Here is a 105,989-nt window from a genome sequence, read left to right as displayed (position 1 = left end):
CCAACCACCAAGTTTGTTTTCAACCAGGGTGGACCTGACCAAAGCGACAGCAGGGAGAGGTAGGAAACAGTCAAAAACGATTCAGTTTCTGCCTGTGTGGCCTTGGGCAAACAAAGAGAGAGAGAGTGGGAGAACTTGGCAGTACTACCCAGCTGATAAGTGGTGGACCACTCACCCCGTGTGTCCTAACCCCAATTTAAAAACAAAGAAACAGGGGACTTCCCCGGTGGCGAAGTGGTTAAGAATCAGCCTGCCAATGCAGGGGACACAGGTTTGAGCCCGGGAAGATCCCACATGCCGTGGAGCAACTAAGCCTGTGCGCCACAACTACTGAACCCGTGCGCCTAGAGTCCGTGCTCCACAACAAGAGAAGCCACCGCAATGAGAAGCCTGTGCACCACAATGAAGAGTAGCCCCCGCTTGCTGCAACTAGAGAAAGTCCACATGCAGCAACGAAGACCCAACGCAGTCAAAAATAAATAAGTGTCTATATGAATGAATACAGAGACCTGGGTCTTGAGCTTGGTTAATGTCAATCTATCCTAAAAGGCAAGTTGACTAAGTATGCTGGCAAAAAGCCTCAGGATGCAGGTTTTCAAATCTACAAGCTTATGAACTCGCCCTTGGACTGTGGTGAATTAGCCAAGGGAAGAGTCCAGCCTCTAATAGCCAACGAGTTCATCTCCACTGGCCATATTTCTCATTCACATCTGTTAAGTGAGTGTGTTTATTTATTCCCATTTCAATCTTACAAGGTTAAGTTCAAGTTCTGGAAATGGATAAAAGGAGAAGCTCAATCAAAGACTGTACCAAGTTCATATTAAAGCATGCTTATCACAGACTCTCAGGATGTGAGAATGATATATTGTGCACAAGCTGAGAGTTTACCCTGCATTATTTCATCTGGTTAAACGCTTGTTAATGCAATCACATTATAGAGAGGAGAGGTATGGAATTCCTTTCTCTATTCTGATACAAGTTTTAGTCTTTTTACTGACAAATGTTTTAGTATGACACTTACCTGAGATCAAAACTCTTCCATTATCTGCTTGTTTAGCAGTGGGAAGAATGAAGCATTCTTTCAAAAACAGTCACTATGAACTCCAGTGAAAGATAGTGTCCATAGGCTAGAAGAGATAAGTAAACCTACAGCAATATTTACTATGTGCATTGCATTATACAACCAGCCATAATAGATTCCAAAAAGTATTACATGGTAGACTTACCCTCAAGAGATTTACAGTATCACTAGGATGACAAGTATCATTGTAATAACCTGATAAGTTCAATCACAGTAAAGAACTTAACCAAGAACCCAAGATGATATGAGATGCTACAAGGCCATGTAATAATTATCAAATGAATTATTTGAGCAATAGATACATCACATTAGTATGATCCAGGCTAGGCAGTTGTGAGTTTCTTACCGAAATGATAGTAAAGCAGAGAAGAAAACAGAAGCATCATATTTGTCTTTTTTTTCTCCTCTGAGACAAAGTTGAAGAAAAGCAGAAAATGTTCCCCTCTTGTCCAATATGGAACTAGCCAAAGTGTGAGGCCAGTCGATAAAAATCATGACATAGATGATGCTTGTCTTCTTAAATTTCCCCAAGTCCACTCTGCTCACCTCCCCACACATGCACACACAGCACCTTCTTTGTGCCCCCATCTTCCCAAGGCCCCAGTTGTTGCAGCTTTCCCAGAACTTATATCCCAGGACAATGCTTCCTCCAGAATTATTCATTTTTCTGCCTCCCTCCCTATGCTAAGTCCCTCTTCTTCCCCACACTTTCTCCTTAACCTGTTTCCTTACGAAAGCTGTTTTTAGCTAGCTATCAGAAAATAGAGAAATTTGGTGAATTTACCATGAGGTGTTGGAGAATAATATCAACTTGCAGCCAACCCATGAATATTTTTACACTTTAAAAGAGGGCATTTGGAGATCACATCTCCCCCAATGAATTTCTAGTAGTTTCATTTTAGTCACTGTGACATTGAATGGGGGCTGGAGCTGGGGTACGAACAGGCAGGTCATGGGCCAGGAGGCAAAGAACTTCTGAACATTCTGCATGAATCTGCCTGTGAATTCCAGCCATTATCCCATATTTTATAGTTGGGGGGGGTATGCCCCTGTGTTTAAAAATATACTTTCAAATCCATTCAGGAAGTATGCACTCATCCTACTAGGACAATTCCCATAAGAGTCATAGCCACAATAAATATGTATTGTGTAGATGACCAGGGTCTCAGATCAAACTGCTCAAAAATACTAGGTTATTGAGTTGATGGCCCTAATCTTTGAACAGTGAAATGTAGCAAAGTCCATACCCAGTTAAGAGATTAAAATATCAATGATAAATTTCAAAGCTATTGTGAAAACTGGTCTAACATCTTAGTCATTGGACAGAAATATGAGAAAATATAGAAAATTTGAATAACAATGTATTCAAATTAATAGCTGGTATGAGAACTTTCTACACACAAACAGAATACATGTTCTTCTTAAATAACAGGGAATAGTCATAAAAATTGACTACCTCCTAGGCCACAAAGGAGGCCCTAATAAATTTCAAAAAAAAAAAAAAATCAACATCATACAGACCATGTTCTCTGACCATCAGGCAATAAAATTTGACTTGATAATAAGAGGACAGGATTTTAAAAATCCCATAAGGGGCTTCCCTGGTGGCGCAGTGGTTAAGAATCCACCTGCCAATGCAGGGGACACAGGTTCATGCCTGTTGTTCCAGACACAGGTCTGGGAAGATCCCACATGCCGGAGAGCAACTAAGCCCGTGCGCCACAACTACTGAGCCTGCACTTTAGAGCCCGCGAGCCACAACTACTGAACCCACGTGCCACAACTGAAGCCCTTGCACCTAGAGACCGTGCTCCACATCAAGAGAAGCCACCGCAATGAGATGCTTACACACCGTAACGAACAGTAACCCCCAGGTTCGCCACAATTAGAGAAAGCCCGTGTGCAGCAGCGAAGACCCAACAGAGCCAAAAAAAAGTCATGTAATTAAAAAAAAATCCCCATAAGCCTGGGAGAGGAAAAACAAAAACAAAACTTCTAAGTAATCATTGGGAAGCATTAGGGAAATTATGAAAGACTTGGAATGCAATAAAACGAACACTTTACATTGCTTAGTCTGTGGGACACAGGTCTTAGAGGAAAATTTATAGCTTTAAGTAAATTTATCAGAAAGCAGAAAAGGTTGAAAACAAATGAACTGATAATACATATTCAAATCAAGAAATTGGAAAAAGTACAATAGAATCAACCCAAAGAAGTAAGAAGAAAAAAGTAGCAAAGATAAGGAGAGAAACCAGTTATAAAGGAAATGAGAAAAACAATAAAGAACATTCACAAACCAAAAGCTGATTGTTTTTGTTTTTTAGATTAAGTAAACAAACCTGTGGCAAGATAAATGAGGAAGGAAAAAGAAAAACTGCCAAACAACAAGACACAGGAGTAAAGGGGGAAAACAGTATACAAACATAGATTTTTAATAGTAAATATTTAAATATATTTAGAAATGTATTTAGAAACAACTATTCACAAAAACTTTCAAAACTAAAAGAAGTTAACAAATTACCCTTCTGGAAAAGGGTAAGAATCCCAAAACTGACACAAAAAACACTAGAAAATTTGGATAGACCAATAATTGCTAAATAAAATGATATGATAACCAAACCTTTCCCAAGGTACGGTGATTTTCAGGTAAGTTCTTGCAATCTTTTAAGAAACAGATAATCCCTACCTTATTCAGTTTGCTTCATAAAACAAAAAAGAAGGAAAGATTCCCAACATCTTTTATGAGGCTCATATAACCTTAAATAGAAAACTAACTATAGATAATACAAAGTAAGAAAATGATGGGCTTATTTCACTTATGGACATAGATGTATGTAAATAAAATATTAACTAACCTAATCTAACACTGCACTTAAAAAAAAAGACATGAAATACAAGGATGGTTTAATGTCATGTCTATGTAATTCACCACATTAATGGATTAAAGGAGAAAAATAAATTATCTCAATAGATGGAAAAATGCATTTGAAAAAATACCTAGTCATGATTTTTTAAATTCACATAAAACTAGGAATAGAAGGAACTTCTTTAACTTAATAAAGGTTATATGTACCTAAAACCTACAGTAACCATTTTACATAATGGAAAGATTTTAACTGCATTTGAATTATGACTGGGAACAATAGGAAAGACACAGATGAATTCACACTATGCTGCTGTCTATTACTAGAGGTCCTGGTTAATGAGATAAGGTAAGACAAAGAAACAAGATATGGAAGAATTAGAACAGACAAAACCGTCATCTACTTATAAAATTCAACAGAAATACAAACTAAATAAAAGTTTAGCCAGGTTGTCAGATATAAGATCAAGTTACCAAAATTGGTATCATTACCTCTACACTAGCAATAACTAAAAATGTAGCAGAAAACAAGACACCATCACAAAGGAAAAAAACCTGTAAATTATTTCAGAATTAAACTAAAATGACTTCACAACATCTTTAAGGAGAAAATTGTAAAAGAAGATCTGACTAAATAGACAATACAATGTTCAGGGAAGAATGTCTTCACAGTGTATATTTGTTAGTTAATTCTGCCTAAATTAAGCTATAAAACAAATTATTGCCATTCCAGTCAAAATTAAGAAACTCAAAAAAAATCATGATAAATTTGTGTGGAAAAATAAAGGCCTATGAGTAGCTGAGTCAAAAATACTTCCTTATCATTCATGAAGACGTATCTTAAAATTATAATAGTCAAATTAGAATGGTAGTGGTAAAAAAAAATAGACAAATAGGCCAGTGTAACAGAATATAGACTCAAAAACAGACCTGTGTCATGGAGGTATAGGTTAACAACCCTGAAACTGCTTTTATGCATTCTGGAGTTAAATGAATAAGCAAATGGATGGAAAATGATGGGGGTCCAGTTTCTCACTGTTGAAGAGGGCAGTTACTTATAAACAACAAGGTAAGGCTAGAATGAACCCTGTGGGACTGATAAGAGTTGGAGATATCACTATGATCTCATATTTAACTTAATATAAACAGAGATAGATTGATACAGAAATAAGTATAGATATGTATTATACCTGGGTTTGTACACATGCATATATTTCCTAGCTCTTTTCACTGACAGAACCTAGAAGCAGTGACACCCCAGTAGCAATGAGCGCACCCAGTGCCCACATCTTGATTTCTAATACCATTACCAAATAAAAGGAACCAGGACGCTTTGGAGAAATGGCAAATTCTAAGGCTGGGACAGACCACATATTAAACAAGCCCTGAGCATCTTGTAGTACCAGAAAGTAAGAAATGTTTCCCAAAAAATGGAGGATATGTCAAAGGGACACAGGAACCAACTTGAAACAATTCCCAATGGAACAATTTGAGGGACAAGATAATTAACATAGTATTGGATTATAACCCCAGGTATAAAATAAATGTACATGTCTATACAGATATTAAATGATTGTATAAATAAATAAATGGGGAGAAGATCTCTCTTGCAAGGTAAGATTCCTTACAAATCTTCTTACAAAAGTAATCCAAGTAATATATGTAGTTACTTCCTGCTCCAAGAGGTGGAGCTTAGTTCATACACTCCCTCCCCACCTCCTCCAGTGTAGGCTTAGTGACCAACTTCCAAAGATTAGAGTCTGGAAAAGGAAAAATTATAACTTTATAGTGGAGAAACATGACAAACACTACCTTAACCAAGTGATCAAGGTTAACATCACCAGTGGTAAGTGCTGTTGCTATCAGGTACCCTTGACATGATGTGATGAGGAGGGCATTTCACATCTATAGCATCCTTCCCCAAACCCATAACCCCAGCCCAATCATGTGAAAGACGTCAGACAAATCTAAATTGAGGGAGCCTAAAAAATACATCATCTGTACTCTTTAAAACTGTCAAGATCATGAAAAACAAGGAAAAACTGGGAAACTGTCAAAGATCAGATAAGACTGGGGAGACATGACAACTAAATGCACTGTGATGCCCTGGACTCGATCCTGAGACAGGAGAAGGACACTAGGGGAAAAGTTGGTAAAATACGAATAAAGTCTGGAGTTTAGTTAACAGCAATGTACCAAAGTTGTTTTCTTAGTTTTAACAAAAGTACCACATAAGCATGAAAAATATGGATATTAGATGAAACTGGATGAGGGTGTATGGAATTCCTCTTTTCAACTTTTCTGCAAATCTAGAATTATTCCAAAATTAAAACTTTATTCAAAAGAAAACAAAGACCTTTGCATATACAGGAGCTTGATATATGATAAAGATAGCACTACTTTTTTCACAACGGGTTTTCCACCAGAACACAGCTGTTATGAAACCCACGGCTGAATCTAAGCCAAAATGGGAAAGGAAAAGACTCATATCAACATTGTCATCACTGGACACTTAGATTCAAGCAAGTCTACCATTAATGGCCATCTGATCTACAAATATGGTGGGACTGACAAGAAAAAACATCGAAAAATTTGAGAAGGAGGCTGCTGAGATGGGAAGGGGCTCATTCAAGGATGCCTGGGTCTTGGACAAAGTGAAAGAGGAACATAAGTGTGACATCACCATTGATATATTGTATCACCATCAATATCTCCCTGTGGAAATTCAAGACCACCAAGTATTATGTGACCATCGTTGATGTCACAGGACACAGAGACTTTATCAAAAACCTGATCACAGGCACTTCTCAGCCAGACTGTGCTGTCTTGATTGTTGCTGATGGTGAATTTGCAGCAAGTGTTCCAAGAACAAGCAGACCCATGAGTGTGCCCTCCTGGCTTACACACTGGGTGTGAAGCAATTAATTGTTGATGTTAACAAAAGGGATTCCTACCGGAAAGAGATACAAAGAAATCATTCAGGAAGTCAGCACCTACCTTAAGAAAATTGGCTATAACCCTGACACAGTAGCATTTGTACCAATTCTGGTTGGAATGGTGACAACATGCTGGAGCCATGGAAAGTCATCCATAAAGAAGGCAACGCCGGGCTTCCCTGGTGGCACAGTGGTTGAGAGCCCGCCTGCCGATGCAGGGGACGCGGGTTCGTGCCCCGGTCCGGGAGGATCCCACATGCCGCAGAGCGGCTGGGCCCGTGAGCCATGGCCGCTGAGCCCGCGCGTCCGGAGCCTGTGCTCCGCAACGGGAGAGGCCACAACAGTGAGAGGCCCGCGTACCATAAAAAAAAAAAAAAAAAAAAAAGAAAGAAGGCAATGCCAGTGGAACCACACCTCCTGAAGCTCTGGATTGCGTTCTGCCACCAACTCATCCAACTGACAAACTCATTTGTCTACTCCTCCAGAACATCTACAAAATTGACGGAATTGATGCTGTCCCTGTGGAGATGGGTGTTCTCAACCCCAGCATGGTGGTCACCTTGGCTCCAGTCAACGTTATAATTGAAGCCGAGTCTGATGAAATGCACCATGAAGCTCTGAGTGAAGCTCTTCCGGAGGATTATGTGGGCTTCAACATCGAAAAGGTGTCTGTCAAAGATATTCACCATGGCAATGTGGGTGGGGTCAGCAAAAATGACCCACCCATGGAAGCAGCTGACTTCCGGACTATCCTAAACTCTCCAGGCCAAATCAGTGCTGGCTATGCACCCGTGTGGGATTGTCACCCAGCTCACATTGCTTGCACATTTGCTGAGCTGAAGGAGGTTGATTGCCGTTCTGAGAAGAAGCCAGAAGATGGCCCCAGATTCTTGAAATCTTGTGAGGCTACCATGGTTGATACGGTTCCTATAAGCCCATGTGTGTTGAGAGCTTCTCTGATGCCCCTTTGGGTCGTTTACTGTTCGTGACATGAGACACACAGTTGCTATGGATGTCATCAAAACAGTGGCCAAGAAGGCTGCTGGAGCTAGCAAGGTCACCAAGTCTGCCCAGAAAGCTCAGAAGGCTAAATTAATATGATCCCCTATACCTGCCACCCCCATCTTAACCGGTGGTGAAAGAATGATCTCAGCACTGTTTGTCTCAATTGGTCATTTAAACTGGTTACTAATATCAATGTATCATAAAAACCTTCAGAAGGAAAGAGAATGTTTGGCACGTGTGTGTGTGTGTGTGTGTGTGTGTGTCAGTTTTAAGTTATTAGTTTTTAAAATCAGCACTTTTTAATGGAAACAACTTGACCAAAAATCTGGCACAGAATTTTGAGACCCCTTAAAACAAGTTTAATGAGAAAAAAGAAAAAAAAAGATGGCACCAAAGATCAATGGGAAAAAGGTGGTGTGGTACATTGCCAAGCTGATCCACAAATCCCTCCCATCCTGGAATGCAAGCCTCTTGGCAGTGAGACTTCCCAGTTCCTTCCTCCGGAGGGGGAGGTGTTTCTTCACCCATCCAGGAACAGTTTGGATTTAGAGGTCTCAGCAGCCAAGTACCACTGCCACCGTAGAGTATTCCTGGCTTGCTAGTTTAAATTATGACAGTTCTGTGCATTTTCATTATTTCCTTTACTTTCTTTAGTCTTTATTATTCAGTTTACTTTTTTTGGTGTTTGTTAACATTTTAACTACATCAACACTGCAATTTTACTTTGTTGCTATTGAAGTAATCCTGGACCACTAATTCCAAATGTAATTATATTTTCAAAGAGGTTTTGTGTGGGGAACATCATCCCTGAAAGTGCAGAATGGTAGGCAGGTCAACTTGAGCGCTCTGGAAATGAGTAAAGGCTTGGGGCGGGGGGGTGGTGACTGGTGTACCCAGGGACCAGCAGACAGCCCTGAGTGAGTTAGGGCGGCAACCCATGGGGGAAGAGCATTCCAAGTAGGAGCTACAGCAAATGCAAAGGCACTGAGGGGACTTCGCTGATGGTCCAGCGATTAAGAATACCCCTTCCGGGCCTCCCTGGTGGCGCAGTGGTTGGGAGTCCGCCTGCCGATGCAGGGGATACGGGTTCGTGCCCCGGTCTGGGAGGATCCCATGTGCCGCGGAGCGGCTGGGCCCGTGAGCCATGGCCGCTGGGCCTGCGCATCCGGAGCCTGTGCTCCGCAACGGGAGAGGCCACAACAGTGAGAGGCCCGCATACCGCAAAAAGAAAAAAAAAAAAAAAAAAAAAGAATACCCCTTCCAATGCAGAGGACAAGGGTTCGATCCCTGGTTGGGTAACTAAGATCCCAAAGATCCCACATGCCACAGGGCAACTAAGCCCGAGTAGCAACTACTGAGACCAGGCTCTCTGGAGCCTGTGCGCCACAACTAGAGAGACGCCCACGTGCTTCAACGAAAAGATCCACATGCCACAACGCATGACCCGACACAACCAAATAAATAAATAAATATATATATATATATATTTAATGCAAAGGCACTGAGGTAGCAAGGTAATCAGAGAGTTCAGGAAACAGCAAAAGGGCCATTGTGTCTGCAAGGGAGGGGGGGCCAGAGTGGTAAAAATGAGGTCAGTTGGAGAGTCAGCCAGACACAGTTTATGCAGTTCTTGTTGACAAAGTAAGGTCTTCATAATATTTGGATTGTCTAGATTTGCAGTTCCCAAACTGGCCACCAAACTGCCCACCAAACTGCCCAGAGTACCGCAAGAAACTCACATATTGGAAGGTTTTTATAAGTTGAGGGAAATACAGCAATTCCTGACATCTATTGCAAACCATGAACTCAAGGTAGTTCAAAATTTCAACATTAGATTGTGCTATTTGCTATTTTTCTTCTTTTTTCTGCCTCTGCAGTCACATTGTGTTCTCTTTTTAAATTTTTATTTATTTACTTACTTATTTTTGGCTGCGTTGGGTCTTCGATGCTGCACGCGGGCTTTCTCTAGTTGCGGCGAGCGGGGGCTACTCTTTGCTGCAGTGTGCGGGCCTCTCATTGCGGTGGCTGCTCTTGTTGCAGAGCACGGTCTCTAGGTGCAAGGGCTTCAGTAGTTGTGGCACGCGGACTCAGTTTTTGTGGCTCGCAGGCTCTACAGTGCAGGCTCAGTAGTTGTGGCACACGGGCTTAGCTGCTCCGTGGCATGTGGGATCTTCCTGCACCAGGGATCAAACCCATGTCCCCCTGCATTGGCAGGCGGATTCTTAACCACTGTGCCACCGGGAAGTCCCTGTGCTACTTTTCTTTCTTTCTTCTTCTCTTCTTCTTCTTTTTTTTTGTGCTATTTTTCTATCAAAGATGTCAGAGCTTCACAAAGCTGGGATTTCAGTGGTTACTGTAATAAAAAGCAAGTACCAAGCGAAATCTACATGAAACAGAAAATAAGGGTGGCAATGTCCAATCTGATTTCAAGGTTGGAGACATAGCGATGTGCCTAATGGGTGTGCAAAACCCCTTAGTAAATAATTGCAGTTATTTAAGAATAAAATAAAAAATATTTTTTCTTTTACATAATATACATTTTCCCTAAATAGCTACTTAATTAATTGTTAGAACATAAATACTTGCTAAGTTGTTTGGATCTAGCTATTTAACAAATTTTTAACAGTGCAATAATTTTTTTGGCCTAGGGGCCCTGCAAAAAATCACTGGGACAATAAGGGCACCATGAACTGAGAAACTCTGGGAACCTCTGCTCTATACCCTTAAATGGAATTCACTTTCATTGGTTCTGAATTCCTGTTAATGGACTTTAATTTTGGTGTTTTTTTTTTTTTGGTAGCTTTAATCTTTCCCTTGGGAATGATCATTTAAATTAAAATTTTCTTTTTTTGTTTACCCAGGTTTCTAGCTGTATCATTCACAATAGCCAAAACGTGGACGCAACCCAAGTGTCCATCCAAAGATAAATGCATAAACAAAATGTGGTGTATACATGCAATGGAATATTATCTAGCCTTAAAAAGGAAGGAAATTCTGTGACATGCTACAACATGGATGAAACTTGAAGATATCAGGCTCCGTGAAAGAAGCCAGACACAAAAGGACAAATGCTGTTATGATTACACTTAGATGAGGGACCTAGAGTAGTTAGATTCATAGAGACAGAAGGTAGAATGTTGGTTGCCAGGGCGTAGAGAAAGAGGAGAATGGAGGGTTCTTGTTTAATGGGGAGAGAGTTTCAGTTTTTGAAGATGAAGAATGTTCTGGAGATGGATGGAAGTAATGGTTGTACAACAATGTGAATGTACTGAATACCATTAAACTGTACACTTAAAATGGTTGAAATGGTAAATATTAGGTTATCTGTGTCTCACCACAATAAAAAAATGATTTATGAAATTCATGGACCGCAGTTATTATTCCTAAGACAAATTAAGATTCTCACCTACAGAGGGCGCACTTGTCAGGTCCTAGTACCTTTCCTTGGTGGGTTGCAGAAACTGTACTGTCTGAAGCTGCAGTTTGCTCCTCTCCCAGCACCTGTGCAGCAGTTCTCCCCCTTCCAGCCTCTCCCTCACCCTACTGAGGACTTTGCTAAAGGATTTTTACTACTGTTGACCAAAGGGAAGCAGACTTGGCTTATACATGACCACCCTTCTCTTTTCTTCCTTTTTGGAGAGACACAGTTACGAGAGGCGCCAATATGGTCTATATATTCACCACTTAAAAATGGTGAAGATGCATCGGTCAGAATGGCCATCATCAAAAAGTCTACAAACAATAAATGCTGGAGAGGGTGTGGAGAAAAGGGAACCTTCTTGCACTGTTGGTGGGGATGTAAATTGATACAGCCACTATGGAGAAAAATATGGAGGTTCCTTAAAAAACTAAAAATAGAACTACCATATGACCCAGCAATCCCACTACTGGGCATATACCCTGAGAAAACCATAATTCAAAAAGAGTCATGTACCCCAATGTTCATTGCAGCTCTATTTACAATAGCCAGGACATGGAAGCAACCTAAGTGTCCATAAACAGATGAATGGATAAAGAAGATGTGGCACATATATACAATGGAATATTACTCAGCCATAAAAAGGAACGAAACTGAGTTATTTGTAGTGAGGTGGATGGACCTAGAGTCTGTCATACAGAGTGAAGTAAGTCAGAAAGAGAAAAATACCGTATGCTAACACATATATATGGAATCTAAAAAAAAAAAAAGGTCATGAAGAACCTAGGGGCAAGACAGGAATAAAGACACAGACCTACTCGAAAATGGACTTGAGGATACGGGGAGGGGAAAGGGTAAGCTGGGACAAATGAGAGAGTGGCATGGACATATATACACTACCAAACATAAAGTAGATAGCTAGTGGGAAGCAGCCGCATAGCACAGGGAGATCAGCTCGGTGCTTTGTGAACACCTGGAGGGGTGGGATAGGAAGGGTGGGAGGGAGGGAGAGGCAAGAGGGAAGAGATATGGGGACACATGTAGATGTATAACCGATTCACTTTGTTATAAAGCAGAAACTAACACACCATTGTAAAGCAATTATACTCCAATAAAGATGTTAAAAAAAATGGTGAAGATGCTACATTGTATGTTATGTATATTTCACCACAGTAAAAACTAATTTTAAAAGAAAAGAAAGGTTATATAATGTCAGGCCTTTGAGGATTGGAAGAACTGATGTCAGATTCAACCAGCATTTTGTAGGCAAAGGAGATCCCAAGAACTCCGGTATGTCACAGAGGGCTGGGGGACAGGGATGCTTCCGGGCAGAGGAAGAGGGTGGAGGCTGACAAAGTGGGCCAGAGGTGGGGAGAAAAAGGGGTATTCAGAAACCAGAGTCAGGGAGAGTTCACAGAAAGAAAAAAAAAATTTCTGGTGAAAAAGCCCAGCCCAGTTTCCTGACAGGGGACCAGGGCCACTGTCGTCCAGAGGAACAAGTCGGAAACTCTTACATTTCCATCATTACCTAACAAGGCAAAGGGCATTTGATCACAAAGACATCCCTAGGGGTTTGAATGGAAAGCAAACACTGTTTTATGCTCAAGCAATAATAATACACTAAGGCCATGAGATGGTTCTGTTTATTACCGTGTATGGGGCTTCTGCTCTGACTTGCCTCTCAGCTAGGTCCGCTCTAAACTGTTCCACCACCCACAACTCAAGTACCAACAGTGGCAGAGCTGGGATTCGAACCTTTGAGCTCTGACCATGGAGGCCATACAATTAATTACCCACTGCCACATGCTGTGTCATCTGGCAGGGCAAGCTTGGTAGTTCAGAGCTAGATGTGTTTCTCCCAAACCGACTATGGAACATCCTTCCATCAGCACACTTTCCCTTCTGATGGCACAGGACGAGGTAGGAAGAGTAGGGGGTTGTGATCTCTGGAGAAAACGTCCCTGCTCTCAGGGGCGGTCCAGGCAGGCTGGATTGCCTGCAGCGTTTGCTGTATCACTGGCAGCAGGACTGCCAGGGCTTCTGTGGGAACAGCACTTTCCAGCCTCAGAGGGGAAAATGGTGTCTGCTCCTTCCAGGATGGAGTCATGCTCTCCTCCAGAAACTGAGTTTACCACCTTGAATACTTGGGAATGCTGACGCTGAAAACTCCCAAGAATCAGAATTCAATCATTCACAATGCTTCAGGAATCCCCCCCAAGTTTGCTCATACGACATTCTTCTTCTATAAAGAGAAAAATATGAACAACATAAAAACAAACCGAGAGCAAAAAAGAAATGAAACTATGTATTTAAGAAAACATTAAGGAATGTCTTGGAACCGGTATAGATTTAGCCCAATTTCCTGAAATCCTACATCTAATTTAAATAGGCCGTGGGCTCTTAGAGCCAAAATGGACCTTTTGAGTCCACCATTTTCATTTTGCAGATGAAAGTCAGGGAGGTCCAATGCCTCCGTCAGTGGCTGTCTGTCGGGGGCAGAGTACAGCCTATTGCACTTGATGCCTTTGGCCTTGGACGGACACAAGTTTTGAGCCCATATTCTTAAAGGTTTCCTTCCATAGGCTTTTGGGCCAAACACTCCCCTCACGGCCTCTCAAGTGCATCCCCAGCTTTCACAATCTTCAGCAAGCAGCTCTTTGCTATTGATGTGGCTTTTTGGTGCCAGCTCTATGAACAAACCAGCGTTTGTCGCTTTTTAAAAATAAGCCTTTTTAGCTCTGGACAACATTTGGCCTCAGTATCCTGAGCTGAAAGGTTGGTTTCTTTGCAGCTGACAAATGATGGCTTATGGCTTCTCAGAACGGCTGCAGCCCGTCTTTGTTGAAAGCCCCAAAGCCTTACTTTGATAGCCCAGTGAGAGCACAGCTTCAGCCTGGAGCTTAAGTGCACAGCACACAGACATCCTCCAAAGCAGGTTTGGCTATGTGGGGAGGGAAATAGCCAGGATCTCAAGGAAGGAGGAAAATAGAGATATAACTTAGAGCTGGAAAGAAGGAACAGAGTTGCTTCAAAAGGAAGGGGAAAAAAGGCAGGAATCAAGGTAGGTAATTTACAGTATCCTGCAAGGATGCCTCTTACACACAGAATGAATGCTCCAGGTACAGAGGCACTTCTCAAACTCACATGCGAGAAGGGGCAAGATGGCCAATGGTGCTATCACATAGAAAGGAACACTTTTAGTTAACTCCATGTGGACACTCATCCCCTACTTTCTGTACCTTTGCAGTTTAAGAGGACTTCAAATTCTGCCACAGATGATCTGTGAGGGTCGTGATGTCAGTTTCCATATCTGAGACGGGAGATACTGGTAGTGCCTGGGCCAGCTTCATGAGCATGTGGCCTGTGTAGTAACTCAGGACCCCCTGCTCAGAGCCCACACTGGGTTTAATACCCTGCTATCACTATCTTGAAATTCGGGATAATTTTTCAACAAGGAGCTATGCGTTTTCATCTTGCACTGGGCCAGTGAATTCAGTAGCTGGTCCTGGTTAGTACCCCATTGTTTAGGTATTTGATTGTATGATATTTTCAGAGAGGGAAATGGGGGCGGGGAGTAACTGGCTTCCATTTTGTTGGGGGCACACAAAGTATGAGGACCAGAGGGGAAAATAAATGCAATTGTTTAATTTTCTTGCAAGATTCCAAAATTCTTAAAGACATCAGATTAGGAGTAAGATGATTTAACAGGGTGCAGCTGAGGGGCACAGCAGAGGGCAGGCAGGGACTTGTCCTCCAGCCTCGTCACTCACACTCGTCACTCACATCCCACGAGCACCCAGAGCACACTGCGCTCCCCATCTTTCCCAAACACCTTTCCAATCTGGCCACTCCTCCCTTCTCTCTGGGCCTGCAAAGCGCCAGCCCAATGCTCAGTCACGGCCTCCGGGCTACCCTCCCCTCCACCATCTCCACTTTGCGGTCTTTGTTTGATCTTTTTAAAAAATGGCTTTATAAACAACAAGGTTCTATTGTATAGCACAGGTAACTATATTCAATAACCTGTAATAAACCATAATGGAAAAGTATATGAAAAAGAAAAGAATTTTTTTAAAGAATATATATATGGTATATATACATATATATATATATAAAACTGAGTCACTTTGCTGTACAGCAGTAAAGAACACAACATTGTAAATCAACTATACTTCAATAAAAAATTAAAAAAATATTTAAATGAAAAACAGTTTTATGGGGGAATTCCCTGGCGGTCCAGTGGTTAAGATTCTGCGCTTCCACTGCAGGGGGCACGGGTTTGATTCTTGGTTAAGGAGCTAAGATCCCGCATGCCACTCCGTGCAGACAAACAAACAAACAAAAAACACCCCAGCTTTATGGAGATATAACCCACATACCACACAACTCACCCATTTACAGTTCAGTGGGTTTGGGCATATTACATTATTAAGTTTTTTGAAGTTGTGGTAACTACATGACATAAAAATTGCCATTTTAAGTGTACAATTAAGTGGCACTAATTACATCCACAGTGTTATATAGCCATCACCACCATCTAATTCTCAACTCTTGGAAACCTCTAATCTATTTTCTGTTTCTACAAATTTGTGTATTCTAGATATTTCGTGTAAGTGGAACCATGCAATATTTATCATTTTCTCATTTCACCTAGCATAATGTTTTTAAGGTGCATCCATGCTGTAGCATGTATCAGAAGTTCATTCCTTTCTATGACTGGATAATATTCCACATTTTGTTTATCCATTCATCCACTGATGGACACTTGGGTTGCTTCCACCTTTTGGCTATTATGAATAATGCTGCTATGAACATGAGTGTACAAATATCCCTTGGAGTCCCTGCTTCCAATTCTTAGGAGTATAACCCCTGGACCCACTGTTGACCCCTCCAGTCCAGCTGCATTCAGCAGCCAGAGTCATCTTTTACCAACACACGCCTGATTGCGTCACTCATCTGCTTACAACCCTTTGCTGGCTTAAGACGGAAGTGCTCACAAGGGCTTAGGATTAAGATGGAAGTGTTCTGGGGCTTCCCTGGCGGTCCAGTGGGTAGGACTCCTCGCTTTCACTGCCAAGGGCCCGGGTTCAATCCCTGGTTGGGGAACTAAAATCCCACAAGCTGTGCAGTGTGGCCAAAAAAAAAAAAAAAAAAAAAAGATGGAAGCGTTCACCAAGGTCTCTGGGTCCCTGAGCTCTGGCAGCAGACCCCTCCACATCACCCTGCCCTGCCCTTTTCTCTCTGCTCCATGTCCTGCATGCATTTCTGGAGCCATGCTTCTTTGGGATTTCACATATGCTGATCCCTTTTCCTAAGACGTTCTTCCTCCCCAAATATTGATACCTAGCTTTTGCTTGGCCAACTCTTCCCGTCTTTCTCACCCATGTTGTCTTAAAAAGGTCCCTAACACCTCCTAACCTTCCTCCTCCCCTCGCTGGGTCTCGTTCCCACGGCTCCTTGGCATTCCCTTGGCCTTGGCATTCCCTGTCCAATGTCTGTCTTCCTCACTGTACCAATGACTGATACTGACTGAGTACATACTCGTTCCAGGCCTTGTCCCACCCATGTCACCTGTTTCAACTCATTCAATTCTCACAATAAGCCTGACGCCTTTACAGGTAAGGAGGCCTGGGGATGCCGTCACACCTAGTAGCAGTGTCCACACTGGCAACTGCAAACCAGCGCATCCCTACGGGACAGTGGTGGCAGCCACCAGCCCTGAGGGAGCATGGTTCCCGTCCTGTGTTAGGAGTGTCCCCAGCTCCTAGCAGAGAATCTGGTATACGTAGGTACCTAATTCATATCTAAAGAAGATGGATGAATGGAATGGAAAGAACACGAGGGAACCGAGTTTTAAGCAAACGTCACTTACTGAATGGCTGCTAAGTGCTGGGCATCCTTACCCACCCTCCCTGCCTCAGTTTCCCCAGCCTAGAACGTGCACAAGAATACTTAGGTCCAAGGGTTATTGAGAAGGTTGAATATTTTAATGTGAATTTTAAAAATCATTGTGCCTGGCAGACTGGGTCCCACTAACACATATTGATGTTTGCATTTGCCCCTCTGACCCCCTAGGCCAAGACAGGGAGGTAATGGCCGGAATCCCAGTTCTCCTGGCCCTGGCCCTGGCCCTGCCCCTGCCGGAGCACGGTGTGAGACGCAGTGACATCCAGCTCTCCGGGATCCTTGCGGCCCACCTCTAAGAGGTTCCCCCAGGTAGGCCAGCGAGTCTCCGTTTTCTCTGTCCAGGCCTCCCCGCCGCACTCTGCGGCGTGCGCGGTGCCGTTCAGAGCCGGCCGGCGCAGGGCGCCCGGGCCCGCCCTTGGGCCTCATGATCTACATTTCCGCGTCAGGCCCGCCGCGAACTTGGCATGCCCTCCCGCGGTGTTCGGGAACACTTTGTGCCGAGAGCCCGCCCGCCCGGCCCTCCTCCTTCCCGCCGGCGCCGCCTGGCCCGGACGCCCCGCGCAGTCCGCGGGGTTTGGGTTCCTGGACCCCAGGTACCCCACCCGACGCGCGGCCACGGAGCCCCCAAGTACTTGGCCTCCGTTCCCCCGAGCCCGAGCCGTGCAGCCCGCTCCTCCTCGCCCACGGGCTGGGCGTCCAAACGTAGGTTACACCGCGCGTAATCGAGAGGTTCAGAAGGATGCTGTGGCCCATTTTAAAACAAAGCCCATTTATTGCGTTCGGCGGCTGTTTGTGCCGGTCCAGTGTCAGATCCTCTGAGCGCGGCGGACAACCAGGACCCAAAGGAAACGTAGTCGCAGCGAAAAGAAACCGGCTCTGGAGCCATCTGATCCGTTTTCAGCACAATGCACATCCCTCCTCACCCCCCCCCCCCACTCACCCCCAGCCCCGCGATGGTTCCCCTCCTGGCTGCGTAAGCTTTGGCGTCGGGCAATGCTCCGGGTCTCGGTCTTCTCTTCTGTGAAATGGGGATAACTGTGCGTGCTTGGTGATTCTGCACGTGGAGCGCGCTGGGTCGCAGAGACGTCAGTGTTGCGGTCCCACACCTTCAGTACCCCACCTTCCCGCGGCCCCCACCCCGGGGCTCCCGGGCTCCAAACGCGGCTCTGGCTCCTAAGTGCGTCACGGGCACCGGCCGCACTCCACAGGCGGCCAGGGCGAGGCTGGCACGGGGCCAGCGCGGGCCAGGCCAGGGGCGCTGAGCCGTCTCCGGGGCGGGGACCCGGGCGTGGAAGGCGCTAAAGTTGCGCGACCCTCGGCGCGCTGTTGGGGGCGCCCTCCGCGGCGGGCAGCGCGCCAGGGATCGGCCTCCGCAGCTCTGGGCGCCAGAGGCTACACTTTCCCTTCGCCCCCCGCCCTCGTTTCCTCCCGCGCGGCCGCAGCGGAGATTTCCTCTCGGGGAAACCACGCGGACTCTTCCCGGGGCTCCTCGCCCCGCCCCAGTTCTCCGCCCCCTCCTCTTTGCTGGGGAGCCGGTGCTAGCCCGCGGCGGGGAGGAGGCTCTGGCAGCCTGGGCCAGGAGGTGGCAGGGGGCCGCGGAGCCGCTAGCTACCAACTCGCCCTGCCATGTGACGCCGCCCTCCGCCCAGCGACCCCCCGCGCGCCACGGGCCCGCGCCCGCGCTCTGTCGCGCCGCGCACCATGCTTCTGCCGGGACACGCGCGCCCACCGCCAGCGCCCCAGCCAGCACAGCATCCCGGCCTCCGCAGGCAGGCAGAGCCTCCCGGGCAGCTCCTGCGCCTCTTCTACTGCACCGTCCTGGTTTGCTCCAAAGAGATCGCAGCGCTCACGGACTTCTCCGGTAAGAAGCGACCTCCCTCGCGGGGCGCCCAGGTGAGCCCTCGGTTGGGGGCAGGCGCCCGAGGGGGCAAGGCCGGGTTGGTTTAAAGTTGGAGCGCGCTCAGAGCCAGTTTTCTTGCCTGATAATAGGAGCCCTTAGCATATTCAGCAGCTGCGCATGTGGGGTGGTGGCAGGGGAGCCCCCCGAGAAGGAAAGGTGGGTAGGGTATTTGGAGTTTTTTCCTCAATGAGTTGACCTCCTCGTCAATTTCCCAGGGTCAGGGACCCGACTCCGATGGATGCGGGTCGGCTTAAAATACCTTAAACTGAACCCTGTGCCGCGCTCAGCGCTGTTGGAACACGTGTTGTGGTCCACGTTGTACTTGGTTTGCTCTCCGCATAGTCCGGGTGTGCCCCAGCCAGTCTCTCAGGTGCCCACGTAAGGAATCCAGCCCAGAGGACACTTGATCTGAAGTCTGCGCCTACAGGCACGAGGGAAGCCCAAGGGGATGGGAGGTCTGGCGGAGATGCAGTAAGAAGATGAGTAGAAATTTACAGAACAGAGAGGAGACTGAGGGGTAGGACTTGACCGCCAAAAGGCACCAGCGTCCCCCACCTCCATCCCCCATTGCCCGTCCCCTATCGCCTTAACAAAAAAATAACGACTTCCCCCTCCCAGTAAAGGATGAGGCTTTTCTTTGGGGGGATTGCGACCAAGGTTTCCGCAGCTGATCGCAGATAGTTCTGGCGCTGTAGGTGTGGTGCAGAAAAGTGAGAGAAGTTTCTGGGTTGACGAGGGCTATAGGAGCCGCATTCTTACGTTACGGCCGCGCTTGCTTGGAGTAACAACGTCCTTGCAATTGTATCGGACCTGGGTCTCCGTCTGGCGAGGTTGGAGGCCTTTCACCCTTTCCTCGCCCCTGCCCTGCCCAGGAAGCAGCTCTGAATCCTACTCTTCCCCTTCTCCAGCATCTTCTGCCAAGTCCAGGCTTCCCGCATCCCTGCCTGAGGGTCTTTTGTGGTATAATCATGGTAAACAGGAGTCGTTCCTCAGCCCTATTTGTGCAGTAGACTAGTACATGGCAGGGGACACTGGCCAACCAGAAGCTGAGTTGGGTTTCTAGTTTACTTACAGAGAAAGTCATTGTTAGCTGAGAGCCCTTGGGTCAGAGTTTCTTTGCTTTGAATATTTAATATCAAGGCAGTGTTTCCACCTAGCAAAGGAAGCCAAGATATGTCTATTTGGCAAGGAAACTGTGGTCCTTAAAATCCAGCACTACAGGGTCAGAGCGCTACGGTAAATGTGCTGGGAAACTGCTGAATATCAAGTGCTATTGACTTTTTTTTTTGGTAATAGAACTTTCTTGGCTGCTAGAAAAGTTCTCTCTTTGCTGGTTTAAGCTATGGAAAGCGGTTCTGAATGCAGCCACCATCAAGCTCTGAACATTGTTAAGGAAAGAACTGAAAGCCAACAAGCCCTTCTTTTGTGACATCATCGTAACTGAACAAATATTGCTTTAGGTAAATCGCGGTGTAAACCATTAGATTGTTTTCATAGATTAAAGACACTTAGAGTTTGTTTCTTTAGTGAAGCAGTTGCAATCCTTGAAGCAGTCTGTAGGTTACCACCCAAGTTTGGAATTGTCTATACGGAGCAACTGTTCCAGAGGGTGAACTTGAGCTATCAAACAGGGATGCTCTGCCCTGGGAGATGGATGTTTTCATACATGTTTTTCTGAATGACTAAACAATAAAAGGAATTTTCTCCTGCTTTTGATGGGAACCTACATTCCAGGGTTTAAAACTCCCTGAGTCAGTGTTGGGTCGGCGGTGATATTTCCAGGTGCATCCACAAGGAGTTCCCATGTTTCCTCTGGTCAGTCTTGCTCTTCAGTGATGTGAAGACCAGGGAGAAAGTGCCCGGGAGCCTTTTGGGAAGAAGAAAAGAAAAATAAGCTTCTCTGAAACCACAGACACACTCAGGTTTAGATCTAAATTCTATCTTGTGTGGCATTGGGGAAATATTAGAAAAGACTCAGGAGAAAGATGAAGTCTTCAAAGCTGATTCATTTGATTGGAAACTTAATGAACCTTTAGGGACCCCCTAACCATGTGACATACGGCGTCGAGGAAAACACCTAAGTTCCAAAGATGACAGTCTGAGGGTTCAGTTGAATGTTTTCTTTGAAGCAGTGGATCCTGATCACGTGACTCCAACACACACCCCCGCCCCGCCCCCCGCCCCCCCCCCCCCGCCCACTGTGGCCTCAAAGCCTGATGCCTGCTTTCCTGGGGACAGGAGGTCCTATTCCTGCACTTGGAGGGGTGTGTAGAAACCAGTGCCTGAAAAAAGACAGTGGACCCTCCCTGTCAGAGCCTGACAGCAGTAGCTGAGAGCTGGAGAACAGCATTTGACAATGCAGTTACTTGCTTGTTTTTCTAAACAAGGAAACATGAAAAAGCCAGACAGAGGGAGGGTGGAGGGAACTTGGGACTCCTTCAACCTTCGTGAAGAAGGGGATGGGAGAAGGATGGTGAATCCAGGGGAAAGAAAGTGCCAGAATGAAAGGGGTCCCAGCTATTGTCTGTACCGTATAGGGCCTCCAGGGAGATTAACAGTGCAGGGTTTTGGAAAGTTACTTAAGCCTTTCTCTTCTTTGCAACTCTTCCTTGAGCTTTTTTCTGAGGCTGTCAGCTGGTGTAGTTTTCCTGGGTCATTGATTTTTTTTGCCCCAGGGATTCCAGCATCGGATCTCACCCTTAATAAGCCAGAGGCTGCATCGGGGCCTCCTTCTCCGCCTCCATGCTCGTGACTTGTGCTAATCACCTCCAAGCCTGCTACGAAACAGGCTCCCTAAACACCCCCTTCCCTCTCCTCCCTGAAGACATTGAGATGCTGCCAGCGGCCACTGGAAGGCTATCATCACTGCATTAAAAACACATCCCAGGAAGGCAAGAACAGTTCATGCAAAATTACTGCCTCTGATCCTTAATCCCGAACTCAAATGTGCTTGGCTTTCATCCATTTTCCTCTGGGATGGTCTTCTGTTCTTTTGACTGCATTCCCAAATTGAAGATTTAGCCTGAGAGGTCCAAATTGATCACTGATTTTTTTTAATAGAAATGTAATGTCACCATCATCTTTGTTCAAAGAACAAGGCAGGCTGAGGGCAGAGGGGAGGGAGGGGTGCCATTTTGGTTCCAGCCATAAAACGCTAAGGACCCTCTACATTTGGTCCTGCTTTAAAGCGTGATGTTTCAGCGCATCCCTGAACTTAGTTTGCCATGTCCCCCAGGTCTTGTTCATTTTCTTGGTGGTTTTCCTCTTTGCCAAGAGCAGGCACAGTCTTCTCCTTCTGCTCTTCCCTTTCTCCCTCTTCTGTTTTGTTTTTTTCTTTCTTTTCTCTCTTCTCAAGTTCAAAGTGATGGATGGGCTGATGGGCAGAGAGGGAAGGAAAGGATGGAAAATTCATCAAGTTCCCACTTGGATTCCTAGAAAACTCTTGACTTTTGACAAAGTCGTCATGACCATATGTTTACACGTTTGGTTTTACCCTAGGGCACGTAGCGGTAAATGTGGGAAGCAGAAAGGAACGGAGGTGAGAAACAAGGGGAATGGAGCAGCTTTTAAGGCCTTCCTTGTACCCACATGTCCTCAGACCTCAAAGAAAGGGCGCTGCACGAGAGAAGTGCGTCTCTGGGCTGACGTCCTACCTCCCGCCCCGGGGAATCAGTAGCCCGAGCAAACAAGATGTGGGGCTTGTTATCAGATCATTTGCAGCCCAGCACATAAGCCCCATCCTAGCTCCTTGTTTCATTGGTCAGGAATTTCAGAATGTAGAAAAGTGGTCATTCAGTTGATCTTGGGGGCTCGGAGGTGGGAACTTGGTCGTGATGGAGTTGTCCATTTAGCAGAGGTTGAACCTTCCTGTTCTGTTCAGAGAGGCAATGGGTCTCAACCCTGGCTGCACACTAGAACTGCTTGAGTCTAAACAAAGGTATGGATGCTGTAGCAGCAACTCAAGGCTTCTGATTTAATTGATCTGGGAGATCCAGACATTGGTCTCTTTTTCAAAGCCGCCAGGCAGTTCTACTGCACAGCCAGAGTTGAGACCCACTGCTCTGGTGCCAGAGGGCAAGGCTGCCTCCTGTCTTTGTGTCAGTTCATCCAGGGGGTTACGGGCATGACGGCGTCTCCCTTCACCACCCCCCCCCACATACCCCAGGGCTCACCACCAGGGAGACCAGGATGTACTTTCCCAGCTCTCAGTTTGCCACTGCATCCCAGCACACACGTATGCACACACTTATACATACATGCACGTGTGCCTATGTGCACACACACAGCTCTTCTTTCTAGTATGCCTTGGTCACATCATCCTTTTATTCAGGATTGTCTTCATTTTCAAAACTTTTATGGAGCGGAAAGCCAGCTCGTAACAAAAGCAAAAACAAAGCAAATGTCTGAAGGAGTTGTCCAGCTGTCACACAGGAAGAGGGATGAAGAGTAAGTGTCTCAAAGGGCTAGTCTGTTTCCATGGAAAGTAACAACGTTTGAAAAGTGTTCTCCCAGCTCTTTCTGTAGCCCAGAAGAGGAGTCTGGGTAAGGGAGTGGTCCTGTTATTGATGGCTTTGGTCTCCCAGGCGCTTTATTGGAAAGGGCAGCCTAGTAGCCGTTTCAAGGAAGGAACAGAAAGGAAGGGAATAAAAATTAATTGAGCACAGGGTTATCTGATTTCATCCTCATAGCAACACTGTGAGGTAAGTAGTAGTCTCACTTCACGCAGCCTCAGAGAGGTCAAGTGACTTGCCCAAGACCTGCCAGCTAGGAAGCAGAGTGGAGGCAGACCCTAACTCCAGCCCAGGAGTAGGGCCAGGCTGGGGGGCTTGGCCCGTGTGGGTGCTGAGTGGGGGGCAAAGCCAGAGAAAAAAGTGCCACAATTTGCTTAACCTTCCTATATAGTCCTTGGATTGACCGTGGTGGTCTCAGTTGCCCTCTGAGTAGACTGACCTTTTCCCATTCCTTCCTTCCACATCTTCTCATCACAATTCATCCATAGTGGGTACAGGCACAAGGTGATTAGTGGATACAGGAGAAAAATGTTAGAACTTCCGTTCTTTTCTATCTTTAAAAAAGAAGTTATGTTTTGCTTATAATTAACATAAAGTTGAGGGAGTTCCCTGGCTGTCCAGTGGTTAGGACTTGGTGCTTTCACTGCCGTGGCCCATGTTTAATCCCTGGTCAGGGAACTAAGATCCCATAAGCTATGCCATGTGGCCAAAAGCAAAAACTAAAAACAAAAACAAAAAACCATACAAGTTGACAGTAGAACAGTACATAATCTCTTTTTTAAAAAATTTATTTTATTTTATTGAAGTATAGCTGATTTATAACATAATTTCTAAATGTAATATAGTGGAGATGTGTTCTCAAAATGTTTTTACTGATGGGGTTCATGATTTTAAAAATTTGGAGACCACTGGTCTTCTCAGCCATCCTGTCAGCACCTTTAAAATTCTTGAAAAGGCACCACTTTGGAAATAACATACACTGAAAGAACATCTGCTCCCATGTGTCCCAGCCCTACCCCTACCATGCCCACTACCCCAGTTAACAACTGCTAGTAAAATTTAGAGGCAGGATGTGAATCCTGTAACTGTCTTGTTTCAAAAATCCACACTCTTGTCATTCAAGCTAAGTAATGGAGGTGGAAGCTAGCTAGGGGCAAGGCATTCTGAACTTTTATGATACTTGGCCACTATTTTATTTTATTTTTATTTATTTTTAAAATTTATTTATTTATTTATTTATGGCTGTGTTGGGTCTTCGTTGCTGTGCATGAGCTTTCTTTAGTTGCGATGAGTGGGGGCTACTCTTCGTTGCAGTGCGCGGGCTTCTCATTGTCGTGGCTTCTCTTGCGGAGCATGGGCTCTAGGCACACAGGCTTCAGTAGTTGTGGCACTCGGGCTCAGTAGTTGTGGCTTGCAGGTTCGAGAGCTCAGGCTCAGTAGTTGTGATGCACAGGTTTAGTTGCTCCACAGCATGTGAGATCTTCCCAGGCCAGGGCTCGAACCCATGTCCCTTGCACTGGCAGGCGGATTCTTAACCACTGTGCCACCAGGGAAGCCCTCAGCCACTATTTTAATGAGGCTGATGTGTTTGTATCTTTCTGGAAGGAAATAGCTTCCCTGAATAACATCAGTCCTAGAGTCACCTAGATTTTAGCAATAGAAGGAGACTCTCAGGTGGGAGGGTGGCTGACCAAGTGATTCTAATCTGTTTTCTCTGAGCTTCTCTCTTTCCCTGTGGGGTCTCTAATTCTGCTACCCCTTAGCTGGCCCCTATGTGTGCACCATCTCAGTTTAAACTCTGACCCATCGTAAGGGGTATATTCTTTACTTGGTTCCCTTAGCACAAGTAAGAGAAGGTAGTTAAAAATACTATAGTGTATCAAGAACATAAAGCACTGTGTGCCACACAGTGCTTTAAGGACTTCATGTTTATTAACTCATTTAATCCTCACAACGCTACGAAGGGAATACTGCTATGATAAGTTGAAGAAATAGCATCAAGAGAGGCTAAGTAACTTTTGGGGATTTGAATGCAGGCAGCTTCTCTAATACTAAAACAAATAAATGACCAGTTGTTTAAAACAGTGCCACTTCTGTAATGTTTATCTCTTAATATACCAGATCCAAATCTCTCCCAGGACTTACAGGTATTGTCCATTCCATGTCGTGTCTAGAGATAGCACCATCCAGCCCCAAATAACTGATTACAGGATAGGATCTATAATTCATTTCTGGAAATATGGTGGAACTGGTGTTCTGGAATTATTTCCCCAACAAAACACTTAGGGCTGGTGAATAAAACATAACAAACATCCTTTAAATGCATGAGTGAGTGACTAAATGCAAGGAGTAGCCAGGGAACAAAAATGAAGAGGGATCAGAGAACTGAAGAATTTTGCTGGCACCAACCCTATGGCTACACTGGGGCCTTTGATGAGCTTTATAACCAGGATTTAATAGGTACATGAGGGCAAGAGACAAGGCATTAGACCAATGTCAAGTGAGAAATTGGAATAAAGATCTCCTTATAAGGCCAGGACATGGAAGGGCTAAATACTCATAAAAAGATTCATGAAAAACAAATCAGCCTTCTTGTAAAGAAAGATGACAAGGAAACATCTCAGCTTAAGTTCAGGATTGGAGGAAAAAATAACCTCTGTTGAGACTATGTAACCACAGGTCTGCCTTTTCAAGAGTCTGGGTTTTGAATTCACATTGCCTTTACCAGGAAACCCAAGCTGAGAAACGAAGAAAGTTGTCCCAGGTTAGTAGTGCCCCAGAGTGCCTGGGAAAAACACACAAATACTCCCTGCATAGAAACATCAACACAGGCCCCACAGATTCTGATAGATAAAATTCTGCTGATTATGAACACAGTATCCAAAATTACACTATATGAATAATAGTCAGCAACAAAAACAACAGAGTTTTTAATAAATAAAATAGGGAATATAAAACATAAAAAAATAAAAGAGAGAATCTAAAACATGAAGAAAGAATGAAAGGCTATCAAGAAAGATCAGGCTTTTTTTGTGTGTGTGGTACGCGGGCCTCTCCCTGTTGTGGCCTCTCCTGTTGCGGAGCACAGGCTCCGGACACGCAGGCTCAGCGGCCATGGCTCACGGGCCTAGCCGCTCCGTGGCATGTGGGATCTTCCCGGACCGGGGCACAAACCCGTGTCCCCTGCATCGGCAGGCGGATTCTCAACCACTGCACCACCAGGGAAGCCCCAGGCATATTTTTTTAAGGAATCAAATATATGTACTAACATGAAAAATATATTCATTGAAGTTCCAAGCTTGATGGGTAGATTAGATGCAGCTGAAGAGAGAAATAGTGAACTGGAAAATAAAGCTGGGAAAAGTATCCAGAATGCCACAAAAGAGATAAAGATATGGAAAAAAGTTTATAAGACATGGATAATGGAATGAAGGTTCAACATACAGCTGATCAGTATTCCAGAAAGGGAGAATAGGGAAAATGAGGGAGAGGCAACACTCAAAGTGATAATACCTTAGAGTCAGTTTTCAAGAGTTGATGAATGATTCAGATTCAAGCATCTCAAGCAAGATAAATAAAAATAAATTGATGCCTATCATATTAAAACTACAAAATGCTAAAACAAAGTGACAGTTTTAAAACGATCAGAGAGAAAAAAATTTTCATCTATAAAGGCTTTCCCATAACAGTGAGAGCCAGAAGCCAGTCAAATATTTTCCAGGTTCTGGGGGAAAAAAACTGTCAGTGCAGAGATATATACCCAGCTAAACTATCTTCAAGAGTGAGTGTGAAATAAGGGCATGTTTACCACTAATAAATCCTTACTGAATGAATTACTAAAGAATATACTTCCTGAAGAAGGACACTGAGTCTAGAAGGAAGGTTTGAGATATAAAGAAAAGAAATGATGAGCAAAGAAATGGTATAACTTCTAATGCACTTTACCTATATTTTTTGCTGTCTGCCTGCTTAGAGAGTGTCATTTCCTTGCCTTGAGAGAGATGGTCTCTAAGATACCTTGTCCTTTTGGCAGCTAAAATCAGGAGATAGCTTTTTGACCCAGTTGAACTCTTACACTGACTTATGACTTTCATCCTGAGGGTGCCCAGTGCTCCTTACCAGGTGGGCATCAGTTCCCTTGTGAGGACACAGTGGAAGGTCTGTATGAAAGAACAAGAAATGTTCTCAGGTCTTTCAGGTATCAGATGCTGTGCTAGGTATCATATAGGCCTACTCTAAAGAGTCAGTTCTGTCCTGAGAAAGCTTCTTTCTCAGTGGTTTCATAGTCACACAGATAACAAAGCAGTTTGAGGGATGAAGAACAGATTTGGAAGGTCACATTCTCAAAATGGTATCCAAAGCACAGAGCTTGGAATGGAGGGTTTAGTAGTGTATCCATAGACCTACCAGATGACACTGCCCATGTATAGGTTTTACATTTTCACACCTGCATTTCAGGACACCTGTATCACTTGCTCACTCAGGCTCCTGGAGATGAATTTCTCCTTCATTAACAAGTTAGGGAATGAAGCAATGCTTGGGGTTAGTTTCGACCTGAGAGTCAAGTTTTCTATACACAGAGAAGCAGGCAACATTAAAATTCAAAACTCAGGCCACTGACTCTGAAATGTATGTTTGCAAACCGTCTGATTTCATGTCTGCCTCAGATGTCCCATGAATACAAATCACCTCATTTGGGGTTGGAGGAGCAGGGAGGAAGAAACCTAAGAATGATCTCCAAAACAAATCTTTAATTCGGATGAGGATAATAGAATGTAATCCCATTTCAAGTCTGTCAGCATTCCTTTGATGATTACAAATGAGTCCCTTTTCCCCTGCAATGTGGGGGAATAATCTGGATAAAATAACCCTTTTTGTCTGTGAGGGCCTGAGCGACGCATACTCATGACAGCTTTCAGAGTAGTGTTTCAGAGTCTGAGAAGGGCGCTCTGCTACCAAGTCCTTCCCTTTTTACTCTTGACTTAGAAGATTTTTCCGTCTTTTCATGTTTGGCGGCTTCCGAAGGTCTCAGGCTTAGAAATCATAAATCAATCGTAGTACTGTACTCTGGAAGGAGAGAGACCTGGGTCACGGAGCCCTTTCTCCTCTCTGTTTGTTCAGCGGGAGACAGGTGGAGATGAGAACGCACGATCTTATCTAGAAGGCCAGTTTGTACAGCTTTTGAGGGATACACTTTAAGGGGTGCAATTATAGTCTCCTTTCTATTAAAAAAATGTACACTGACTCAAGTTCAGGCTCACACACCTCTTTTCTGTCCATTTGACGGTGAAATTAAGGGACAGTCGTTTTTAAACACCTTCTTCTATTTTTGTGAGGCCTAAGCACACCTTCCAAAGCTAACAATGCCAAATGCTTTGTGGACAAGTCAGACCGGATATAAAGACTCAGGTGCCATCTGCAGCCTCAGGATGAAAAGGGGCCTCAAAGGCCCTGGTGCTGCAGGACCTGCTGTGTGGAGTCTGTCCTGCAGGCTGTGGAGAATTCTACAGAACGGAGCCTGTGGTCTTCTATGTTTTGCCTCTTTAAACCTCAGTTTAAGTGTGAAGGCCCCTTTCTTCTGATTTACTTTTTTTTTTTTTTTTAAAGCAAAGGGCTCCAAGATTTTTGTCCCCAGGATTATGTGTAAATAGTGTTATGGATCCCTAAAGCCATAAACCAGTGCTTTGAGGAAAAAGGTCTCCTCTTGTCTCAGACTTCTGTGTTTCTTTCTGGCTCTTGAAGGCAGGTTATTTGGGTTGTCAGTCTTCACCAAAAATGCCATGTGGTCCTTATAGTAGATGGCTATCTTCACTCAAGGAAAATTTAGCTTGTCCTGATGTTTAATCTAAACCAGTGATTCTCAATGCTTAGTGAAATAAGACAGAGAAAGACAAATGCTATATGATATTTACTTATACATGGCATCTAAAAAATAATACAAATGAATGTATATACAAAACAGAAACAGACTCACAGACTTAGAAAACAAACCAATGGTTACCAAAGAACAGAGGAAAGCGGGGGAGGGATAAGTTAGGGGCATGGGATTAATAGATGCAAACTACTATCCATAAAATAGATAAGCAACAAACAGTTACTGTATAGCACTGGGAATTATACCCATTATCTCGTAATAAGTTGTAATGGATTATAGTCGGCAAAAATACTGAATCACTGTGCTGCACACCTGAAGCTAACACAATACTGTACATCAGCTATATCTCAATAAAAAAATAAAGAAATAAACCAGTGATTCTCAACCCAGGGAGACTTTGTCCCCCCAGGAATATTTGGCAATGTCTGGAGGCAGTTTGATTCTTCACAACTAGGGGTGCTATTGGCATATAGTGAGTAGAAGCCAGGGATGCTGCTAAACATCCTACAAGGCACAGGATGGCCACTACAGCAGGGAATGATCAGGTCCTCCGTCCTCATGCTGAGGTTGAGGAATGCTGGGCCAGACAAGACAACATGCCATGGCTTTATGTTCTACAAGTTTGGAATCTCAAAAAGATGGGAAAATTTTTTAAAAACCACAGTTGAGTCTGGAAAACCTAGAGGTGGCTCCACGATGCTCTTTTTTAAAATTTTTTTTTTTGTGGTACGCGGGCCTCTCACAGTTGTGGCCTCTCCCATTGCAGAGCACAGGCTCCGCGGACGCGCAGGCTCAGCGGCCATGGCTCACGGGCCCAGCCGCTCCGCGGCATGTGGGATCTTCCCGGACCGGGGCACGAACCCGTGTCCCCTGCATCGGCAGGCAGACTCTCAACCACTGTGCCACCAGGGAAGCCCCACAATGCTCTTTTCAAGGCCAGCTTGCCTTGTGTAGCCGCCCAAAAGTCTTCAGTTCCTCAAAGCCAAGGACATGGCAATCCAGGCACTGCTCTCATCCAGGAGATTTTTCTTCAGGCTCCCCTCAACCCCAGCTTCCTCTATGGAACTTGCCTATGTCTTTGGCCCTTTTGTCCTCCTCATTTCAAGCTCAAATACTAGCCTTCGTTAACGTCAATCTAAAATAGCCCTCTGGATGCAGAGGTGTCTAGACTTGAAGTCGCTTGCTCGCTCACAGTGTGAGGATGTGTTTGCAACACCTCTCAATTATTTCACAACTTCACTGAAACAATCCTAGGCGCGGGGCGGGATGAGGGGGGGCAATTTGATTTGAATTTTTAAAAGGAAGAGAGCAAGTCTTGAAAACCGTGCTCAGATCTGCTTTTCCCTGGCTCATCTCACTACCTCCCTCTGCTTTCCTCCTCCTCTGTTCCTGCTTCCCTTCTCCCTGCACCCTGTCTAACCCACCCCAACCTTTGCATCCACAGACCGACAGCACATACATCCGCTGACATTTCTGTGCAACGTTGTGTCCCCATCTGTGCGGCCTATTATATACTCTCTAAAGAGACCTGTTCAAAGATGGTTCTAAGAGTGTTACTTGCATGGATGAATCATCTATTGCTATTTCAGTGCAACCCTGCCCACCCCTCTGAGCTGAATGTTATCACCTTATCAGGCCACATTTGAAGCTTCTGTGGTCATGGGACTGGGCATCATTGTAGGGCCCACACTGAGTAGAAGGAGAATCAAACAGATTCCTCTGAAATGATAGCTACAACCCCTGCCCAGAGGCCACCAGACCGGCGGAGAGCCAACCACTGTCAGAGCTTGCCTTTCTCTGTCACCCTTCTTTCAAACAGGTTGCAACACTAATTAAAATATTTCTTTCTTTCTGCCAAACACAGAGAAAATATAGTATTGTTTCCAAAAGAGCAGGCAGGGGCACCAGCAGGAATGGGTGTGCAATATTTGTAAAGTTTCGTGACTCAGTAACTCTGAATCTCCAAGCATTTTAAGAGCTTTGTCCAAAAAAAGGTCTATTGTGTGGCTCTTGGCAGTGAAGAAAATAGAAGGCCTGTCAGAACTTTGTTTCAGATTTAATTTTAAAGTGGGTGATGTAAGAATGCCGTCCAACGGCAGGGCTTTGCTGCTTTTTCTCATTTCCGCCCATCTTGGTGTGAGAGAACTTGAGTGTTCAGAATCCGTTTATATTAAGAAATTGAAGCATCTTCCCTTGACACCATGTTAATAAAAAGACACCACATTCCTAAGCAAAGTACCGTATGTCTTTAAAATGAATATGACTTCCTGCAATAAAAGTAAAAACATATTTGACTGTATATATATATTTGATTATTTGACTCTCTGTGTGTGTATATGTATTTATGCACATATACAGAGCATCTTCTTGCCAGATCTTCTCTTTTTTTCAATACACTTTTTGAAAATTATAACTTTTTTCTTTTTTAATTGAGGTGTAGTTGATTTACACTGTTTCAGGTGTACAGCAAAATGATTCAGTTATGTATATATATGTATATATGTGTGTGTATATATATATTCTTTTTCAGATTCTTTTCCATTATAGGTTATTACAAGATATTGAATATAGTTCCCTGTGCTATATAGTAGGTCTTTGTTGTTTATCTACTTTATATATAGTAGTGTGTATCTGTTCATCCCAAATTCCCAATTTATCCGTCCCTTTCCCTTTCCCCTTGGTAACCATAAGTTTGTTTTCTGTGTCTGTGAGTCTCTGTTTTAACAATACACTTTTGAAAATGTAGGCCTGGAGACATTATTGATTTTCCCAAATGCTCCATGAATTTGTATTTACTTCCAGATACAGATGTTATAAAAATAAGCAGGAAAAAACATTTTATGAAGATGCTCTTTCCTAGTTGTTTTCTTCCCAGCATATTAAACAGTGAACAGTGATTTTTTTCATCACATAGACATGTTAATATAGAGTACACATTTAGCCTCTATGTCTCTGTGTTAATAAAGATTATATACTGTGTTTTTAAACAAAGAACCAAGGGATTCTATTCAACCATTGGATTCAGCTGAACCATGAGTAGGTTGTAAGCTTCTAGGCTGGGAAAATTTCTCACAATGTTACCAAGCATCAGTCCATGTTACGGGAGTGACTTTCCCTGCTTCCAACGCCACCGGTCCTCAGCAAAACAGACTCTATTTCCTTCTTCCTGGTTTCTAGAAAACTCCCTTAAAGACCTGGACAGTCACTGAATTTAAGGTTTTTTTTTTTTTTTTTTTTTTTTATAATGGGAAATTTAACGTGTAGACCCCATACGCAACATGGATTGCCCCAGGCTGGGTCCAAGATAAAATCAGACCATGGACAAGAAGATCAGTCCCAGGAAACTGAACACAGATAAACCCACCATGACTCTCCACAGCCCCAGGTTGTTACTGTGAGGAAGGTCTGGCCAAAGGGAATGTCTTAGTTATTTGCTCTTGTGTGTGTAGCTAAATGCGTACACACACACACACACACACAAGTGAGGGGCCTTTCATCCTCAGAATGCAGACAATGACATGTGAACCAAACTCAAACTACAGTCTTCCATGGAACCTTCTGGAACCTTCTGGAATGTGACTTGCCACTGCCTCAGGGTCTTTCATGAGAATCTGCACCATTCATCTTCATTACCCACTTATGTATTCTCTTTCTTTGGCAAGGTAAATTATTAGGTGGAGTATACGCAGTCTGATATACTGAGAGTCTTACATTAAGAATGTCAAATGTTTGTGATTCAGTCTCACAGACTGGGTTAAAATTGCAGGGCTAAGTACTAGTTTTAAATTTACATCATCATCATTATTCCAGCAAGCTGTGAGGTATGGACTTTACCTGACCATATCTGCACTTCCACTGGCTTTGGGGAAGAGTGAATTTGCTGGAATCACCGAAGCCTGAGAACCAGGGGGGAAAGGGTTAAGCATTTCTCACTGCAGGGCATTCGGGGCCCAGGGCTGATGCCATTGCATACTAAATCCTTCCTTGATTGGATTTTAATACAATTATCACCAAGGAATTAAGTCACGAAAGGATAATAGGCAGACTTTAGAAACAGAGCTGTCCAATAGAAATATGATGTAATCCATGTAGGTAATATTAAATATTCCAGTAGCCACATTCGAAAAAGTAAAAGAGGTGAAATGAATTTCCATAGGAAATTCTATTTAACCCAATATACCCAAAGTATCATTTCCACCCTAATAAGTATTTTTTAAATTATTAATGAGATAGTTTATGTTCTTTTGTGCTTATGAAGACTTGGAAATACTGTATGTATTTTACACTTACAGCACGTCTCAATTCAGACTGGCTGCACCTCAAGTCCTCGGTAGCCACGTGGGGCCCGGGGCCGCCATACTGAGCAGCACAGCGGTAGAAGGTTGAGCAGCGCATGGAAGTCTATAGAGGTCTAGAGCTGGGCAGAGTTGAGGTAGGGGGTCAGCGTGGAGCCTCAGGCCTCAGCTCTCGGTGAGGGCATCTTCTCACAGAGCCCCCGTCAGGCTGCCTCGTGAAGGGGCCGGTGCCAGCTGGGCAGGAGCTTGGCCTCCCCAGCTTGCCTCCTTGCTGTGTGGAGGATTGGTGTCCTCACGCTTCCTCCAAGCCCTTTCCCGGAACCCTCCTAGGTTTCTGTCCTTGCACAGGGAGAGGGCTGCTGGGAGCCACCAAACTCTAGCAGAACCTCCCAGCAATACCAGAAGTTGATCAGCCCTACTCGCCTTCATCCCTTTCTGCCACGTGCACATCACAAGGATTTCAGGCTGTCATCCTGTGCAAACCCACCATGGGGCATCGGGGCTCAGGGGTGCAAGAGGTTTTGAACTGTGCATCCAGTGGCGGTCCAGTGGTTAGGACTCAGTGCTCTCATTGCTGGGGACCAGGTTCGATACAAAAAGATGATAATAATAAAAAGGAGAAGACATGAGGGGTTCAGAAAGACCCCAGCCCAGAACTCTCCCCTCCCCTGGTAATACCACGGGCTGAACTGGCTGTTTATTATTCCTCTGGGCTCATGCTAAAATCACCTTGGGGGTGCTTTCAAATATATTGATGTCTGGAGCTCCGCCCCAGGCTCATTGAATTGGAATCTCTGGGCTGGGGCCTGGGCATTGATACTTTTAAATCTCCCGAGGTGGTTCTAACATTCAGTCAAGGTTGGCACTTGCTGGAAAGCATTGCACACTTTTAAATCTGTCCATATATTTATTCAATATTAAATATTTATTATTATTTTTCCAGACACAGAAATTTTGTAATACTAGTCCAAAGGCTTCCTTTATACTCTTCATCCAGATTCCTTAAACGTTTCCATTTTATCACATTCGCCTTATGCTTTTCTAAGTTGCAGGTAAGATGTCCTTTACTCCCAAGTAGTCCCATGTGTTCCTTAAGAACAAGGAAGGACAGTCTCTTACATAACCAAGAACAGTGATCATAATCAGGGAACAAACCTGCCACAATACTGTTTTCTAATCTACAGACCTCATACAGATTTCACCAGTTGTCCCAATAATGTGCTTTAGAGCGAAAGAAAACCTCAGCTCATGCCTTTATTTTCAGTTGTCCTGTCTCTTTAGCCTCCTTGCAACCTAGAATGGCTCCCAGTCTGTATCTTTCATGATGTTGGCATTTTTGAAGATTCTGAGATGGTCATTTTATAGCCTGTCCCTTAGTTTGGATTTGTCTGATGTTTTATTCTTATGCATTTGGGCAGGACGTTACAGCAATGAAGCTGTGTTCTTTTCTGTGCATTGCATGGGGAGGAATGGGATGTCGGTCACCCCGTTACTCTGAAGTGACTTTGATGTTTGGTGAAGGTGTCTTTCGGATAACAGATGCCATCATCAGCCATCCTCACACAAGTTGAGTCACTGTAGGTAGCAGTATATCTAGCAAAGCTGTTAGGGTCTTGAACTGAGGAGAAGCAAGTCTTAAAGCAGAAGAGGGGAAAGAATAAAAAGGTTCTGGAACCTGGAGCTTTGGCAAGGGGAACTGGTCCAGGAAAGGCACTGCCAATGTTGCTCCTGGCGTTGGGATGAAGTGACAGGACAGCATTTGTTCTGGAAGGGGCTTCAGCTTAGGGAGAGGGGCAAGAAGCGAGACTGCTTAGCTGTGGCTTTGGTGAGGACTGAAGTGTTCCACCTAAATCAGAGCAACTCACTCTTCCTAAGCTTTGGTGTGCCTCGCAGCTCCATCTGTCTTTTCCTTTGGGATCGATAGCTTCCAGTTTAGCCCCAGATATAATTCCTGTTAAGATCATGACCAGCTTGACACTTCTGGTAACTCAACCTGTTTATTATCTGTTGCATATCTTCAGATCAGATGTGTTTTTTTGTTTTTTTGGGGTTTTTTGCGTTACGCGGGCCTCTCACTGCTGTGGCCTCTCCCGTTGTGGAGCACAGGCTCCCGGCGCGCAGACTCAGCGGCCATGGCTCACGGGCCCAGCCGCTCCGCGGCATGTGCGATCTTCCCAGACCGGGGCACGAACCCGTGTCCCCTGCATCGGCAGGCGGACTCTCAACCACTGCGCCACCAGGGAAGCCCCCCAGATGTGGTTTTTACCATTTCAAAGAGCACTAGAACTTCAACTGATGGAATGCATCCATTTTGCTTCTGGCTCAGAAGACCTTATTCCACAGATGAAGCCTATTACTTGTTTTAATAAATTATCAAACCTTGGTTTTCCTTGTGTGTGCATGTAGGGGACAGTGTATTGACTGAGGTGGAGCCGGAGAGGGTGTTTATTTCTGTCCATCTGGTATACCAGGCCTCCCGAGGGCCCCTGAGTAGCAGGCAAGTTTCCCTCCTGCACTGCTGTCGGTATTTCTGCTCATGGTTGTCTTTGGCTCATTATCAGAATGTGTCATTCCCTTTTCTTTGTTCCCTCTCCTTACTTCATGTATTTACCTTCACCTGGGCTGTTGGAGAAACGTCACATTGTCATGGAGATAGTGGCCACAACAAATGTAAGTTCCCCAAACTCATGCTGTCCCTTGGTCACTTCCTCATACCGCTGAACCAAACAACAACTAATGGAGATAATAATAATAAAGATGAATGTTTATGCACAGCTGACTCTGGATGTTCCCCCCCCAAAAAGATATTGGAGTCTTAACCTGGTACCTGTGATCTTATTTGGAGATAGAGTCTATATAGAAATAATCAAGTTAAGATGAGGTTATTACAGTGGCCCCTAATCCAATATGACTGGTGTCCTTAAAAAAGGGGAAATTTGGACTCAGAGAGACCCACAGGGAGAAGGCCGTGTGAAGAGCACAGTTATGCTGCCACAGGTCAAGGAACTACCATAGCTAGGGGAGAGGCCTGGAACACAGCCTTCCCTAGAGCCTTCGGAGAGCGCGTGGTCCTGTCAACACCTTGATTTTGGATCTCCGGCCTCCAGAACTGTGAGGCAATACATTTCTGTTCTTCTAAGCCACCGGATTTGTGGTACCTTGTTACAGAAGCTACAGGAAATTAGTACAGCAGAGTTCTGAGCACTATGCATATAATAGCTCAGTTAATCTTGACAAGGTCCCCTGAGATAAGAGTTATTATCGTTACCTTCACTTTATAGATGCCTGTCTGAGGCTCAGAGAGGTGGGGCAGTTTGCTCAAGGTCCCTTGAGCTGATCAAACCCCGCTTTACTCAACCCTGTAATATCCACCTCTGGCTGTCATCTTACTTCTCACCTGAGCAGTTCGTCCTTTATTCGGCGTCCTGGACTCAGGCAGGGGTAATGAGGGGCCCTTGAACCTGGAGTAGAGACCCAGGCCCAGAGTCAGAGCAGGGACTCACCCTGGTCCCCATCACCAGTGGGGCGTGAGATCTTTTGTGCCGCCGAAAGTGGAACACTTCCCTGACATCACAGCGGGCTGTCGTGAGGATCATCATGAGCTAGGAGATGACAAGGCTTTTATTAAAGGTTGAACATTTTATAAAAAGGAAGAATGAATACTTATATATCTGTTTTGAAGCAAAGGCCAAGTTCTGCCACATGGAGGCTTGTTCTGAAGGCAGTCCCAGTTCTGCATGTTTGAATTACCTATAAAGGCTAGCGCTTTTGTGGCTGTGTAAATCCCACTCTATCCTTAATATAGAAATACACCATGTTCTCATTATTCGAGGTGGTATGTTCTATAGAGTCCTGCTGTATAGCACTGAATTAGCAAATATTGAGACATTGTTCCTATGAGAATGCACAACCTAATTTTATACAAGTTTCTGCTTAATGACACCTTATTTTATAAAAATTTTTATTGGAGTATAGTTGACTTACAGTGTTGCGTTAGTTTCAGGTGTATAGCAAAGTGAATCAGTTATACATATACATATATCCACTCTTTTAAGCTTCTTTTCCCATGTAGGCCATTACAGAGTATGGAGAAGAGTTCCCTGTGCTATACAGTAGGTCCTTATTAGTTATCTATTTTATATATGTTAGTGTGTATATGTCGATCCCAATCTCCCAATTTATTCCTCCCCTCCCTTATCCCATGGTAACCATAAGTTTGTTTTCTACATCTGTGACTCTGTTTTGTAGATAAGTTCATTGGTACCCTTTTTTTAGACTACACATATAAGCAGTATCATATGATATTTGTCTTTCTCTGACTTCATTCTGTATGACACTTTCTAGGTCTATCCATGTTACTGCATATGGCATTATTTTGTTCTGTTTTCATGGCTGAGTAATATTCCATTGTATGTATGTACCACATCTTCTTTATCCATTCCTCTATTGATGGGCATTTAGGTTGCTTCCATGAAAGACACCTTATTTAATACCCATTGTTGATTCTTTAATGTTGAACTCACGGCCAACAGCACTGTGATTCGTGCCTGGACACAGCCCCTCTAACAGGTGTATTTTCTCCATAAGGCCCGTCCCAGCTTCTTGTGCTTGAGAACACGAGACAGTGTTACACCACCGTGCTTGGGGCTATTCGACACAACAAAGTCACCAGCACGAAGCACAGAAATGTGAAAAACCCGGCACCAGGTAGACTATGAAAAGGACCCATGTTTATCGTAGGAGAGGTGAAACCAGAAGGCAGAGCGTCACCTGGTTCCACTTCGGCTGGGACCACGCACAGTGGGTGACTCAAATTTTCCCAAGAATGGCTAGGAAAGCCCTGGGAGGATTGATTTTGGGGGTTTCAAATAAATATTAGTAGGCGAGTTTGCAAAAAAACATTGCGAATTATCATGAGGGTCAGCTCTATATACCAATGAACCAGGATTGGATTTTCCTCTACTTAGCCATCCAGAAGATGGCCAGAAGCCAATTGGTAGAATAAGACTCCAGCATGGTGGTGAATAAAGTAGACATAACGGGATGTAATCGCTCAATTGTCACCCAAACAGTTGTGTATAAAAGAAGGCAACAGACCCAGAATAGCAAGTGTAAGCTGAGGGCCGTCAGAAGTAACAGGTGTCAGCCAGGGAAGGATACAGAAAAGTAAATAAAGAGCTCATACGGGAATGAAGAAAGTGTGGGTCCCTGGGGCCACTGAGTGAAGCTGAGTCCACTGGAGAAGGTTTACACCGGGGGCCAGCGTGCCAGGGACTCAATTAAGGATGAATATAATGATTAAGTCCAGGCCGGCCTGATTACCATGCGGGCGCCCGTATTTCTTTACATTTGCCAGCCTCCCCTGTTTCTGCAAAATACAAAAGAAGAAATGCTGCTACTTCCCCTAATTCTAAGGTGAAACCAAAGAAGCGGGCAGCGAAATGACCTGCCCAAAATCCTGTTAAACCCACGAGGAGGCTGTAACAGATACAGTAGGTCACCTGGCCTGTTCAGCACAGCCTCTTGGATCCGAAGTTTACATCTGTTGCAAGTTTCAGAAACTTGCCTGCTCTGGTTTTAACGGCCTAGGCAACAAAGCATGTTTAGTCAAAAGTACAGCAAATCTGTCCTGCCCCTAAATCCAATCATTTTAACCTTCCAAATAGTTTTCTGAGGTTCACAGTGCTGCTCACTAGTCATCATCTTTAAGGAAAAAGTTTTATTATTATGAGTAGTGAAATCACTATATAATTTTCCAGTTAACTGAATAAAGCTCAGAATGCATGCCCTGAAGTCTTTCTACCTTGAGCGCATCAAGCCACCTTGATCATCCTACACATCCTGAGCGTGGGCTGTCGGGGAAATGAACAGTCTGGAGTTGAAAGGCTGTTTCAGGGGCTCCTTGGAGGGGCAGCACCTCTCTGCCCCCGCATCCATGTGTTGGGCTGTGTCGGGCCCTCTGGTTGGTCGGCTTCCCTGAGTGTTTCTGAGAGCCTTTTGTTGTACGTGGGGATAGAGCCACTAATTTGGCCAATTCCAAGGCAGGAAAGATCAAGTGTAGATTTCACATCTGAGTTTTAAGTGCGGATTAAAAGTTGCATTAAGTTATCAAATGCACCTCCATCCTGCCTTAATCGCCAAGTGGCTCTGTAGTTTGGGGGTAACTCTGCATCCCAAAGAAAAGAAAAAGTATTCCGTGTAAAGGCTTCGGGCAAATGGGGATTGATCCAGTTACTTTTAAACAGCTCTAATCCACATGGTGTTGGCTGAATAACTTTCTGGGGTGGGTACCTGATTACCGAATAAGGTGTTCATTTTTATAGGATGTAAAACCTTTGGTTGAAAAGGCACAAAGGAGCTCCTACCAGATTGTTCAAACATAAAATAGTGAGCGTAATCATACGGTTGTAATTCAAGTCCAACACAGCTCATTCAGAATAATTTGTAATCAGTTGATTCATATCTTTCTCTCTCTCTTTCTCTCTGCATATGTTTATATACATAGGCTCATATACATAACACATGTATATATGTACATATGTATACATTATAGTATTGTGTTGTAAATGGTGGAGAAGGTCCTCCTCTTGGGCCCTTTAAGGATCACACCAACACAGCATGTTGAAAATTACACTCAGAGAGGCATGTGAGATTAAAAGATTGATTATACTCACAGGTCCTATAGGAGGGAGGCATGGCACACCACGCAGGGTGCCATATGGGAGAAGCACCCAGGGAGCAGCTCAGCCAAGCAGGTAGGGAGCCGAGAAAGAGAGAGGACCCATGGGCAAGTACCTTTACTGGGGGTCAGGGTGGAGTACATAGCAGAAGTCATGAGGGGTTTTATTGGTGTGTTTGAATGTCACTGGGTCATAGTCAGGGGAGCATGTGGCAGGGACCAGCCTTATCACACCAGTGCAACTGATTGCCTGGGTGGGATGCTCACAGCCTGTTTGTGGGGATGTTGAGGCATTAGGAATATAGGTTTAAAAAACTGACAGGACAGGGGGCTTCCCTGGTGGCACAGTGGTTAGGAATCTGCCTGCCAATGTAGGGGACATGGGTTCAAGCCCTGGTCCGGGAAGAACCCACGTACCACGGAGCAACTAAGCTGGTGCGCCACAACTGCTGAGCCTGCATTCTAGAGCCCGCGAGCCGCAACTACTGAGCCTGTGAGCCGCAACTACTGAGCCCGTGCGCCACAGATACTGAAGCCCTGACACCTTGAGCCCATGCTCCGCAACAAGAGAAGCCACTGCAATGAGAAGCCCATGCACCACAACGAAGAGTAGCCCCCGCTTGCTGCAACTAGAGAAAGCCCACGCACAGCAAGGAAGACCCAACACAGACAAAAATAAAAATAAATAAATAAATTTATAAAAAGAAAAAATTGACAGTACAATTACCTAGCAAGATCTATAAGTACTGGGTGATGTTGGTGCTATGAGGGTTAATCAGAATCTACTACTCACCCATTCACTTCGGGTCTGCTCTTGCCCTGCCAGTCTTACTCATTTAAAAACTATTCATTGCCTTCCTACTATATGTCAGACTCTTTCTAGGTTCTGGGGATAGAGCAATAAATAAAACAACATCCCTGCTTATATTCAGAAGAGGAGAAACTGACGGTGTCTCCATGTAGTGAAATACAGCAGAATCAGGGGTAGTGGGGCAGGAAGTGCATGTTTTTCGGAGCAGCTAGGGAAAGCCTGTCTGATAAGGTTACATTTGAACAAAGGTCAGGATGAAGGGAGGGAGGGAGGGAGAAAGTAGACACTCAAAGGAAGAAGCTTTCTGGTGAACAGAACAGCCAAAGCAAAGGTCCTGAGGTGGGAGTATGTGTGGCTTTTTTTTTTAATGAATGAATTAATTAATTTTTGGCTGCATTGGGTCTTCATCATTGGGTCTTCGTTGCTGCACTAGGGCTTTCTCTAGTTGCACCAAGTGGGGGCTACTCTTCGTTGCGGTGCACGGGCTTCTCATTGCGGTGGCTTCTCTTGTTGCGGAGCATGGGTCTAGGCATGCGGGCTTCAGTAGTTGTGGCACACAGACTCAGTAGTTGTGGCTCGTGGGCTCTAGAGCGCAGGTGCAGTAGTTGTGGCACACAGGCTTAGTTGCTCTGCGGCATGTGGGATCTTCCCAGACCAGGGCTCGAACCCGTGTCCCCTGCATTGGCAGGCGGATTCTTAACCACTGCACCACCAGGGAAGTCCCTGTGTGGCATTTTTGAGAAACAAGATCACTGTGGCTGGAGCTGAGGAGGAGAGTTATAAGGATGAGGTCAGGTAGGTAGTGGAATGGGGCTTGATCTCATAAAGACTTCAGATTTTTTTGTTTGAATGAGTCAAAAGCCAAATAATGGATTGACACATGTAAACAAATGCTTAGACAGGCAGAAGGATCTGATCCATACGTATAAATACACAGCTGGTCATCCACACAGAAAAATCCGCTTAATATATATGAATATATAGGGGAAAGTATGGTGTTTGGTGAATCAGAGGGTCAGTGTGCAGAAAGGGAAAAGAAGGAGATGTTGGGAGAAAAACTAACAAGATAAGAGATCATTGACTAAGTGACTGTCAGAAACCAGAGTTCAATACAAGAATTCAAAGCCCGGGGGAAGTGGAAAAATGGGACCTGGGTGCCATGTGGCACTCATGAAAGATGAAAAAATGTTCATTCCTTCGGCAGAAAAGTCACAAAGAAGAGCTGGGCGGCTGTCACTTTTCTTGTCAAATGTTAGCAGCCAACTTCCAGCGTTATTTTTTCCGTTCTTGTTGATCAGAAATGTGAAAGTATTTTTATCACATACACTTTGGGGTTCCTTTAAATGCTCTTGGAACAATGGCAGGCATGGGCAATTTTGCAAGTTTTGTGCCTTTAGAAATAGTATTTTTATGTGGCTTTAAGAAAATCAAGCAGCTTTATTGTCAAAGAGAATAGCTTGAGTTTGTTGAGAAAAAGGGGTCAGAAACTGGATTTTTGGAATTTGTAGGTTCAAAAGTAACATATCAGAAGCCAGCAAACTTTTCCACATTTGCACTCAGCTGGTTCTTTTGGGGGAGTGTTGTGCTCATTTCTGTAAAAAATGCTTGTATGGCACCCTCAAACCTGGGGACAAATGATTAATGGTATAATCCTCATCATGAATATGAGCCTGTCCTTGGGGCATTTTTATAGAATGTGAAAGCAAATATCATCTACTGTTTTACCAGATGTCTTAATCCTGAATCCAAACCAAGGCTAAGCTAGGAAGCAATGGATTTGGGGCTGCTTGTCCTTGCTTGTTTTGGGGCTCCCTTTTCCATAGAGCTTGGACTCCCAAGCTCTTTTCCTCCTAGTACACTCATGCAGTCCTTAAGGAATGAAACGGACACGCCCAGCCACTGTGTAAGCTGCTCTACTTATGCTATTTTTTACGGCCTGCACAACAACTCTGTAAAGTAGGTATGTCTCCGATATTACAGATGAGAAAACTGAGATCTAAAGGGGTTATATTTAACGTGCCTGAAAAGCATCTCATCTGAGGGGTTTCAAAGCCTGAATTCCCTGCATCATAACCTGTGGCCCCCACATCTGTACATTGGCACTTTTATCCTGGGCCAGCACCCTCTGGGGCACCACACCAGTCTGCCCACAGCCCCATCCCCTTCCCACACTCACCAGGACATGGAAACTTGCCTACCTGTGAGCATTCCATAAAAGCCCACTTAGTCTATGCTTTTCTCTTTTGCTAATGCAGTTTGTTTTTTGTTTGTTTGTCTGTTTTTGCGGTACACGGGCCTCTCACCGTTGTGGCCTCTCCCGTTGTGGAGCACAGGCTCCGGATGCGCAGGCTCAGCGTCCATGGCTCGCAGGCCCAGCCGCTCCGTGGCATGTGGGATCTTCCCAGACCCGGGCACGAACCTGCGTCCCCTGCATCGGCAGGCGGACTCCCAACCACTGCGCCACCAGGGAAGCCCCACTAATGCAGTTTTTTTAAGTTTTAAAAAGTCAGTGGCATTGTGAAGAGTGGTGATTAGTAGGCTAAGTAATGAGACCTCTAATTCTTTTTATCTCCTTAGTAATTCAATGGCAGCAAGGTCTCAGCTCAAAGAAATGATTATCCCAATGAGGACTGAAGGTCATGTGAAATGGTGCCAACAACACCATCATAAATCAGTGAGATGTGTTTGGTGAAAGTTTTCGGTACTCCTCAAAGACCTACCAGCTTCCTACTTAACACAAGTACCCGTTGACAGAATGCTGGAGTATTACTCAGGGTAGGCTAGCTGCTGAAACCAACAACTCGCAAATCTCGCTGGGATAACGAGGCTGTGCTCCATGAGGTCATTCAGGGACCCAGCTTCCTTCTGTCTTGTGCCTCCCCCATCTTCTGGGTGCTCAGAATCTGTCCTTGTCCCTTCTCTCTTCCACATGTGACAGCAGATGGGGAGACAGCGGGAGTAGAGAGTCACACAGGGTCTCAAGGGCCAGACCTGCAAGAGGCAAGCATCACTTCTGCCCTTTTTCCATTGGCCAGAACTTTCCACTGGTCCGCTATATTGTCAAGAGGCCTGGAAAACCTGCTCCTCCATGGACTCAGGAAGAAATGTATTGTCTCTGCCACCATCTAGACTCTCACTTTACCTCTGTCCTTGGCTGGTTTGTTTTGGGACCAGGATCTGAATGCATCATAAGAGCAGCACAGCTACCTTGGTCCTCCCTGTCATTGTGATTCCCCCCCCCCAAACATCTAAGAAACAGTCCGATGGCTCCAGTTCTTCTCATAATTAACCTCCAGAGTCAACTTTTTCATGCCAAACCTGGGACTAGAGAAGAGACTTAAAGTCTAAATAGACTTTTTGATCTTAATGCTCTTGGGTGTGTGGTTCCCAGTCACGAGCCGTTTATCCATTGTAGGGCCTTTCCTGCATCCTTAGACTCACTGACTCATTGCTCTAAAGCCGCGTGGGCTGGCCCTCCTCGTGCTTTAGCCAGTTTTCCAAACACACTCACAAACACACACACAAAAATACCCTTTTCTGGAAAAGAACTTCAAACATGTAGAAACACCTTTGAGTATTTGTGAATAAAAGGGTGTGGTCTCTTATCTAAAGCATTAACCGACTGGAGGATGCTGCTTTATTTTAAGAAAATGGGGATGTGGGTTAGCAAGAACAGTACAATGGAATTCCATTCTCTTCCCAGAAGAAAGGTTGTGAAATTGGCCCCTGGTGATAGGGGCCTTGAGCACATGGATGTGGGACCGGGGACGGAGGTACTTACATCCTGCACTGGGGGTGACTCCGGGGATGGAGGTACTTACATCCTGCACTTGGGGTGACTCCGGGGACTGAGGTACTTACATCCTGCACTCGGGGTGACTCCCTCAACCTCAGCCCTTGGGGAACTTGGACTTTTGTGGACAGCTTCTGGCTTCAGAAAAGAAAGAGGAAGAATTTGCAGCCTGTTTGGCATCTTCTAAATATTAGTAGTTTTTAAACCTTATTGATTTAAAAAGTGGAGCGAGAGAGAGAGAAGGAAACAGAGGAGGGAAGGGAGGAAACAAGGAAGGAGGGAGAGGGAGAGGGAGGGAGGGAGAAAGGAAGGGAGGAAAATCTTCTTTTCCCTCCAAGCTCAGCAGTGACATTTCTGGACCGTGACGGCAGCTCCTGGGCTGTGTGCTTGTCTCTGAGTTGACCGTCTCTGAGTTGACCGTCTAACCACTGGTGCTCAGAGCAGAGAGGGGCGACTGGGGGTGTGATTTGCATTGCATCAATGAGTAAGTTCATGTCCTTCAAGATTTCCCGTATCATAGCAATACCTTAGTGTTGTGCAATGGTTTATGGTTGACAGAAGATGCTCTGCCCATTATGTTATTGGATCCTCCCAGTAAAACACGGGGACATCAGCTCTGAGAGGTGATGGTCACAGTCACACACTTTAATCCCAGGTTGAACCCTGGTCTCAGGGCTTTTAATCCTATGCTCCCCGCCACTTCCTCCCTGTCCGTCCCCGTTTCAGGTTGAGGATTCCTCAGCAGTCTGGGATTCTGAAATCGTCCAAATTAGATGCAGCTCTTAGCACTGACCGTGTTTTACAGACTCCGTGAACGTTCCCTTCAGAGGGATGCGCTTCACAGTGACCCTCAGGTACTTCAGGCAAAAAAAAAAAACGGCGCGGGGGGGGGGGGGCGCTTCCCTGGTGGTGCAGTGGTTGAAAGTCCACCTGCCGATGTAGGGGACACGGGTTCGTGCCCCGGTCCGGGAGGATCCCACATGCCGCGGAGCGGCTGGGCCCGTGAGCCATGGCCGCTGAGCCTGCGTGTCCGGAGCCTGTGCTCCGCAACGGGAGAGGCCACAACAGTGAGAGGCCCGTGTACCGCAAAAAAAAAAAAACAAAAAAACGGAGGGGGGTCTGGTCAAATATGTGCGAGAGATTCTACCTCCTATGTCCCTCCTCATGCCCCGGTGCACAGTGGCTTCTCTGTGGCTCTGTGGAGTCCTGCAGGGCAAGCACTGTTTGCCTTGGTTGAACCCATACATTCCAGGCTTATTTCGGATAGACACTGCTTTTTCCCTGCACAATACCTGTTCTTCCCATAGAACTCTTTGCCTCCTCCCCGTTCTTGAATGGGGATTCAAGAATCCCCATTCTTTGAACATCAGTCATTTCCATTCTGGTCCTTCAGTGGTCCCTGGATTATTTGTGTATAAATGGGTTTTCCTTGTAAATGCGATGGGGCTTATGATCCCAAGAATATCTTTCTGAAGACAGAGAAGAGCGTCTGCCCCTCTTAGGGGTTCATTTCCCATGAACTTTTCACCTACCTTTAGAAACAGGGAAACATAAAAGCCTTTATCTAAATTACTCTAAGATTTGCCCAACCCAAGCCTCTCGGGATGTGCCTTTGAGGAAGGTTTGAGCCATGGCGGTGGCTTCAGGAGTTTCTGCTGATACACAGTGGAGGGTTCACCAGGGAAGAGAGGGTCCTGGAGTTAAACAGAAGCTGTTCCAAGGCCTCTGCACTCTGCACTGTGTGCAGCTGATAAAGCAACTACACCCTCCCACTCCTCCTCTCCCCCAGTTTAAACAAGGATCAACGGAGCATTTACGGGCCATGCCAGATTCTGAGGAGTGATTTCTTTTTTTTTTTTTTTTTTTTTGCGGTACATGGGCCTCTTACTGTTGCGGCCTCTCCCGTTGCGGAGCACAGGCTCCGGACGCGCAGGCTCAGCGGCCGTGGCTCACGGGCCCAGCCGCTCCGCGGCATGTGGGATCTTCCCGGACCGAGGCACGAACCCGTGTCCCCTGCATCGGCAGGTGGACTCTCACCCACTGCGCCACCAGGGAAGCCCCTGAGGAGTGATTTCTTAACAGATTACTTCTGCCTTCTTTCAGGGTAGTAAATATTTGCCCCCAACTATACAGTTAGACTGTGAAAATGCTGGCAGAGAGTATTAACACATAAAGCATTTTTGACTGATCCAATGCAATGGGGTATTTGATCCAGAGAGAACTGTGAACAAAGAGCTACATCTTTAAGAAGGATCCCATTTGAAAGTTGGTGAGGGCATAAATGACATAAAATTGGCCATATGTGATTAAAAAAAAAAAAAAAGACCCCATTTGAACCAACCAAGAAACCAAGGTGTGGGGAAGCTAAGTGCTGGGGTCTGAATGTATTTGTACAACTAAATTTATGTATTGAAATCCCAACTCCCAAAGGGAAGAGGTAGGGCCTTTGGCAGGAGCTGAAGTCATGAGGGTTGAGCCTTCATGAATGGGATTCACAAATCCCGTTAATCTCTTACAAAAGAGACCCGACGGAGTTCCCCTGCCCCTTCCACCATATGAGGACACAGTGAGAAGAGGCCAGCTGTGAAGCAGGAGGATGGCTCTCACCAGAACGTGACCATGCTGGTGCCTTGATCTTGGACTTCCAGCCCCCAGAACTGTGAGAAACGAATTTCCATTGTTTAGAAGCCACCCGTCTGTGGTGTTTTGTTAGAGCAGACTGAATGGACTGAGACACTAAGTAACATGTTGACTCTACACAACACATTGGAAAGAGTGCACGTGTTCATTGGGGAAGCCGGGGAGCACGCTGGAAGGGGCTCTGGACTGGGAGCGGGTCATCTGTCATCTGCCCTTTGTTCAAGGTCAATGATGGCGGAAGGCTCTTGCTCCACCCCAGTTCCTCCCTTCATCTTGGGAGATACCTGATCCAGAGGGCATCTTCGCAGCTCCTGGCATCCTCATGTCCAAGAACCTTCTCCTCTGCTGACCTCTTGCACACTTTTCCATGGCCACTTCCGTGGCCACTTCATCACCTGCAACTGCTCCCTCTTGAAATCTGTTCAAACACATTTTGGGCACGAGTTCCTCCCTCTCCAGCTTGCTGGGGTGCTTGCCTCCACTCTGACCTTGCTGGATCTCAGCAGGACCTCTCTGTTCCCTTGGGCCTCTCCCGTGATCATCTCCTTCCCTGTATTCAGCTTGGAGCCCACAGTCCATCATTTCAAGCTCTCTTGCTAGCACCCGCTTTCAAATTTTTTGAACCTTAATCTACAGTAAGGAATATAATTTCCATATGACCTCTGACTCATATGTACATATATTTTTACACATACCTACAAACCTGCATAGACCTCTCCCAACTTTAAAACAATCATACTTATTTAAAAATCTCTCCCTGGACATCAGTTCTTATGACTATAGCCTTCTTTCTCTCCTTATCTTCACCAAGTTGTTGTAAGGGTCATCTGTATAAACTCTTAGTTTCCTAGGACTGCTTTAACAAATGATTACCCAGCACAGGCTTATTCTCTTACAGTTCTGGAGGTCAGAAGTCTAAAATCAAGGTGTTGGCAGGCCTGCATTCCTTCTGGAGGCTTCAGGGCACAATCTGTTTCCTTGTCTTTTCTAGTTTCTAGAAACCGCCTACATTTTTTGGCTTATGGCTGCCCCATTCCAACCTCTGGTTCTGTTGCCACACCTCCTTCTTCTGACTTTGACCTTCTTGCTTCCCTCATATAAGGGCCCTTGGAGTTATACTGGTCCCTCCCAGATCAGCCAGGATCATCCTGCCATCTCAAGATCTTTAACTTAATTATAACTGCAAAGTCCCTTTTATAATGTAAAGCAACATATTTATAGGTTCTGGGGACTGGTCCCTGTGGACATTTGTTGGGGGGGCATTATTCTGTCTACCAGGTGAACCATCTTAGATTTCCTTAACTTCCACTCACTTTCAGCCTTTTCTCAACAGCCTTCTGTTCCACACTCACCGTCCCAAATGCCTCTCCAAATGGTCCTTGATGCCCTCCATGTTGCTGAAAGCAGTGGGTAGTTCTAATTGTCCTTTGGACCTCTTAGCAGCTTCTGACATAGTCGGCCAATCAGAATGGGGCATGGAAGCCACCTATGGGGGCCATAAGGTGGGCGGGCCAATGGCTTGTCCTCATGAGGGTTTCCCGCTGTCACTGTGGAGGGGGACCTAGTGCAGATGGGATGGGGTCAGCTGCAGAAAACGGGGTTCCATGGCTCTCCATGCCCTATAGATCAGCCCCAGGCTCCACAGTATCTAGACTTTCTTTATTAGTGTAAAGTATTGGTCACAAAACTGCAGGAAAAAGTTTTGTAAACAAACATTTATCTACCAACAGAAAAATACACAGATCCTAAGTTGCGTGGCTGGGTGAACTTTCACAAAGTAAAACACGTATCCACCCTTCAGGTCAAGAAACAAAGCTTTGCCAGCACACACACACTCCCTGTCACGTCCCCTCCCTGTCACCTAACCCCTCTCTTCCCAAAGGTCGTGCTATCCTGGGGAGGCATGGGTGGTTTTTAAATTTTTGCCCTTTTAAATAGACTTTCTTTCTGAGAAGTTTTAGGTTCACAGCAAAACTGAGCAGAAAGCTCAGAGATTTCCCGTATATCCTTTTCCCCCCTGCACACACAGCCTTCCCCACTATCAGCACCCCACACCAGCAGTGCATCTGTTACAATCAGTGAACCTACTTTGATACCTGATTATCACCCAGAGTCCATAGTTTACACTAGGGTTCACTCTCGATGTTATACATTCTTTGGGTTTTGACAAATATATAATGATATGTATCCCCCGGTATAGTATCAGACAGACTGGTTTCATTGCCCTAAAGTTCCCCCGTGCTCCACCTATTGGTCCCTCTCTCCCCCCAAACCTCCGGCCACCACTAATGTTTTCACTGTCTCCATAGTTTCACCTTTTCCTGAATGCCATATAGTTGGAATCACACAGTATGGAGCCTTTTCAAGTTGGCTTCTTTCACTTAGTCATACGCGTTTGTTTCCTCTGTGTCTTTTGTGGCTTCACAGCTCATTTCATTTAGTGCTGAATAATATTCCATTGTTGGACCTAGGCATAGGTTTTCGAAGAAGAAATTGGACCGAGTCTAGAGCAAGTTTTACTGCTGAAGTGTCTTCTTGGAACTTGTATTAGTGTCAGGACTGATGTACCAGGAAGGAGGCTCCTCTCCCCGCTCAAAGTGCAGAAGGGCCTAAGAGACCTCGAGTTAGTCAATTCTGTGCATTGAGCTTCTGCCTCCAGAATATCACTCAGAACGTGAATACGGTGTGCAGGGGGGCTCGGGCCACTGTGCTGCATCGTGCTGTGTTTGGATGTAAATGGTCCCACGGAGATCCAGTTTGTTTACTGGGTACAGAGTACATGACAAGTAGGGTGAAGAAAGGTGATGGCCCCAACACAGCAGAAGTTTCTTTCTCACTCATGTGACCATCTGTGGAGCAGGCAGCAATTCCCTCCATGAATCCAGGACCCAGGCCCCTTCCGTCTTGTGGCTTCACCTGCCCCAGGGCCTTATCATCACCTCCATTTAGCCAGAGTAACACATGGCCTTTTGAACAAACCGTAAACATGAAGCTGAAGTCATGCTCCCAGAATTAATTTAACATTTCAGTCAGTTTGTCATCTCCATGAATGATGGGTGACGGACAAGAAAGTTCTTTTGTTTGTTTGTTTGTTTTATTTTTTATTTTTTGCGGTACGTGGGCTTCTCACTGTTGTGGCCTCTCCCGTTGTGGAGCACAGGCTCCGGACGCGCAGGCTCAGCGGCCATGGCTCACGGGCCCAGCTGCTCCGCAGCATGTGGGATCTTCCCGGACGGGGACACAAACCCGCGTCCCCTGCATCGGCAGGCGGATTCTCAACCACTGCGCCACCAGGGAAGCCCAGACAAGAAAGTTTTAATGACAAAGCTAAAGCTTGGGGGTACCAGTCTGGGAAGCCTCAGAGTGGGTGCTGGCCTGGGGGCAGCCTAAGGGCCACCGTGAGTTCCCTGGTGTGGCTCATAACAGGGTGCTGAGATCCCACAAATGATCTTGTACAAATCAAATCATGGCTTAATCAGGGCTCACCTGTGTATCCTACAGGATGACACTGACCTGGGGCCCTAGGACCACCAAGGGGCCTCTTCCTGGCTCCTCTTGGTGCCCTGAGGGGTTTGAGTGACCTTATGAGTGACAGCATTTCACCAAGCAGGACCTTGACTCACATGCCTGCTGCCTGATGGCAGTTTTGCTGCTCAAGCTAGACTTTGCTTCTCTAAGCAAAGTTAAATCAGGGTAGCTGATGTCTTGGCCTTTCTTACGATGATTGTCATGGGCGGGGAGAAAAAAAAAAGGAGTTGCAGTGAAAGACCTAGAGTCTGGATGCAGTGTGCTGTCAAGGGCGCCCGGTCTCCATCTTCAGGTGGGCACGTGTGGATTGGCTGGTGTGCCCACCCTACGGTAGAGCATCTCAGTCCCTTTTCTGTGACTGTCAGGGAAGCCCAGGGAGCTGGACTGGGTGCCTTTTGCAGAGCATTACGGCCCGGAGAGGATTTTGAAACCCAAGCAGGACTAGCTGGAACACGACCTGGCCGTGTGGGAACTGGGGAGCTCTAAGGCTGCCTCCTCCGCTCTCCCTCCTCCCTCTCAGAGGCCGAAGGCTGCCAGACCGCCTCCCACACACCTCACCAGAAAGTCCCTGGCTTCCCTCCCAGCCAGCCGCCTTGCGACTGACCTCGTGAGGTGTGAGAAGGAGGAAAGGAATCTATGTTTCAGATGAACCTTCCCTCCTCCTTCCTGAGAAAACATCCAGGCCGCCAGCGCTCCTCCGAGCCCGAGGTCCTGCTCAGCTCAGCCAGCCAGCTGGAGACGCAGGGATCGGGAGCCTGTATGAGTTTGCCGGGGCTGCTGTAACAAATGACCACTCACTTGAGGGACGGAAAACAACAGAAATACATTCGCTCAGAGTTCCAGAGGCCAGAAGTCTGAGATCAAGGTGTCCGGAGGGCCGTGCCGTCTCTGAAGTTTCTAAGGAAGTGTCTTTCGTCGCCTCTTCCAGCTCCTGGTGGCTCCCAGCAATCCTTGGTGTTCTTGGCTTGTAGAAGCATCACTCTAGTCTCTCCATGGCTGTATCCCTCTGTGTCTCTTCTCATCAGGACGCGGGTCATACAGGATTAAGGGCCTTTCTTCCTCCAGTCTGACCTCATCTTAGCTAATCATGTCTGCAACGACCCTATGTCCAAATAAGGGCACATTCTGAGGTTCCGGGTGAACGTGAATTTGGGGGGATGGGACACTACTCGACCCATAACAGAGCCCCACCGTCCTCCCCTTCCCTTCCCTAAAGAGAAGGCCCTTATCCCATGCGGGGAGCCTGCCTTGCTTTCTTCTCCAGGACTGAGGCAGGCACAGGGGTGGTTTCCTAAAATAAAACAGCATCCTCTCGCCCCAGGAAGGCCTGGCCCAGCTAGTGGGAGATCAGAGAACCTGAGTCTCCCCCAGGACAGGCATCTACATGCCCAAGGGACACCTACTCGCATTTTTTTCCTGCTTTATAGAGATGCTTCGGGACTTCTTGTCTCCTGGCCCGTCCTTTAGTGCTTCCTGGAGGGAAGGAGCCCTTGGAGGCTTGCAACGGGCCATTCCAGACCAAGGTTTCAGGCCCAGACGGAAAAAGGAGCATCCGCTCCCTCCGCCCCAGCTCGGGGCCTGTCTGGTGTCCTGTCCAGGGAGCAGCTGAGGAGGCCCCGCCCACACCTTCCTCACTGACCAGCTCCTCCCTCCGGGGAGCTGAGGTCCTCCTGCTCCAAAATCCATGAAGGAGTGGTGAGCTTCTGGGCCTCTTGTAACCCAGCTGCATATTTTCCAGGTTACCTAACCAAACTCCTGCAAAACCACACCGCCTATGCCTGTGACGGGGACCATCTGGATCTGCGGTGCCCTCGGCATTCGACGATAAGTGTCCAATCGGCATTTTATGGGCAAGATTACCAAACGTGTAGCGCTCAGCAGCCTGCCTCTCAGAGAGAAGACAGCTTAACCTGTGTGGCGCCCACCACACTGCAGGTATTGCCTTTCATAGATGGTTTAAGATGACAAAACGGATTTCTCTCTCTCTCCCTCTCTGTCTCTCTCTCTGTCTATATATTTGTGATTCTATAGTGTATTCAAAGCAAACACGCTCCATGAAGATCTCAATGTAGACACATCACAAATTTTGCAGGCGAGCTCTTCTTTGCTTCTCAAAAGGATTCTTTACCCAACGAGTCTAAATAGAATTCCTGCTTATTGGAGAGCTCCCTTAATACACTTGCAGAATGAAGTTATTCATAGGCACAGTCCTCCCTGCAATAAAGTAAAGTATCATCATGTTGGGCTTTAACCTCCAGGCCTACGTTGCCTATCAGTACCCGGGGAGAGAGGAAAGGCTGTGCATTCTTAAGTGGAAACCACAAGGCAGACATCAGAAGTCATGAACAAATTCTTAGAGAATGCACTCAAGGAAGGGGAATATCACTAATTATCTTTTTTTTTTTTTATGGTTTGCTTCTCCAGTTGTAGATAATCATGTTATTCTTGTTTAGAGCTATTTTGGGCAGTTTCTGCTGGTTTGTCCTTGATAGTACCAGGAATTAGGGCTGGGGGGTGGCTGACTCATTCCTTTTTCAGTCGGCATTGGGGAAATATGTGGTCTACGGGGAGGTCAAAACGAATATAACAACGATGATTTTAGACTCTCTGGCTTTCAATTATCCAAACAACCTCTATTCTGCTCTCCCAGGCCCCTCAACATTTCTAACTAGTTAGCTAAGATTATGGAGTCACTTGGCCTTGGATTTTTTTAATGCCTCCAAAGTTCCCTATGAATCCATTGAAGTCACAGTGGTTAGAGCAGATAGGTGGCAAATTAGATGTCAGCTTGATTTTGTCAGTTGTGGGAAATGTGGGTGTTGGTAAATTTCCTAAGAGGACTGAGGAGAAATGGAATTAGCTCTAATGCTGTGCAGCTCTCCCTAAGGCTGGAAGAGGAGAAGCAAACATAAAATGATCATGTAAGGGTTTTTCTGTTTTGTCTACTATTTATTGCTTCCAAGCTAAGCATTGTAGGACCTGGGTGGTCATGTGATTGGTAAAGACACCAACTAAGGAGCCAGAAGAATGTGTTTGAATGAATCCCCTGGTTTCCACACCCTGAGGAGAGACAACGTGTGTCTTCTGGAGACAAGCAGTTACTTTCCTTGTGTGCCCCACCCTACCCCCAATCCTTCCCTGTACCTTGAGAATGTTCCCTTTCCTCCCCCCAACACTCTTGCCCACCTATCCCTGGTACCCAGGCTTTCTGCTGCCCTCCTAGGGGCATAAAAAGAACGTGGCCAGTGCCAGCAGGGTGGCAGTGCCTGCTTTGTAAAAGTATGAACTCCTGGCATTCTGCAGTTCCAAAACACGGGCACCTCATCCTCCAACACGGGCACCTGCCTCTGCCAGGCATCCCCAAGGGAAAAGGATGTTGCCATATCCGGGCAGACAAGTCAGAATTTGTGAACACAATTCTGATGTTGTGGGGAGGGTTTGTTTGCCAGAAACATCCCCACGCGCTAGGAGATCCTTTACTTTGTCTTTTAACCTGTGTTTGGGAGCTGAGGCAAGGTGCTTCCTCAGGGGGGCAGTTGCTTAACGTAGGAGAGAACAGGTTGATGTCCACCCATGAGCACCTCACCTGATCTAGCCCACGACTAAATGGCTATAGGAAGTGCCCTCTCTGCAATTTCCAGCTGTAATACAGTTTGGAAAGAGCTCTGCCCTTGGGTCCCATTCCATGGCTGTAACACAAAGAGCCATCCAAGGGCTGAGTTATTTCACAATACCCTCGGCCATGGAATATGCACCATCATCTGGGGGTCCTTGGGGTTTCCCTGGTCATTTTTCCTGATTTTATGCACATCCATGGGGCCCCTGAGGTGACGGGGGATACCTGGTAGGGCCAGCATCCTTCACGGAGATATTCCATGAGCCACTATGAGAACTTGGCGACTCAGACAGGCTTGTGAATCTGCACTAAATTCAGTCCAATAGTAATAAGTAAATTCTTGGGAACATTTTTACTGTACTTGGTGTGGAGGACCTCTGTGTTTGTCGTCAGCAGGGCTTGATCTGTTTAGGAGCTGGAAGGGTAGCAGTGCGACGCTGGCCCATCTGCGACCCAGTATTGGGCATTCCCCGAGCTTCCATAGAGCAGACTCACTCACAAAGCTGTGATCTGCCTGGAAAAGGTCAGGAGAGATTCGAAGGAAAGCTTATTTTTATTTTTATTTTTATGAAGGAAAAATTTTAAGCCAAATGCTCAACAGAAAGCCTGCATATTCCACCCAGAAAATTGCTCCACCAGGAAAAGTGGGTCCCATGCCCTTGAGGTTAGCGAAGGTGGGAATCAGCTTTTTTTTTTTAACCTCTTTACTGGAGTATAATTGCTTTACAATGGTGTGTTAGTTTCTGCTTTATAACAAAGTGAATCAGTTATACATATACATATGTTCCCATATCTCTTCCCTCTTGTGTCTCCCTCCCTCCCCCACTCCCTATCCCACCCCTCTAGGTGGTCACAAAGCACCGAGCTGATCTCCCTGTGCTATGCGGCTGCTTCCCACTAGCTATTTATTTTACGTTTGGTAGTGTATATATGTCCATGCCACTCTCTCACTTTGTCACAGCTTACCCTTCCCCCTCCCCATATCCTCAAGTCCATGCTCTAGTAGGTCTGTGTCTTTACTCCCGTCTTACCCCTAGGACCTTTTTTTTTTTTCTTAGATTCCATATATATGTGTTAGCATACGGTATTTGTTTTTCTCTTTCTGACTTACTTACTTCACTCCATATGACAGACTCTAGGAGGAATCAGGCTTCCTGACTTCAGACTATACTACAAAGCTACAGTAATCAAGACAGTATGGTACTGGCACAAAAACAGACACATAGATCAATGGAACAGGATAGAAAGCCCAGAGATAAACCCACACACATATGGTCACCTTATCTTTGATAAAGGAGGCAAGAATATACAGTGGAGAAAAGACAGCTTCTTCAACAAGTGGTGCTGGGAAAACTGGACAGGGACATGTAAAAGTATGAGATTAGAACACTCCCTAGCACCATACACAAAAATAAGTTCAAAATGGATTAAAGACCTAAATGTAAGGCCAGACACTATCAAACTCTTAGAGGAAAACACAGGCAGAACACTCTATGACATAAATCACAGCAAGATCCTTTTTGACCCACCTCCTAGGGAGTCAGCTTTTTAATTTTCATTTGTTGGCCTGTGTTTGGGTTGGGGTCTCCAAGGTGTCCCCCAAATGCTGAGCTCCCCTGTGGCTAGCGTCAGGTGTTTCTAAGGATGTGGAGCTGTGATGACGATTCCCGCTCCCCATAGCCCTCTGTCAGCTTTAAAACCAGGGATCCCTCCCAGACGGGGGCCTCCGAGTCCCCTCCAGTCCACACTCCGCGGTACCCTGATCCTGCTCCCGTCCCTGGGAGCCTCCACAATGCAGCACTCTTGCCAAAACTGTCAGCATCGGTGCCAGGTGAGCTAAATAGGAGCTGGTTTTCTGAGGGAGGCCTGGCACTCTCGGAGCAGGTTTCATTTTGGGGGAGACATGGGGAGATAGGCAGCCGACCTGGTCGGCCGCGTGCGGTGCTTCCATCTTAGACACAGCTGGTACCAGCGAGAAGGTTTTAAAACGCGAGCCCCAGGCCAGGCAGGCAGGTGCCCTTCGCCCCGAGAGCCCAGAGCAGCCCAGGTGTGGAGTCTCACAGACACTGCGTGTGGTTCTCAAGCCGATCCCTTTTCCACCCCTCCTTTCAGAAGGTGCTGGACGAATGCCAGGACCAGCGGACCTGCCACCTCCTGGTCAATAGCCGTGTGTTTGGACCTGACCTTTGTCCAGGAAGCAGTAAATACCTCCTGGTCTCCTTTAAATGCCAACCTAGTAAGTAACTTGCGAGGGGCACAGCATGTGCAGGGGGTGGGTTCCCTGACGAAAATGCTCTGCCAGCTGACGTGCGTCCAGCTTTGAAACTCTTGTTCATAGGAACGTCGGGGCCCCATCCCACCTGGTTTTTTCGTTTCTGTGTATTTGTGTGCGTGTTGTGTGCACACGCGTACTGATCTGTGTGCATTCTTGCAAATCCCTGAATTTAAAAAAATCCTTCCTCGTATGTAAAACTTGGTTGTACTGATGCTAAGGACGCCAGGTGACAAGAGACTGCAATGGCTTTTCCCCAACATGAGGAGCTGGTTCTCCTTTTCAGAGGAAGGCTTGTTATGAGGCTTCCCCTCCCCCGGCTGCAGGGTGACTTATTCTTCTGAGGGGGCTGCTGGTACAGCTGCCACCTGAGCCCACGATTCCAGATCTTTACAGACTGGCTTCTTCCCACTGTCACCTTCAGCGGGGGCTCCTGAAGCAGCATGTTTCCTAAGGAGAAAGAAAGAGGAAGAGGACTTGGCAGGAGCAAGCTCTTCTGTTCTGCTTCTTGCACTTCTCTCCACTAACTTTCGCCATTTCTAACGCACACCAGTTTTGTGGTTGATCCATTGCAGGCTAAAAATAATTGGTGTCCCATGAGGAGGTCACACCTCCAGGCGTGGAGGGTCTGCCTGAGAGAAGCCATAGGTCATTACAGGTTCCTGGTAATGCTTGGAAAACTTGTTGAAAGACAGCAGTGCTCTAGCAACAACATTTAGCCAAACGTCAGGGATAATAATTTGTAAACTTCTGTACTGCCACAACAATGCAACCGTTCTCATTTTTTTGCATCTTGTTCTGTGTTGGTTTCTGCCTCTGGAGCCCAGCATCTCCCAAGACACTGGTGGCCTGGGTTCCTGTGGTGGGTGAGGCATCAGCCATACGCATGGAATGGTCTCAGGCACACGTCTTCAGAGAAAGCCCTGGATGCTTTGGCAAATATCCAGGCTTCTGTCTCAAATCCTTTCCTTGCTGGGACCCAGATACCTTAGAACAGCCCTATGGCTCAGCACCCCTACTCTGCATCCAAACACACACTCAAACTCACTCATACTCACACGTGCACCCATATACACACTATGACACACTCACAATGCACTCGCTATCACACACTCACAATGCACATGCTATCACCCACGATGCACACACCTGGACTCTCACACGTATACACTGTCACACCCATACACACCATTATACACATAGGCACTGTCACACATGTAGTCATACCACATACACACACTCACTCACAAGCACACACAATCAGAAGCTCTCACAAGCAGGCCCAAAGTTTGCAGAACAGCCTAAACTCCCCTGCTTCCCACCCAGGAATTCTCACCAACTCCTGCCCTACCCCGCAGACTGAGGAAAATCACTTCTAGATCCCCACGTTTTTAGTGGCATCCTCCCTCTGTTGAATCTCAAAAAATGACCACACCCTTGACCACGCCCTGGCCATGCTTTTGGCCATGCCCTTGGCCTCCCCCTTGACTGCCTTAGCTTTGCCTTCTTTTTCTCTTCTGCCCGTTTATTGCGATATTCTCTCACATTTTCTATATGTTGGAAATAGTTCATAATAAAAAGTTGGGCAGGACCGGCCTTTAGAAGAAGCGAAAATACCCTGATGAAATTGACAAGACCCTGGGTAAGCCAGGGCTGGGCCACAGCCTTGTTTCTACAGTGGGCAGTTAGGTCTGTTTGCTAATTTCATTTCCTCGAACACTTATTAAGCACCTGCTGTGCACAGATGTGGGCCATGTTTTGGTTATGAAGAGAACTCACATCTCACAGAGGATTCCTGGATGGTGGTTCTGTCTTGGGTGATTTCCAATGTCCCTTCATAAAGCGAGCATTTATTGAGATCTTCACATAGCCAGTTGCTTCTCATCCTTTAGATTCTAAGCCAAAGATCTCCTTTCTCCAGAAGGACCTTCTCTGTCCAAAGAAATATCTAAAGAAGACTCCTGCGCCCTTGGTATTGTGCAGGAAGCTCACAGGAGGAATTGACCTCGGCAGGAACTCAGGGAAGGCTTTCCCCGCAGATAGTGACAACCTTCTGGGGTGGAGTCAGAGCACAGAAAGCTGACTCCTCACAGAGGCCTGTGGCAGGGGTTGCACAGGGTGGTACGGGGGCTGGAAGGAGCAAAAGAGCCCTAGGCAGAGAGCTGGAGCACGATCCAGGGCCCTGATGGCCAGGGAAGGGGGTGGAGTCTTCCTGTAGGGCAGCATTGAAGCAGGGAGGCTCCTCGGCTGGGGTGGTGGAGGCCCCTCTGGCTGCCCCGTGTATAACAGATTTGAGGGGCAGAGCCCTTGCATCTTAGTCCGTTTGAATTACTACAACAAAATGCCATAAATTAAGTGGCTTATAATCAACAGAAATTCATTTCTCTCAATTCTGGAGGCTGGGAAGGCCAGGATTAAGGTGTAGATTTGGTACCTGCTGAGGGCCTGCTTCCTCATAGGTGGCTGTCCTTTCTGCTCTAACCACACGGCGAGGGGCAAGGAATCTCTCTGGGGTCTCGTGTACCAGAGCACGGATCCCATTCATGGGGGCTGTGCACTCGTGACCTCATCACCTCCCAAAAGCCCCACCTCCTGATACCATCACATGGGGATTAAGATTTCAGCATATGAATTGTACGAGGACACAAACATTCAGACTAGAGCCCCTGGGCTTCGCTGGTGGTGCAGTGGTTAAGAATCCGCCTGCCAGTGCAGGGGACATGGGTTCGCGCCCTGGTCCGGGAAGACCCCACATGCCGTGGAGCAACTAAGCCCATGCACCACAACTCCTGAAGCCTGTGCTCTAGAGCCCGTGAGCCACAACTACTGAAGCCTGCGCTCTAGAGCCCGTGAGCCACAACTACTGAGCCCGTGAGCCACAACTACTGAGCCCGCGAGCCACAACTACTGAGCCCGCGAGCCACAACTACTGTGCCCGTGAACCTAGAACCCACCGCAATGAGAAGCCCGCGCACCACAACAAAGAGTAGCCCCCACTCACCACGACTAGAGAAAGCCTGCACACAACAACGAAGACCCAATGCAGCCATAAATAAATAAATAAATAAAAGAAACCAGAGCCCCTCGTGTGACCTGGACATTGGTGACCTGAAGCACTGCCGTTTAGGTGGCAGCCCCTATTGCTGCTATGAAGTAGGGGTGGAAGTGAGGTCCCCGCACCCTCCTGCCTCTTTTTCTGTAACCCTGTCACCTCCTGAGGCTCTTCTCCATAGCCCCAGTTCCAGCCCCTGCATAACACTCTAATGGTCCAAAGGCCCCACGGCTGCACCCAGGTACGCATGGAGCCAGCTGTTACCGTGAGAGCCAGTTATACCCATCTCTTCCCAGCCGTGACTGTGTGCAGTGAAATCTGCCCTGATGGAAGTACTTACACCAGGGAAAGTGGCTAAGGCTACAAATCAGGGCTTACTTGTATGTTTGTTTTTTGGAGAGTATTTTACCAACAATCCTCACTAGAATCTTCTTTTCCCCGATCGTGTGCCATGCTTCACTTCCTCCCTAAATATCATCCCTTCAGAGAATTTTGGTTTCAGTGAGCCTTTGAATTTAGGGTTCATGTGCCTGTCTGCTGTGGAGCTGCTGTGCAACCTTGAGCAGTGGCGGGAAACTTTCTGAGGCTCCATAACTCAATTATAAAAAGAAGATAAAGCACCCTCTACCTAGGGCTGTTGTAAAGACTAAAACTACAGTGCTGTACGTAAAATGCTTAGCACAGCACCTGTCATGGAGTTGAGCTCAGCGATCGGTAGCTGTTATTCCAAGAGGCAGATTAAAGTAATTCTTGCTAAAGATGTGAATGACTGAAAGGCAGTGATATACCAATGGCTGGGGGTGCAGGGTGGGTGCGGTCTGCCCTGAGTGCAGGCAATAGCAGGGTGCCCTGTCTGCTGAGAATTTAAAAACACAATAAAAGAGACCAAGTATCTGTCTGCATGTTAACATTGCCATGCCCTGGCAGTCGTAAATAATGTCAATAATAACATGTTCCCGTCATGACAGATCGCTCCACATGCCCATCTTTGAAAGGCCACTGCTGATATGCAGATGTGTCTATGCATTGTTTTTGTTTGTTCGTTTGTTTTTATAAATTTGTTTATTTATTTTTGGCTGCTCTGGGTCTTCGTTACTGTGCCCGTGGGCTTTCTCTAGTTGCGGCGAGCGGGGGCTACTCTTTGTTGCGGTGCGCGGACTTCTCATTGCAGTGGCTTCTCTTGTTGCGGAGCACGGGCTCTAGAGCACAGGCTCGGTAGTTGTGGCGTACGGGCTTAATTGTACCGCGGCATGTGGGATCTTCCCAGATCAGGGCTCGAACCTGTGTCCCCTGCATTGGCAGGCAGATTCTTAACCACTGTGTTACCTGGGAAGTCCATATGCATTGTTAAAGAGGAATGCATCGCACACAAAGACCTCTAATTAGGAGAGAAAATTTGTTGCTGTTGTCCTTTAAGCAGAGTCGTGGTTGTACCTCTACCCAGGCTCCTGGGTGAACCATCCAAACCCACAGAGATGTTGGCAACCCATTTCTGGAAGGCTGCCCACACTCTAACCCAGCTCTAACCCAAATTCTAGTTCTCTAAAAAAAGCAGCAATTATGTTAATGGTCCCATTTTAGAACCCAGAACTGTCACTCTTAGGTGACAGTGAATTAGTACATTCCCAAGCAACCAAAGGACTCAACATCGTACAGCGGTAACCTCCAAGCACATAATGTGACACTCCCAGGCGCCTCCATTCCAGGAGATGATTTGCCCGTATTCTGGGGACAGAAATCACTGGAGGCCTTACATGGGAGTGTCATGTTACTCTGGGTGAGTTTGGCTGGGACCGAGGCTGGAACCTTTCATGAACGTGTCTTATTAAATCAGAGAGATGGGGGCTACTAAATGCATTTCATGACATGCCTTAAAAAAGCTCATCTCATTTTTTAAAATTCTGATAAGAAAAGAAAGAAACCATTCCAGTTGAAAAGTTTCCGGATTACAGAGATAAGGCTTGCTTTTCGTCCTGTTTTCTCCCTTCTCCTTTTTGGCAAGCTCTGCCAATGGAAGGCAGTTCACCAAAAATTCTTAGCATTTTTGGTATTCTTCTAGTTGGAAGGGTACTTGAGCTCTTCTGGTGTGTCTGCTAGGCCCTCTGTTCTGCATCAAAGGCCGTTGCTCACGCTGGACTTTTGAAGTCAGGCGATATTTCGGTGTTGGTGGGATTTAGTGTTTACTCATCAAAAGCACAGAAAAACTCATACCAGTGCGGATATGACTCACCGAAATCAAACCCTCCAATGTCAAGGTCAGACACAGTGTTCTTTTTATTTAGAAAAAGAAAACAAAACTTTTCTTGGCTCTAAGTTTAAACTGTTATATTAAGATTTCAGTGAGTGGGTAAAGGGCCTCCTAGACATTTGCTTAGTCATCACCTGACTTTTTCCTCCTCTGATGGGTCCTCAGCTATGTTCACATACTAAAGAGGATGATGATCCCGTGAGCATCTGTAACCTGGTTTCTGCTCTGTACCTTTCGTTCATGAATCTTCCCATCGTCATGTTTTAAAGAACCATCGCCCGAGTTTTCCAGCACCAGAGCTGATGGTAATCTTGAGATCCTAAACTTTTTCCTTCAAGCAGTTCAGAAGTTTGGCCTCACTGCTACTTCTCTGTTTTCAGGAGAAAGGCATGGGAATTTACAAGTTACCGAAAGGTGGCATTTCTTTTAGGAAATTATTTTCTTTCACGTTTTAAGTTTGGGACTTAAGCATCAGCAATTCCAGGATGTGAAGGTCCCACCGGCCACCGCTGCCCTGATGTTTACTGCTCACGCCTTCTTCTTCTGCAGGGAATTTCAGATTGGTTTGATCACAACCCCGAGTGAGAAAAGCATTTTACATTTTGGCCCTACATAACTGCACACTCAACCGAAAACATCTTTTATAAACTAGTGTTTATCCTTACTTTGCGTGATGCACTTTGATGTTTTCTGAACTATTCTTTATTTTTTTTAATTTCTAATCACAACTCAGCAAATTAATTTCATGACCTATTAATGGGCCTCAAATGACAATTGGAAAACTTTGGTTTCAGGGGACCAGGCTGCACCTCCAATCCAGGAAAGAAAAGTGGAACAAAAACATGAATGGGAGAGAGAAGTGAAAGACAGGTTGACCGTGAAGGTGATGGAGGGTGTGGGCTAGTTTTCTTTCCTCTTTCTCCCCATCCTAGGCAGCCCATGACACCCTGAGCAGCTCCTGGAATTTAGCTCTTGTTTGCCGTTGGCACCAATGCTTGTCTGGCTGAAAGATGTGCCTCAAAGTAGAAAAAACTAGGACTGGGGTGATAGAGTGGGGCTAGCATTTTTTATGATTTTTCTTAGACAAACGTTTGGGTGCGGGAGGGAGAGAACCACACATGCAAAGAAATAACCATGGTCCCCTTTATGTTTTGCTTTGCTTTTATCTTGCAAGGTGTAAAATAAGTGGGAGGCTAGGCAAAGACATTTATAACATGTAAGAGACAAAAGTTCAAAGGGTAGCATCCAGAATCTATGAATCACTCCTACAAGTGATTTCTAAAAATCTGAAACAGAACATGCAAAGGATGTAAAGAGGTGGCTCACGGAAGGGCTGTTTTGAGTAGTAAATTCACTGATACATTTAAAGATCCTAGAACAAGGCCTAAGTTCAGAGAAGGTGCTCAGTAGACATCAGCTTTTGTTATTTTTAAAATATCTTTGGTGAGGTGTAACTTACATAGCAAAACATTCACCCATTTTAACTGTACAATTCAATGATTTTTCGTAAATGTACTGAGTTGTGCAGCCGCAACAGTCCAGCAATAGAACATTTCCATCATCTGAAGATATTTCCTTGTGCCCATTTGCCATTGTCACTTCATGTCCCCAGCTCTCAGCCTCAGAAGACCACTAATCTTCATTCTGTCTCTAGAGGTTTGCCTTTTCTGGATAGCTCACAGCAATAGAATCACAGTTAGGTAGTCTATTGTGTCTGCAGTGTTAACTATTATTACTTTAAAAAATCAAATCATTATTAAAACATTTTAGTCAACTAAATGGTTTTTGGGGACACCCTTTTAAAACCCAATGAACTATATTTTCTCCAGGGCGCATTTATCATGTCAACTCTGTATGACGTTGCAAAGGGAAGTTTCACTGTGGTACACGGAATAAACAAATAAACTTTTCCTAAATTCTTCGGGAACAAACTATAAGCTGGAATCGTCCTCTCCTAGGACCCACGCCAGTCCAAGGGCCCATTGTTCCTGGATCACCAGACTTGGGGCCAACTCTTCTCACCTCTTCAAAGAGGGATTCTTTTTTTTTTTAATATTCTTTTTCATCTTCTTTTGCGTTATGGTTTATTACACGATATTGAATATAGTTCCCTGTGCTATACAGTAGGACCTTGTTGTTTCAAAGAGTGATCCTTCACAGACACAGTGCCTTGTTTTTTTTCCTTTCCTAGACAAGGAAATAATTTACTTTCCTAACATTTCTCTTTCTCTTTGTAAATACACAAACAGAATACTAAAATGTTATGAAGTTGGGTGGTGCGGTTTACCTGGACTCTCTCTTGAACTTAATTTTCCATCAGGTAATTCCTGGTCTCTACCTGTGTGAGTCCCAGTATGGCATTTGAGAAAAAGCTCCCTTCGATTAAGGAATGTGGGACCTCAAGTGGGGAGAGAGAGAAACTCCCTTTATGGCCTGTCCCAGGACCCGGCCCAGGGAGCCCTGCTGACTTCACCCTGGCATCTCTCCTCCTCCGTTTGGTCCTTAGTGTAACCCCTGGGTCTTTGCACTTGTTGACCCTCTTCCTGCAGAGGATTTTGCAGGGTCAGAGAGCCCATGGCAGGCAGGGCCATCCCGACTCTCCCCTTCCTGGGGTGCAGCCCCACGGGGGATGGGACCTGGCCGGGACGTGGGCAGTGCTTACTGATTCCTTCTGAGGAAGCTGATGGTGCCACCGATTTTTGTTTCTGCTTCAGATGAATTAAAAAACAAAACTGTGTGTGAAGACCACGAGCTGAAACTGCACTGCCACGAATCCAAGTTTCTCAACATCTACTCAGCGACCTATGGCAGGAAGACCCAGGAGAGGGACGTCTGCTCCTCGGAAGCCACGTGGCTCCCCCCCTTTGGTATGTGTCTTTATGTGGCTGTGCTCAGGGTGCTGTCGGAGGAAATTAGGGCTCCGGCCCCTAAGGAAGGAGGCCACGCGCTGGCTGGTACCTGGACTAGAGGGAAAGTCCAGGGCAGGCGGAAACCACCCCCCAGGGTCCTGTCTCCCTGTGCCCCACATTCTGGAATCCGTCTGTTGTTCAGTTAGTCTACACCGAGTATTTACTGAGTACCTGCTGTATGCAGGGCCTGTTCTAGGCATGGGGGAGTCATCAGTGACCAGCACAGAGTCTCCCTGGAGCTGACCTTCCAGCAGTGGATGAGGAGGCAATGAGAAAGCAGATAATAAATGAGCTAATGTGTCGCACTTCCGGTGCACATAAGCCTTAAAGGGAAAAGCACACGAGGAAGGGAGGGAGGGAAGGCGGGAGAGCACGCGGAGGATGCTGCAGGGAGGCACAGTGTTGCGGAGTGATGGGTGTGCTGAGCAGAGCCTCAGAGGGGGAGAGCCTGCAGGTCCTGGAGATGGCGTCCAGGTGGGGACAAGAGCCCATGCTAAGGCCTGGAGGCTATGCTCAGGGTGGAACAGAGCTCAGCAAGTCATTCTTAGAAGTCCGCAGTTTGGAGCTAAGATGATGGCCCGACACGCCTGAGAGCTCCACGCTTCAAAGTCACCCTGTTATTATTAGGGTTCTCCAGAGAAACGGAGCCAATAGGAGATAGATAGGTGGATAGATAGATAGATGATAGGTAGATTGATAGATAGATAATTGATAGATGGATAGACAGATGATAGATTGATAGATAATTGATAGATGGATAGATAGATGATAGATTGATAGATAATTGATGGATAGATAGATGATAGGTAGATTGATAGATAAATGATAGATAGATAGATAGATAGACTGATTTTAAAGAATTGGCTCACACATTTGTGGAGGTTGGCAAAATGTGAAACCTGCAGGGCAGGCTGGCAGTCTGAAAACTCAGGTAAGAGTTGATGTTCAGTCTTGAGTTTGAATTCCGCAGGACAGCAGGCTGGAAACCCTGGCAGAAGTTCTATGTTGAGGCCTGGAGAAGAACTCCTTTTTCAGATGACCCCAGTCTTTGCTCTTAAGGCCTTCCATGGATTGGTTGAGGTCCACCCACGTTATGGAGGGTGATCTGCATTACTCAAAGTCTGCTGATTTACTGTTAGTCATATCTTTTTTTTTTTTTTTTTTTTTTGTGGTACGCGGGTCTCTCACTGTTGTGGCCTCTCCCGTTGCGGAGCACAGGCTCCGGACGCACAGACTCAGCGGCCATGGCTCACGGGCCCAGCCGCTCCGCGGCATGTGGGATCTTCCTGGACCGGGGCACGAACCCGTGTCCCCTGCATCGGCAGGCGGACTCTCAACCACTGCGCCACCAGGGAAGCCCCACATCTTTTTTTATTAATTGAAGTATAGTTGATTTACAATGTTTCAGGTGTACAGCAAGGTGATTCAGTTATACATGTATATGTGTGTGTGTGTGTGTGTATGTATTCTTTTTCGAATTCTTTTCCATTATAGGTTATTACAAGATATTGTGTCCCTGTGCTATACAGTAGGTCTTTGATGTTTCTCTATTTTATATATAGTAGTGTGTATCTGTTCATCGCAAACTCCTAATTTATCACTCCCCCCTTTTCCCTTTTAGTAACCGTAAGTTTATTTTCTATGTCTAATGTTAGTCATATCTTAAAAATACCTTCCCAATAACCAAACCACTGGGCACTGACCAAACCACTGGGCACTGTAGCCTAGCCAAAAATGACACATGAAATTAACCATCACACGCCCCAGTCTGCGGTGGTGAAACGGCCTCAGCTCCACCCGCCGTGTTACCAGAGAGAACAGACCGGTTGTGAAACGGCCCAAGAAGTTGCACTTTATTCATCAAACCTGAAATGAGCTCCTTAATGTGTTAAATTGCTGCAATTGATTCCTGGATCACATATGAAATTAAACATTAATTTAAAAAAGTTTAGGCTTCCCTGGCGGTGCAGTGGTTGAGAGTCCGCCTGCCGATGCAGGGGACACGGGTTCGTGCCCCGGTCCGGGAAGATCCCACATGCCGCGGAGCAACTGGGCCCGTGAGCCACGGCCGCTGAGCCTGCGCGTCCAGAGCCTGTGCTCCGCAACGGGAGAGGCCACAGCAGTGAGAGGCCCGCGTACCGCAAAAAAAAATAAAATAAAATAAAAATAAAATAAAAAAGAAGTTTATACATAACTAATATCTTGGATCTGAAAAAAAAAAAAAAGAAGAAGAAGAACGTAAAGTGACCTAGCTACACAGGCACACTCTCAGGCGAGGCTGGAGAGAGAACCAAAGAGCAATTCACAAGGAACGCGGGTCACACGTGTCTCCGAGGCCCCTCGCCCAGCGTTCAGGGAAGGAAGGCCCTTGCGTCGGGAAGGTAGAAGGTCCTCTGAAGGACAGCCGAGGCAGACAGCAGAAGCAGGCCCAAGTGGGCATCCTTCTCTTAATCAGCTCCTGTCTTAACCGGCCTGCCTGCCACGTGGGCAGAGAGACCCTTGTGAGGGTGGCTCCTGCTGTCTATCCATAGTGCCCGGTGCTCCAGCAAGTGACTTGTGGGTTTGGAAACTCCATTCTCCCTCCCATATAACATCTGCCCGTGTTCACAATGTCTCCACCCCCTTCTCCCTTGTTCCTGCTGCTGCGTTAGGTCAAAGGACCATTGCCTGGTCATCGCAGGAGTCCCCCTGTCCCTAGGCATGGCTTTCTCCCCTGGGTGGCCGGAGGTACCTTCTAAAAGGCAAATCGGATCACTGCCCTCCTGAACATCCTGCAGGGGCTCCCTGTATTATCTGGTTTGCTTAGCTGGACAAGGCACCCTTGGTGATCTGACCTCTTTCGACAGAAAGGGACTCCACTTCTTTTTTTTTTTTTTTTGAACAGTGATATGTTTTATTTTATTGTTTTGGTTATTATAGAACCAACTCTGATCATATTATCATAAAAATAGCAGTAAGTTTATGGAAATAGACAAAGGATATGAACAACTTATTCATAGAAGAAAATACAAGTCGTTCTTAAACATTTTAATGGATGCTCCACTTCATTTATAAGAAGAGAAAAACAAGAAGATACCATTTGTCAACTCTCATTTGTCAAAGTTCAAAAATTTGGGAACATGCTGTATTGGGGGGAGTCTGAAGAAACAGAAACTATCTAACACTGCAGATGGGATTGTATACTACTCTATGGGACCACTATGAATAGCAATTTAATACCCATGAAAATAACAAATGTACAAAACAACTGATCCTGAAATCCCTGAAATGGCACTTCTAGGAATGTATACTACATGTGTACCTATGTATATATAAGATGGATTTTTTAAAAATCTTTGCTGGAGTATAATTGCTCTCCAATAGTGTGTTAGTTTCTGCTTTATAACAAAGTGAATCAGTTATACATATACAGATGTTCCCATATCTCTTCCCTCTTGCGTCTCCTGGGACTCCACTTCTTAATATCAGTGTGGGACATCCCATTTCTCGGGCTCACTGAGTCTAGCTTAGCCATGTGTGTTTTGGGAGACAGCAATAAGTAACATCTATCTTAGGAGTTCTTTTGAGCAGAAGTTGGTCAGCCAGGTAGGTAGATCTGTGTGCAGGCTGAATGACTGACGTTCCGTACGTCACTGCCTTAGGTTCCTGGGAGGTTGGATGGGAGTTGGGTTTAAAGGGAAAAGTCATCAGCCAAAGAAAACGTTAGCAGACCCCGTGGTTAAAAGACAGGTTTCCATAGAGAGTGCAGGGAATCCTCAGGTCAGCCGTGAATAAGCCTTATTGACTCAGGAACGGTGTGTGAATGGGAGACTGTGCCCCTTGCTTGGCTGTTCAGTTTTAAAGTCCTGAGCCCTGGCCAAGTCACATGGCAAAAACGGCCTGCCCACCCCTCGCCCCCTGCCCACCCTCCCCTCACAGCTGCGTGCCTCTGCCCGTGGCCCCTTGAGGGCCCGTGAGGCTGAGGGTCGAGCTCTTCACTGCACTCATGAACCACCACCCAAATGCCAGAGATCCTCTGGCCCTAGGCTCTGCAGTGCAAAGGGGTCCAAGGGAAAGTGAGAGGGTCCTTGAGGGGCCCCCTTCATCTCACCGTCTCGGGGCCCCATTCAACTTGTCCCCCAGCCTTACGTGGAGGCCTCTGGTTTCACCTTTCGGGTTAGCACTTAAGGGCAGAACCATGCATGTGTGCAGAAATATGAACCCCTGGCTGCCTGTGCTGATGAATTTTCTTGATCTAACTGAATGCTAAGAAAGACTCCACTGCTAGGCCCAGGTAAACTGTACGTAAGGGTTTTCAACTGAATTTGGCGTGTTCGCCCCACAAAAATCATCAGTCTTCCCTCTGGCATAAACACACTTTAATATCACCCACCTTAAAAAGCACCCTCTTTTGGGCTTCCCTGGTGGCGCAGTGGTTGAGAGTCCGCCTGCCGATTTAGGGCACACAGGTTCATGCCCCGGTCCGGGAGGATCCCACATGCCGCGGAGCGGCTGGGCCCGTGAGCCATGGCCGCTGAGCCTGCGCGCCCGGAGCCTGTGCTCCGCAACGGGAGAGGCCGCAACGGTGAGAGGCCCGCATACCGCAAAAAAAAAAAAAAAAGCACCCTCTTTTGACCCCGTCTCCCATCCACTGCGTCTGCAAGTCCTCTGGGCTCTCCCCGTACCCAGTATCCAGACTGTTTGCTCCCAGCCCACTCAGGGCTTCTCTCACCTGGACCATCTGAGCTGCCTCTTGACTGGTCTCCGGCCTCGCTTCTCGATTCCATACCCTCCCTTAGCGCCTTCTTCACTTAGCAGTCAGAGGGATTTTATTTAAATCAAATCAGATCACATCCCCCCACCCCACTTAAAGCCCTTCACTCTGTCTAGTAGAATAAACCCAGTCTCCCGGCTGTGGTCCGCCTTTCTCCCTCCCCTTCCTTCACTACCTCTGGAGCACTCCACACTCATTCATACCCCAGGGCCTTTGCACAAGCTCTTCCGTGGGCCTGGAATCTCCCCCCACATCTTTGCATGGCCAGCTCTGTCTCGTCATTCGGGAATCAACTCAGACGTCATTCCTGAGAGGTTTTCCGAGGCAGCCTGCCAGCACGGCACCTTGTCCCTGCCATCCCACTCGAGCTGTCCCCATTTGATTGTCTTCATAACATGGAAATAGTCACTTACGTGCATATGGTCTCTCTCCCCTGGAGAAGGCCAGCACTGCAGAGGAGACGTGTCTCTTTTTTCCTGCGGAATTCCCAGCAAGCAGAGCAGAGCCTGGCTCAGGGCAGGTGCCCGTGTGAATCTCGAGCCCTGTGAATGAATCAGAGCCCTCCCTTCCTAAGTGAGGCGCCCACACTGGCCTCTGGCAGGTGGATGGTTGCCGGCCTGGAATGTGGGCCTGGTGGTGTTACGGCTTCCACCCTCTCATGAGATGCTGGGAATCTGCATTTTTTTTTAATGTGAAATTTTCCAACTTTTAAAACACCGTGCGAGCCAAACAAAACATGCCTACAGGCCACATCCAGTCCATGGGCCACCGGTGTGTGATCTCTGCTCTGAGTTCCTAGTTATTACTGCAGCTGGGCCTCAGCACTTGGAAGAAGGAGAAAGGGCTGTTTATTTTTAACCCCGGAACCTGGCATGAACTTGGGAGGATGGTTGCCTAAAGGCCAAGTGGTCGGGTCTCACCTTGGGCCTCTGAAAGGGGATGTGTGTGCTTTTACTCTTGCATATAAGCTAAAGTCCCGTGCAGCCCCACCAGCTCAGAGTCTGGGTACCCAGGGCAGGCCCCCATACTCGGTCAGAAAGCAGAGCGGAGCGGGGCTTTAGCGCTCAGATACCCAGCGAGAGCATTTCCACTTCTAAAAGGTAAGAGTTGTGATGATTATTGCTCTGCACAAGCACCTTCATTGTATTGAACAGAAATAAGAAAAAGATTCAGCCACAGGTTTTTCCCATCAAATGAAAAGAGTTTTCTTTTCAGGATCTCTTCCAAGTCCTGGTGTATGATGACCAGAGAACAACTTTTACATAATGGCAATTCTGAAGTAGATACATTTCAATTCCGCTTTGAAATTTAACTTTGTATCACGGGTGGTTTTCCACGTGACCAACAAAATCCTGACAAAGTCAATCACTCTCTTGTTAAAGGGATACAGTATATACGTTACTTACCCATTCCCTGGTGGCTGTTTCATTGTTGTTGTTGTTTTTTAATTAATTTATTTATTTTTTGGCTGCATTGGGTCTTCGTTGCTACGTGAGGGCTTTCTCTAGTTGTGGAGAACAGGGGCTACTCTTCATTGGGGTGTGAGGGCTTCTCTTTGTGGTGGCTCCTCTTGTTGCAGAGCACGGGCTCTAGAGCGCAGGCTCAGTAGTTGTGGCGCGCGGGCTTCGTTGCTCCGCGGCATGTAGGATCTTCCCTGACCAGGGCTCGAACCCGTGTCCCCTGCATTGGCAGGCGGATTCTTAACCACTGCACCACCAGGGAAGTCCCTATTGCATTGTTTCTGATTTTTAAATATCATAAACAATGTGTAAGGAACCTGTGCTTGTAGCTTTTTCTTTCCTCTGGATTATTTCCTTGGGATAAATTCCCAGAAGTTTTATTCCAGAAGAGGGCCCTGGGCATGTTTACAGTTCTTCCCAGGTACCACCAGAGGTCTTTCCAGAACCTTTTTGTACCAGTTTATATGCGTAAACAGCGATGTAGAACTGTGGGTTTCCCTGCAATTTGGGCAGCATTCTGTACGATTTTTCTTTATGTTTCCAAGTTAATAGGTATAAAATGGCCTTTCTGTATATTTTTTATTGGCTTTTCTTTATTTTTGAATGACCTTGAACCTTTCCCCTTGTTTTTGTGGTTATTGTATTTGTGCTTGCACACACTGTGTCTCTAGCCTTTGTCCTTTTGTTATTGTTGTTGAGATCTTTATTTTTTCCATTAATTTTTATGAGCTGAAGACAGAGTAAAGATATGAACCCTTTATACATTTTTTTCTGCTGGAAGTTTCCCATGCCACAGTATATTTTTTTCTGAACTTGTAGTCTGGGTTTGCTATATAGGGCTGGTTGCGTCTGTGTACTTCATACGTAGGATAAGTTCAAGGGGAATGGGTTGAGTGGTGGTGGAGAGGGGGACGCCCCTGGTGGGCGTCGGGCAGGTACATGTGGCCCCCAAGTCATGGTGTGACGCCATCATGCTCCCACAAGCATCCTCAGAGCTGCCCAAGGCCTGGCTGTCAGTACCTCCCATAGTGGGACCCAAGCTTCTACTGGACATTCCCAAGGATATGAGGGTACTCATGCTGTCCTCGGCAAGGCCTCCGGGTCTGGGCTGGGAGGAGGGCGGACAGAGCCTCCATGTTCTATGGGTGATACTCTAAGCTGGTCCCATCTGGAATGTATAAGGGCAGGCACAGCCATGGTGAAGCATTGGTCACACACCACACCCTGGCCTTGAACAGGGCTTCCCAGTCTTCCCACATCATCACACACAGGAAATTGTATTTGTATGGCACAGAGGGGTAAAGGGAGGCACTGCCCATTCCCAAAATCAAGAGTCCAAGGGAAGCCTGGAGGCCTGAGGAGAAACGTTCAGCATACCTGTGTGCATTCGCTGATTTGGGGTTTTTTAAATTAATTAATTAATTAATTTTTGGCTGCGTTGGGTCTTTGTTGCTGCACGCAGGCTTTCTCTAGTTGCGGCCAGCTGGGGCTACTCTTCATTGCAGTGCGCGTGCTTCTCATTGCAGTGGCTTCTTTTGTTGTGGAGCACGGGCTCTAGGTGCACAAGCTTCAGTAGTTGTGGCACGTGGGCTCAGTAGTTGTGGCTCACGGGCTCTAGAGCACAGTCTCAGTAGTTGTGGCGCATGGGCTTAGTTGCTCCGCGGCATGTGGGATCTTCCCGGACCAGGGCTCGAACCCGTGTCCCCTGCATTGGCAGGCGGATTCTTATCCACTGTACCACCAGGGAAGTCCCTGCATTCACTGTTGAAGTTGGGAAGCTCTGCCTTGAAGATGCACTTGGCTCAGGGTACAAAGGTTACTGATGCTGGGCTTCTCTTCAAGGCCCTTGGACTTTAACCATCTCCTCAAGGTCCTCCCAACTGTGCCCGCTGACCAGTCCCAAAGCTACTCCTGTAGTTTTAGGATTTTCTTTCCCCAGCAGCCCACTTCCAAGTATCTAAATGTGTATTTGTTTTCTTTCTTTTTTAATTTTTTTAAATTGAAGTATAGTTGATTTACAATGTTGTGCCAGTCTCTGCTGTACAACAAAGTGACTCAGCTATACACATGTAGACATTCTTTTTTATATTCTTTTTTTTTTTTTTTTGCAGTATGTGGGCCTCTCACTATTGTGGCCTTTCCCGTTGCGGAGCACAGGCTCCAGACGCACAGGCTCAGTAGCCACGGCTCACGGGCCCAGTCGCTCCGCGGCATGTGGGATCTTCCCGGACCGGGGCATGAACCCGTGTCCCCTGCATCGGCAGGCAGACTCTCAACCACTGTGCCACCAGGGAAGCCCCTCTTTTTTATATTCTTTTCCATTATGGTTTATCACAGAATATACTTTTGTGTACTATACAGTAGGACCTTGTTGTTTACCCATTCTAAATGTAATAGCTTGCATCTACTATATTTGTTTTCGATTGCAGAGTAATGAAATATTCCCAAATTTAATGGCTTAAAACAAAAATGAACATTTATTACCACACAGTTTCTGTGGGGCAGGGATTCTGGGGTACCCTAGTTGAGAAGTTCTTGCTTAGGGCCTCATGGTGTCTCATGGTTGCAGCCGGCATGTTGGCTTGGGCTGCAGTCATCTGAGGGCTGGACTTCCAAGGTGACTCACTCATATGGCGGGCAAGTTGGTGCAGGTTGTTGGTGGGAGACCTTGGTTCTCCCCACATAGGTCTCCTGAGTGTCCTTGAGACATGGTAGCTGGCTTCTCCGAAAGCCCAAGATGCAGAAGAGCAAATGGAAGCCACACACCATCACCTCCACCCAACTCTATGGGTCTCACAGACCAGCTGATTCTTTGAGGGAGGAGGCTACACAAGGGTGTGAATTCCAGGAGGTGGAGACCATGGGGGGCCATCTTGAAGGCTGTTACGGGCTGAACTGTGTCCTTGTAAAATTCCTGTGTTGACATCCTAACCTCCAGTACCTCAGAATTGTGACTGTTTGGGAAGATGGGGCCTTTAAAGAGGTGACTAAGTTAAACCGAGGTCATATGGGAGGGCCTTACTCCAACATGACTGCTTATAAGAAGGGGAAATCAGGACACGGACACACACACAGGGAAGACCATGTGAGGACGCAGGGAGAGGTCAGCCATTTGCAAGCTAAGGAGAGAAACCTCAGAAGGAGCCAACCCTCCTGACATCTTGGACTTCTGGCCTCCAGAACCAAGAGGAAACAAAATTCTGTTGTTTAAGCCACCCAGTTTGTGGTACTCATTACCACAGCCCTATAAACTACTACAAAGGCTGACCATCACAGCTGTCAAGCAAAAAAAAAAAAAAAAAAGAGCAGCAAGGCTGATGACCATGCCAGCTGTCAAAAAGTGACATTTTACTGTCACACAGGTTCAAACACAGATAGATCTGGTGTCTCTTCTTGAGGGTGGTGACCCAAAAGACATTTCTGAAAGATCTTAAAGCAAGCCAGACCCCTCAGAACTTACGGCTCCTCTTGGGACTTCCCTGGTGGTCCAGTGGTTAAGACTCCCCGTGCTTCCAATGCAGGGGGCGTGGGTTCAACCCCTGGTCGGAGAGCTAAGATCCCACATGCCGCACAGCATGGCCAAAAAATTTGAAAAAAAAAATAAAAAACTTACAGCTCCTCTAGTAGAAGAGAACCTGAAAGAAAGGTATGGAAGGGATTGATAGTGTTGGTTCCAGAGAAACACCCGTGAAGCAGCATCCTAACACAGAAAGGACTGAACCTTCCCACAGACCCGGGCATGAACTTAGGAAAGCAGGCCTCCAGAAATCTCCCTTGGCTGGGCCTCCACGATGGGACGTCATTTCCTGCTGCAGCTACATTTTCTGGGTGGGCTCCAGGGATTCTATTTCCTTAAGAAGTGAATGAGAAAAACGACACAATGGATGTCAAAGGCTGGGCTAAGGCCACCCCAAGGCCAAGTGTGGGCAGGCCTGGACTTTTCAGCCAAAGATCAAGGTGCCAGGGGTTCCCACTGCCAAGAAAGTCTCTTAAGAGCAACCAGCCTAATTATCTGAATAAACACAGGTTGTAAAGAGCGATTAACCTCAGTTTCAGTGTTAAACAGTAGCCCCCCGCCCCCCGCCAGAAAAAAAGTTGAATATCTTGTAATCACATGTATTGGGGTGGAGGGTAGTTTGCCAGGCAGAGAAGTGCAAACAGAATCAGGCTGGAAGGGAAATAAACACTTTAAAAAAAGAATCCTGCCAATGGTTCAGAGCTCAGCATCAACAAGGAAATGGTCAGACCTGAATCGGACCTGAATTACCTTGGGCCTCTTCCTAAAAACACACTGTGGGTGCTTTCCTTCTCACCAAGATAAATTCTTTCACTCACAGGGTAGCTAGGAGTGCAGAAGCATGCCTCTGTAAATCACGCTGGTCACAAGACCCCCTGGGTCCAAGAGGATTGTAGTCTTATAAATGGGAGTCTCTTCCCCCCACCCTTCCTCTGTTAGCCTTAAAGAATATGGTCAGGCACATGTCCTAAGAAAATATAAAGTTTCCAGGGCTCTTATACAATTCTGGCAAGAGCATGAATTGGTACAACTCTTCTGGAGAATGGTTTGGCAGTGTGTATCAAAAACTTTAACATTTTGAATGCCCTTTGACAAAGCAATCTACTTCCAAGAAACTATCATGCCTGTGTGCAAATATTTATCTCTAAGGATGTTTCACATAGAATTCTGTATAGCATTAAACAATGGAAATCATCAGAATGTCTACCAATAGGGTATTGTAAATAGAGCTGACACATCCATAAAGTGAAAATCTCTACAGCTCTCTAAAATGATGCTTATGTTAAAATTTTCACAAATATACTAATAAATGAGAAAAATAGCATACAGAGTAATATGTACATGATCCCATTGAGGGGGAAGGACATTTAAACATAGAAAAGTGACTAGAAGGAGGTTATTTAAAGGTTAACCATTTTTTTCTTATTAGTGGGATTTACTGAGGATTTTTATTTTCCTGGTTTAGGCATATTTGTGATTTTCAAGTTTTCAACTACAAACATGTTTTTATTTTGAAACAGAAAAAAATAGTAGTTTACAGAAAAAAACAATAATAGTTATTATAGGACTTCTAAGAATAACTTCCTGATTTATGGTTACTTCTTCCCAATGTGGGTAGCTTACACAGAAATCATACAGTGCATTCTCAAATCTCTTGAGATTTAAGGTTTCTTTTTTTCAACTGATAAATGTGCTCAGAGAAGAACCCCAAATAATAATGAGGCTCCTAAAGACAGCAAAACTATTCACGGTCAACCCTGTGCATCCACAAAGCAATGAAAAATAATAATAAAAATAAACTGCGGGGGACTGGGGAGAGATAAATTAAGAGTTTGGGATTAACAGATACACACTACTATATATAAAGTAAGTAAACAACAAGGACCTACTGTATAGCACAGGGAACTATACTCAATATCTTGTATTATAATAACCAATAATGGAAAAGAATCTGAAAAAGAATATATATGTATATATGTATAACTGAATCACTTTGCTCTACACTTGAAACTAACACAACATTGTAAATTAATCATACGTCAATAAAAAACTTTTTAAATGAACTGGAAGAAAAATCAAAGGATACATCTTTACTCCTAGGTAAACTTTTCATGGCTTCTGGGGCAAACTGAGTTATACAAAAGAATAGTTTATCATTATATTTGCAGAAAAATTTGCATTTCTGAAAAAAAATCGCCCCAGAGACCCTCGTATTCAAAAGCTGTCTTCTATCCAGACGTGAATTTTATTTTTCTTTTTAAGAAAGTTCATTTTGTACACTTTCATTTCAAAGCAATGTAAACTCAAAAACTTGGAAAGTATCTTAAAATCAATAGGGGGAAAAAAAAACTTTCCCATCAGCCAAAAATATCCCCTGTTACCATCCTGGTGATTCTCCTTACAATGTTTTTAAATTTTTGCTTATATCCAGGTTAAACTTTAATATTTAGGTCTGATTGTACCATGTGCTTGTTTTCACTTAACAGGACCAAAGAAGGCGTATAATTTAGACTATAAATTAAGTCCCAAAGGCCTTTTGCAGAAGTACCATTTTCCCATCTAACATAAGTGGCGTGATGTCAGTGATGGTAACTGACATACTTTGTGTGCCGGCATTGAACCCTCTAAACGTAGCATTTGTGGAATGGTCACGCCGACCATAAGTCAGCCCTGTATCTTCATTGTCCAGCTGAGGAAACAGGACTAGCAAGGGGGCTGAGGTACCCACTGCCCCATCCTCCTCCTCACAGCTGCTACAGACAGAGGGTCTTCTGGACTCTTAACCATAGGAGGTATTCCATTCAACCTTAGAGACAGCTGGTGAGAACAGTTCACGTTTACGTGGGCTTTGACTTCTGCAGTTGCTTCATACAAACCTCACAGGGAGACAGTGAAAGAGATGTTCCTTGTGCTACGCAGGAGGGACACAGAGTCTCAGTGAGTTGAGCAGATACCAGGTGCTGGGCAAACAGCGGAGAAACTCCCATGCCCTCCAGGAGCTCTCATCCAGTGAGAGATCCAGGCAGAAAAGCAGCTAACCTAACACAACACAATGCACCATAAGCAACACGACTGCCCACCGCAGACCCCAGCTCCGTGCAGCAGCCCCCTCCATGGGGCATCCCCCTTTGTGCTCTGGAAGCCAATGCCCTTGCCCCTTACGCGTGGGGTGGTAGCATCTCACTGCTGTTCCTTGCCCCGGGGTCCTGCACCATCCTTCGAGGTGTTCACATCCCATTCACACCTTTGTAAAGTCTCTTTATCAAGCTTGCTTTACATTGTCCGATTTGAGCGCTGGGGGGCCTGCTGGAGCCCTGATGCTATCCACTGCTCACGTTACTATTCTTTACTCTTCACAGAGACGTACTTGATGCTCAGGCACTTAAAACAGTTCATTCCATCTTCACTGGCTGCTTGACTTGCCCTGTTTACTTTTCTTTCATTCATAAGAACGCACCAAATTAGGGCCAGCAAGATGCCTCCTTTAGACTGGAGTATTCAGAAGCAGTCAGAAAAAAAGATGGATCTATTCCAAGCCAGAGCGAGTTGCAGAGAAGAACTGACCCAGGGACCAACAGGAGGATGACAGCTTCCTGAAGCCCCTCCAGGCAGCTTTTCTCAGCACAGATTTGAACTCACGGATCACACCCCTCCCCTCCCCACACACACATAGCAAACACATTCTAAAGCCAGATATATGGGATGTTTGCATTCCCTGGTGTCCATGCCAGTCCACTCATTCATTCATTAAATATATCATTGTTGGGTGCCTGCTGTGTGCCCGGCACTCCAGTGATCAGGCATCATGGAATTGGACTTAGCAAAATAAATCAGAACCTTCATGAACGTATTCAGATCAAGTGCTTTTATAATAATGTTCCTCACCATTTGTTGAGATATACATATTACATATATTTAGATATATCACAAAAATATATACATATATATTTATATATTTATATAAATATATATTTATATATTTATACATATATTTATATATATGTATATATACATATATATATGTATATATCACACATACACACATACATATATACCTGCATGTTTATAGGGTCCATATATTTTTATATGTGTGAATATATAATATACACATATTACATAAACAAATATATAATTTATATATTTTATATATGTGTGTGTGCATATATGTGTGTGTGTGTGTATTTATTTAAAATTGTCCTTTCTTCAAGATCATTGTTTTTCCAGTTTTGTGGTGTTTACCACAGATCCTTCCTTTCTTTTTTTTTCTTCCTTTTTTTTGGTTTAGCCATACCATGCTGCTTATGGGATCTTAGTTCCCCAATCAGGGATTGAACCCACGCCCTCAACAGTGAAAGTGCAGAGTCCTAACCACTGGACCTCTGGGGAATTTCCAAACAGATCCTTCCTTTTAACTGGACTCTTGAATGGATCTCTAGTTAACATAAGAGATGGAGGTGGAGGGCTTCCCTGGTGGCGCAGTCGTTGAGAGTCCGCCTGCCGATGCAGGGGACACGGGTTCGTGCCCCGGTCCGGGAAGATCCCACATGCCGCAGAGTGGCTGGGCCCGTGAGCCATGGCCGCTGAGCCTGCGCGTCCGGAGCCTGTGCTCCTCAGCGGGAGAGGCCACAGCAGTGAGAGGCCCGCGTACCACAAAAAAAAAAAAAAAAAAAAAAAAAAAAAAGAGATGGAGGTGGAGCCTCTCTGAGATGTGAGCTTTCCCACCTTTCTCTAGGTGCGTGTCCCGGTGGTACCTCCGGCCGGTTGTGGGTAGAGGCACATGCGGTGGGTGGCGGAGAGTCAGGGCGATGCTCAGCAGGCCTGATGGAAGGGGAATGAGGACCAAAGACGCCTTCACGGAAGACAGTTTGGGGCCAAAACCATAGACCGATCAGTCTCCGAGAGAAAAGGGTCAGAAAAAGAGAAGCGAGCGCCTCTAGTAAGAGACAAATCCACGGCCCAGGTAACCTGAAAGGCCGACACCTGGAGACAAGGGCTAAACACGTGAGTCAAATGGAGAGCATCTGACCCAAACAGCTCTCAGATAAGTAAATGGCAGTTCCTCTTCTGAGAGCACTGACCCTCGAACTGTGTTCCAGAGAACCCCGGATTCTGAGGAGGTACCCCAGGGACCAGCAGCTAGCGAAAGGTGGGAAAGCTCACATCTCATCTTTGTATATCTACACGTATAAAAATATACGAAGCGTATATATATATAGGCAATATAAACATATGTATATATGTATGTGTATATATATATATACGTATGTGTGAATATATGTATATATTGGGTTGGCCAAAAAATTTCATTCGGTTTTAAGTAGCAGTAAGAGATACATTTTTCATTTTCACCAAGAACTTTATTGAACAACGTACTCACTAACTGAATGGACTTTTTGGCCAACCCAGTATACGGTTTCTCTTGCTTCTGGTTCCGTTTGAGTCCTTCTTGCACCCCATTTCCACCGGCCTTCGTGCACCCCTGTACCCCGCTGCTGATTTACCCCTTCCCTTCTCTTCCTGAGTAATCTATTTCAAGACGTTCTTCCTCTGAGCACCTGGTGGTGAGGACATCTGAAGCAGGTCTCCAGAGCCCAGGGGGAGTTTCAGAAGGGATGGAGGTTGTAACCTTACCTTTGTTCTGTTGCTGTAATTCCTTGAGCATCACGCCCCGTGGAAGGTGCCCATCTAGTCTGGAGACAGACTAAGGAGCAAATAAGTAGGGCTGTGTGGTAAGAGCTATACAAGGAGCAGTAGAAGCAGAGAGAAGGAAACTGCTAACTGCAGCCTGAGGGGTGGGAGCCATGGTGAAGTGACTGCTGAGCAGACAGAGGGGACAGGGGTATTGCAAGCAGGCAAGAGAGCATAGGCAGAGGTACAGACACGGGGAGGAGGACAGCCTGGCCTTCTGCAGAGGCAGGGTGCTTTGCAGGCTGGGGATACGGGCTGCGGTGGGAGAATGGCAGCCGAGGAAGCGAAACGAGGGGAGAGGAGGTGAGTCACATTGGGGTCTGTACGCGCTTCTAAGGAGTTGGACTTGATCTCTTGGGCGGGCGGGTGGGGACCAGATCTTAAGCAGGAGAGTGATAGGATTGGAAAGAACTTTCTGAGGGCAAAGAGGAGAAGTACGGGAAGTGGAAGACCACGAGGGAGGGAGACCAGGTAAAAGATTTCCTGCAGGGCTTCCCCGGTGGTGCAGTGGTTGAGAGTCCGCCTGCCGATGCAGGGGACATGGGTTCGTGCCCCGGTCCGGGAAGATCCCACATGCTGTGGAGCGGTTGGGCCCGTGAGCCATGGCCGCTGAGCCTGCGTGTCCGGAGCTTGTGCTCCACAACGGGAGAGGCCACAACAGTGAGAGGCTCGCGTACCACAAAAAAAAAAAAAAAAAAAGATTTCCTGCAAAAGTGACAGGGTTGAAGCTGAAGCTGCAGCTGGGAACTGAGGGATGATTCTAGGACCGAGCATCAGACCTTGGAGGAGGGAGCCCGGGCTTCTGGCCGGGCTGCCTAGAGGATATCGCAGCATGACTGAGGGCAGGATGTGGGGGAAAAGCAAGCTCAGGTTGCGTCGCTTGGGTGTTGGTGGGGGAGGGGACCACGATGAATGTCACGTGAGGAGTGAGAGGTTCCTGAGGGAACAGTGAAGGCGATCGATCCATTATGGGAGCTGGAAGCGGTCGGGTCCTCAGTTTTCCGATGGTCCAGGTGGACGTGGGCCAGGATGGCGTGTGTAGGTGCAAGAAGAGAGCGCAGGCTGAGGAAGGACCTCCTGTGGGGCGAGCAGGCCTGGGGGGCTCTGGGATGGAGCAGTCAGACAGATGGCGGAGAAGGGCACCGGGCAGTCAAGGTCAGGGAGGAACCCTCCAGCAAGAGGTGCTCACGCACCCAGAGTTCCGGAGATGGACGAGGATTAGGACCGGTCACACCTCTCTGCTAGGACAGTAGTAGGTCCCTGTGATCTGAGGGAAGGGACCCTTGTCAGGGTGTGTGGAGGGCAGGGGCACATTGAGGAATGGCTGGGACATGGGTGGAGGGGGACACAGCGGAGGTGGGGGGCATGGAGGACCTTTCCAGAATCCTGACTGAAGGAAAGCGGTAAGGCTGGAGACAGGTTCTGGGATTGGACTGCAGGGTTTTGTTTTTGCAGGGTAGAGGAGTTTGTCCTCTGTAAGACATGAACAGACAGCACGAGAAAAGTCCTGTGAGGGGACTTCCTTGGCGCTCCAGTGGTTAGGACTCCACGCTTTCACTGCCACGGCCGGGGTTCAGTCCCTGGTCGGGGAACCAAGATCCCGCAAGCTACATGGTGTAGCCAAAAAAAGAAAAGTCCTGTGACTGGGGGTCCCTGCCGCTGGGCCCCTGTGCTTTCCCTGAGACCAGCTTCATAGCATCAGCCCTCCGGCTCTGCGGGCATGCACATCCCACAGGCATCTCAGGATCTGAAAACTTCCTTGAATGGTCCCTCCCCTCGGAAAGACAGAATAGTCTTTTATTTTGTTTTGTTTTATTTTAATGAATTTACCATCTCGTCCCCCAAACTGCCTACTGCTACTGATCTCCCCTGACCACGGCAGTGGCACCGCCATTTCCTCTGTCCCCAGGCTGAAGGTCTGACTCATCCTCAAGGGGGCCCTCACCCCACCTCCACTGGAGACCTGAAGAGTGGAGCTCAGAGGTTAAAAGGTTAAACCTGCAGACTTGGGGGCCTTACCCCGGTGTTCACGTCCAGACCCTGCTGTCCTCATTCTTTAGCTGTGTGAGGTTCCGTAACCTCTCACACATCTGTGTCCCCATTCACAAAATTGGTATTTTATATATATATATATATACACCCACTCTCTCTCTCTCTCTCTCTCTCTCTCTCTCTCTCTATATATATATATATATATATATATATATATATATATATATATATAAACATATATGTAATATAAACAACCTATTAGATATTAACTAACCTATTATAGATTATAGAAGCAACTTATGATACATAATAATATATCCTATGCTATATCTAGTCTCTCTAAAATACAAGATATTATAATAAACAACCTATCTCATGGGGTTGTTGAAACACTGTATCAGTTCACATATAAGTGCTGAGAGCAGAGCCTGGCAGAATGTTAGCTGTTACCGTGAGCTGAACTTTGCAAGGTCTCTAGAATTCTCTTCTTCTCCATTCCCTTCTCTTCAAGCCCTTAATTCCTCCCAACGTGTGTTTATAAAATGGCTTCCAAACTAGTCTCCCTGCCTTTGGTCCCTTTTCTCTCCCAGGGCCTCCCATACACTGTCCCCAAAGGAAGTAGCATCAGGGCATGTTTTAGGCTCCCGGTTGCTTGCAGAATAAAGTTCAAAATCTTTAGCTCAGCGTTCAGAGGTAGCTTGGTCCTGCTCCAGTTTGCTCTTCCGGCTCATCTACTGCATCTTCCTTGCCCACGCCCGCTATTCCAGCTCACGCTGAGCCCCTAGACTCCCGCGAAGTGCTTCTGGCCCACTTGCCTTGGTGTTTCTAACCTTTCTCTCTTTGCCTGCCTCTGTCCAATTCATGCTGCTTCTCCCGTGACCAAGCCCCTCTCCTCCATAAAGCCTGTCTTGACCACTCCGGTCCCCAGCAAACTCTCCTGCCTCCAATCCCATCACTTCTTGTCTGGACCAATCACTGCTGACGCTCACTCCGTGTTTCATGTTATTAGCCGTCAGGTTAATGTGGGTTTTGTCTCTCCAGCCCCATCCGACATCCTACGAATGCAAGGCAGGCTTCTTCTGACTTGTTTTTCAGACGGTACCTAGCCCAGTGCCTTGTCCTCTGTACGTGTTCAATTAATATTTACTAATTGTGATGGCATCGTGCCAGGGTGCTGAAAACCAGGTCCTTACGTTTATTCATCCACCTGTCCTTTTGTTCATTCATTCATTCGTTATTATTGGATTTCCACAGTGGACCAGGCTGTGGGAATTAGATAAGGAACAAAATAGAAATAGTCCCTGTCCTCATGGAGCTTATGTTCACACAGGGAGAAGGATTCTCAAAATTAACCAATAACTAAAATATTTCAGAGAGGTAACGCTCATAAAAGAAATACAAATCTTTATTCGATGTTCTGCATGTTTTGCCTCTTCTGTATGCAGGGCCCGTTACCTGACTGGGGAGACAGGGGCAGTGTCCAGTGCAAGATGCAAATACAGGGCCCCTTGTTCAAAAATACATAAGGATTTCCGACCAGCGACAGCAGAGCATTAGAGCAGTCTGATTAAAGTAAGCCCTTCCAGGCCTGCCTGTGTAGTATTGGTACTTAGCCCATGCGGGGTGCTTTGATGAGACAGAAAATAATCAGAGAAACAATCTTCATGAGATGTGAAATCCAGCTCAGTGTACTTATTTACAGAAAACAACAGAAGCTACATGGTGGCCATACATGGAATCCAACTAACATGAAGTTCTTGATGGTTTTTGCCTCTCAGATTGCTTGTCTTACTCGGCTTTGCAAGTATTATCCAGGAGGTGTTATGGGAAGCAGAGATGCAAAATCCTCGTCAACAATCACCATTTCGGAAGCCCCTGTCTTCCAGGAGTGAAGAAATACCTCACCGTCAACTACGCATGTGGTAAGAATCCACCCTCCACAAGCTGCTTGGAGACCCTGCCTCCTGGGGAGGCGGTGAGCATGTGAACAGAAGGAGTTTTCCAGCAACAAACCATTGCATTCACTCTACCCTGAAACTTTGCTGTCATCCCAGATATTCGCGAGCCTTTTCTCCTGTCCCTTATCCCTGTTTATGACATTCGCCTCAGATAAGCGATGAATTGTCTCTGGCCCTCATTTGTTTTAAAAGTGCTTTTAGCAATCAGATTGGCAGCAAGCAGGGTGGGCAGGAAAAGAACAAGCAAATGGGATAAAATGGATGTCATTGAGAAGAATGATTTTAATCTGGGTTCTTAGGAGGCTCTGAAATTTATGGGTACGTCACACAAGTTCAGTCAGTATTGCTCACTCCTAGTTAGTCTTCCATCCCAGCCTTTAGGCTGTAAAATGACTAACTCTCTATGCTGCTGACAGCCGTTTTATCGATGTACCCCCGGGGTTAAACCAACAGATCAAATGCTTACCCCACAGCCATTAAATATGTTACATGACGGCATCACTTTGTTTTCCTAGTGTCTTCAAATAATAAAATGAAATTGTTCATTCATTCGATTCTAATTTTATAAAGCTGCCTTTAAAAATCAGGTGTTAATTACCCTCAGAGGGTGCCGTGGATTTCTGGTTTGTAATCCTGACGTGTGAACTGGTTTTTAGAGGTGTTTTTTTTGTTTTTTGTTTTGTTTTGAAATAAGTATAGAAGCAAAGGGAAAGCAAAGAACATCATAACTGAAGAACCCAATACTTTGGCTCATGGAAACCCCTTTCCCCCTTCCAGATACCCCTAACCTTTTTCTTTTTTTTTTTTGGTAACAGCTTTATTGAGCTATAAATCACAAACTATACAATTCACCCATTAATCATACAAATCAGTGATCTTAGTAGAGTCACAGAATTGTGCGACGCCCACCATAATTAATTTAAGAACATTCTCATCACTCCCCCAGAGAAACCCTGGACCCTTTAGCAGTCACTTCCCGATCCACCCCTCACCCTCCAGTCCCACCCTAAGCAACCACCACTTTCTGTCTTTACTGATTTGCCTCTTCTGGACATTTCATATACATGGAATCGGACAATACGTGGTTCTTTGTGACTGGCTTCTTTACCTAGTATATGTTTTCAAGGTTCATCTATTTGGAGTACGTGTCAGTACTTCATTCGTTTTTATGGCCCAATAATATTTTGTTACATCCCCAGCCTTTTCTATCCTGAGTGCAAACCGTTGTCCTCTGCAATATCAAAGCTGTAATAGTCACGGTGCAGTGACTACATGATTGTATTCCCAAAATAACAGCACCCACACTCACGTGCCAGGAAGCATGGTTTTATTTGCTCTGCAGTCTGTATTCTGGCTCCCATGTAAAGCAGCCCTGGGTAGCATGGAGCCCATGCTGGCTGAGCTTCCCCAAGATACCAGACAGATCGCTCTGAAGTTCTAGTAACTTCGGGCCTCTCCAGCTGAGCGTTGAAGGAAGGGCAGGATGTGAACCTGCAAATAAGGTGGATTTCCGTGTGTGCCTTCACAGGTGAGGCCAGAACAGTTTCCAGGCTGAGGCTCCTCTTTGCTAAGGGAAAGTGGACTTTCAGAGCCTGGGGGTCACATGTTCCAGTCCAAGCTTCCTCTCCCTCATTCACTCGTTCATCACATTGTGGGCGTGTTTTAGTTAAAAAAAAAAAAAGAAGATGTTGTCCGTGTCCTCATGGAATTATCAGCTGGGGGAGAGAGATGGGCATTAAACAAATAACCAGAGAAACGTGTCGTTACCCACCGTGATAAATGATGCTTCTGAAAAGGACAGGATGCCATGCGGAAGGATAACAGTGCAGGGGCCCTTTTAGCTGGTGGGAGGTGGAGGAACGGAGAAGTTTTCCAAAGAGAACTTTCCTCTGGGGTGCATTGGACCCTGTCCTCTGAGGGGTGGGCAGGTGTGAGCTGGCAGATGCTGAGTGGGGGAGAGGAGGGCAGTGGGTGAGGAGGAAGGTGGATGAGGTAGCTCGGGAGGGGCCAGGACCAGATCCCACAGGGTCCTGGGAGGAGGTGCCCCTGGAGGGTTTTAAGTAAGGGAGTCATTCGGTGATGATTAGACCCTTAGAGGACCACTCCGGCTGTAGGGTGGAGGGTGGGCTAGAGCGGGATGGAAGCAGAGACCAGTCAGACAGCAGCAGGCAATGACTCGGACCCGAATGGCGCTAGAGGACGTGGTCAAAACTGGGTGGATGTGAGAGGTTTGGGAAAGTAGGAGGACATCCGAGGTGCTGGAGAGACCTGGCCTATTTGGGAGAGATTGGGGTCCAGAGAAGGTGACAGGGGCGGGAAAGATTTGTCCCTTGTCACAACAGGGCGGGGCAGAGCCTCTGGGAACGGATGGAGGGAGGGCTTGGGGTTCCAACCGCATGGCCCCTGTCTTCTCAACCTTCTCGAGATAAGTGCGAGCTGAGGACTTGGGGGAGGGGAGAGGGGTTTGAGGAGATGGGAGAAGGTCGGAAGTAAGGGCCGTGGGGACCAGAGGGCAGGCTGACTTCGGAAAGGGCCGTGGTGACGGTGCTGGGTGTAGAGCCCGGGGGGTTAGCGGTCAGCGTTCTGGGGGACCCTGGTCTGCCCGGTGGTGGGTCCCTCCCTCAGGGCCAGCTGCTTGAGGGCCGGCACGAAGCAGAGGGCTGCCCCAGCCTCACTGGGCAACGGGGAGGGGTCTGGACGAGGTCGCAGGATGGCAGAGGGAGGCATCCAAGTGAGTCCGCTTGAGGGTGGGAAGCCGAGGTCGGAGAGGGGGCTTTGCATCTTGGTTTCAGACGTGGGACCATGGACAGTGGCCCCCTGTCGTCAGCGTGGTTCCCCAGGAGTTATCCCAAAGGGAGGTGTTGACCCTCAGCCTGAGGCCACTTAATGTTCCCAGCCCAGCCCCGACTGTCCAAGCAGACACCTTCTAAGGTAACTTCTAACCACCTTCTGAGTGGTTGACATTTTTTTCTCTTTTTTAAGTGGTTGACATTTCAAAATTATTTCTCCCCCCGACAGATGGCCCTTCACTGTAAAACCTGAATCATTAAAACATGATTTGCAATGTCTGCATATATTTTAGATAACCAAATGGGCATGAAAGGTTTTACATTTTAAAAACATGAGTTCTACTGATGTGGGAGTTGATACAAAAACAGAGGATGTCAGGAATTAATTTCTAAGTGAATCTGTCTTACTTGGGACTGTCTGGATATGAATGAAGAAACCAAGTTGAGCTGGTTTAAGCCGAAAGGGGGTTGAGGTTGGGGAGGTACCCTGAGGCTAGAAGGCCACCTCCAGAAGCCAGAGCAGGAAAGCAAGGCCTCAGGGTGGGCCGAAGCTGGAGACTTCACGGGGACGGCAGCCGTCCCTCACCACCTCTCTCCCTCTCCCTCTCCCTCTCTCCCTCTCTCTCTCTCTCTCTCTCCCCTCTGCAGACAGCCCTCTGACCCTGGGCTGGATGCCATACAGCGATCCCCACAGCCCGAGTGATTCTTCTGTTAGATTTTTAGGTTCGAACAATATGAAGACTGGCAATCTGGCAACTTAATTCCAAATTTCTAACAGAGAGCTATTTAATTGGCTGGGCTGGGGTCCAGTAGCCCCCTCCTTTGATCTGCCTTGGCCAGAGACCACGTGATATGATTATAAACAGGGCTGCTAGAGAGGGGCCCAGCCAACCCCCTACTCAAGTCAAGACGCTCTTACCTGAGAGGCTCATGGAAGAGCCACCCCAATAGACATCTCTTCCACCACCTGGCTTCTGACTGCAGTGTCCAGCCGGGCTTTGCTATTCTGCCCAGCGATCTTGCTGTGCCCACCCAGGAAATACCCCACCCCTTGGGTTGGGGAGAGGGTGCATCAGTGCTGGGAGCAATGTGGTCCCTGCCCTCATGAGCTATAGGATGGAATGTGGTGATTCCAGGCCCTGGTGACGTGGGAGACCAGGAGGGCTTCCCAGGGGAGTGGCGTCTGAGGCAAGTGAGACCAGGTGTGTACGGAGTTAGCAAGGTGAAGGTCATGCAAAGGCTGGGAAGCGAGCCCAGAAGCAGGACAGAGGGACCTTGGGGGATGGGCGACTGAGGATTGGCTTGTACCTAAAGGCAGCAGGGAGCCCTTGGAGAGGTGTGCTCTGGGGACCTAAGTAATTTGCATTTTGATAGGAACACTTCTCCCTGTTTTATAGCTTGCTTTAATCTTGCCTTTCCCTCCCTCGTTTCTCGTAGGCTGGGTGGAGAATTTCAACATCTTGGTGTACCCTCAGGGGAATGATTCAGGCTGCGGGCCTTTTGCTTTTTGAACTGTAGGGGGTGCATCTGGCCGATGTCAAACCCCATGGAGAGCGACTGGGCTGGGAGATGCATCCCTGGAGCTCTCTTCTTTAATGCATGGCTAGACGAGGTCCTCGCTCTCAGTTTTTATCCAGCTTTTATTATTAGCCACATTTCTTGGACAGGATAGGTTTCAGACTTTCCTCCCATTAGGAGGAGGCAGACCTGGAGAACGGCCTGCTGTCCCCTCACCCCGATGGGGAGGGCTTCTCCCTGGGTCCACAGCCACTGGTCCTTGAGGGTCACCAAGACAGAGGCGCAGCCAGCATCCCCACCCTGACAGTTCCTGAGAGGGACAGGAAACACGTGGACCTCAGCGGGGGGCCTGCAGCTCCTCCCAGGAGATGGGTGCCAGGATTTGGGGGGCAGGAGGGATGGTGGTACTGTAACCAAAAGTGGGGTCCAGCTGCTCGCTGCTTAAAAGCCAATAAAGAGGCCAGGTTGGTGGAAAGGGAAATGTGCTTTCTTTTGGATGCCGGCAACCTACGCAGGGCAGGAGGGAGGGGCTGCCTGTCCAGAGGCCGACTCCCCCAACTGACAATCAGGGGTCAAGAGCTTTTATAGGCTGAGGGAGGGGGCTACGTGCAGAAACAGCACAGTCAGCTCTGACAGTCATCTTGAAATTGGTCATCGATGGTCTGACCAGCGTCATCTTGATTGTTTTAAGTACAGTTAATCTTCAGTTCCAGGGTCGGTTTGTTCCCATTTCCTTGAGGCCAATTCTTGGAATTGTGACACCTTACGTCATGGCTGCAGTCTGGTCATCACGTAGTTAACTTCTCCCGCCTGGCAGGGGTTTCAGTAGCTATAAGACAGCTCACAGGATATGGCTCAGAATATCATCTATAGCCCTTGAGAAGGAACTAATGGCCCTTGAGAAGGAACTAAAAGTCCTTGACTATGCTTAATGACTAAACTATTATTATTTGGTCTCCTTTGACTGTTTTCCTTTCTTTCTGCATTTTCTCACTCCTCTGATTAAACTTATTCTTTGGCTAAAGTTTTTCCACAGGCAAAAGGCAGGCAGAGGACATGGGGGGCAAGGACCGTAGGGTCCTGCTCTGTTTCAGTACCAGGGTTGTGTATAAAAGGAATGGATGCCAGGATCTGGGGACAAGAGGGATGGTGGTACCAGAATTTGGGGTACCCCCTTCTGTAGGTGCTAGGATTGGGGGACAGGAGGAATAGAAGGTGCTAGAACTGGGGACAGGAGGAATAGGTGCTGCAGGTTTGGGACAGGCAGGATGGGGGGAATGACAGGATTCAGAGGTGCTCATGCAATCTTGGTACCTGTTGAGAGGGAGGAACAGTAAAGCAGAGATCTTTTTTGTCTCTGATGTGAAGAATTATTTGGGGCTCTAATTTCAACCTGTGGAGGCTTCTTTCTTAAAGTCTACCCAGATCCAGGCTTGACACAGATTTACTCAGGAAAAAAAAATTCAGGAAGGGGCCTGCCTAAATTTAGCGAACTACTGGAGCCCATTAGAATCATCATCTCTGATTTCACCTAACAGGCTTGAGAGGGACCATCTGAGTGGGAATTGCTTTGCCATCTTTATAATCCTTTAAAACAATCCTTTATCCGGTTCCCAAAGGCTGAACGTCCCAGCATCACAGAAAAGAGTAAGGGCATATGTGAGTGAGACCAGGAGTTGAAGCTTCGCCCTTTGCTAGGTGAATGGTTCATCTGTGAGCCTCAGTTTTCCCATCTGCGGGAATGGGAATGACACGCCTCTTCATGGGTCACTAAGAGGACTGCACAAGAGGCACTGTTTAAACGCTGAGCACAGGCTTCGGCACGTGGTGGGAGCTCCATGAAAAGGGGTTTGCTGGCATTTCCACAAATGGACCTCGAGTGGAGAGGGACGGGTTTAGGGGCGGTAGTACATGACACCCAGTCCCTGTCCTCATTCAGAATCAGTTTGAAACAGGAGATACGAGAATCTGACAGGTGTGTTGACACCTGTTGTTACCTTAAAGATCCTAGAAGATTCTCCCAGTACGAGAGTCATTTTCAGATAGTAAATCAGCAAGTTCCCTGACGTGAGCCTACGGCATACACAGGCGATTTAATGTTGCATTCTGCAAAGCTCATTCCTCTCCAAGCAATTCCTCCTTCTCGCGCTGGAAAGCCTCTGGCATGTGTAGGAAGACCAGCCCTCCTGCGGCTGTATCTTAACTACAAGCCAAGAGGCAGACGTGGGAAAGAAACACTACTCCTGCAGAAAGGACTTACTCCTGCAGAGGAATCAGGGCACAGAAGTGATGGAGAGGTTGTTCATCAGAAAGCATCTGGGGCAGCGCAGCCCAGCTGTCTGGGGCGCCACCGGCGTCCCAGGATTGGCAGTGTGCCTGCCCCTTGGTCGGCCAAGGGGCATTCCTGGGGGGAGAGGTGGACAGCTTACACCGCCTCTGTCACCATCACTGTGCCGCCCTGGAAAGTGACCCTTGCTGCTGATGGTCACAAAGGCGCCAGGGCCTCCTGTACGTGGAAAATTCACAATTTAGGAACATCCTCTGGTTGTTGATCCTGGGACATCCCCAAAAGACTTTTGTTAAGCACTTTGAGAAAGGAAATGAGGTCTTCTTGCTGCTGAAGATGGCTTAGCAGCTCGTTTCCAAAAAATCAGTGCCGTTGAACTTGCCCGGTTTGTATTGGCTTCACTTCTATTTCCTGTTGCCACTTCTCCCAGATATCAGCTGAGCCGAAGAACAAACAAAAATAATTTTCTGCAGCAAAAACATTTGGTTTCCTCTCCCTTCTCCCAGCTGGCTGCAGTGCACTGGCTCTTCTGAATTCTTGCTTTGCCCCCCTGCTCGGCTCCTGCTACCATCTTGTCCGCTTTGCCTGGAGGGTCTTGAGATCCGGATGGTTTATTCTTAAGGTCAGTTTGGAAGAATCTTTAACCATCTTCCAAAGGAGTCTGTTTCACTGCCCTCTCTCTTCATCTTCCTGTCATCCTTTCTTATAATACTGAGAGCTGCATTCTAGCACAGAGACTTCGAATTCTGTCAGGGTGATTAAGGAAGCAGTGAGTTAAAGGGAGTGAACAAAAAGTGGAATCGCAGCTGGAAGAGGTCAGTGATGAGTTTTGAGTTGGTCCCATTCATTTTGTTTCACTGGGTCTCAGGGAAGTTGATGTTCGAAGTGAATAGCGTTATTGAGGTGTGATTTACATAGCTTAAAATTCACCCGTTTTAAGTAAAATGATCCAGTGATTTCTGGTAGATTTACAGAGCTGTGCAGCCTTCACCACACTCCGATTTTAAAATATTTCCAAGATCCCCAAAGTTCTCTCACGCCCATTTGCGGTCAGTTTCCATCCCCACCCCCACCCCACCCCCATCCTTGGCAACCACGAATTTACTTTCTGTCTATAAATTTACCTTTTTCTGGAGATTTCATATGAATGGAATCATACCATATGTGGTCTTCTGTGTCTGGCTTCTTTCACTGAGCTTAATGTTTTTGAGGTTCATCCGTGTTGTAGCAGGTGTCAGTACAGTCGGTCCTCTGTATCTGTGGGCTGCCCATCTGTGGATTCAACCAACCACAGACTGAAAATATTTGGGAAAAAAAATTCCAGAATGTTCTAAAAAGCACAACTTGAATTTCCTGCACACTGACAACTATTTACATAGCATTTACATTGTATTTACAACTATTTACATAGCATTTACAGTATATTAGGTATTGTAAGGAATCTAGAGATGATTTAAAGTACATGGGAGGATGTGCATAGGTTACATGCAAATCATATGCTATGTATATAAGGGACTTGAGTGTCTGTGGATTTTGGTATCCAAGGTGGGTCCTGGAACCAATCCCCCAAGGATACTGAAAGATGATTGTACTTCAATCCTTGTTATTGCTAAATATCATTCAGTTGGATAGATATGCCATATCTTGTTTATTTGTTCTCCATGTTTTTTTTTTAAATACTGCAAGATAGGCCTAAAGTTTAACCTTTCTGGGACATTTGATGATCACATGGGTACCGTTGGTGTATGTATGTGAGTGTATTGGACAAGCAGACTGATTTATGTACTGATTTGAAAATTGATCTTTTTTTTGTCTTATCTACATTGCATTTTAAAGTTGTATTATGTGTACAAAGTATTTAAAATATTTCTTTTTGGTTTTTAGTTCCCAAGAATATACTCACAGCGATCGATCCAGCCATTGCTAATCTAAAACCTTCTGTGAAACAGAAAGATGGTGACTATGGTAAGGTTTATGGCTTACTACCAGCATTTCTCTTTAAGTAAAGGTGAACAGCCCCATGTGACCACAGGTGGGTGCACACTGGTTAGGAAGGAAGGTGTGTGAGCTGCCAGCTCTGAGAATGGCAGTGCTGTGGCAGATGGTTGCAAATGGTGGCCAACATTTTGTGTTTTAAATTATAAGTAGGATAAATCCCCCTTCCATTCCCTCTCTTATTTCCTAAAAGAAAAATCACCTTGAAAAATCTGCTCAGAAATAAATCTGGGGTTCCTGGATTATCTGATGAGCTTGTTGGAAAGAGGATCACATAAGGCAGCGGTCCCCAACCTTTTTTGGCACCTGGGACCAATTTCGTGGAAGACGATTTTTCCACAGACCGGGGCTTGTGGGGGCGGGGGGATGGTTTCGGGATGATTCAAGCGCATTGCGTTTATTGTGCACTTTATTTCTATTATTATTACACTGTAATATATAATACAGTAAGTATACAGCTCACCATAATGCTGACAGGAGGTGGAGCTCAGGCGGTCATGCGAGCAATGGGGAGCGGCTGTAAATACAGATGAAGCTTCACTTGCTCACCTCCACTCACCACCTGCTGTGCGGTCCAGTTCCTAACAGGCCACAGACTGGAATCAGTCTGTGGCCTGTGGGATGGGGACCTCTGCCATAGGGAACCTGGGTGGGCCACACCCAAGCTGGACCTGTGTGCCTCCATCCACATGTACCCTTCTTCCTGAGGTTTTCACCAGACTTTTGTAAATAAGGGGATGAACGTTTTGGTTTTCTTATCAAATCTAGAATGGAGTTCAGACCCTTGGGGCTCTTGATAGAAATTACAGAGGCCCCCCAAGACAATCTATATAAGATATTGCACTTTGCAGGTTGAGAATTGGTCTTGTGTCACTTTGATTACATTTATGAAGTTTTTCCCCCTAAGAATAAAACGAAAGTGTGCTTGTTGTGGAGCACACAGGAAAGCACCAAGCAATAAAACTCACCCTTAGTCTCAAAGCTTAGAGATAACTATTGTTCGTATCTTATGTTCTTCTAGTTCCAGCCCTCCAGCTCTCCACCAGGGTCTGCTTCTCCCAGCCTCTCCCAACCCCTCTGATCTTTCTAACAGGGCTCCCACCCAGATCCCATGAATATCCTGGTCCCCCTGGAGTGGAGGCCTGAGAGCCGTGTCTGACCTTCCTAGGGGTCTCCAGGGCCCTTAGGCTACCCCATCAGGGGCTCCCTAAGCTCCATCACAGCAACTTAACCAGGCATCCTAAGCCAGATCCACCCTGTATTTTGCTTCATTGCCAAAAAAGTAGCCCAACACAACCTCCCTCCATCATTCCAGGCCTTCTTATCTGTGGTCAACAGAGCAGACAGAAGCTCCGTGGTGACGTGGGACATTATTAAATCTCCCAGAGGCATGATGAATGCCATTGCCTTAATAATGGGAAGATAAATGTGTTCCCTTCTGCAAGAGCAGATGAGTGAAGTTGGAACCAAGACATTTTAGAATTTCTGAATCCCTTTTATCACTTAATATTTTCAGAGACTGCTTACTAAATGCTCTTCCTGGCTTCATCTTCCCTAATTTTGTCAGAGGCCCACTTATTGGGTCTCTATGACTTTTTATTTATTATGGAAGTCCTGGATTAGGAAAAAACGCATACTGTGAACAGTTGTGATTAATCGGTCTTGCATTTTTTACGAAACAGGTATAAACTTTGACCCAAGGAAACCAAGAGTTCTGAGGAAAGATGGAATTATTGTCAGCCACTCCCTGGCAGCATTTGCTTACCTTCGAGGTAGGTCAGTGAATTAATAATGGATTTACCGAATTCTTACTCACAAATGCTCTGTTTAATTACAACACCTGGATGGCTAAAGAAAAAGGACTTTAAGTTTGACACAGCAACTGCAATCTTCTACAATCCAGAAACACAGAGGCCTGAACTTAGGTATGGTTGCCACTGGCAACCAACAAGAGAACCACATAGGGAAGGAGCAAAGGCTAAAGTCACACTATGTAGCAGTTGGGCTCCATGGGAATTTTCCACTTTGCAAAGTAGGAACCTGAGGAATGCATTTTCCAGCTCTAAAATTTGGGAAGGGCATAGGATTATTGAATTCCACCCTTGGCTGCAAGAAAATTGGGCTGAAAGATGACTTAGTGAACAAAACAGGTCATGCTCTGTGAAAGGAGAGCCCCTTTCTGAGTCACCAGCGTTACTTCTCACGGTTCCAAGGTTTCCCTTGATAATCTTCCCCTTAAGGATCAGTCACACTCAGCCCTCCTTAATTAGCAGAGCCCAAATTGCTCATGGTGCATGCTACCTTTCCTCACCAGCCTCGCTGCTCACCTCTGGAGAGACCATATTTTGGAATGTCAACTCTGCAAGTTTCGACAATGCCTGCCTGACTCTGTTCAGAGAGCCAGAACCTCAGAAGACGGTTTTTTTTTTGGTGGTACGCGGGCCTCTCACTGTTGTGGCCTCTCCCGTTGCGGAGCACAGGCTCCGGATGCGCAGGCCCAGCGGCCATGGCTCACGGGCCCAGCCGCTCCGCGGCATGTGGGATCCTCCCGGACTGGGGCACAAACCTGCGTCCCCTGCATCAGCAGGTGGACTCTCAACCACTGCGCCACCAGGGAAGCCCAAAAGAAGACGTTTGTAAAATACATGGTAATACAATGCATTACGGCATTACTTACTCAAGGCCTGCCAGAGCTGGGGCTGTTTGGAGTAAGCCTTCCTCAGAAGAAAATAAAGGCTTAAGAAAACATCTCAACACAGGAGGTAGAACAGTCTTGGGACCTTCTTACCAGTATCTTCCCTGTGTGGTGGTTGTGTGGTTGTTGAGAATCTTCTCTTTTCTAACCACCCTCCCATTTCTGTTTCTTGCTGTTTCGGACAATTGTCAAAGTTAAGAGATGTAAGGATTTTTATTGTTGAAAATATCACATATTTTCAAAGTCCCCGGAGAGCCCCTTGGAGGAAAGACATCATGAAAATCCTTCACTCAGAGGAACAACTAGGAGGCTGCTTATGTGATGCGGCCATTCTGGACCCTGTCAGTTCCTCTCAACAACTGTCTTGGTCAGCTCAGGCAACCGTAACAAGATTCCATGGGCCCGGTGGCTTAAACAACAGAACTGTATTGTCTTCCAGGCTGGAAGGCCATGATCAAGGAGCTGACAGGCTTGGTTTCTGGTGAGGGCTCTCTTCACGGCTTGTAAACAACTGCCTTTCCCCTATGTCGTCACACAGCAGGGAGGGAAAGAGAGAGAGAGAGAGAGAGAGCTCTAGGTGTCTCTCTCTTTTTTTTTAAATTGAATTATAGTTGATTTACCATGTTGTGTTAATTTCTGCTGTACAACACAGTGATTTAGTTCTACATATATATACATACTTTTTCATATTCTTTTACATTCTGGTTTATCACAGGCTACTGAATATAGTTCCCTGTGCTATACAGTAGGACCTTGTTGTTTATCCGTTCTATATATAATAGTTTGCATCTGCTAATCCCAAACTCCCAGTGCATCCCCCCCCACCCTCCCTCACCCTTGGCAACAACAAGTCTGTTCTCTATGCCTATGAGTCTGTTGCTGTTTCATAGATATGTTCATTTATGTCATATTTTAGGTCCCCCTTGGTGTCTCTCCTTATAAGGACACTAATCCTGTTGGATCAGGGCCCCACCCGTATGACCCCATTGACCTGTAATTACCTTCTTATAGGTTCTATCTCCAAGTATAGTCACATTCATTCAACACATGAATCTGGGAGGGACACAATACAGTCCACAGTAGTGCCCTTGAGAGAGGGACTCTTATCCCCTATTCTGCACACAGGGAAGCCGAGGCTCAGAGGAGTTGAGCCAGGTGCTTGAGGACACCAAGTGGCTGGCGACAGGGCAGGATTCAGACTCAGCAGATACAAAACGTGCCCTCCAGCTTCTCCAAGAGAGACGTATGCCCTTTAGAATTTTGAGGGATGGAAACCTCATGACCTCGAGCGATCTAAATTAGATTGCCTCCATCCCTGTCTAACCTTTTTCACACTCACCACTCCCAGAAGTCGTTGGAGAGATTTATCTGTTAAACACCCATCTCTCCACTAGACATTAACTATTTCAAGTACAGATGTTTGTCACCTTAGTCATTGTCATATCCTACTGCCTGGGACAGAGCTGGCACAGAGTAGATGCACAGTAAGTAGTTAGTAAATGACCATATGAAGAGCCCTCCTCTGGTGTCATGAGCTATCCTTCGCCTAATCATCACCCTGTATTCGGTGTTTGTAGGTATTCAATTTTTAAGGAATGTAAGGACTTGGTGGGTGGTTATTTGGTTTTATAGAGGGATGTTTAGGCACATTCAACTCAGCAAACCGCAACCAAGCCGAAATTTCATGACGAAGAGAAAGAGGCTCTGAATGTGTGGTGTCAGGTGTTAGTGAAATGAAGTTGCTATAGAAGTTCATTTGTCAAATCACAGAGGCTCACAAAGTCTTAGGGAAACAGGGATATCTGCACTTGCTGGTGAATTTCCTGGGCATGTCGTTCTCTGGGTGGTCACTCTAGAGGTCCCCAGCCCACCTCGTCCTCCTCATGGGGCAGGCCAGCACACTGCAGAGAAGGGCAGGACGTCAGGCTGAGCTTTTTCAACACGGGCATCACACAATGAGAGCGTCACCCTCATCGTCGTTAGAAAGTGGTGCCCCAGCCAACTCTTAGTGGCATCCTTCTCCTTGTTGCAGGGATATGATCTGAGGGCTGGACTGGGGTCCCTGGGTACCCACCAAAGGGAGGAGACCCTCCTCCGGGAGGGACCCCAACAGGAGCCACCAAGAGTGAGCTGGGAAGATTCTGGCAAAATCAGCTAAATAGTAGATAGAGCAAATCCAGAAGGACGTTTCCCCGGGTCAGGCTGTAGGTAGTTTTGCTGCATTAGTGCAGCCAAGTTCACATGGAGGACCAGCAGACTAGAACCCAGAATCAAGGGGCCTGTCCCGGGATGTTGAGAAACAGAGGCTGGTGGAACGGACACAGGATATCCAAGGGTCCCTGATGAACGATTTTGCTTTGGGCCATTTAATGATCTGTGAGACATTTTCTTAGGAGGTTAGAATTTACCCTCCTCTCAATAATATAGACCTACTCCTTGAATTCATTCTAGAATTTAGATCATGGGTCTGAAGAAACTCATAGAGAATTTTTGATATTAGGGAAATGGAAAGCGGTGTGTGTGTGGGGTGGGGGGTAGGTTTGCAGGAGGCAGTTAGCTGGCTCAGCCATTGTACCTCTGCAGATTGTTCTGAAGGAGACTTATTTAGACAGCCTGGCTCAGAACTTGATGTCCTCCATTCCACCTAGTTAGTGTTTTATTGTGTGCCCTAGTGGCCCAATATTTCAGCCCCTGCCTTGGGCTTGGGCCTGTGTGTGTCTTCGGCCTCTGGAAGCGCTCACTGTGGACTTGCGGGGTGCATGGGGTAACTGGGGCCATGGATGAGAAAGCAGTGCTTCTCCTGAGTTGGGAGAGCATCATTGTTTCATAGGAAAGAAACTCCAGGCTATCAGGCAAACCCCCATTGAAATAGAAGTATCATAACACATTCCAGAGTTGAAGTTACACGATCCCCTGTCAGGGAGGACGATGGGAAATCAGCGCCGCCTTGTCACATAGGTGTGGATTCTGAAGTGTTCCCACGGCCTCTAATCTTTGGTTCCATGACAGAAAGTTATTATCACGTCCCTAAGTGCTGTCGGACCAGGCCCAATACTCTTTGTGCTTTCACCCGACGGTAGCAGGGCCCCAAGGGGTGGAACCCTCGCCCCAGCCTCTCGGTGTCTTATTTGGACACAAATAAGTTTGAGCTGGAGCTTGTGTTGGCTCCAGACCAGGGATCTAAGGGTCAAGGGGCCTTAAAGGCCACGGGCCACCATGGTGAGATTCCCGAGGGCTGGCTACCGCTGATGAAATTAAAGCCATTCACTTGAGCCTGTGATGAACTAAGGCTAAAATGAGAATAAGACCAACAATAGCACAGTGTGAAGATTCTGTTTGACAGGGAGACTAATGCCTTTATTTTAACAGAACACATTCAGTATAATAGGAAAAGGGATCACAAAAGCCTAAAGTGGTCCAATTGATTTTAGAAAACAGATGATATCCCCTTAGTTTAAAGCCTGGGGCCTTGGAGAGAACCCTAGCCCGAGCTTGGGGTCCCAGCCAAGCAGTGGCTATGGACAAATTAAATGTCTGTGACGGGAAGAGTTGAGCCAGTTCACCACCAGGGCTCCATCTAACTAAGATCTGGTGATTCTGTGACTTCAGACTAGTTGGTTCAGGTGACTAGGAAGTCTTTTTTCCAACGGGCTTTCCAAGAGTTGCCATATTCTCCATCTTTGATTATTGGATATTAGCAGACTTGGTGTAAACATGGCCTGAAGAGTGATCCCTTGGCAGGAGGTACACCTGAGCCAAGGGGCACCTAAGGTCTGATGAGTGAGAAGCGCTCCTGGCAATAGAATCCAGACCCTCCCTCCCCAGCAGCAGAGGGAGAGAGGAAGAAAGGCAACTAACGTTATGGAGCCCCCGACCTACAGGGCACCAAGCCTAGTGCCGTAGACCCATGACCCCTCCCTTCAAGCACTCAGCAGATAGCTGTGTCACCCCTGCTTTGGGCCAGGCACTGGGGATTTGGTGAAGAACAAGGCAGTTCAGTCCCAGTCCTCACGGAGCTTGCATTCTATGGCGGGCGGAGGGGGGGTCGGGGGGGAGGACAAAACACACTCAGCAACTTAGTAACATTCCAGAGGCTATGAGACCTAATGACAGGGGACACCTGGTCCAGACTCGGGGTGGGGTCACGGAGGGCTGGATGAAGAGGGGAGAAAGAACATTCCAGGCAGAATGAACAGCACGTGCAAAAGCACCAAGGTGCGAAGCCATCTGGCCCCTGTGAGGGATGGAGAGAGGCCAGTGGGTGGGAAAGCAGAAAGCAGAGGGATGAGTCTTTGGAGTTGAACTTGGGGAGGGTAGTTCCATGGACCAGGTCCTAGCAAGCTTCGTAAGCAGTGGTCTGGATTTGATTTTTACCTTACGAGAGGAGGGGGACCGTTTATAGGTTTTAAGTAGGGGAGTCATGTGATCTGATGTGCTTTTTTTTTTTTTTTTTTTTTTTTTTTTTTGCGGTACGTGGGCCTCTCACTGTTGTGGCCTCTCCCGTTGCGGAGCACAGGCTCCGGACATGCAGGCTCAGCAGCCATGGCTCACGGGCCCAGCCGCTCCGCGGCATGTGGGATCCTCCCGGACCGGGGCACGAACCCGTGTCCCCTGCATCAGCAGGCGGACTCTCAACCACTGCGCCACCAGGGAAGCCCTGATAGGCATTTTTTAAAAGATTACAGTGGCCACAGTGGGGAAGATGGATGAGAGGGGCAAAAGAGGAGAGAGGAGACCAGCTGGGGGTGGGGAGGATGGAGAAGAGAAGTGTTATCATTTCTGTTTTTCAGATAAATTCACTAGATCAGAAGACACCTTAATGAAAGGAAAATACAAGCCACTTACCCAGAGATATTCACAATGTATATACTGTCTAATGATCAATATCAAGAATATATAGAAACTATAGATAGATAGAGATATATTCTATGTGTAAGAAGAAAAGCACACACAACCCCATTTAAAAAGTGGGCACACAGGGCTTTCCTGGTGGTGCAGTGGTTGAGAGTCCGCCTGCCGATGCAGGGGACACGGGTTCGTGCCCCGGTCCGGGAAGATACCACGTGCCGCGGAGCAGCTGGGCCCGTGAGCCATGGCCGCTGAGCCTGCGCGTCCGGAGCCTGTGCTCCGCAACGGCAGAGGCCACAACAGTGAGAGGCCCACGTACCAGAAAAAAAACAAAACGAACAAACACCAAACACCCAACACTGTAACGTTACACCTTTTTCATAAAGTTTTTAGGAATGCATAGAGATGCGATAAGCTATGTAAAAAGGTGAGTGGGGGAGTAATGAGCATGGAATTCAGGTGGTAGTTACCTTTATGGGAGGAGGCTGGGGGGAGGGGAACCCACAGGTTAGACATGGTTATTGTCAAGGCTCTAACTCCCACGTGGGGGGCTTATTCACAGCGCGGGTGCCGATTACAGAATTTAAAGTAATTAATTAAATAAACATAAAGGAAGGCCGCATATTGACCGATAAAGAGAATGTGTCACATCCTGAGGATTATGGTGAGTTTACTTCTGTCCACCTGGAGTCTTTAAAAAGAAGTAGAGATGGGAAAGGCGGGGGACAGTCACTAGCCCATAGTTACCCCCCTGTCTGGGGCAGAGCCAGACCTTAAATCCTCCTCGATCCTGCCCTGAGTACTGATTCACCCATGAGACCACCGCTGGGAATGACGGTCTCGTGGGCAAAGAGAGAACGGGGCTGTGGGTGATCATGGTCTCCCAGAAGCTTGACCAGCGTGGGATCTTTCTGCCTGGAGCTGGCCCTGTCCTGAACCGGGATGCCTGGAAAAAGTTACAAGTGGATGGGCCTCCATTCGCCCATCGGCAGCGCTCCTTCCAGGCACTGCAGGAGGTGAGGGCTACAAGCATGGCTGTCCATGGGCTCAAGGCTTACGCTTTCCCAGGAGGAGGAGGAGATGAATTGTGGCTGCACAGAAAGCCCGTATCCGAGTCCACGAGGACAGGAAGGACTGGAGAGGACAGTGGCCAGGAGGCTTGGGAAGGGGGGGCCAGAGGCAGTGGGGAGAACAGGAGGATTCAAAGGAAAGGGAGGTGAGCGTGAAGCTGGGAGTGATGAGTCCACTCCCAGCAGAGGCTTTGATGTGCAGGAGAAACGATTGGCCCCATCAGATCAGGGCCTCGGGTCTTAGCATCATTTTGTGGTTTACGGTTTAATGACTGTGTCCCAAATGCCAGTCTTCCAATCCCTGTTCTACCACCACTCCCGGAAAAGAACATGGCACAAAGCATGTGTGTCTCTGACCAAATCTTCAAAATACCTTGACCCTTAGGAAAAATATATTGTTATTAATAGCACTACAGACACAGCTTACTACCCCTCTCCTGGTCAAAATCAGTTTTGCATTCAGGGTTCTGTGTCTTAGAGAGAGTGATGAGATGGTGCTCATAGGGGTGACGGCAACAAAGGACATTTGAGTCCAGTGAATTGAGCTGCAAGTGAAGGAAGCCGAATGGAGAAGTTGCATGTTTCAAGGAGATAACATGTCCCACTTAGATCTCTCCCATCAGATCACAGCGGCTAGATCCCTTGACTGTACATGAAACTTAACAACTGTCAAGTTCTGAACCTCCAGTCTGCACCTCTGGGGAAGGACCAAGGCAGTGAAGACAACGGTCATCATGATATTCGAGTCTAGTGAACAAGGAGGCCATGTGCCTGGAGGAGGCTGGTTCCATCGAGACGTAGGAGCAAATGCCAGTGCACATCTCACAAGCTGCTCGCAGCTCGGGAGCTGGGTTCCTGTCCTGGCTCCACCTAAAGAGGCCAGCTGAGCTCAGACAGTGGCTCCCCTACACCTCAGCTTGCGTCTCTGTATCAGTGATCCACAAAGTATGGCCCACGGGCTGATTTTGTAAATAAAGTTTTATTAGAACACAGCCACACCTGTATCCTCTTTCGTGTTACTACAGCACAGTTGAGTAGTTGCAACACAGACTGTATGGCCCACACAGCCTTAAAATATGTACTGTCTGACCTTTTGACAGAAGGGTCAGAAAAATCTGTCAACTCCTGATCTATATTATGAAGAAGTTAGCTGGATCATTACTTCCCAAAATGGGAGTGCTAACACCTCAAGGGGTACACAGCTGAAAAGTAATAGTCCTTTCCACTCAGGGTTAATGTAAGGATTAACCATATGTAAAGATTTAGACCAGGGTACATAGTACAAATCAGCATTATTTCTATTTCTATTGTACAGTCATTTGGAGGTTGAACTTTTAGTACCAGAACTTTTATTTATATTTATTTTTTAATCTAAAAGAAATTAAGCTTTGTAACATTTACTATATTAGTACTTACATTCATATATATACTTTATATGTAAATTAATTTTTCAAAATTTACTACTATTAATAATAGCTAACAGTTTATTGAACATTTGTTATGTGTCATTGAGTGTTCTGAGAGCTTCACAGGAATTAACTCTGACAGAAAGGGGCTTCTGGCTCCATTTTACAGGTGAAGGAACTGAGGAACAGAGAGGTGATGTAATTCGCTGAAAGTCACACTACTAGGGAATGACAGATCTGCATTTGAACTCAGGAGGGCCCAGCTTCTCAGGTCCTTTGCTATGTGTCCTCTCATAAACATACATATATTGACTATATTGCTCCAAACCTTTTTTTTCTTTTTAATTAGTGGGGGTATATGATCAGTTAGGTGTGGATGGTCTCAGAGATGCTGTCCAGGACTGCATATATCTGCTTCTATGGGACTTTGGCCTGGTGAAGACTGACAGCTCCCCCACGTCCTGACGTGTTCTCTTTCCCTTACAGCCCACCCTGAAAGAGCTGCCCTGCTGTTCGTGTCCAGTGTTTGCATCGGTCTTGCACTCACACTGTGTGCCTTGGTCATCAGAGTGTCCTGCACCAAGGACTTCCAGGAGCTGCAGCTAGCGAGGGAGCATCTGGTGCCAGGAAGCGACAAAGCCGAGGAGGACAGCCAGGATGAGGGGGAGGAGGACTCGTCTGACTCCGATTTTCCGGGGGAACTGTCGGGGTTTCGTAGGACTACATATCCTGTCTACAGTTCCATAGAGGCTGCAGAGCTGGCAGAAAGGATTGAGCGCAGGGAGCAAATCATCCAGGAAATATGGATGAACAGTGGCTTGGACACTTCACTCCCAAGAAACATGGGCCAGTTCTACTGAAAACCAGATGCGTCTTGATATGATCACACTTTCTGAAGAGGGAAGGGTTGAACATGCCCCTCCAGTTCTGTTTCACTCGTACCTTCTATGAAGGAGAATTTGTCATGTCATCCAATACTGGGGAAGCCAGAAAGCTCTTAAAGGGACATTTCAAACTGTTTACAGCACATTTCAAAATAAATATGGAGGGAAGAAGTCTTGGTTTTCTGTATTTATTTAAATTCATGTCTATATGCTAACAGAACTAGAGTTCACATTTATTGAGCCCTTATAATGCCAGGCACTGTTCTAGCTGCTTTTCATGTATTAAGTCATTTAATGCTCACGACAACTTCGTGAGATGGTGCTGTCATTATTGTTTTACAGATGGGTAAACAGAAGATCCCTATCTATCCGTAAAAGAATTATACGAATATTCACAATGGCAAGCGTGAGTTCAGTCACTCCGTGTTCACTGGTCGTAGACTTTAATCACATAATTTGTTTAGAGAAGGGATTGGCAACGTTTGTTTTCTTTTTAAGGGAAAGATAATAAATATTTTAGGCATCGTAGGTCAGATAGGTCTGCCACAACTACTCACCTCTGACCCTGGAGCTCAAAAGCAGCCACAGCTAATAGGTAATGAATGAACATGGCTGTGTTTCAATAAAACTTTATTTGTGGAAACTGCAATCTGAAATTAACTTTCGTATGTCACATATTTCTCTTTTTTAATCAATTATTTTAAAATGTAAAAGCCATTCTTAGCTCACGGGCTGTCCAGTAGCCTACAGGCAGTAGACTAGATCTAGCCTGCCTCTTGATTTTGTAAATAAAGTACGGTTTATAACGCCTAAAACATTTACCCTTGCAGGAAAAGCTTGCTGACTCCTGACTTAGATTAAAACTACAGAATTTCTAGTGGTAAAAAACAGTCCACCAGATTCCCTAGCAGCCTGTGGGCAAGGATCAAGTAGAGCTACCTTTCAAATTATTGCAAAAAAATAGGTCCTACCACATGAGGGGGAGGGGCAGGTGAAGAAGTAAAAGAAAAAGGAGTTAAGGAAACATTCCTGGTGGGAGAACTGGGGATGGTTTCTTTTAGAAGGCGCCCCCTGGTGGACAGGAGGCTTATAGCTGTGGAGTAGAATAAGAAAAGAATTTTTTTCTCTTTCTTGTCCTAAGGGGCTTAGAGCATTAAAATGATGGTGTTGACTCCGAATGAGGTCTCCCTGCCTTATCTTACTTCATCATCACATCAGCCCTGCAAGCAGGCATATGTGGATGAGGAAGCTGAAGGCTGACAGTACTGGGGCCAAGTCACACGGTACCAAGTGCCGGAGCTGGTTCAGTTGTAAGGTGATCAGGAAATACTAGCTGTTCCCTCAGGAACCCCAGTAACGACAGGTAAGACAGAAGGCATTTCTCTTTCAGTCCCCAGATCCTGAGGGCGAAGGGCCCATCTGAGGAGTCCAGAGGAGGGGGTGGTGTGGAGGGAGGGGCCTGTCTCTCATCAACTAGCCCAGCTGCCTGGAGGTCAGAGGGGCTGCAGTTTTGTTTGTTTTTTTAAATTCAGTTTGTCTTGGTTCATTCATTCTGCTATAACAAAAACACCATAGACTGAGTGGCTTATAAAACCACAGAAATCTATTTCTCACGGTTTTGGAGGCTGGAAGTCCAAGATCAAGGGGCCAGGGTCTGGTGAGAGCCTGGCTTCCTGGCTCCTAGCTGGCGGCCTCACTGGGTCCCCACGTGGCAGAAAGGCCGGGAGCTCTCTGGGGTCTCCTTTATAAGGGCACTAATCTTATCCAGGGAGGCTCTGCCCTCATGACCTGAT

General features: G+C 46.5%; 1 protein-coding gene and 1 pseudogene across 2 annotated transcripts; both read left to right on the top strand.

Annotated features, from left to right (window-relative positions):
- Positions 1-6,411: 6,411 nt before the first annotated feature.
- LOC132490944 (elongation factor 1-alpha 1-like) lies at positions 6,412-7,995 on the top strand (annotated as a pseudogene).
- Positions 7,996-18,657: 10,662 nt separating this feature from the next.
- Positions 18,658-104,332, top strand: EVA1C (eva-1 homolog C). Of its 2 annotated transcripts, none has more exons than XM_060099757.1 (8): positions 18,658-19,068; positions 52,978-53,174; positions 56,971-57,091; positions 65,142-65,294; positions 84,525-84,668; positions 93,183-93,263; positions 94,976-95,065; positions 103,799-104,332. In XM_060099757.1, the coding sequence occupies exons 1-8, from the start codon at positions 18,909-18,911 to the stop codon at positions 104,170-104,172; spliced, it is 1,320 nt and encodes a 439-aa protein (XP_059955740.1). In that variant the 5' UTR covers positions 18,658-18,908; the 3' UTR covers positions 104,173-104,332. The 2 variants fall into 2 exon arrangements, with proteins under 2 accessions (XP_059955740.1, XP_059955739.1); XM_060099756.1 differs by having other exon boundaries at positions 56,968-57,091.
- Positions 104,333-105,989: the final 1,657 nt, after the last annotated feature.

Source organism: Mesoplodon densirostris, chromosome 5, assembly GCF_025265405.1.
Source record: "Mesoplodon densirostris isolate mMesDen1 chromosome 5, mMesDen1 primary haplotype, whole genome shotgun sequence".
NCBI lineage: Eukaryota > Metazoa > Chordata > Mammalia > Artiodactyla > Ziphiidae > Mesoplodon > Mesoplodon densirostris.
Note: the sequence above shows the minus strand (reverse complement) of the source record. Positions and strands in the feature narration are given on the sequence as shown.

Coding starts and splice junctions, on each gene's coding strand:
- EVA1C (XM_060099756.1), top strand. CDS start 18,909: ATGCTTCTGCCGGGACACGCGCGCCCACCGCCAGCGCCCCAGCCAGCA. Junction 19,069..52,977: donor AGCGCTCACGGACTTCTCCG/GTAAGAAGCGAC, acceptor CATATTTTCCAG/GTTACCTAACCAAACTCCTG. Junction 93,264..94,975: donor ACAGAAAGATGGTGACTATG/GTAAGGTTTATG, acceptor TTTACGAAACAG/GTATAAACTTTGACCCAAGG.